This window comes from Amblyomma mixtum, chromosome 2 (genome assembly GCF_055824585.1).
Source record: "Amblyomma mixtum isolate Tamu chromosome 2, ASM5582458v1, whole genome shotgun sequence".
NCBI classification, from domain to species: Eukaryota; Metazoa; Arthropoda; class Arachnida; order Ixodida; family Ixodidae; genus Amblyomma; species Amblyomma mixtum.
Window position 1 is genome coordinate 112,732,783 of NC_143013.1, and position 131,526 is coordinate 112,864,308.

General features: G+C 45.5%; 2 protein-coding genes and 1 pseudogene across 3 annotated transcripts; 1 reads left to right on the forward strand and 2 right to left on the reverse strand.

Annotated features, from left to right (window-relative positions):
- Positions 1 to 4,556: 4,556 nt before the first annotated feature.
- LOC149360603 (uncharacterized) lies at positions 4,557 to 30,653 on the reverse strand. 2 transcript variants are annotated; one of them, XM_089572406.1, is made up of 5 exons: positions 30,476 to 30,646; positions 22,011 to 22,150; positions 19,861 to 19,928; positions 17,405 to 17,485; positions 4,557 to 4,871 (listed from the first exon to the last, which is right to left on the reverse strand). In XM_089572406.1, the coding sequence occupies exons 1-5, from the start codon at positions 30,593 to 30,595 to the stop codon at positions 4,735 to 4,737; spliced, it is 546 nt and encodes a 181-aa protein (XP_089428532.1). In that variant the 5' UTR covers positions 30,596 to 30,646; the 3' UTR covers positions 4,557 to 4,734. The 2 variants fall into 2 exon arrangements, with proteins under 2 accessions (XP_089428532.1, XP_089428533.1); XM_089572407.1 differs by lacking the exon at positions 17,405 to 17,485 and having other exon boundaries at positions 30,476 to 30,653.
- A 30,432-nt stretch (positions 30,654 to 61,085) lies between these two features.
- LOC149360604 (uncharacterized) lies at positions 61,086 to 121,615 on the forward strand (annotated as a pseudogene).
- Positions 70,160 to 75,032, reverse strand: LOC149360605 (uncharacterized). Its single transcript, XM_089572405.1, has one exon. The coding sequence runs from the start codon at positions 75,002 to 75,004 to the stop codon at positions 73,739 to 73,741; it is 1,266 nt and encodes a 421-aa protein (XP_089428531.1). The 5' UTR covers positions 75,005 to 75,032; the 3' UTR covers positions 70,160 to 73,738.
- Positions 121,616 to 131,526: the final 9,911 nt, after the last annotated feature.

Genomic DNA, 131,526 nt, shown 5'->3' on the forward strand with positions numbered 1-131,526 from the left:
CGCATTCACCCCACCTCATGATTTTCTGCGCCGACATTGTGCGCCGCTGCCTTATGCCCTGCTCACTACATCGGCCGGCCTCACCACATTGTAGGTCTGCAACTCGCTTTTAAATCCTTCGCTTTGTGCCGCGGCGAATGCGGCAGCATCATGCAGCTCTTTGATTTTGTTCTCAACCACGACACCACCGCGGAATCGCCACCGGTCCACATGAACGCCGTCAGCTGACCTACCCCTGCGCCCACCCCGTTGATGACCGAACTATTCATTTGCTTTACTGACGTCACTCTTCGTACAACTCAGCGAACTCAGCTTCTCGCGCCTCTTTACGAGCTTTTCTCTTCCTTCGATTCCGACCAATCCATTTTGGGGCGCATTTCAGCTGTCGAGCAAACCATTGACCCCGGTGCCCATGTCCCTCTGTGTAAGCGTCCATATTGTGTTTCTGCCATTCAACGGCAAGTTATGAAAGAACAGCCGGACATCATGCTTAAAAGCGGAGTTAGCTCTCCAACAGCACATGGGCCTCCCCGGTTGTCTTCATGAAGAACAAGGATGTCTCCGTTCGGTTTTTCGTCGATTACAGCCGCATTAATAAATCACGATCAAGGGCGTCTACCGTCAGCCTCATACTGATGACGCTCTAGGCTTTCTACAAGGCGCGGAGCTCTTTACTTCACTTCATTAGCGCTCTGGTTATTGGCAGGCCCAAATAACGGTGCAGGTCGTTCCAAAACTGCGCTTGTGGTCGCAAATTTTGTGGAGACCTCCACATGGTTTGGACATCCAGCAAAAATCCTTCTCTCCCTTCCAACACCCCTTCCCCTACCGAGAGGACTGGGAGGCGGCCCTGCTCAGCTGCCAGGAACTATCGGCCCGACAGGCCCTAGTTCGGGGGACCTGTGCAACGGTCATGACCAACGGGATCCCGGATTGAGGGACTCCGCCTAGTATTCTAAGAGGTGAGACCCCCTAGGGGCCTCTTCCCGAGCACCTCTCTGTAAAATACTAAATAAATGCTTTTCACCACCACCTCCACTATGGCGCCACCTCCTGCCTTTCTTCTTTCACTCCGTCCTTTACCCTTTTTTACTGCGTGGTTCGGGTGGCCAACCAGATATGTGAGACAGTTACTGCGTCATATCATTTCCTCCAAACCAATTTTTAATTTTCAGTTTATCTCTGACGGCCTCTGCGAGTCTCCCGTAGAGCCTATTTTCGAGCGATCCATGGATACCGTTCTACGTCGCCTCAAGTGGTAGACGTTCCTGTGCTACCTGGACGGTATAGTCATCTTTTCGCCTAATTCTGAGACGCATCTATATCGCCTGAAGCACGTCTTGACATGCCTCACACAAGCCGGCCTGCACCTGAATATAAAAAAAAATTCACTTTTGAATCCCGCGAACTCACAGTTTTAGGTCGTGATGTGTAGAAAGACGGTCTACGCCCTGACCATGCCAAACTTCGTACCGACACTGCGTGTCCCTAACCTTCGACCTCTAAGAAACTCCGCAGCTTCCTAAAGTTGTGCTCTTTTTTTAGGCGTTTAATTCATGACTTTGCATCAATTGCTACCCATTTGACTGAGCTGCTCGGCAGCAATGTCGATTTTTCGGCTTGGTCACCTGCAAACGAAGACGCCTAATACACATGGCATCGTCTCCTCACGGCACCACCCATATTTCGCAATTTCGACCCTGCTGCCCGGACTGAAGTCCACACGGATGCCAGTGGTTTTGGTCTCGGTGAAGTGCTCACCCAGCGCTATTGCGCATTCGACGAATATGTAGTTGCACATGCCAGTCGCACACTTACCAAAGCATTGCAAAACTACTTTGTGACTGAAAAAGAGTGCATCGTCATTGTGTGGGCCCTAGGCAAGTTTCGCCTTTACATGTACCGGCCGTCCATTCGAGGTCGTTACGGATCACCATGCCTTTTGTTGGCTTTGTTCATTGAAAGATCCTTCCGGCCGCCTTACGCGATGGGCGCTGCGTCTCCAATAATATGCCATCCGCGTCGTCTACCGGTCGGGCCGTAAGCATCAGAACGTCGAGGCCTTGTCTCGCTTCCCAGTACCCGCCGCAATTAACAGCATGTGCGAAATCGAGGACCTGTACCGTATCCCGCCATCAATGACTTGCCTTCTTAAAAGCGCAAGTATTCCTAGATTAGGGCTCTTCTCGGCTTTGTTTCCGACCCATCTGAGGTTACACCATCGCGCGCCCTGAGCCGCGAAGCTTCACATTTTGAAATTGGAGATAATTGCCACAATTTTTGATCTGACGTACGAAAAGGGCTCCTCGTCATACTTAAGACCTACGGTCCTATATCTGCTCATCTTTTCAAGCTGAGTTACAATCCGGTCACGCGGGAGATTTTCAGATACACGCGCCTCCGTCTCCAATTCTATTGGCTTGGCATGCACAACTTCGTTTTAAAGTACGCACGCTCGTGCCCCGACTGCCAACGGCGCAAGGCACCTACCAGCCGTACTGCTTGCGCGTTGCAGCCGCTATCTTGTCCGCCTCACCTTCTCGACCCCGTTGTCATTGATGTATAAGGGCCCCTCCCGTACGCTGCTTCTGGCAAACGATAGATCATTGTGGCCGTTGATCACCTCACAAGGTATGCTGAAACTGCTGCGCTCCCTTCTGCAATAGCCCAGGATGTGGCATCCTTTTTCTGCGTCGGTTCATCCTTAGACATGGTGCCCCGCGTGAACTCCTCAGCGACAGAGGCCGTGTCTTCCTATCTGACGTCATCAAAGCTCTGCTCCGTGAGTGCAACGTGATTCGTCGTACTTGTACTGCTATCATCCTCAGACAAACGGCCTCATTGAACGCTTTAACCGCTGACTGGGGGGCATGCTGGCTATGTACGTCGGTTCGAACCAGACGAACTGAGACCTGATTCGCCCGTATGTAACGTTCGCGTACAATACTCCTACGCAGTCTACAACAAGATTTTCTCCTGTTTTCCTCCTTTGTGGCCGACATCCCTCCATTCCCATTTTTCTGAGTGCACTGCCGTTTCCGAAGCCGCCACGCACGCTGAAGATTGCCGTCAGATCGCCCAGTCCCTCACGACGTACCCAGCATTTCCCGCCCGGATCTTTTGTCTGGCTGTGGACACCACCCCCTACTCGGGGCCTCTCCCGGAAACTGCTCGCTAAACATCAAGACCCCTATTGCATCTTGAAGCAAACATGTCCAGTCAACTATGTTTTTTAGTCACTCACGTCGTCACCCGATCTCAGACGCCGAGGCCGCGAGACTGCACATGTCCGACGCCTCAAGACAGTGCTGTCTGATCTGCCCCTTAAGTCACCAGGATGCCTCCTCTTATGCCCGGAGGCTATTCTAAAGAAGCGGGCATACCCGCGAGCCGCAAGGCCATAGCCTAGTGCACGCTCTTGGCTGGATAGGATAGGATAGGATAGGATAGGATAGGATAGGATAGGATAGGATAGGATAGGATAGGATAGGATAGGATAGGATAGGATAGGATAGGATAGGATAGGATAGGATAGGATAGGATAGGATAGGATAGGATAGGATAGGATAGGATAGGATAGGATAGGATAGGATAGGATAGGAAACTTTTAATGTCCAACAGAAGGAAGGCAGCTGGAGGGCTACCCGCCTAGACGACGGACGAAAGGTAATGGCTCTCGGTGGTAGCTTCGGCCAGTCGTACGAGTTGCAGCTGAGTCTCCGCGTCGGAGCTGCAGTAGAAAGGCCTTTTCTTAAAGGCTCGATTTCTTAAATGCCGGAAAAAGGCTCGACATAGGTGCTATGTTGGTGCGAAAAATTGCACCCATTTTGAACCCAACCTAATGAAACCCACTTGGTATTAAAGTGAATGCTAAATAAGTTGCACCATTGATCTTAGTTCATTAAGTGTAATATAAAAAATACTTTGAGGAGCGCCAGCAAGCAATGCTTGCATGCATGCATGTATGAATGTATGTATGTATGTATGTACGTATGTATGTATGTACGTATGTATGTATGTATGTATGTATGTATGTATGTATGTATGTATGTATGTATGTATGTATGTATGTATGTATGTATGTATGTATGTATGCATGTATGTATGTATGTATGTATGTATGTATGTATGTATGTATGAATGTATGTGTGTATGTACGTATGTATGTATGTATGTATGTATGTATGTATGTATGTATGTATGTATGTGTGTGTGTATGTATGTATGTATGTATGTATGTATTGAAAGCTGGTATGTGTTATATAAATATACAATGGAGACGGATTTACGGAAGCCGCTTGCGCTAGACCCCGGTGGTATAACGTTGAAAACACCTGCGTTTCTTGTTCGGACATTACTTTTTGGCATTTCAACCAGATCTCTGTTTTTCTCAAGGAGTTGCAGAACTCCTAACACCTTTCAATGGACTTCAATTCTGAATAACCCCCTGTTTTTATTAAATATTCATCAGGTTTACCCCGAGCAGCCCGTATACGCCTTCGATGATGATAAAACCATTGATTATCATTCTCAAAGATAACCAAACACAAAGGGTGCCTCGTTTCCGTTCTTTAATTTGGAGGTAGAGTTTACCAGAATAATTTAATAAAAATGAAGAATAATATCTAAGGATTATTCTCGTTCATGTTAAACCTCAACAAGCCCACCCGCTGCAGCGAGCAACATTTGCATTGCGTGCACTTTCTTCAGCTGCCGTCCGCAAGGGCTGCAGTGCTAGTAGTCGCCTTCTCCATCGCGGCACAGGTCCCTGCTGTGCTCCGGAACAGTGACTCCGCAGGTGTCCACGAACTGGTCAATGCATTCCTGGGGCACGTTGTCCTTCACTGCTCTCTGCGCCCATAGTGTGCATTCTAGGCGGGGCAGTGCATAGAAGAAAAAAAACAGGAGAATTTAGAATTAGGACAGCGAAAAGCATTTCAGTCGACCTTCCATCAGACTACCTCATTTGTGCAATGGTCCCAATAGCAATCTAATCAATGTTTATTGCGGGATAGCCAGCACTGCGTGCCAGTAAGCGAAGAAGGCATCGCTAATTGAGGGGGTGTGAAATACGGTTTTCTTCCCAAGCCTGCTGAGTGCTAAGTGAGGAATAAGTAACGGGGCTCAAGCGCAGAAATATTACCGCGTCTAAGATAATGATTACTTATTAAAACTTTCCAGGTGGCTACAAACCAATCGCATTACTCTAAATACAACAATACCTAAATACGTAATTTTTAAGCCCACAAGCATGAGGGAGCAGAGGTCTATTAGCATCAGATATGAAGGTAGCCTGTTGGAGCTGGTCACTGAGCAAAAATTCTTGGGTGTATGGTTTAGGAGTGATCTGTCCTGGAACGCCCATGTTAGTTGCCTTAAGTCCGACTTATCACGGGTCATTGGTTGTCTTTACAGAATCCAGCACTTGATTCCATCTCGGATGAAGCAGATACTATTTTATTATCTATTCTATTCTAGAATAAGTTATGGTATTTTAGTCTGGGGTAGAACAACTGATTTGCAATTACAAAAAGTTAATTACTTTACAGAAGAAAGTATTACACTTATGCGAAAATTATAATGACGAGAAAAGGGAACTAAGAACGCATCCACTTTTTATAAAACACAATATGCTGAGGAAAGATACGGTATACTACTTTAAGTTGCTACAATGGATACATATGAATCGTTTGTGTGTAACTTCCACAGACAGAGTAAACTTTTATGCTATCAGAGACCCGGAAATAAAGATGCGTAGGGTAAGGAGAAGTTATGGTCGTCAAACATTGTCCCTTCAAGTTACCAAAATTCTCAATAGAAGAGATATAAATATAAATTACAGTGAACCGTTTTCCACTTTCAAAAATGAATCTAAGGGAGTTAGTTCTCGGTAGCGATGTCGCCTATACCGATCACTAAAATTCCTCATGTAAGCATGTTGTAGTCTATTTTTTTTTTTCACAATTACTGATTTTGTGTTCGCGTCTGCGTATTCTTGTTTGTGCTTATATATCCGTAATGCCTTGTTTTTCAGTAGGCTAGAATAAGCTCTAAATAGAACTTCATTATTTGATGTAGTGTTTCAAGTATGTCTTGATCACTGTTCTTATTTGTATACTCATCGTACATTTACGATGCAAATTCTCATCAAGCGCTTCGGTCTTTTTGTTGAGTATGTATATATTTTTGCTCTGTATAATTAATAGTTTTGTGCCTATTTTTCTTTGATTTCGTTTTATGTCCTTATCAACGGTACTGTTTTTTTACCGGCCCACCGGACTTTTGTAATTTAAATGTTTGTTTGTCATGTAGAAGGGGGCTGAGGCCCTGTCAGGCAACATTGTGCCTTTAGCCTAAGCCCCCTCTTAGGCAAAAGTCTAAGCAAGAAATAAAAGAAAGAATGAAAGAAAAAAATGAAAAAAATTATGGCTGAATGCTCATGCCAGGACAAAAGGATGGCTGTTTAGGCACAGCGCATAGCACCCAAAACGAGAATGACGATTGGTTGTTATGCGATTTCACTGCACGCTAAGAATCCCTGCTGGTTTCAAAGATTTGCAAGTCCTTTTACTACGACGATAGTCGTTATCGTGTACCCCATTTACTATATTATAGACTTTTCTCATAAGCATTTATTATTAAAATGACCAACCTGTTTGTTCTGCAGCCCTTGGGAACAACGTATTTTAAGCAATACAAGCGGTTAACCTCGTAATGAACTATGTCCTTACCTCCTCGTTTGCATCCTTGTTTTAAAACTGGCGGTAATAAAGGACAACGCACACACCAGCTCAGGCTGCACGCAAAGGCTTAACAACCACACAGTCACTGTAGAGATGCAAGCACTGAAAAGGATGTTGTTCCTTATACGCTTCTTGCATTTTCTATGTATGGAGAAATAGCCACTAACACGATGCGGTGTCTTAGTGGCTATGGTGCTCGGCTCCCGAGGCCAAGGTTGCGAAATCGAATACCGGCAGCAGCGGCTGTATTTCAACGGAGGCGAAATGCAGCATCGCCAGTTTACTGTGCGATTTCGGGGCAAGTTAAAGAACCCCAGATGTCTTAAATAATCCAGAGCCCTCTGGTATCATTTCACTCATTGCGTACTCGTCATATAAATAATACGAAGCCCTCTGATATATTGTCTCTCATAGCCCACTCGGCGCTAACTAATCGAGAGCCATCTGGTATGATGTCCCTCGATGCACACGCGTCGCTTTGGGACGTTAAACTACACGTACAACGTAGCGCACTGCAGCCTTTCATCCGAAGTATCAAATCGCGAAGAACTAAAAATTATCTATTCCTTTATTGACATTAGCTACAATCACGGACACGCCACGGGGGTTGTGGCTAGTAAGCCTAAGGTTGTTTGGTAGATCCGTGGTTGCGGTGGGTCAGTTAATATCAAGCACAAATTCTGAACTGCCCGTTTCCTCAAACTTTTTTGCGTTTTAGACATTCCCTGGTGGTCGTTATTCGTGCGAAGCCTTTCTGTGCTGCGTGCGTCATACTCGACAATTTCTTCGACGCATGATTCTCCAATTTTTATCGGTTCGACAATGCCTTTTCCCTCCTGCGCAACCGGATTTAGTGGCTCTTAACGTCCTGAATAACCTTTATTTTCTACTTACGTTTCTTCAAGCACCACTAATTTTTTGTGTAACTTGTTGCACACGACATTGCCTTCAAGTAGACAGTGACTGGCGCAAAAAGTATACTTTGACCACTTTGAATTGCATCAAATATATGGTTACAATTACTACCGAAGATGCGCGTGCAGCTCGGACAAGCGCCTAAATATCTTGCAAACAGCGAATCGGTGATTGAGGGTAGTTTAGGAAGAGTCAAAACCCTTTGTCTATAACTGTAGCCCCGCCGTTCCAACTCGCGTTATAACTACTGAGAAATAGGGTTACCAAGCAGGCATCATAATTCAGTGTTAAAATCTCGGTTCGTGAAAAAAAAATAAGATCGATTCGAACCCGCTCTTTGGTTGGGCAAATGAGGAGGAGCCCATACAGGCGCAGTGGAAGACAATTTAAACAAAATCGTTTTTTTTATGTTCCTGTGGATAACAGCGATTTTCGACGTGTGCATTCGTGATAAATGTTCCTATAGTATCATTATAACACGCCAATTGATTGTAGTGTTTTTTTAGCAGCCATCAGTGCCGTGAAAGCGTGTGAGAAGACCTTCGAGTTTAATTTACCGCCTTCCCTACGGTGTTAGGAATTTTCCGGGGTAGAGGTACAAATCTCTAATACCAAGGTTTTCAGCGAACAATTCGTTAGAATTTGTTAAATATAGAGTGATCAAACAGGAATAAATATTTGAGGGTTACTTAAGCTCCTCTTTAATATAACGCGAGAGCGCAATATGATAATGCCCGTATATACAAAAGGTCATTCTCTACTTTGCATTCGTACTCCGTGGAGTACTCATAACCCTCCTGCTGAAGCAGTGGTGCAGCGCTCAAACAATGCCCCACTGCCCTGCGATGGCAGGTGCTCCCAGTGGTAGGCCTTAGTGGTCCAGACTTCTCTCCCCGAGCGCTCAATGATTAATTTAGCGGCCTCCTACCACCTGGTGGGTAGTTTGCTAACTATCCGGAGGGCAGGTTGTGAAGACGCCGCCAGGTGACGGTACCTAAAGGTGGCCCACCTGCCTCCTAGCTTGCTCTTTGCGCACCATCTGCCAGAGCCATGCTCGCGATTTTATGCGAAGCATATTGCTAGAGCTACCACTCACGCCGTCGCCGTGGGACCCCTAGCCGTGAAACCACGTGACACCGTGACGTCACACCACGTGACACCGTGACGTCACACCACGTGACACCGTGACGTCACACCACGTGACATCGGATGAGAGAGCCGGCCTCCACCTCGCGCCGTCGCCGTGGGACCCCTAGCCGTCACGCCACGTGACACCGTGACGTCACACCACGTGACATCGGATGAGAGAGCCGGCCTCCACCTCGCGCCGTCGCCGTGGGATGCTTCGCATTCCCAAGGCTTAGCCAAGCTGAGCCGCAGCAATTTTTTCGCTCACAACGCCGACCATGCCCACGCCGGATTTTCGGCGTAACGGGGCCTTTAGCGCTGTCGCGTTATTATGTATTCAGGCAAGCTGCCCGCTGCAGCAGACGTAGCTGGTATGAAGAAAACTTTTAAGCGATCCTCGGGGGATATTTTGAATGCGTTAACAGCAAACGTTCCTTATATTGGAGGTGGCATATTTAGGTTGGTTATATCCGATGTAGCACACGTAAAGTCGTTATATCCAGGGTGACATGCTAATGTTTGTTACATCAGACGTATTATACTGATTTAATAAAGGTCGCGTACTATGTTTGTTGGTGGCGCGGTGGGCCGGTTGCACCTGCCCACCGTAGTTAGTGGCCCACCTGCCACTGGTTCCGCTTGCATAGACCCTTCCAATGCTAATGCATTAGTAATACTTACATTCTATATAATAAGGCCAAAATCGACAACCTTTTGTTAAGCGCAGTTTTGCGGTTAGCAAGAAAGATGTCATATCAGATGTTTGTAAAGAAGAAAAAGTCCTTTACGTGAGAAAATGAGGTCCATTATTCCACACAAAACCAAAACTCTACGCTCGGAAGCTCAGTAGAAAGCAAACAACCGATAGCGATGTATTGCAGCGCGTACGGTGCCAATTTCAAACTGCCTGCTCTAATGTACCATGCCACGCAGTTTCATTTGCTTCACCACTTGGTGCAAGAAAAAGGATAGCCATCGTCATCGACGACAGTGCTACTTTTCAAAGTGGAGAAGCGCACGAAAGAGCACACCGTGGCAAAAAAGAGCAAACGGTCCCAATTTGGCCTCGTTGTCAGTGAAACACGTCACCAGCAGACGTTACGTTTCCCTGAAATTCTTTCGCGCCTCTCGCCGTCAGCTGCGGTTTTTTTTTTTTTGGAGGGGGGGGGGGGGGGGGGGCAAAACAGTACTAGCCAGGATAATATGCCCTTCGCTTTAAAAACTGATACGACATGTTGGAGAGGAGCAATAACTGCGAACTTGACAGGACTGAAGAATGAGAAGAGGACAGGGCGAGTCCTGTCAAGTTCGCGGTTATTCCTCCTCTCCAACATGTCCGACCAACTGGCCCAAAGCTTCCTCTTATTGATACGACATTCTCCTGACCCTTGCTACGAACTTGCAATAAGCACGAACCTTAGGTACATATTATGTAATAATCTACACTGTAAAAAATTTGAACCCCTAAGGGTGCATATTCGTGTCTATAACTCACCGTTTCACCTTCTCAAAAGGGTGCAAAGTATGCTGGTCGCACCCATAGTAGGGGTGGGATCGTTACATTTGCGCCCTTTTTTCCCACTGCTTTACAGTTTCATAGATTTTTATTGCTTTAAAAGGCGCTGATGAAATTTTTTCCGGGTGCACTCTTGAAGGGAAGCTCAACAGGGAAGCTGCTCATATCAAGGCTGCAACTGTCATTTAATGGACAGCTCGAATAGCTCACATCATTTTAAAAGCACGCTTGATTGAACTACTGCAATGTTATTCGACAAGTCAAAGAACACCCCTGCACCCTAAAACCCCCTTGCACCCGAAGAAGCTACAGAAGCATTGCACCCATGCACCTTTGAAGGGTGCATGAGCGCATTAAAGGTGCTAACATGCTCAGTGCACCCTGTTTACAAAAAATAAGAAAAAATAAGGGTGTGAAAAGGGTGCAGTCATGAGCGATACACTTTTAAAGGTGCAATTTTCTTTACTGTGTACCCCATTCGTAAAGTGTTTATTAGCCGATGGGCTACGCGTCGGTCGGTATGTTCTTGAGAGGATTTTCTTGGTATTAGAAGCGCCTGAGTTTACAGCGATAGCTGGTAAGAGTACATTCGCCGGTTCTGCACCGTCGTAACACCGTGCCCCACTGATTAGTTACCACGCAGTAATGTCACGCATGATGCGACCACAACGCACCACGCTGATTGGTCTTCATGCACTGATTTGACGCATGGCATCACTGCAACGCACAGTAATGAGTTGTCCAAGCACACTGCGACCACAAGCTGTCGCTGAATCGCGTGGTAGAGAGTAGCAAGTGACGTCTGCGTTTTTTTCTATTCTTTAAAGCGGTCGTACAAGCACCCGGGAATAAAGTATCGTTCATGACTTAGAATGAATTTCGACCACTGTATTTCGCCATTATCGAAATGTTGTTCTCGCCACTGAAATTCAATCCCATGAACTTGCACTCATCAGTCGGAATCTGTAGCCATTGATTAACCACGGCGGGTTTAGGAACTTGGAAGTGAGGATAACTCTTTTCCTTAGAGGAGGCTTTGTGTCTGACAGCTATTCCGCGAAGATGCGCAGGATCCCTGTTTCCCTTTGCAAAGTAAGTTTCGAGCAATAAAGAAGTCGCACCGCAAAGGTTCAGGATAATATCGGGTAAGTAGAGAGAGAGAGAGGCCGACATAATTTATTTTTGTGGCCGGGACCTGGTTTGCTCTTCCAAGCTGCTCGGTTGAGGATGGAGGTATGTAACACAAAGTAGAAGACCAGTACTTCAGCACATTTGTATCTCGCGCTACAACGTGTTGCAGCCAGCCCGGCAGAAATCAAGATTGCCCCCTTCTTTTCAGCAAAGTGAATAGGCGACTATACGGAGCGGCTAAGATTTAACAAAATCGTACAGAAAGAACTTGGTGAAGAGCGGACACTCGGCGAGATCTGGCATCAGGAAATACGTCACACGGCCTAGGGAGCTAAGGAACCCTCCTATCAAGGGATGGCGCCACTCGCGCACGCGCACGTCTCCGATCACAGACTGTGGCGGCCAGTGACCGTGACAGCCATCACGTCTGACTGCTCGCATTCTCTCGTTTTTTCGTTGCGCTTCGTACAAGCTGCGTGTCTGTGTTTTTGCGTCCCTGCTGCTTCTCTACGCTACAGTCGGGTGTTTCAAAATGTCAAGGTGGGGAATGCTTTTTTTTTTGTCGAACTACACTGAATGCAAGCAGTTTGAGCTGAGCACGCCAGCTATGCTGGTCGGTGGCACGAACTATGTAATCACGCGGTGTCATGATCTACAACTAACTTAAATACTGAAAGGACAAAAAAACATACTGAAAAGACTAAACGAAATTCAGTCAAAATTAGAAAAGTTTGAAGCTACATCAAAAGCTATAACTGAAGTCAGTGCCAGGGTCTCTGATATTGAAAAAAAGCACTCGAAACTTTCAAAACAAGCTCATGACTTGGATGATTGCTCCCGACGGATTAATATTCTCTTTTATGGTATAACTGAAGAACACGATGAACCGCCCGAGGAGCTTAACTTAGGAGTAGTTGAAGGCGTATTTAGAAACAAACTCGGCATAACTGGGTCCTCTACAGAAAGAATACATCGTATTGGGCGTAAACACCCAGAACGACAACGTCCTATAATTCTAAAACTTATCGACATTCGCGAAAAAGCAAGAATAATACAGAACCGTTATAAACTGAAAGAAATGGGTGCTTCAATTTCAAATGATTTTTCAGTACAAACTAATTACAAAAGAAAAAACTATGGCAGAGCACGTCCGGAATTAGGAAATCGGGCGGGAAGGTTTAGTTAGCCTATGACAAAAATAAAGTTGATAATGAGTTCTTTGCATGGCACGACACTACAAATAATATTCCTGCAGATAAACGCCCTCTGCCAAGCAAACAAGCACCGAAAGAGCAAGGAAGAATCAAAACAAGTGCTCCGAAACCTTTTCAAGGCCTGTATAGAGTGCGATGTCAGTGCACGTTAAGGAACCCCCGGTGGTCGAAATTTCCGGAGTCCTTCACTACGGCGACCCTCATAGCTTCAGTCGCTTTGGGATGTTAAACACCCCCTTAACCCATAAACCAATTTAATTGCAGGGGCATTTCATAAGCCTCCTAGCACTGACAGCAGTTTCCTTGATAAAATGAATTGCTTTTTATGTAAGAGCTCTTTATGCATATTGTCAACAGACAACTGCGAGCAGTGTATAAATGTCATTGTGGGGAAGTGGCGCGATTCAGTTCGCCGCCGAAAGCGTAGCGACCGAGGTTGTCAATGATATATCCATTTACGGGGGCCTGTGCTTATTGCGATATGATGGCCAGTGATCGTTGCCACCGAGATACGGGCGACAGATGGCTCCACAAGCCTTCCCGAAAGCCGGTAGTGTCGGGTAAGGCACACGTGTGGAGGACGACGGGCCACTCAGCGAGTGGGAACCCGCGCACGTGCATTGACGTGCCCTAGAACTGGCTTTCACAGCCTGAGATCGCAAAAAGTCCGCTGAAGGATGCTTTTTATGTGTGCGCACGATATATTCTAACCAAAGGTCTTCCTGAATCGTCGTTAAGTTTTGTAGAGCCGTTTGTTGATATTGTTCTTTTGCACGACTTAACCGAGCAAGTCGGGCAGCCGTATGCACAGAATGGTACCGTCTCTATTTTAGATTTTTTTTGTCGGGTGAAATCCTTCGTCGTGAACCCAAACTGCAAGTCACGGCCGGCATATCGGATCACAAGATGGTATGCTTAAACTTACATGTCAACGTCGTTACGAAACGCAAGAAAAAACCTTGTATTTCTGAACTCCACACGTGCTGGTGACGCTGGGTTTTTGGGTACCCGAGATAGATATCGATTTTTCCAATTTCACTTGTTGTACGAGTCCAATTCATGGTCTGTCAACAATTTATTGTTGATGTTCAAATATCATGTGCTGAAATGTGTGAATGAATGTGTGCCACGTAGTTGCAAATTTGTACACAACACTAATCCCTGGATCACCAAAGAAATTGTACGCGAAAACGAAAAACGAAAAAGATAAGAACACAAATACGCCAGTGTCCCTCGGCGGCTAACGTTCTGAAACTTACCGGCATGTCCGAACAGCTCAAGAGATCCATAAAAACAGCAAAATATAATTGCCAATATATAACGATGACAAACATTCTTTTTTCAACACCTGCTAAGTTTTGGAGATATTTTTCATCTAGAAAAGACTCATTCCTATGTGCATTGCCGATGTGACTGCCACGGAGAAATCTCTAATAGCTAAATCTTTCAATCAGTTTTTCTGCTCCATATATATACAGATGACGATGGCAAGAAACCGCAGTATGCAGTCAATGACACTAACCCCCCCCCTCTCCCCAAATAATAATGTATGCATATCTGAAGAAGGTGTTCTATCGCTCTTACTTTATATCAGCATTAAAAAATCGCAAGGATCTGATAGCATACCAAATACCTTTCTTTTAAGTCATTCAGAATGGTGTGCCAAGTACCTATTTCTTATATTCATAAAATCTTTGTCAGAGGCAGCACTTCCTAATGATTAGAAGAATGCTAAAATCACACTGTACCCATGACAGAAAACAAATCGCTTCTTACTTTTGTGCACAAGTGGAAAAATTTTGGAACATATCACCTTTAATCGCATATCCACTTTTGTTGAAAAGCGCAATTTAATAGATTTTCGACCGCACGTTTTCCGCAGGGGGTATCAACGGTGTCACAACTACTTGAGGCAGTACATGACTTTGCAGCTGCTATAGACGGGCAGAGCCAAACAGATATTCTCTTTTCAGATTTTGAAGAACCGTTTCACTGTGTTTCCCACCGAAAGTTATTCTTAAAACGGCAACCAATACTTAAAAATGACGCATTGCTTTCCTGGATAGCGGCGTGGCTTTCCCCGCGGCGTCATTGTGTGTCGATTGAAGGTGTGTGTTCTAGTTATGGGTCGGTCCCGTCGAGCGTTCCGCAGGGGTCTGTTCTCTGGCCTCTTTTCTTTTTAGTATTCATTAACGACATTGTCACCGATGTGTCCGCGAAAATGAGTCTTTGCAGATGACTGCATTATTTACCAATAAATTAAAGATTCAGAGCACCAGTCTCAGTTAAATTAATCGGTAGCTAAACCTGAAAATTGGTGCACAGCAAGGCAAATAAAATAAATTAGAAAAAACAGTAGCATGCAAATCACTTTTCCGTCCTCTATTAATGGCCACCTGCTAGCATCCGTTGCAATTATAAATATTTAGGTGTAATCCTAACCATTGATCTCAGGTGGAATGAACATATGTGCTACATTGAAAAAAGGTGATTCAAAAGCTTGATTACTTGCTAAGAATTCTACGACAGGCCACTCAAAAAAATAAAACTCCTAGCTTACAAAACATTTATCAGGCCACTTCTTGAATACGCTTCGGCTGTATGGGATCCTTATACTAAGACGAATAATAACAAACTGCAAAACATCAAAAAAAGTAAACTAGATTCGTTTACAGACCACACAGCTGGCCACTTCAGCTACTGCTCTCGCACAAAAAGCTAAGTTAGATCATTTACAATTGCGCCGCTTTCATGAACAACTCACGTATATGCATCTTTTGCACCGTAGTATACTGGCAATAAATCATAACCTATATATCGATAATGTTATTCGGTGGACTACGGACGAAAATCGTTCCAAAAAGTTGAAGGAATACACCTGCAAAACCAGCGCGTTGAAAAATTCTTTCATCCTTAGAACACTTAGCGACTGTAGCGGACATCCTGTTGATACTGCGGATGCCCGCTTGTCGAGTGTCTGCTATGACAATTGAAACGTTGTTTTTAATATGTTCGCATGTGGTGCTCCTTCGTTACTCTCGGCATTTCTCGTGCATGTGTTTTGCCGTTCTTAATCTTATCTGTGCCGGTAAGGTGCTCCTGTATTGCTCTTGCCGTTTTTCGTACGTGTGGTTTCATATGTCTGCTTTTAGCTTCAGCTCCTTTTTTTTCTGGTCGTCACTTAAACTTTACCAACAGCGTTTTGATGTGCAGGTGTTTCCACCCACTTTTTCGGTCGCATGCCCCCCGGCGAGATGATCATGTTTGATCACTTTATGTTTGATCATGTTTGACTCTTCGCCTTGTTAAGCTGGTTATTCTGTTTTGCTATGTATTTTCCTTACAAAACGCATGTGCGTCCCACTCCTGCCTAAGGACTTCTTGAAGGCTGGCAGTAATTCTGAAGTAATTAAATAAATATTGTCGTTCGGATGGCGAGATATAGAAAATAAACGAACTCCTGACTTAACGCCACATAACTGCATATAAAAGAGGTGCTTGCCTCATTCACAGGTCACTAGCGAGAAGCTCTCAGCCAGCCAGCGGGTGATGGTATTTGGAACACTGGCTGTTAGTTTACTTTTTTGTTGCTACATTAATTATCCAGTCTGAATTGTACAAACTCGGTGAGCCTTGTCTACAGTGGTAGTTCTGCTGGTTTTCGACTGCCTGTGTAGGCAACTTGCAAATCCCAGGGAGCACTGAAATTGCTCCAATCACTCCCAATAGAAGTTTTTTCCGCGCATGATGTAAAAGTTTTCGAAGAACGTGTACGAAAAGCTCTGGGTTGATGTTACTCTTCGCTTTTGCTGATTCACTTCTTTTTCCTTCTTTGTTTTGTGTTTGCACTGCATGCTGCACGTTTTATACCCTTTGATTGCTTATGATTGCTTGTGTTGCTTTTTTGTGATTGCTTGCTAATGGTGGCGATGAATTGCGTTTACTTATGACGTGTATTGCCCTCCTGCTTGGTCTTCAATGATTGCAGTATGTTTTAAATAAATAAGTAAATAAATAAAATTCCCGCCTGAAGACAGCTTCCGTCAACCGCTTGGGGCGCGACAAACGCCAGACCACAATCTGGACGATCAGAGATGCGCATTTGGCTGATAGCATTTCTTTACTAGATTCTCTCCACGCAGCCCAGTTAGCTGACGCACGCCACTTGTGGCTTCCACAGAGCGCGGAAGCGCATGCATATAAACAAAGGCAGGTGAAGTGGAAAAGCATGATGGGTGCGCCTAAAAATGCTTGCTCCTTTCACTAGGCTGTGTGTTATGGCGCTGCCATCGACACGGCAAATATCATTGCAAGTTTCCTATGCTGTGATTCTATCTTGTCTCATGCATCAACGTCAGAATCTCATCGCTAACCGGTATAGCTGCGCGGAAAGTGACGTGGTGCCGCTTCAGTCGACACGCCTTCAAGTCCTTTGCGACCTTGCTGTAATATTTGATTTGTTAGGAGAAATAAACCTCAAACTTCAAACTTCAAAATCGCGAATTGCACGGAAGTACGATGAGTACCGTGCCTTGGTAGAATGTTGTAGTGAAATAGTATCGTTATCAAAAACAAAGGAAGTTTGAAGCATAGGTCGTAGTACGGTCGCAACTTTCCTGAAAACTTTTTTTGAAACTTGTTCCAAAAGGCAGAATCGACGGTAATAGATTGTAGAGTTTTCAACCCCACAAAAAGTTCGCTGATCTTTCCTTCTCTTTGCGACTAGAAAACTGCGGGCTGTTTCCGCCAGTTCTTACGGTGTCCATGGTACTCCATATCGGCAATGACGCAGTTCACGTAGTCTGTGTAGTAGATCACACCTTCATGCGGGGTTGGATCTGAAAAAAATGCGCAGGTAAATTTCACATTCGCGTGCAAATTTCAAAAGATAACTCAGAGATGAGAAACGTGCTTAGAGCTAGTGTACACACAAGTGGTGAGAAATTTGGTTCCGCCATTTCCCCTTCATACCCGCTACTGCGTGGCCATTTGGGAATGCACTATCCCAATCATTACGAGCTTGCTTCTTGGCTATCTTTATCGTTTAGCTTGGTACGTCTCAGTGTTTAGGTTTTGTTTTTACCTATCGTTAAGTTATAATCTTAACTTTTTCTTTAAGTATTTCGCAAACGACTCACGCAAATCCAAACGGATTGTCTATAAAGTCCGTTTGGAACATGCGGGTCACACTTGAACTTTCAGCCAGCCGAATCACATGGTGCGTCAAACGACGAGCGTTCACATCCTCCAACTCCGTGGTATCGGCGGCTAGGCGCGCCGCCACTCCCCGAGCTGCATCACTCTGCCGTCTATGTTCGATATGCCGAGCATGTTCTTATTCTTTCTCCGCAGCTCGTTGCCTCCTCCTGGTTTCATTCTGTCGTTGATGCGCGGCTCTGGCACGAGATGCCGAATTAGACGACGAACCATCCTCATCTGAATCCACTCGCCTGGCCGCTTTGTGCTTATGACGCTTCTCGAGGCGTGTAGCTCATTCTTTCTCCGTCTCCTCGGCTCGCTACCTCCACTTGGTTTCCTTCCGACGACGAAGCCTGGCTTATTTCAGTTTCTCCGACTCACTTTCCGTATCTGCCGATGAATCACATCGAGCCACCCCTTCTATATATACGATGCAATGCCGGCTCCTCCTTTGTTGTTGACACGCGGTTTCACCGGCTCCTCCTCTGACGTCATTCCAGATGGCGCGGCAAGCGGCGCTGCGGTGGTTGCTAGGCAACGGCTCAGCTCGCGGTGTGGCCACCGGCCACAGCGAAACAGCGAGAATACGGCCAATGTAGCTCTCGGTACAAAAGAGAAACATTTTGATTCCAATTAACGCAGGTAGGAGCATTTACCTTTGCAAGTTTTTTGCACGCATGTTTCAGCTTGGTTACTTTTTTAATAACTACGTTTCTTAAATAAAGTCTTCGAACTCCCGTGTGTTGTCAGTAATTCACACGCCTTCAGGAACAGGGGGGGGGGGGGGGGGGGGGGGGGGGGGCAGTGCACTTAACCTGATTAGCTAGAGCGGGGGTTAAATAAGCTTTCGAAATTTGTTAACAGCAGGGAACTCACCGGATTTTATGTGACCTCGTCGTGCCGAAGCATTTTTTTTGTAATGGTATAAATATTTACACAAAGAAAATATTTTCTAGATTCCCGAAGCAAAAAGATTATGCAAGCCCATAGGTGAAAAGACATTATTTGTCAGATGCTGACGAGAACAGAAACAGAGTAGTTGTTAGTTGCAGTCTACTTGCAGGCGTTTTGCGCGTCTCTCAGTATCCGCATGATTCTTCTGCTGCCCTTTTTTTTTTTGGAGAACTCTAGTGCTAATCAGTCCTATTATCGTATTTTCTGAACAAATCACAATGGTTTTAATAAAACATATATGCTTAAGGTAAAGACGTATCAGAGCCTCGGTCACGCTTTTGTGAGCTGCAAGAAGCGTTCCCTTCAAGACAGCACCCACTCCGTGACTTTATGTCAGTTGCCGGCAAAGAGAGCCAGGAGCACAAATGATGTAATAATCGTTTGTAAAGCTCTGTTGCAATTAACTCACAGGTATTGTCAAATTCACCGCTCATTAAAAATGCTACAGCTCTAAACTGCTAAAACAAAACAGCTAAAACAACTGCTAAAACAAAAAGTGAAGTCTGTAACTTCACTTTTTGTTTCCATCTCGTCAAGTCATTGCATTGATAAACTCATAAAAGCCAATTTACTAGAAATTATCTAGGGCACTTAAGATTATTTGTGTGCTCTGGATGCGAAAGCATTTTTGCGTCAGAGTGAGCTACTAGTTCGCTAGGCCTTTCCAGTTGAAGCCTTCAGGTCAAAGCCTTTGGGTGAAGGCCTTTAGGAAAGACCACACGACACACGCGTACATATGAAGAGTCGCTTTAACTAAGCCACCGCTGCATTTCCGGCTTTAACTCCCGACCTCATGACGTCACTTTCCGCGATCGTCGTGACGCCGCATTGAATTTTCGTGACCAGTTTTTGTGGTCAACGCTGTGTTTCGTTGCTCATGAGTATTATAATGTTTTCTCCTCAAAAAAGTACTTCTGCTCTACACATGCTTTTCAAGCACTGTTCTCTGATTAAGTACAGAAGCACGATGATTCTTTTGTGCCGAATATGAGATCACATAAAGTCCCAAAGTATCCAGCGTTGGATTTCGAACAGCATTGGACTTCAAGAATATACTCACCATCTTCTACAGTAAATATTATAGTTCCAGGTTCCTCTCCAGGCTTATCATGGAAATGCACGACTGTCCTGCGCATTTGCAATAAATACATTTGCAATTAAATCATTTTCTGCCCTTGATAACATGAAGAAAGTATATCAGTCAAGTTCTTGGATGTTTCGATCAGAGGAGACTTCATGTTTCCTTTTACCCCTCTTCTGAAAATATATCGTATTCATTAAAATTTTCTTGGTATAGGGTGACATTACTTTAGGGTGTAATGATGTGCTTCAACCTGTAATGCCTTACGTAAGTACAAAGATGGTATCTTTGGTTTCTGGACCTCCAACTACAGTGGATTAATTACCCCAAATTTTCGAACAAAACTAAATGATCAACGTTAAAAGCAGCAGCCTCGGCACCACCTTCTGCGGCTTTTATCGAAAGAGGAGAACTCGCATGGGACCGAAATTATATTCTTCAACGAATGCAGCTTCCAGCTTCGCTTGACTTTTTTTTTGTAGACAGCGAAAGGCTAGAATGATCTGCCCAATGGAATCGTTCTACACTGCAATACTGCCATTTTTGGGACCACGAGTTAGCACGTCTTTCTACACTGAAGCCACCCACCCCTGATGTAAAATCATGAGGGCGGGGGGCTTCGTTGGTTGTTGGTTCATGTAGGTTTAATGTTCCAAAGCCACTCAGCCTATGAGGGACGCGGTAGTAAAGGGCTCCGACAGTTTCGACCACCTGGGGTTCTTTAACGTGCACAGACATCGCACAGTACACGAGCCCCTAGAATTTCACCTCCATCGAAATTCGAACACCGCGGCCGGGATCAAACCCGCGTCTTTCGGGTCAGCAGCCGAGCGCCGTAACCTCTGAGCCACCGCCGCTGTTTCGAGTGGGGTTTTCAGGAATATTAAATTTAATTTTTATGTGGTGCTGTGGCTGTGTCTCCATTCTTACGCCAGTGATGTGTGCGAAACACAACATAGATTATATAAGTCAGTATTGGCAAGTATTCTGATTTTTAAGACGAAATATACAATGTAGTGTACCAGGAAACATGAAAGTTAAAAGACACGTGTTACGTGGTACAAAAAAAACTGCAAGAGGGGAAAGAGCAAGCAATGGCACTGGTGGGAACATACAGCTGTTGCACCTTCTTTAAACACTTTTGTCCTCAGAAACAACCGTAATCGCAAAGGAAATATTAATCGTGCATGCATTCAGTACTACCCTGCCCTTCTGCGCAGCGCGCATGTGCCATCTTATCAACCTCCGTTTTCCTAAAAGCCACAGATGGTCCACTCCCACACGTCGCTGCATGTGTTGTTATCAGATAAAATTTCAGCATTTCCCATTGCTAGCTCTCTGTTGCGCGTCCAGCTTTTTATATTACTGCGAACAGTAGCCTGCATTTATAAACAGTGAGGTGGCAGTGGTATGCTAAGTGTTTTGTACAGGTAATCTTGTAATCATCGCTCTTTTAGGCTTCTGTTTAGACGTCTATGCGACTTTGCAATATCTTACTTTCAGTGCGGTGTTTGTATTTTATATAGTGCAAGAAACAAATTTAATGCCGGTATCTAATGTGATATGGGCAGCGATATACCGGAATGTCTGGAAAGTGTGGAAACCGGAGGACAATAGAACATCAGAATAACTGCAACAATATTACCCACCCAGGACCCCTTGTGTCACATTGTTACTAGCACAAAGATAAATGCATGTCGCCGTTCTAAGAAGCATAAGAATTTAGGCCAGCAGGAGACAGATTGGAACTCTAGTGGAAGCATTTCCGATAGCAACTTCCAATGCAGCATTTGACTCAGTCGAAACCTTAGCTGTCATAGAGGCATTGCGGAATCGCAGTGTATACAAGAGCCTTATGTAAAAATAGTCATAGCTGCACAGCTATCATAGTTCTCCATAAAGTTCTCCATAGTTCTCCACAAATTTTCGTGCTGGAAACACTGTTTCGTAATGCGGTGTTTAACGGGTTAATAAGGAATTTCTATACATCTTAGGTCTCTTTTAATGAAGAAAATAGAGATACTTTCGCTTGTTGCCTTGCACATTGAATCATCACCATTTGATATTCCTCGGTATACTTGGTAATCGGAAGGAAGCAGGTAAAAATTAAAACTGATAGTGATGCATACCCATTCTGTGGGAAAAACCAGGCGTATGTAGCTGTTTTGGCATCAAGGTCGACATCTGTTCGAGTAGTGTAGAGACATTCAAGAGACGTGTCATTGTCGGAGTTTGAGATTGCCACTGCGTATTGGAAGCTTGCGAACGCCTGCGAGATAAAGACAGCACAGCAGTAGTGATCAATGCAAGGTGATAATCGGTATTATAAATTCTGGCACCGTCACAGGCTTAGACAACAGTAAGACAGACGATCAACATGGTACACAGGTATTTGTTATGAAGACATGCGAACTAACAAGTAGCACTGCCACACTTTCAGATCATGTAATGGCAACTACGGTACTATGTATAAGCTATCGAAAGCATCACATACAACGCCGCAGCGGTGGCTCAGCGTTTACGGTGTCCGGCTGCTGACCTGAAACGTGCGGGTTCGATCCCAGCCGCGGACGTCACATTTAGATGAAGGCGAAATGCTAAAAGCCGGTGTACTGTACGGTATGAGTGCTCGTTAAAAAATTCCATGCGGTAAACTATCCAGGCCCTCCACTATGGCGTCCCTCATAGCCTGAGTAACTTTGAAACGTTAAGCACGATTAAAGCGATCATCATCTATACTAGCAATGGTAAATTTCGCAGGAAGTTTGCAATACCCCCAAAAGTTAAATAATTGGAACTGCAAATTTATTTTTTTCCTGAGAAAGCAATGACGATTCTGAAGCCAAACTTGTGGATTTCATTCACTGCAGTGCGCACCCACTAGAAATTGTCAGTCAGTCAGTCACTCACTCACAAGCACACACGCACACACGCTTGTATACACACGTGTGTGTGTCCTCAACTCTCCGTTATTCATGAAAACTAAAAAATGCAGTGCAATAGAAGCTACTTTCGAGTAAATCTAGCAAATCTATAATCATCAGTTCTGCTTCGGAGTACTGCTTCGAGTAATTTGCACGAACTGCGACATGAGTTACCCGTATTTCAAGGTTTTCTTCAAGGTAACGTGCTATATGATATTTAGCGTCCTGAATCTACAGTGGTCGGTTCCGGATCCGATTCGGACACCTGGGGTATATTATAACAGTTTCCCACCCGAATCGGAGCCGTTTGTCAATCTCTTGCACCCCTCATTGGCTCAAGTGACGCCAAGTCCTACGTTCGCTCTTGGTTATTGGCTGAATCCTAGAGCGTAGCATCGCTTCATCAAATGGGGAAGGACGGGAAATTCAAAAATTGTGTATATTCGGGAAGGAATTTTTATAATATACCGACCGTGATGTTCTTTACATACTCTGATATCGCACAGCAAAGAGGCATTTTAGTAGTTATGCTTTATCCGACTACGGCAGCCGCAGGTGGCATTCTATCTCGCGGCTTTAAGATTAGCACCCGAACGCCAAAGCCACTCAGTCACCGTCGCGGGTTGTTGAAAGATTACCTTATCATGGTAAACACTCTAATAATTTAGCACTGCAGTATAAGCGTGTATAACGTGCATATCAATACGGGATACCAGGCTGGAATGCGACTAAATTTTTCCTGCAAAGATTTCAGTTCCCTTTGGACAAAAGTGATTCAGACTTTTCAAGTCGCCTGTAAAGGATTTCTACTTGACAACGGAAAGATTGGCTAAAACAAAGTACAGCACACCAAGATGTTATTTTTATTCGTGGAACGAACATTTTTATATTGGCGTTCAGACTTAAGCACTGCCATTTTTTCAGTGGTCCGCCATAACACGGTCGTTGTCCCCTGACAAAATTTGCTTCACTAGTTATCTACAAATATATTTTCTCTTGCAGTTTAACATCTTTTATGCTTGTGAGAATCAAAAAGTTATTAATAAACAAAAATGTTGTTCGTCCCGATGCAGTCTTTACTTACAGTATTTGCTGTAGGCATGCAGCAAAATATGAGTTATGAATCGCCGTGGAAGGCCCTGGATTTGCGAAGGGAATCCTGCTTGTGTGTAGAAAACTAGTGTTTTCGGAAAACAACTTTAATTCTAGCTGGAGCAATAACAATCATTAAATGTGACAGCTACACAGCCTTCAGCGTCGTCTCTTTCATACTGCCTTTCTTTAATATGGTCGTTTATTTGATATGACCAGAAATCTGTAATGATGGGTCGAGCATTTGTCTTTGGTATCATCGATTGAAACTGTCCCATGGCTCGCATTTTGATCAATTTGTTTCCACGAACACCTCCGTTTTCCTTCGCTAAATATTCTTTGCATTCACTGCACGAGATGTTCACATTGTGCCCGTCTGGCCTTCATATGTTTTTTTTTGTGCTTCCTGGTTTCATCGCTCAAATTGCGTAGTTTTCCCAATTAGATACGAAACTTGCGTCAGGCTTTTTGATCTGAGCGCCAATTTTAGAGCATGTCCCATAAGTTCCCACCCTGGCAAAGGATAATAACTACATTCTGGATAAGGGGCTTCCTTAACTGAGCTGTACAATAGGAACCTTGAGCCAGAGCATTAGAATAGGAGGCTCATTTGCAATGCTGAAAAATCACTAGTAGTTAAAAAAAAGTGCATAGCCAACGTCCAAGACATGAAATATCTGGACAGACCTGAAGCTTCTGCATTTTCAATTGCAGTCTTGCGCAAAAACTACCTTTCTGCTGCTACACAAACCCGATAAATCATATTATGTGCCACAGCACCATGCAAAACAGAATTGTTAATCAGCACAAAAGAAATGTGTTTCAGTCATTTTTGACCCCAAAAAATATGACCATTGTTGAGCACCTGAGGCCTCCTGCGTTAGAAATCTCTAATTTTCAATGGTATTTGTGCCTTTCAAACGATTCAAGGGGGATTTTCTTATGGCGTGGAATATGGAGTTTACAAAAGCGTCGAAACTTCTTACGCTGAATGGGTTATACAGCCGGCTAGCTACAGAGCCGAGATGAACAAAATTCGTTTTAGAGGCGTCAAATCTGTGCTTCTCAGCAACAATATAGCAGCTTCATTTAGGAAGGAAACAGAACGAATGATAAACCCATGCGGATAATCTCCGAACTCGCTCTTGCAACCATGATGCAATGACCGCGCAGGAAGCAAGGTTATTGATTGCCGCTTGCAATCTCTTTTGGAAAATACAGGCTAGAATATCAAGAGTCAGGGTACTTTTTGCTAAATGCTAAGAGGGCACGGCACCTGGCCTGGCGACAACATGCCTAAGCGGCCGTTACTGCTGTTGCAGGTTCTGCCATGGTTTTTCGCCAACGCTACATCTTTCTGCAGTCCGGACGGGGCACCGCTATTCTTCACGCCTTATGAAGACTTTCGGATTGATGGCATCCAGCTCGTGGATCGCCTTTCGTCGACGACGGTGACGGTGACGTCATCAGTGGACCGGCTACAAAAGGAGCCAAGCAGCGAGGGAGGCTTCAGAGGGCACGGCACCTGGCCTGGCGACAACGTGCCTAAGCGGCCGTTACTGCTGTTGCAGGTTCGTTATTTGAATAATGCTAAAACTTTCAGAAGTGACGACCGCTTTTTGTTAGCCCTGCCGTGCCCTCGCAGTTTCCTGAATTTTTTGGTTGACTCTTGGTCTATTCTATGATGTTGACACTGTTGGTTTCAGGAGATGTTGAAGAAAATCCTGGACCTAAAACCGCAGAAATGTTGCAATTAATCATTGATAATCAGGCTTCATCAGATGCTAAGATAGTTGCATTAAGAGCTGAAATGACCGAAATGAACGCGAAATGCGAAAAACTGACCGCTACACTTAATGTGATTGCAGAATTGAACAAGCGAGTACAAACCCTAGAATCCCTTGTTCGTCATCAGGCGGATAAGTTGGTAGAGTATGAAAATAGAAGCCGATTCAATAATCTCTTAGTTTTTGGTATCGATGAGGACAAGGGTGAATCAGACCGCGACCTGAAACCAGCTGTTATTGATAATGTATTTAAAGGAACCTTGGGAGTAGAAGTGAACACGATCGACAAAATTCATCGTATTGGGAAGAAAAAAGACGGTAGTAATCGGCCGGTAATCATGCATTTTTATGATTCGCGAGAAAAACAGTCTGTGATGCAGAACTGCGGCAAGCTGAAAGGCAGCTCGATAAGCATTAGTCAAGACTACGCTAAAGAAACTGTTGAATTACGAAAGAAACTATGGCAAAGCAGTGAAAAGGAACGAGCAAACGGCAACAAGGTGCAACTGGTACATGACAAGCTTAAGATAAACAATCATATCTACGTCTGGGATCGTGAAAAGAATGAACGGTGTCTGTACCGTACTGAGCAAGTTAAGGTTCCTCGATTCAAAAAGAGGGGAAAGACTGCTAGCCCTACATTGCTTCAGTTGCAAACTTCAGACAAGGCTTCTGACACGGAAAGCGATTCTTCTCGGTCATAGCTCAGAATTCTACTTGTAAACGCCCGCAGTATAGCAAATAAAGTAACTGATTTAGAGTATCTACTAATTTCTGAGAGCCCTGATGTATTGATGTTGACTGAGACATGGTTACATAGCGCAATTAATGACAGTAGTATTTTTCCTCCTGACTACAAGGTGTTTAGATGCGACAGAGATTCCAGAGGTGGTGGCGTGGCTATTATTGTGAAAAGCACTATAAACGCAGTCGCCCTTGATTGCAATGTCTCTGAAACGGTCTGGTGCAAGATCAGCTGTGCAAACATGTGGTATATGTTAGGGACTGTGTACAGACCACCAGCCACTCCGCCAGAATTTTTGGATGGCTTGAATGTATTTCTTAACTCCCATGTAAATGAAAACACAAGACTAATAATGGCTGGTGACTTTAATTTGCCGCATATTAACTGAGAAAGTCTATCAACGGGTAATGCAGAAATAAGGAGCGCCAATAAAATCATGCAGATCATGTTTTCACATAATCTTAAGCACATAGTTAGACTTCACAAGAGTTACAGCAAAGTCCCAGTCATTGTTGGACTTGGTTTTCATATCCGGTAGAATACCAGACTATACTGTATCAGTTGAGAATGGTTTATCAGATCATAAGATGCTTTGCTTGAATGTACCGCTGCACACAAGAATCTGTAAGAAACCATATGTCGTGATGCATGTTAAGGATTATGGCCGTGCGAATGACACGTCCATCCTAGACGTTCTGGAAGAAAGCTTTAATGAATTTGAAATAGCATCCAACCGCGAAAGTGTAGAAGAACTATGGGACCGACTTAAAGGCATAATCAAATATTGCATAGATCATTTTGTCCCCACACGTATAAGGAAATCACAGCAAAAAAATCCATGGATAACTAGGAGCATCATACACCTTAAGCGTAAGATAAAAAGGTTAAGGAAGAAAAAAAAGCAGGGCAACAGAACTTTCAATAACCAAACAAATGCTAAAATCTGCATTGGTGGAGTCGAAGAAAACGTTCTTCAATAAAACGCTTACAAACTTCCTTAAAAGCTCGCCACAAAAGTTTTGGCGATATTTCGCAGATAGAAAGAATGAAATAGAACAGATAGTGGATGGCGACGCAGTCGTGACAGAAAAGAAAGATATTGCAAACGTATTTAATCATTTTTTCCAATCAGTTTTCACGAAGCATAGATGTGACAGTGACAGTGATCCTTTAGTCTGCGCAATACAATACCCAATGGAAGACCTACGCATTACAAGGGAGGGCGTGTTCCAGCATTTGCTTAGGTTGGATGCAAAAAAATCGTGTGGCCCAGATGAAATACCAACGGTATTTCTTCAACGGTACGCTGAATGGATGTCGTATTATTTGCAGCTTTTATTCGAAAAATCTTTGCGGGATCATTCAGTACCTCAGGACTGGCGCGATGCCACCGTTGTTCCGATATTTAAAAGTGGCAATAGGCTATGTGTAAACAACTACAGACCGGTCTCGCTCACTTCTGTGTGCTGTAAAGTCCTAGAGCATACAATAGCAAAACATATTCTGTATTTTTTAGAAAAAAAACTATTTATTATGCCCAGTTCAGCACGGTTTCCGATCTGGCCTTTCGACGGTGACACAGCTAATCGAAACTGTACATGACCTTTGTACAGCTACAGATGAATGCCAACAGGTTGATGTTGTATGTACAGACTTTGCGAAGGCATTCGATAAAGTTGCACATCATAAACTACTTTCCAAATTGAGGAGCCTAGGAATTAGGGAAAATGTAGTATTGTGGATTCAGGCATATTTAAAAAACCTTTATCAAAGGGTCAGAATCGGGAAAAAGTGAGTCGGGGAAGTGTGAAGTTGTGTCTGGAGTGCCGCAGGGGTCTGTTTTAGGCCCACTTTTGTTTCTATTGTATATTAATGATATTCCGTATAATATTAACCCACCTGTAAAAATTAAACTATTCGCCGGTGATTGTTTAATTTACACGCGTGTAGCCTGCACGCAAGATCAGATCAAACTAAATAAATGCCTACAATCATTAATCTCGTGGTGCCAAAGATGGGGCATGGTAATTAACTACAATAAATCTACATACACTCACGTAACTAAAAAACAGAACGTTATCAGATTTGAATATAATATTGGAGAAAATACCTTGGTCAAGGTGCAGAGTTTCCGGTACTTAGGGGTGATAGTGACGCATAATCTAGACTGGCGTATTCATATTGAGAATATCTATTCAAAAGCGTACCAGAAGCTTTGCTTTCTTAGGAGAAAACTTCCAAACGCAACTAGAGAAATTAAGTTAGTCGCCTACAAAACGTTTATATAACCAGTTCTGGAATATGCGAATGCTGTGTGGAGCCCTCACCAAAAATGCTTAAAAAAGAAGGTAGAAAGAGTACAGCGGATTTCAGCACGTTTTATATGTTCAAAGTATCGCCGTACTGACTCGGTTACAAAGATGATGCAGCAGTGTGAATTGGAAACGCTGGAAATTAGAAGAATAAAACATAGACTCAAACTTTTTTTCCAGATAATGCAAGGGACATTAAAAATAAATAGAGAACATTATGTGAAAGCGCCTCTAAAACGTGGTTCCCGGAAAAACCACAGCAGGGTACTACAGCCTATTAACACACGTACGGATGTGTACCGGCCGGTATTCTTTCTTCCCTGATGTAATTGAAATGTGAAACAAATTGCCAAGTGATGTTGTGGAGAGTATGAACGTGCAACAATTTGAGCTAGGTGTTGATATATTTTTGAGAAATGGTGTACAAATTTTGAACTCTGACTCATGATTGCTCATTTATGTATTTGTTTTTGTTCCCTCCCTGTAACGACCCTCATTTGAGGGTTAACAGTATGACCAAATAAATAAATAAATAAGAGTTCATAAAGTCACAGAAATTATAGATTACGAGCGTGTATGCCAAATTTTATAAATATATGCATTATCTATAACTCGTCTCAGTCCATATTATGCAAGCGGTGAATAATTCAGACCCGCCCATGGCAGATATAAATACTGCAGTACGCCACTTTCTGGTAAATCTAATGACATTTTTTTTCTTACTTCACAGGGTATGCTGCTATTTACCATCTAGAACGCGTGGTAAACTGGTCAGATGCACATTTTTCCACAATAAGACTCGGAAGGCGCTACACGAGGAATAGTTAAAACATCCAAGGTCCAGACTTAATTTCACGGGGCTGTTTTAGCTCTGCTGAAGCACTGAAAACATAATTTCCAACTAAAGATGTTTCTGAAGTCATCATTGCAAATTTTGGCAGCCTTTTTTCGCCATGAAATTTTTATTTCAGTTACAACAGCAGTTTCCTTCTTACGTTTAAGAGAAAACGCCTGTTCGAATGCTTTGAGAAGGTTTTGCAGGAATCTCTTCCAATAAGTATGAATAATCTGAAGGGCATTTAAAGATCTCGTAAGCGTTAATTTAAAACATTTTAACCATTTCACATCGCCACAAGCTGGAACGTAGAATATACATGGCACACATAAAAATAAGGCTAATGTAAAAATGCGCATTAATATTGTAAATGGCGTCACCGGCATGAATCATGTTTTGTATTGTTTTTTTTTTACCCTAGGAACATTTAAGGTCATATCATTGTCGCAAACGGGCACGAACGCTTGATGTAACGAAACTGACAATATTGCTTTGGGTCCATGTCCAAACCTATCCCTCCCCGCTCTGGAACACAAACAAGTAGTGGAATTTGAGAATTCTCCGTAGTGCTTATTAATCACTTCTGGTTACGCTATCACTGAAAGAAACGCTTGATAGGGTTAAGAGCTAGGTCTGGGGTGCGTAACGTCAACACGAGAAAGGAAAAACAGGAGCGCCGAAAAACACACACACAGCTGAAGAACGACGTAGTACAAGCGACGTAGGAGAGCGCTTGTCTTACGTTGGTCTTCAGCTGTGTGTATGTTTTTCGGCGCTCCTGTTTTTCTTTTCTCGAGTACAATGAACCATGTAGCCCCAATAGAAGCTCTTCTAAACGTCAACACTGGAGGATTAGACGACAGCAACACAGTTTAGAAGATATGCAAGATAGCACATACCTTGACAGTATCCGCCACATCGTAATGAAGCTTTCGTGGACCTCCGGGGGCGCCCAGCTTTCCCAGTACTTCCGGGCTGCAACAAAGAGTTGCCAAAAAGTAAAGTACCAAGTTCAGCATTCTGGACCGATTCTCCAGGCCCACAAGTGGTAGCACTGTTATTCTGATGGAGCGTTTTCACAGCTTGCGGGCATGTGGGAAGAGCAGTCCAGCTTGCACAGCTCTTTCTTTGATAGTTTATGCTTGCGAAACATTTCCCGCTCTGAAAGCTGATTTACTCTTGCCTGGACAGTGATAAGCCGGACAGTTCAACAAAACTTTTAAAAGATTTGTTGCACACGAATGGCAGGTGCACTTTCTTATTCATTCTAGTGTATTTTTCCAGCTAATTACAAACGACCGCTTACACATTGCGGTGGATATGTCAGAGATGTGAGGGTAAAAGCAGGATGTCACAAGTGTTTCCTGACTCTGCATTTATGTATGACCGCCGCTCCTGACATCATGCAGCAAGAAACTTTAACAAAAGCATTTGTTTAGCATTTGAAGAATTCAGAATGTTGCCAGTTTATTGTTATGAGTATTCTAAATTTTTCATAGATAACAGTGACGTGCATATGCAGAAAACAAAAGTTAATAACGTCCCAGGAGCTAAGCTCTAATGTTTTGCTTCCATCGCTTCAGATAATAGGTAGCTGTGAACGGAAAAGCAGTTACGGTTCGTCGTATCTACTGATTTGAAAAAGAAAACCACTGCAATTCTTTTTACCGTTCATGAGGTGCCTTAATTATGCTAACAGGTGTAAGCTGAATGAGTGGATGAATTGTTGGCATGAGGAGTACTTTACTGCGTTTCCGTATTAGGAGCGACTAGTCACGGACACAGTCCTGCAATTGTCTCGTGCTGGTGTTTCGTTGTTAGATTAGACATCACACAGCCCCCGTGGGAGAGGAAGTAGTGGGGTGTTCGTTTGTTGTCTATTCTCAGCCATGTGCCTCTCAAACCCATGTACACGGCACTATCTGTCCGATCGGAGGTACACTTTCGAGTACCATCGTTCCTCCTCTACTACTTCCTCCTCGCCCTCTTTGATGCTTGAATAACATCCTCCACTAAGCCCATATGTTTCAAACAGCAGCGCTGTAAAAGCGCTGAAATTCATGCAGTCCCGTGGGCAGCCGGGTTATGCAGAGCGTACATTTGAGCACACATCCGAGCATCCCTCTTTTTTCTGACGACGCTCCTTTGCAATGTTCGCCACTTGTTTTCTAAGCTTATCGTTCTGTATTTCGAAAAAGTTGTCAGCAGTGACCAACGACTGCCGTGCACCAAAGAGCACAGTCAACGTTGGGCGTCACGTTTTTTGTACTAGTTGGGGGTGGGGTATTTGTGACCAAACTGAAGAGTTTATGTGCAAGGCCCAATCCCACTTTGTCCGGTACAAGGAAGGTTGCACGGGGCACGCGCACCGTGCCTAGGATCTTCACACTTCACCACTTTCCCATGAGTCCCTTAATTCGACTTAATTCCGCACCATCGTTCTCCCATTAAACAAAGCTCGCTCATTCCCTCCATCGTTTTCACCTCTTTGCCTTCTCGCCCCGCCGCGGTGGCTCAGTGGTTATGGTGCTCGGCTGCTGACCCGAAAGACGCCGGTTCGATCCCGGCCGCGGCGGTTGAATTTCTTTGGAGGAGAAATTCTAGAGGCCCGTGTACTGTGCGATGTCAGTGCACGTTAAAGAACCCCAGGTGGTCTAAATTTCCGGAGCCCTCCACTACGGTGTCTCTCATAGCCTTAGTCGCTTTGGGACGTTAAACCCCTTAAAACCAAACCAATCTTTGCCTTCTCGGTATCTTACCGCTGCACCGTCAGAACCTAAACGCTCAACCCAGGATTGGGCGCCTAACATCTACGCTAAGGAAAAACTAAACATTTAACAGAAACCCACAAATTTCTTTGAAAATGTGTTCGCGTTTGTCTATTATATCATTTCTTTTCTGCTTTTCGTAAAGACTGTTATGATTCCTTCCAAATACTTAGATAATGCGGTAACACTGAGCACATAGCCGCATTGCGTGCAGCAGACACTGTAATGACGTGCACTTCTAAAATATGTTTTGCTCGCCTAACGTCAGACCTGCAATATTCGTTATTAGTTGAATCGTATAGGAGTGTGACTGGCTGCCGTTGTGGGGAGAGGATGCGTTGTCGGCTGTCACTGGGATCAGGCCACACCCCAAACCTGGTTATTTCGTGTCATCCACGCTAGAATTCTTTTTATTTTGAAGGGGTATTGAGGCTGCATCGGCATTGGAAGTGCAGGTCTCCTTCTCGCGATGCGCACGCTCTACCTCGACGCTATCGCGTGTTACGGTGGTCGCCACAAGCCAAAAGCTGCGAACCAATCCCGGTTTGCTGTCCAGCTAAAAGAAAGAGGCTGATTTCGGGGGCCCTTTAACACTAATATATGAGCCGCTCCTGAATGCAGCACGTAATTTTGATAATTCATTTAATCCTTGCGTCTACCAACGACGGCGAGGCATACTGCAAATGTTTTCTTTATAGCCGTACGCACTTGACGTGACATTTTAAATTTTTTTACGATACTCGCTACTAGATTGCATTAGAAATTGCATTATAACATGCAACAGCTTCTACCATGTTTGTGCTTTTCGATGCCTAAGGCTCATTATCTGTTCAGTTTCCAGTGAATTTAAACCCATTCTTTACCGGGCATTTTAGGGCGTTTTCTATACACTTCTTAAATATTCGAAATGTTCGATTTATGGAAATTGTACAGTTGCACGGCATCTAAAATTAGCGATTCGTGAGAACACTTTTACAAATTCTGCTTGTCACACAGGCCGAGCTGTTATCTTGCTCTCTAGTTCAACTACATCACTTGATTAAAATACTGGCAAGTACGTACGGCGCTATGCCTATAAGATGAAGGCCAAACCATTTATTTTTCTTGAATAGTCGGAATTTTTATGTCGTTTCAAGATACAGAATGTTTTACGGCTCTCTATATAACATTAGACGTCCTAAAACAACGCAGTAGCCGCTTTTCGAAGTGTTGAACGTTTTTCTCTGCAAAAATGCTTACGCACGCAAAACGAATGCTCTCTGCGTACGAACGTTGGATTTTTAAATAGAATTGTGAACACGCAATACAAACAATACCGGAAATTTGAATCTTGCTGATGAGCAGTACTGGTCAGCAAGAAATGATGTCGGCAGTTTGCCATATGTACTAGCGGAAGAAGAATTAGACAACAAATCTGCAGACCGTTTATAAAACGATCTTAGTGCAGAAAAGACTTTGCAACGTAAAATTACGCACAAGTGCTTTAAAACCTGCATATAGCATTTTTTAGGATTTTTCCCAGATAGGCATCCTGCACTGATGTTTCCGTGTCAACTGCAGCGCCGCAACAAAAAATCTAGAGAGAGGAGCGAGAATTCTCACGTGCACCCGTAGTGATTTTCGACGTCACCTGCTGACGTTTATACGCATGAGCTTCTTCACTTTAAGATGCGCTTGGCCTGCATCAGCTAACTGGCCTACGTCGAGAGAAGCTAGGTAAAAAGCGTTATCAGCCAAACGCGGGTCTCTAACCACAGACAAGTGCAGCGGCCCAAGCGGCTCACAGCAGATGTCTTTAAGCCCGCTGCGGGAACAGTTTCAGCGCGGCCTGCAAGCTGCCGGTTGCGGATAAGTGACTGTATATCCGGTGTGAGCCGGACTCAGGCTGTCAAAATAAAACCATATCCATATCCAAATCAATTTCAGTTTGCTCAGCACTCCAAACAATCAATCCACCTTTCCAGCGGTGACATTTATTAACGCTCAAGACACGCTACTTGTCCAAAGTACATCTCGGATGCTCACAGGCAATCCACGTCAGCTGCAGGCGTCATGCCACATGAAGCTTCTCCTTACAAAAGCCACTACCTGGTAAAAACGCTCTAAAGAACTCGATCACGCAACACACCTGGCGACTGCTCGCGCTCAGCTAAGCACAGCTGCGGCTGGCCGCACAAGCGAGCACGACGGTCATGCATGGAGAAGTAACTAGGTGGCGCTACTTCTCCATAATTGTGGCGCCCGTGACCAAGTTGTGCGTACCGGTACGATAAATAAGGACACCTTTTAAATCATGTGCGGAGACAAATATCTATTCCTCTTCAGCAAATCACCGGTTACGCTAAAAGTCATCTGTGTTTTCCCTAAAACGCGAATACTTGTCTGATGCGAGTAGAACAAAAGGTGACCTGAGCTCTTGCGACGAGTAACTTCTCTTTGCTTTATTTATTTATTTATTTATTCACAGATACCTGCAGCGCCCGAAGGCATTATTGCAGGGGGGGGGGGGGTGTACAACGAAATCAAGCACTATAAGGGCTATAGCCAGGTGATGAGACATTCAAACACACGGAACAGCCATAAAGTACAGCAAAATCAGGCACACACACGCAAACATTAATGATACAGAGTTAAGATTAAGTGAATGAATGAATAAGAACACGAATAAAATCACGAAACGCTTCAACAGATGTGCAGTCAACGACGTTTTTGGGGAGTTTGTTACAAACTGATATGACATGCGGAAAGAAAGAGTTCTGGGGCGCTATGCTGGAAGGCCCGAGTTTGCTGAAACTCGGAATCTTCCCGAGCTCTGGCGACGCCCTAAGAAGAGTGAACTAATGGTAGCAAGACAAAATCCCACCCTCGTCACGCCTCAAACTTCATTGGGTTATCTGGATATATTCCGTGCTTTATCATCACATCGGCGCCACCTCATGTGCTTCTTGGGCGGCCTACAAAGAACGGGTCACGTTAGCCAACCGCCGGTGCACTTTTCATTTGTGTGTCGCTCCACCAAGTGCACTGCGTGTGCAATTAGATAAACGAGGTTTGTTGAATTTTATAATGCACTTAATACACCTTTATAAGCATTTTATAGTGTGCAAGATTTGGATGTGCGCTTTGGAGTGATTTATGCATTACTAAATTTTGCTTTGTACCGCCAGGGAACGCTACCAACGCCCGTCTTCAGTTGACCGCCAATGGCGACGAGGTACATGTGGAACGCTGTGAAGGCTACGGAAGTAGTCCGCAAAAAAAACAAAGAGAGGTGTATCACTCCGCGCTGTTCTGTGGCCGTGTGGTCTAACGCGTCGCTCCGGAGAGTCGACAGGCAATGGGAGCGCGTGGGTTAAAATCCCGCATGGTGAAACTTTTTTATCTCACATTTTTTTTTCACCGCCAGTTGAATTTCGCGTGACTTGAATGAGAAAACTCGTTTTATTCAGAATCGCTTGAATATTATGCCGTGTTCTGAAATGAACTGCATGCATCTGTTCATTTCATGCATACCGCGTTAATGTGAGCTGTCCGAAATTCGTTGTCAATGAGCTCGCACCGCCTTTTGGTCAGCAGTGGCGGTTATCTACCTGATTCTGCAGCATTGTGACTATACTTTTTAGATGCAAGTGAGAGGTTTGTGCGAAAGATGACATTCACTCGTCGGATTTAATTAATTAGCACAGTGGTGAGTGCTCTGCAGTGGCCCGATTAACAAGTGGCCATCTGCAACTTTCGATTTCGCCGTTGCCGAGGAGCCCACTTTTTTTTGTGGGCCTCTCTTAAGGCACCTGGCATGTTATGAATTGTTCTGTGGAACCGGTTAGCGGCTGATCCAGTCTTCGCCAAAAGAGTCTGGGACCGACTTTGGCACTGTGCTGTAGAGTAGCCGAAAGGACTTGGCGAGAACAATTATTTTTTACTGATTGCAATGTTCAATGCATAATGTGCTTTCCTCGTGAAATAGTTGGCCTTCACCATGTCAGGGCTGGACTTCGAAGGGGCCTTTACGCCAATATAGGTCCCGTGGACGCATCCCACGACGTCTGTGATGCCGCCGCGCAGAAGGAAACGCTCCTCAAGATACGCCCGCTCGGCCGCAGTCGTGGGCAAAGCGAGCCACCGCTTCTGCACAGCCGCTTCGATAAGCGCGTCGGAGACGTCCTTCACACAGCAGCTCTCAGTGCTTTATTGGCGTCCAGTAAAGCGGTCTGCGCCGACGCTCCCCTGGAAGCTCCCGGTCGCGAACAACCGGAGGGCGCAGAGGACTTGCTCTTCGACCGAAAGCGAATGAAGCCCGGTACGCACTCTCCGCAGGCGTGGGTCGTCGCCTAACTATTTACACAACCATCGCACCGATTTTTTGGAGAGGCGAAAATGTCGCTGAAATTCGTCGTCGGCCATGGCAGTAAACGGGTCCAGCCAGCCGTACTGACATTTGCCGTCAGAGGAAGCGATTACCCAGGCCCCAGGCTGCTGCTGCTGCCGCCATGACAGTCCCCAGATGAATTCGGGGCACTTCACCGTTCACGAGTTTAGCTCCGAGTTCACCTGTCAATCAAAACCATTGGTCACGCCCCCGGCGTGCCGTACATAAATTATAGGCGTACGCGCTATCGGTGGCGACTCCCAACATCCCTGCCGGGTACAGGTATGCTGCGCGGTTGTGGTGATTGCTGACAGACATCGACGATGTTGACCATCGAAATATAACAGGCAAAACGGACGTCACCGCTGATAAATCTAAGCACCTCTGCGAAGGACAGGCAACGTGGCGAAAGCCGCCGATTTTTTCGCTCGCATACCAAGATTGAACAACACTATAGCCTGTTGCAACCACGTAAGACACAGCACAACGCTGAAGGCGCGTCACACCTGCTTGCAAGGCGTCAAACACGGAGCACGACGACGAACCGGTGCTTGGAGCACGTCCTACTCCAACAACATCGCATCACAGGTGTTTGGCTTGGCCGTCCTTTCATCGGTGATAAAGCTCAGGATCAACATGTCAAACACATCTGGGATCGACAAAGACCCAGTGTTTGTAATTTCCAGCACGCAAGCACTGCGTACTTCACAGCCGTAACACCTTTCTCTGTTATAAGTCCGATTCCATTATTACAAACAGGATCCCTCACCTGCCCGAATGATATTAATGCTATGTCCCGGCGGTATACAACGGCGATCGACGATAGTGACCAAACCATTCCGCAAAACCTTGAAGTGCGCGACGTTAACAAATACTACGCAGATACGCGCGCCACCCTCTTTACAGCTTTTAGTCAGCGTCTGATCACATAGGATGAGTTGTGTCGCTGGGTAGCACGCTCTTCGCATCCGCAGTGCACTAAAGAGGCGTCACACACAACAGGCATACGTAATGATTCATTGAATACAGCCAAACAGCAATTTTCTTTCTCACAGCGCATCACAGCCGCTCGCACGACCAATTTCTACCGCTGAGATTTGCCAAGAGCGTACTAAAAGCAATGGTTGGCCATAGCGGGGTGCGGCAGCGGCCGTAGCAGCGGAGAGCTCCACCTGAGGTCACTGCAGAGAGCAGCAGTGACGCGGGGGTGCAGTGAAGTTCAGTTTTTTGCTTTTGTTTATTATGCAAGCCAGAAGATGCATGACTGTTATATTTTGATATACGACACAATAAAATATATTATCGCAATGGCCGAAAAGTAAGGCAGATTCAGCGTGTAGTAGTTGCCCAGTCTTTCCAGTCGAAGGCAGCGCTGCCGGCGGCGTGTCAGCGCAGGGGTCTCTCGTTTTCGACACGGTGGGTTGCCGCTCTAGTTCGTATGCCAGCCACGCGGCAAGCAATGGCCTCACTATCGCCTCTAGCGGCAGAAAGTGTCAAATCTTTGTTAATTTCCTAAAGCTATGCTTTTCAACAACGCTTCATTGGATTCAGATTTTAAAATACATTTGGAAATTAACAAAATGTTCATAATGTTATCTGTTGCCTTTTAACGTATTCGAGAGAAGATAAAGGGTTGATACAAGAGTGCACCTAGTGCGCACTGTTCGTCTTCGGAAATGGAGAGACAGAGAGCCTGAAAGAGAAGACACGCCTTATGCACGCCTTTGACGCGCCCGAAAAGGCGTGTCAAACAGCTAGCGGCGAGTGTGCAGATAGATAGCAGAGAAGTCACGATTTCGCGATTGCTGATATGGCGCTAATAACTTCAGGTAGCGCTGCGGCCTGGTATTGCGCAGTGTATGGCGTTTGAAGTGTGAAACAGGCGCGCAGGGTGCGCTTGTATCGCCTTTACGTGGCTTTATCTCTACATTTTATTGTCCGCTGCCTGCGCACGTTCCGCGCTATCTTTGTTCACTGACTGCCGTCATCGCAAACTCGGATGAAACTCGGGCGAGCGCCAAACTCGGGCCTTCCGGCATAGCGCCCCTGATAAACTTTTGTTCGACATTTGATTTCATGCACCTTAAAATCATGATCAGAACGTGCAGATACAAAATGTGGCTGCTGAACATAGAGTTTTGTCAATCCCGGTTTCGCTTAAATAGATGCGATAGAACATTGCTAGTTTACTGCGCATGCGCCTATTACTGAGAAGTTCCCAACCGAGAGATTCATTTATTGCTGAAACGCTGTGTCGAAAGTCGTATTCATTGACGACAAAACGGGCTGCAGGGTTCAGTACGCGTTCTAAACCATCTGATAACGTAATCATACATGGATCCTACACCACGCTAGCATACTCAAGAATAGGTCTGATGTGTGCGAGGTACAACAATTCTTTTATATTTGTTGGGGTTTTATGAAAATTACGCCGGAAGAAGTTCAACATTCTGGATGCTTTGCCTACCACATATTCAATGTGGGTTCTCCATGTAAGGTCCTGTCTGAAATGTGCACCGAGGTGCTTAAATTCAGAAACTTTTCCAAAGGCGCAGAATTTAAACAGTACACAGAGTCTATTGGGTTACGTTTTCGTGAAAAAGCAATATTTTTACATTTGTTTGAATTCAGCGTCATTTTCCACTTGATGCACCATCGATGGCTGCTGTCTAGATTTTGCTGCATGGTGCGAACATCATGTTTGTTGACTATTGGGCTGTACACGACGCAGTCGTCTCCGTACAAGCGGATTTTGCAGGAAATGTTGACGACAATATTATTAATATAAATTAAAAGCAACAAAGGCCCCAAAACTGACCCCTGAGGTACACCGAAAGTAACAAGAAAAGAACAGTAGCGCAACCAAGACGAACACAAGAGAGGACCACACAGTGAATGTAACACACTGAGTAACACACCACACAGTAACGCACTGAGTGTTATGAATGCCCTCGAGCGGCAGAACATTTGCCACAGGCAACATGCAAGTACTGCAAAAAGTGTCAACCACGGTTTCATGAAATGAAGATTTTAGGTAAAAGCAAAGACACAAGGGCAACGGAACTATTGGAAGCATTTCATATAAGGAAGAGAGGTGTATCATTTGTTCGCGATACGTCGTTGAGCCTCTTCAATTCGGAAAAGGCGTATCTCGAACGGTTCTGTAGATAGTGTTGTGTGGAAACCGGTATCTCTGTGCACGTGTCCTGGTTTTCCTTATCTTTGCTGCGCTGTTAGTGAGTAAAGTTAGATGAAGTTTAGCGCTAGTCCTCTGTGGTCCTCTCTTGTGTTCGTCTTGTTTGCGCTACTGTTCTTTTCTTAGAACATGCACCATCTAGCCCAACAAAATGTTCTTCTAAACCGGAAGTAACATCTGTAGAGTGGGATGTAACGCCATTAATTACAACATATTGTTATCTATCGGAAAGGTAGTCGCGAATCCATGAAACTACAGCGGGGTGGATCCCGAGGGACGCAAGTTTATGCAACAGAAGGGCATGCGGTACGCAGTCAAAAGCTTTCTTAAAATCTAAAAATATGCAGTCAACTTGATTTCCAGTGTCATAACACGAAATAATATCATGACTGAATTCCAAATGTTGTGTAGAACATGAAAGCCCAGACCTGAAACCATGCTGTACATTCGCAAGGAAGTTGCTATTTTCGAAGTGTTTTATAACGGCACTGTAGATAATGTGCTCTAGAATCTTGCAGTTTACGCTTGTGAGGGAAATTGGTCGGTAGTTTGAAACGTCAGAGTCTAACGACTTGTTATACAGCGCAACCAAATAATGTGCTACCACCTCGCCTCATGCTTTCAGAGCATAAGATGAAACTCGATCAGGACCAATAGCGGTTTGAACATTAAGCGATTGCAGTTGCTTCAAAATTCCATTATAGGTAACTGTAATAGGCGACATAGGTGTAGAAATAACTTGAATGGTTTAAGGAAATTCTGTGCAAACGGGGGCATTAAAAACAGACCGGAAATAGCGATTAAAACAACAAGCTTTCTCGCAATCATCAGTGACGTCAGCGACGTCAGCTGATAGGTGTGGAACGCCAACCTGTTCCCTTCCATGAGATTTTAAAAACTTCCATAGCTCCTTAGGGTCACGATGAATTTTTTCGCCCAAAGAAGCGAAGAATTTATTTTTTTGAATCTTTAGTTTAGCTTCGATATCGCGCGAAAGGATCTTCATTGCTTGAAACGTACGTGAGCAACGGCTTTTTGAGTACGAGGTGAGAAGGCGGTGCCGCTTTTTGACCAGTGCACGGATATCCCGATCGAACCATGGCTTATCATTTCACTGTTTGCAAGACACCACTTTTGACGCTACATGTATGTCAAAAAGAGATTTGAATTTTTTTTTAAAGGAGTTCCCAAGTTTTCTCGCAGAATAATGTATGGCTGCTGTTTAAAAAATTCGGCAAGAAGGAAACAAGATCTCGTGATAAGGATGCATAGTCACCTTTGTTGTAAAAATAAACTTTCCTCGATTGTTTATGCACAGTCCGCGCAACTGACACCGTAAAACGCGCAACGCCACAGTTATGATCACTTAGACCAATTCAGCACCAAGCTCAGGGAATTTATAGTTTAATTTTACTTAATTTAAGCTACTTAACTAGAAATTTAGAATATTCGCAAAACGAAAACCGCAATTCTCACTACGCTTCAACTGCTTAAAAAGTGTTTTTTTTTTTTAAGCCTTCCTGCCGTGGTGGTCGAAAGTAATGATCGTAAATACACGCAGTGGCAGGGAACACGTATGGAATTCTGTCGCAATTACATTTCTGACATGCACAACAAAGTTTCTGTCCAACAGTTTGTCAGTTGCTGCCGCAACGCAGGAATTCTGACCGGAAATTGAGTCTGAATTACCTCTCGAACAATTTACTCCTCTCTAAGCGGCTGGCATGCCGCTGTCCAGACGAGAGTGGATTAGCTCATGGAATGTCGAGTATATGAGACTACAAAGTTTGAGAGTATTGGAGGTACGGATGCAGGACGACTCTTTCCACATAACCGCCAGCCGGAAGACCGGGGAAATATTGATACTACACGTCGGCTTGGTGAATCGGCCTCTAAACTAGAATGTCAAATGTTGTGCATTTCCCTAGTCATGCTGTGGTAAATTCCTGAGTACTGGGAAAGCTACATTCCCCAATGGAGTACAAAAGCTTCGCCATGGCGTGACAAACACTATCCAAATATAGCAACGCACATACGTGCGCAACTCTTTTACTGTAGAAGAACGGCACATTGGGCGAGTTGGTGGCTATAATTATTTATCATTTACCCTCAACTTTTCTGTGGGGACATTCTGTTAACGACACGTAGTTGGTAAATCAGTTGTACGCTGCTTCCTTCGCGTCGCATTCAACACAGGCGTAATCAGACGAGGTCCGTGAGGTGGACAATAAATTTTAAAATTGCTTAGTGATTTGTTCCTTTCAGTTTGCGAAATCACAGTATCGCATCGAAAACAATATGTCGGACAGAATGGCCGGTGCGTAAACGGGAGGGCTAAGGGAACCCAATAATAGTTGCAATATTAATGCCCTCTGTGAACACCGCCCGTCGCGTTGTTACCACTGCGAAGACAAATGAAAGTTCTTGTTCAAATAAGCATCGTATTGAAATGTTGTCCGAAGAAGCCTGGTATGTTGGGGCTCTTTGCAATGTTGTATATTTTGTACAGTTATTTTGGTTTTCATAAATCTCATGTGTTCCGTTTTCACCACTCCTTCTCTGTAATGCCATTGGCCCTGCGGGATGCAAAAGATGAAATAAATATTTGCTCCTGCGCTGAACAGATTAGACATAGAAAAACCTGAAGTATTTGTGATACCATGCACACATCCAGGTATTTTCAAGAATGGACCATCTATTGTGCTCACAGGAAAAGAGATTTAGGCATTAACGCTTCCCGTGTGAAGAAGACTGCAAGGTGATATGATGTGCATATGCACATGACATCCCCGTCGCGGTCATAATCACTTGAGGGTACAAAAGTATCAAAAGCGTAGCTTTTTGGGCTTGTTGCTGCATGATCACAGCAAGAGAATATAGCCCAGAGTAGGACAGCACACAAGAAGACACGAACAACACGAGCGCTAGTAGTAGTAGTAAAAACATTTATTTTTTTTTTTCAAAAGGAAGAGTTAGGGAGTAGGGGGATGGGGATAGATAGATGTGGAGCTACAGTGGTCGGTCTTCCCTAGTCCAGGATACCGTTGGCCTCCGCCGCTGCCTTGGCCCTCGTCACCAGCATAAGCTGAGTGCTCGGGTCGGAGTCAGCCAGGAGGGCCTCCCACTGCTCTAGACTAACTTCCAACAAATTTTATTTCACACATGCAACATATTTATACACCAAAAACGCGTCATCACTTGTGCTAACAGTAACGTTGCCTGAGAAACGAGAGTTCTTTATCACGTAAAAAGATAGAGGGAGTGCTTACACATGTCTCTCCTGAAGAATTTATCCCTTCAGCTTCAATTATTAATCGCGTGGTGGAGCCCCTACTTTTTTCAAGCGCACAGTTTTTTCAAAAAATGGTTTGCACGTTTTAGATTCGCATGAACGAATGTGGTCAACAAGTGATTTCTCTTTCCCGTTCTCTTTCCCGTGGGCCTACCAGCCTCGTAGTAACAAGCATGTATTACCATATCATTCTGAACACTCCAAACCCATAAAAAGAGCCATCGTCAATATGTGTTTTCAGAACAACCTGAGAAGATGATGTACACACATGATGCATGAAACTTTTAAGGAGCAGACCAAAAGGCTGACTGATGCTCGGTACTCCGCCGATGTCCAGGTGTCTGTTGCCGAGAAGCTTCAAAGAAAACTGAATGAAGATCAATGTCAACAGCCCCTGATGCATGATGAAAGGAAGCGCTTTATTGTATTACCATATTTGCTCAATATTTCTTATAATCTGAAAAGAATTGTACAGCGAGCAAACGCAACTGTCGTATTTTCGGCACCAAAGAAACTTGCCTCCTTGTGCAAGATTGGGAAAACCAACAGCAACAGAACACGTGGATGCACGACTCGTCATCAGAAGCCGTACGTGTCATGCATTGAAGGTGTCGTATATAAACTACCGTTATCATGCGGGGGCCATTACATCGGTCAGACGGGGAGATGCATCAATCAGCGATTGATGCAACATGCACGTGACGTCAAGAACCGGAAAGAGAAATCACTTGTTGACCACATTCCTTCATGAGAATCTAAAACGTGCAAACCGTTTTTTGACAAAAATGCTGTGCTTGCAAAAAGTAGGGACATGACTACGCGATTAATAATTGAAGCTCAAAGGATGAATTATTCGGGAGAGATATGTGTAAGCACTCCCTCTATCTTCTTATGTGATAAAAAAATCTCGTTTCTCAGGCAACGTTACTGTTAGCACAAGTGATGACGTGTTTTTGGTGTATAAATATGTTGCAAGTGTGAAATAAAATTTGTTGCAAGTCAGCGCTCGTGTTGTTCGTGTCTTCTGGTGTCCTGTCCTATTCTGCGCTGTAGTCTCTCACTGTGGTACAAAAGTATGTTAAGAAGATCAAATAAATAGGGATAGTTTCGCGCTTGCGCAGATCGCCGTTCTTTTCTTTTCTAATGTTTTGCAGTACTCGGTAGCGAGTACACTTCAAAACAAGCAACCAGCTGGCCCTTTTGTTATTTTTGTCACTCGTTGTGTAATCATTGTGGTTAATGAGCGTGGCAGTCTGAACTTTTTTTCAGTTCTCTTAGAAACAAATACTCTTACAGTGTACGATGGACCCATATATCGATTAAACCAATTTCATATTGATCGCACTGGTGCCGTAATGGAGCAACATCTGTGTTTGTGGCCTTCTAATTCCACCAGTTCCATATCAGAAACTTACTGCAAAAATCCCAGCGCTTCTCATTAAAACACCATCCACCAGTTAGGGATAAAAAGAGAGAATGCTGGAGACTAGAGATGTGCATTAATTTTCTTTTGACACTCATAATAATGGCGACACAGTCTCAGTTCTGAGCAGAAACTAGCCCAAGTGAAGCTAAAAGCGAGATCCGCAGTTAGGTAGAGAAGACTATGATCTTCGTCCAAAGTATATTCTCCTTTTTCAATAGACCAACGTAAATAAGATGCTGAGGCTGGCGCGTTTGAGCGCAGACTACTTGGTTCGGAACGAGGACGGATAAAAGAAACCCTCGTTCTACCCGTGTACTACAGTAGACATCGAAATGTTTAATAGCATTATGAAATATTGAGATCAAATACCAAAGAAAACCTTGCTGAACATAACTTGCTCACAGGATAGGGATTGAAATGGTAAACAATAGCAAACGTGAGGGTTACGGTGAAGGAAATTATGGACAAAAGAGGTGACATACTGCGTCAATTAAATGTAAGGTTGTCAAATTTCGCAAAGTGAATGTCTCTACTGCATATGCGCAAGGCAGCACTGACTTTCCAAGACAAACGTTAAGACTAACCTGAAACAATAATAGTTGTAGGCGTTGTAATGTCACAGCTGTTTTAGCTCCAAAAAACTGATATATAAGAGTTCTCTTACACCCAAACCGGAGGTGCGTCATTGCCAGAAAGTATTTTAGAGCATATGTAATTTTGTAATGCAGGACTGCATTTAACGGCTATGAAACGAATATAGTGGTATTCCATGACAAGTTACACGCATGTACTGACAGCCATGAATGGCGTATGTAACAAAATCATACAAAATATTGGCTACATTTACATATCTTGACAGCTAGCCACGACTTCTACCGGAAATAAAAGCTTCTTATGGTCATTATATACAAAGGGAGAAAAAGCAATGTGCTGGTCTAGCTTTTCCAGCCATAGTACATAGTACATAAATCTCAGCACCAATTCGTTTGCGAGGGGTTCATGTGTAACAAGAAAGTTTCGCACACGCATACAACAAAAAGCCCCACAACGCACTTTACCATGGGAGCGGTTCATGTTAAAACGCACACAAACCAAATTTTTCAGGTTATACAGTGCCACTATTTGCTGTCATGAAAATTCTAAGTGCACCTCCCTCAGTACTACATGGGTGGAAGCGCGACTCTGCTCCCCTGCTGGGAAATGATGGAGGTCGACCAGCGCCGCAAAAAAATCGCCTCACCACCAACCAGCAGTTATTCCTCTAGGAAGGGCCATATGGTGAGTCATAGGTAGGGGTGTGCGAATATTCGAAATTTTCGAATATATTTCGAATATTATATTTTTAGTATTCGAATTCGATTCGAAAACCAAGTATTCGTGTTGTTTGGAATATTCGACACGACGCGAATATTCGTATCTAGCCGAATATTCATTGTGAGCACCGGCGTTCATTTCGATCCGCAAGCCCTATCTACAGATACATAACAACATGGCGGCGCCTACACGGAAGGAAAATTCTTTCTTCCTCCAAGGGCCATGCCGTAGCTGACTGCGCTGGTGAGCTTTTTTGTGTCTATACCTGCGAAGCTGGTATAGTCAGAGCTGTGCACGAAGTACCTCGCAATACGTGCCAGGTCAGTGCCAAGTGAGAGGGCAATTCCTGTGGCTGGAGGAGTCGTTTCAGTTAGAAGGGAACTACTTCTGCCTGACCATGTAGTGCAGCTGGTTTTCCTTCACGACAACCTTTTACGTCATCCCAACAACGCGCTTTTGTGCTGATGGCAAGCTAGCCTTAATCAATGCTGGGTACTAGCCATCTTCTCTGATATTTCCACTCTTCTAAGAATAATGTTCGAGTCTGATACTTTTTGTGCAGCCACACATACCTTTTGTGTTCATTTAATCATCGATAGTTGAACTGTGATGTTCTTCGCTGCCCAAATAAATGTTTTGTAGTGATTAAATGCGTATGTCCTTGATTATTCGATATTCGATTCAATATTCGGAACTAAGTATTCGTATTCGATTCGTATTCGAAAAATTTGATATTCGCACACCCCTAGTCATAGGTTTTTCACGCGCGGGATTAACATGGCGCGCTTTCGCCTTCTGCGCATTTCTTTCAAGCCTCGCCGCTTCGAAAGGTTGGTTTCGTTTTATGCGGTTTAGCGTCCCAAAGCGACTCGGGCTATGAGGGACGCCGTAGTGAAGGGCTCCGGAAATTTCGACCACCTGGGGTTTTTTAACGCGTACTGATATCACATATACATTGTTACTGCGATCAAAAGGCGAACACAGAGCGCCTTCCCGTATGACGCTGTTGCGGGATTACTCTAAAGATTTGATACATAGGCAACCACAAGGTCCACGCAACGAGACATTCTTCGAGGGCATGCCGCTGTGTTTCAATTTCGTTGCAGTTAGGGCAGTGCGAGCTTCCTACCATGCCACACTCTGCGAAGTTTTCCTTAGTCGGGAGTACCTTCCAACGTGAGCACCACTCGAAGGCAAGCAAAAGTTTTATGTTCATTAGCGGTGCAGTACAGAGCAACATCTCATTGTCTGTATCTTCTGCAGCTCTCGGCACGTGCCCATCGATCGTGCAAGGCATCGCACCTTCATCGAGCCGTCTTTATCAAAGGCCGTCAACTGATTACTGCAAGCAGCACCAGCCTCATGAGGGGAAATGAAGCAAGCACAAGGATGCCCCTGGCGGACGAATTGTCCGTTAGGAGAAACCTCATCAGCGGAGTCTTTAGTTCTGAAGCGCTGCAGTACAGAGCAACATCAACCTTCCTCTATCTGCAAATGAGCAACATTTTTTATCATGCCATAAAGCGCGAATTTTTGTGCACTCCTGCTGAGGACACCATTATTGTTTTTTTTTATTTTATTCAACACTGCCAGCCGTCATTTGGTAGACAAGGCAGGAGCAGGACAAAATACATCCTTGTACAATTGTACAACGCGATGCAACAAAGCAAAGACACACAAAATAAAAAAAATAAAAAGCGAGCACACAAGCAAGAACAAATACTCTGCGTTTGTCAAGATTACAAAACTGCAAAAAAAAGCATAAAAAACACACTGCATCTGTAACAGAGACAGGAAAGCAGATAAGAAAGAATCTTGGTTTGTCAAGCTGACCACGTCACGCGGAAGCCAGTTCCATTTCGATGTTTATGGAAATAAAGAAAGCTGGTAAGCTTTAGTTGGCATCGTGGCACAACTATTGTCGAGTTGTGTTTGACGCGTGTTGGACGAGAAGTATTATATTCCATGTAAGAGTAAAAAAATGTTTCTTAAATTATTAGTAATACTATGCAGCGGTTTTAAACGGTGTAACTTGAGGTGGGATTGAAGCGTCTGCAGTTCAGATTGCCTTAGTAGATTAGTGACCGACACGTGTCTACCATATGCATTGTAGATGAATCTTCGTGATTTCTTTGGTCACTTTCGATGCGATTTATATCTACTTCGGTGTGCGGATCACAAAGAACGTCTGCATTTTCAAGCAACAGGAGTACTAATGCAGTGTAGGCTTCTAATTTTGTTTGACTTCTGCAGTGCTTTAGGCGATTCCTTAACAGCTAAAGCCTGTTGGAGGTCTTTGAAATCAAATGCCCGATATGCCAGCTGCAACTTAAGTTACTGTTAAATACAACCTCAGGTATTTGTATTCATTTACATGAGAAACAGCTGTGCCGTTAATTTCGTATGTGTAATTAAGAACATTTTACAATTGTCATCTTTGCAGACTTCGAAGTGTTTAAAGATATTTCCCAGGACCGACACCATTTCGAAACCTCTGACAGGCAGTCGTTTAGTATACAGTGATCCTCAGCATTTTGAATAGGTAGGCATACAGCGCAGTATAGAGCAAAATAGCACCGCACTAAGGACTCGAAACTCAAGCCATTTAAATAAATAAAGAATAGTAGTGGACCAAGCACGGAGCCGTGGTGGACTCTTAAGGGAACTGAAGCAGGTGGAGAATTGTAACCAGAGATCTGGAGCTATTGGTGACGTTGAGAAAGGTAGGAGTCAAGCCACTGAACAAGGCGCTGATTTTGCAGTAGATGTCGGAGTTTTACCATCAGCTTACGGTGTGAAACACGATCAGACACCTTCGCGAATTCCAATAATATTGCGTTTATTTGCCCACCCTTATCAAGGCATGCGAATAACTCATTGCTTGTGTGAATCAGTTGTGTTACAGTGGACAGGGCACGCCGAAACCCATGTTGGCTACCAGGAAAATAGTTGCTACTTTCCAAAAAATTCATGTGCTTGAAAATGCAATGCTCCATAATCTTACCCGAAGTATATGATAGTGAAACTGGCCTGTAATTACTTACACAGTGTTTGTCGCCCGATCTGTGAATGGGGATGACCTTTGTAACCTGCCGGTCAGCTGGAACTTCCGAAATAAAAAGGCTTTCATCTTAAACGACCACAAGGTATTTAACACACCGTTCTGCGTAGCGGGAGAGAAACATATTTGTAATGGCATCTGGTCCAGGAGACTTCCTTGCGTTTATATTAAGCAGGGCAGCAACGACTCCTTCGACAGATATTAGTAGGTCTGGCAAGATAAGTCACGGAGACTGAAATTCAGGGGTGTACCTGCTGTCCGTTTCAAACACGGAGGAATAGTAATCATTTAAAGCTGATGCAATGCAATCAAGATCACTAATTTCCCTGTGATTCGAACGAATTTTTTTAACTGGATTCTTCTTCTGTGCCATGTGTGTCTAAAATTTTGTGGGGTCTCTAGTCAGAAACTTATGCATTTTAACATTTAAAGTTGTACTTAGATTGTTTTATTTTCATTCGCAGCTTTGTGCGAAGGGACTGCAAAGAAATTTGACCTGTTCTAAATCGTATGGATCCCAGGCGCTTGATACGACGTTTAAGCTTGATTACTTCACGCGTAATCCATGGACTAGTGCGATTTATTTTTCGAATTGTTTTCGGCATGTATCTGCCGACGCATTCATGTACAATAGTTTCGAAGTACACCCGTAGGTCACTGAAATTCCTGAGACCAGCCGCGGGTTTTTTGACGGATTTATCGTAGTCTTGCTTCAATAAATCTAAAATACTTTCACCTAGCGCACTGTTAAAATCAAGAAAGGGTTTCCTTAACTCCAGGGCAGGCTGCCGCACCATGTTGCTTTTGAAGAGCACGGCTTCGTGGTTATAAATAACGGGGATGATATCAACAGAGAAACCGAGTCTCTCAATGGCATCGCTAATAAACACAAAATCAAGAAGCGAGCTTGCACCAGATGCAATACGCACTAGGCAATGTCTTACGCAGTAGGCAATGAACAGTATTTATTTATTTATTTATTTATTTATTTATTTATTTATTTATTTATTTATTTATTTATTTATTTACTTATTTATTTATTTATTTATTTATTTTTATTTATTTATTAAATACTGCCAACTGCTTCTTGACAGCCAAGGGAGGAGTGAATACATTGTTCTTGAAGCATTGCCGAATTCCATTTAACACCGGCAAGGCAACGCAAAACATGATTCACAATTAGCAATAGGGAATGTGCACAATCAACAATGAGAAAAAGGATCAACACTTACAAGGCCGACGGCAAAGAATAAATCGTTGCAAAAAAAAAATACTTTTTGCATCATAGATAAGGTTGCACGGCCGTTACAAAAGCTTGAACAGAAGACACGTTAGCAACTTCATAGAATAAAGCGCAACACTCGGCTGTTGCTCTAGGAAAGATTAAAGGCGTTAGGTGTTAGTTTTAACCTGAGGCATTATGATTGTCCTTCTGTACTTGCCTCTCGTTTTCCTGGATTCGTTAAAATGCATGTGAGTTTGAAATTTGATTTCGACATGGTTACTGACAATGTAATGACATGGTTACTGACAATGACAATGTGTAAGGGTAACGGAGTGGATTCCAAGAGAAAGCAAACGTAGCAGGGGACGGCAGAAAGTTAGGTGGGAGGATGAGGTTAAGAAGTTTGCGCGGATACAGTGGCCGCAACTGGCAAAGGACACGATTAATTGGAGAGACATGGGAGAGGCCTTTTCCCTGCAGTGGGTGTAGTCAGGCTGATGATGATGATGACTGACAATGTTGTACATCATTTGTAGGCGGCTCATATCTAGTGTCGGGAACCCAGCTCGTAGTCTAAGGTCTGAAACAGAGACACTTCTACCTCAAGCGTTTAATGCTTCCTTTTGTGCCCCTTCAATGTGGTTTCTGTTTTTCTTAGTGTGAGGGCCCCACCAGTGTCAGCAGAATCAAGCGATGGCCTAACGAGCGTCGTGAAGGCTGTAACTTTTGTTGCACTTATATTGCTCATTATTGTAGGCTTGTTTCAACTCTTGTTTCAGAAAAAAGTGAAGACGAATCAGTAAATAGGAAATTTAAATTTGAGCACTAGGACAGAACTATAACTGTTGTGGCTAGTGGGATGTTATCCATGGAAAAGCTTATTAAGTCCAAAACAGAAGCATGGCCCCCGCACTTTGATATGCTTGTACTGCAAGACTGCAGTGCGACTTATCGCACGATATTACGAGGCATATTTTGTAACATTCTTTAGGTAACGGGGTTAATTGCGATTCACAAGGAGCACTATACTCCAAGCCCTAGCCATTTTCGGTTTACTTCTTCAACCCGCTAAGCCAAACTGACGGCACACGACTGCATTTTGGAATGTTACAATCAGCCGGAATGTTTGTGCGCATTGAACTACCAAGCTGGTTCGAAATGTAAGAGGCGCAGCAAAACAACTTTGAAGACTTCAGCTTCTTGAATTTCGGGAAACTCTTAGCTGAAGAAACTGCTTCAACGTTATATTTGCCAGATACACTCTTCAATCGTGCGCTCTACTGAGGGCACTGCCACTACATTTTTTTTCTATTTCTAACGACTTTTTTTTACCTGTCCAAGAAATTTATCCCATTCCATAGAAATCTAATTCCTGTGCTAGCCGATGGATTCAGTCGAGTAACTGTCCAACAAGCGCTTTCATTTATTCATTCAAGATATGACTTGTTAACAATGGCTTTTTTGTTCTGGACAATAGCAGGACAATAACAAAAGTTGTTTTATTCTGACTTGATAACATCAAAAGGGCTGCCTGAGCTCCGGCAGCCCCTGTATATTGGTGAAATTTTCAGGGAATTACATATCGGCGTCCAAATTGATGGGCGACATTTTGTTTTTGCCCAGCGGAGCCATTAAGTCATCGCTGGCAGTGAGAGAAGCATGCTTCTGCTGCTACGACAGACGACAGTACGCACTCTGTTGGCTTCTGCAGTCACGCGGCCTATTGAGCTTATGTGAAGAACCGATGAACAAGTCGCAAGGTTCTTATGATATGCTTGCAAAATCAAAACCAAAAGATAGAAGGCAGAACGCTAGCTTTAATACAATGTTTTAAGCAATTTGGTACCTGTGGCATGCAGAGCCCCGTTCTCCCGACGAAAAAAAATTGAAAAAAAGCGCGACCAGAACAAAAAAAAAAGACAGAGAACTTTTAATATCTGCCTTCATGACATTTTCCTAATGCTTCTTTAGTCTTCTCTGAAATACATCTAAATAATAACGTACGGCATTACGAAAGAGCGGGGTTGGTTTTAATATCGTTTGAGGCCTTGAGCTGGGCCTGCGTACTGCGCGGGCTGGGCAAGGTAGATCATAAGCGTAAACTGCTGGGCGACTTGGTGCATGTTCGAATGAGAAAAACCAGCGAGAAAGGACGCAGGACCAGGAGAGGACACACACAGACTGTCGCCAACTTACATCTCATTATTGGTTCTACCACGTAATAAAAGCCACTTGGCAAGTGCACATACATGTCACATTCATTTCGGACGTCAATACAACTCGGATAAAAATTACCTCTTTGTCAGTGATAAAAGTTGGGTCACTTATGCAAAGGCATCCCCCAAGTTCCGGCAAAAAAAAATGAAGAGTCCTCCTGCCAATACCGCGCACCCAACAGGTAGGACAAGAAACTTTGTAATTGCACATAGGCTGGAAAATTTTTTCAGAAATTAAGTGTGAATTTAGTGTTTTCGGCCTCTGCAAGCTTTCCGGTCTTTGCGCCCGCATATTCGGCTATGCGCAAGAACCTCATCACGAAAAAGTTTAGCGCACTCATGACAAACGACAAGGTCTACTTTGTCGTCCGTCGTGAGTGCGCTAAACTTTTTTGTGATTCATTACCAACTAGCTCAGATGTCGATCCTTCTTCTTGAGCGAGAACCTGCCTGCAAAACAAAGCACCAAACGAAGTATACAAAGTGTGCAGTGGGGGTAGTTTATTTTATCCCTACCTCTTGTAGAAAAATGTGCATAGGGCGGACAAGACTGCTTCAACGAGCGCCTCAGGGTACACGGCAGAACGCTGCATCATGGTGCAGGGAGCAACCTGGCTATACATTTGAAAGAATTCCAAAACCACTCATCTTTGCTTCGCAGGGCTGCCAGGTGGTCGTTTAAGCAACGCCTTGTCTTTCCTACATACCATGTGCCGCAAGACAGGGGATTCTGTATACAACCCCTTTTACGTAATCGACCCTCGTTTTAGCATGGTTAATGGTACATTCACCTTCGGCCCTCCTACCAAGTAGGGACTCACGCCTTCTTTGTACAGCCGGGCAAATATTACTCAATTTTTTTCGACACGAAAAGAAAACGTCCGCTTCAAACTTACGACCCACTTTCTTCAGACGGTGAGACACCGAGTGGATGTAAGCAATAACCGCGACCTTCTGGCGCTTGACTGCTTCACGCATGTGGTTAGATTTCATTTTTGACACCATTCTTTCACATAGCCTTCAATCGTGACTTCAAGGAAACCTGCCTCCCTAAGACTGGCAGTTTGGCTTTTCACACTTTCCTCAATCACATGGAAGCACGACCTATTTAGAGCGGCTCGAATACACGAAGTGGCAATGCCATCTTTCACCAATTTGGAATGCCCAACTGGAAGCTTAGTAGCCATGTTGAATGGACTCTGTAGTAAAGGTAAGCCCAGGGGCCTTCCTGACAAATGTGTCCAGCCCAGGCTGCGTAAAGCTGTCGTTCCTTACAAAGACGAGGTAATCGTCCACATATCTATGCATCTTATGTACGCCGGCCGGTACCTCTCCTTCAATGGCGCTGTCAACCCAGCTGAGCAACAAATCGCTTAGCATCGGTGCCACACCAGAACCGATACAAATCCCAGAGCGCTGTATAACCACACCATCATTCCCAGCAACAACTGTTGATCTAAGGTACATGCACTGTACTTTAAGAAAGGCATCCGCCGACACACCACAAACGTTGCGGAACCGCACCTCGTCATTTTCTTCCGTAATACAGTCCCTCACAAAGCAAACAATCTTCAGGAATCGAGTAGTATAAGACCTCTACGTCCACACTAAACACATGACAGTCACCGGGATTACTGTCCTGAAGGTATTGCCGAACGAGTTATTTGTGCGAAAAGGGTCTTCAAAGGCAAGGGATGCAAGAGACTTCTTTAAGTAGCTCGAGACGACAAGCTGCCACGTGCCACGCTCCGAAATTACGGAACGGAACGGAAAGCCTATTTTGTGAGACAACCGTAAAAAATTTCTCGAGCGTGGTTCGTCCCCCTTTTTTTTTAACCTAGTCGCACAACTAGTCAAGGCGCACTTTTCTGAGAAGGGTGACGGTGCGTCTCTTAATTTTCAATTCAATTCAATTCAATTCAATTTTATTCAACATCTTGAGGATGTTGGGTGCGCCGACAAAAAGCCAGAGAGAAGGCTTGACAGAGGTCGACGCACCCTACAATAACTTGACAGCAGCACCAGAATGTTGTACAGTCCACGGCAAGTGAGCACACAGGAAAAAAAAATAATAATAAAATACAAATCATGAGTAAAAATCTCCGTGACACGAAGTGCTGACGGTACCTAGGGTTACAGCAATTTAGATGCCTTATTTAATGAGTACGGAAGAGTATAGCAAAGCATTTGGCGACCGTAATTCGTTCGAGTTTTTGGCACGAACCATGTGAAACCAGTACGGGTGGTGTACTTCTGTTCTTTACATTTTAAGTTCGACAGGTTCATCATAAATGGATTGTTTTGTCTAATACTTGTTTTATACCGCCTTAACAGTATACTTTCAAAAACTTGTGGGAGGGGGGTAATGCTAAGAGATGCAAAAATCGGTTCGGTGTGTTCAAATCGTGAAGCATTAACAATATTCCGAACAATTTTCTTCTGAAGTATATGTACCCGTTTAATATTAATAAATGATGTTGTGCCCCATACCAAAATACAATAATTAACAACAGAAGAAAACAGTGCATTGTACAGTATCTGCTTAATATGTTTTGGTAAAAGGTATCGCAGTCGGGACACGATACCAGCAACCTTGGACAACTTGTCCCTGACCTTTGAAACGTGTTCATCCCAACATAAATTTTCATTAAACAGCACTCCTAGACTTTTGACCGTAGGAACTATTTGAATGAATGATGAACCCATTTTCAGAGAAATTTGTGAGACAGCAGGATCCTTATTGCGAGGTCTAAAAAGTACAGCTTTGCTCTTTTCGGTGTTTATGACCAGCGAATTCGACTCAGACCATTCGTGAAGCTGGTGCAAACAATCTGCGGCTTGATGTTCAGCGTTGGCAGCGTACTCAGGCATGCATCTAAAATTCTTCGAGACGGCAGCCAGAGCCTTCTCTGAGACCATGCTCTTAGTCATCACTACAAAGCAGCCCTCTTTGTCAGCAACTAGCGGTCTCAGGTCATTAGATACCAGGTAGCTCACTAATGCGCCATATCCTTCTGGCGTCTTAAGCTTACCAAGGGATTACTTTCAACTCAAAATTTATTATCACAAACGACATTTTATACATAATCCCACCAAAAGACACACAAAAACCTACTTATCCTATCTTAATCTTCCGGCAACGACTTCTCAAGAAAGGCGATTTCACCGTTATTCAATGACAGCGATGGCTTTGCAACACACGCGGCACCCCCTTATCAATGTGATACGCTTCTACTAATTCTCTTACCGTCTGATCTTTGTGTTTTAAAATTACAGACGTCTCTTGAAGTACAGGAGTGCAGGTCTGTTCACGTTGTCTACAATTCAGGGCTAAATTTGATGCGCCTGCTTTGTCCAACGAATTAAAATATTCCCTCAGGCGGTCGCTTAAGCAACGTCCTGTCTGTCCTACATATCATGTGCCGCAAGGCAGTAAACGTCGTCGTCTTTTTCGCGCTGTAAAAAAATAGAAAACAACCAACTCGGCCAGCTTTCTGTATTTCTCACTTTAAAGTAGATCATTGATTTGTCGGGCTTCGACCGGGTCAATAGTGGAAAAACCGCGGTGGTTCTGGTTGAGCAACGGAAGAGGCGGCCGGTTCACTGCCGAACACAGGCAAATAACTACGGCTCATGCATCGTTGTACTTTGCACAAACCCGGATGCATAAGACCCCATGGGATGCGATTTGCAACTTGTATTAAGTGTACACGTTCTTCCGCGAGAAAAACAATTACCAAGCAGATATCTGCGTTCGCTGAAAAAACGCTTCTATTCTCTGCACTCATGCAGCTGGGCGAAACGCATCCTGATTCTTTTCCATTTACAGCAACAGGAAGCAATTCACGAAAGTAGAAATAGGAAGGATCAAACCAGAGTCAGTCAGAACATCCACTAATCTACGGTCGCGCTTACGGCGTCAGCAAGCAAACAGGCAATAATACGAAAACAGTGCGTCTGGTTTGATTAGGTCTGCGCGCTGTGTTATCCTCCTAATGTGATGTTCATTGAAAGACTAGGGTGCGGCTGCGGTTTTGAGGATTTATCCGAGTGTATGTGTCCATGCTTCATGGCATACCGCAATGCCGCAAAGGCGTCATCGCCCTTATTACCTGTGTGAGCGCGATCAGTTGCTTTTTTCGGCAGTCCATGAGCGCCCTACATAAGTATGCTTCTCTTGCTTCTTTCAAGCGCACCCAAGCTGCCTATTTCTACTGCACGCGTCCGTTGCAACGAGATGTAGGTGAAATCATCTCGCTTCAGTGGGGCTGATGAGACGGCCTGCACGCTTTTCCCCCTTGCCGCCAAGACGGCTGGCTATGCTGGCGGGCGAGTTCCGTAGTCATCCAACTCATGCAAACATGATGCGACTTCCTCTCAAGAAGAAAATTTCTCTGGATATTCTGGCAACCGAAATCAGAGGCCCGTTATTTGCTAGCTAGGTAGAGGAGACAGTGCGGAGACGCTGTATTCGTCATTCAAGTAGGCTTCCATGACGCCCGTCTTGCATTCGGCAAAAATGTATAGCATAAAATTCCCCACTGCCTCAACATCGTTCTGCGAGCCTTCTACCGCAGTGAAAGGTAACAAGAAAATGCCTCGCACCTTCGCCACGTCTAGTAAATATAGTTTTCACATCTGGTCTCCGCGTAGCAGTACACATTATTCAGGACAGGTGTATTTTGTATCAGTGCTTTCTAAGCGTTCTTTACTCGTTATTCATTCTTTGCTCAATATTTACTGCAGTGACTACAATTACTTTTTGTGGCGGCTCTCCCGAATTAATTATTTCGCTATCCTTGGAATAGATGTGGACACGGCAGCAGTACTTCCAAAATTGGTAATAAAAGCCAGTCGTTCGTTTTCTATAAAATACCCTTGTAAATTTCCTTTCAATGCGCAGAAATCATGCAACAGGTGTATGATTTGCGTATTTATTCGCTAACGCTGCAACATATTAGCCCATGAGAAATAAGAACTTATTCAAATTTTCCTTTTCAAGAAAGAGGGGCTCTCTTTGGCTTTGTTCTTTAAAAACCACACAGAACATTTCCTACATTCGAACCAGTGCAAAAGCACGGATCTTTGCTACGTGGAAGACAATGAGCATGCAGTGCCACGTGACGGAGCGCTCGCGCTAGGCCAGCTGACGACAAGCAAGAGACGATTTTGATCAAGTCACAGCCACAGGGTTAGCGCCACCGCAAACACGACGACAAGTGGGTAGTGCCGCGGGACAGAGTGTTAGTCCAGCTGCGAACAGACAACGAACAATTTTGCTCAGGTCGGTACCCTTGTGATTAGTGCTAAAACACAGTAATATTAAGCTGTTCAGCATTGTTTTTGTCTATTGGTTCGGTTTATTGGGGTTTAACATCCCAAAGCGGCTCAGGCTATGAGGGACGCCGTAGTGGAGGGCTCCGGAAATTTCGACCACCTGGGGTTCTTTAACGTGCACTGACATCGCACAGTACACAGGCCTCTGGAATTTCGCCTCCATCGGAATTCAGCCGCCGCGACCGGGATCGAACCCGCGTCTTTCGGGTCAGCAGCCGAGCGCCCGTAACCACTGAGCCACCGCGGCGGGGTCTGTCTAGCATTCGTAGGTGCCTAACGTCAACACACCGACTACCGCTAGGAGTACTTAAGTGATGGTTCATCATGTTCCTTTTTCTACAGCCCTCGAGTAATCAGCCTTTAATTAGGCGCATTCTTCTATTTTATGCGCTCGATCTCGCAAAACCTACCTCTCAATTCTATCCGACTGTCATAGGCGGCGCTCTCGTGCGGACCAGAGAAAGACAGCCAGCACGCTGCTACCATAAAATACAGCTGACATTCCAGACGTGCATTCCTGCTTTCATACACTGAAGCACCAGAAGGATGTCCCTGTGGTGTGGGCAATGTAAGGTTCAGAAAAAAAAAGGGCGTTGCACAACAAAAGTACTCAGAAACGACCGCGTACGCCATTCTTATTTCACTGCGCAGCTGCTACACATATCAAGAGAACTAATCACGCAGTCCGATTACCACTTCTTAAATCCGCTAAACAAACAGGCAGGACGCTTTTACCTACTTCCCAAAATCCATAAGGTTTCCGCAGAAGACTTGTTTACCGCAGATATCCCCGGCAGACCTATCGTTTCAAACAATATCACGCCCACAGAGAACTTATCAATTTTCCTGAACAACTATCTTGCAGATATTCCCACCCACCTCCCTTCCTTTGTCGAGGATACACCGCACTTTCTCCGCATAATAGAGTCTCTGAATGACGCTTCCATTATCCCAGCAGATAGCATACTTGTCACACTTGACGTCGCCGCTTTGTACACAAATATTCCCATTAATGAAGGTATCGACGCACTCTTAAAAATTCTAACTCAAAGTCCTCACCCGCACGAAACTGAAGTGTACCTCACGCTACTTGAATTGGTACTAACACTCAACTACTTTGAATTCAATTCTTCTTACTACCTTCACGTATTTGGAACAAGCATGGGCACTCCCTTCGCACCCACCTACGCGAACATTTTTATGGGGTTACTAGAATCTAAACTTCTAAATTCATTTCTAAAAAAACCACTCATATACCTGCGGTACATAGACGATATTTTCATGATATGGGAGCATGGGGCTGAGTCCCTGAAGGCATTCGTCACACATTTCAATTCATTCCACTCCAGCATTAAATTCACCTTCAACTCCTCGAAAACGCAAGTCAATTTCCTTGACACCACTGTCCATTTAGAAAATAGCAAGCTCAAAACCACACTTTACAGGAAGCCTACTGACCGACAACAATACTTAGATTTCACTAGCCATCATCCAAGACACTGCAAACAAGGTATATTTGTAGGACAGGCAACAAGACTAAGAAGAATATGTAGCGACGACGATGACTACCTGAAACACCTCCACTCGCTAAAAAACACACTAATCACCAGAAACCATCCACAGACAACCCTTAATAATGCGTTCCAACGAGCAACCACTTTGAAACGAGATGTAGTTCTTAAAAAACGAACAAAAGCTAACAGTCAACGACCTCCTGCACTTATAACGAAATACTCAAACGCGCTTCCAAACATAAACAATATCCTGCGGAAATACCACCCCATTTTAACTGGTAACGACCGTCTCAAGAAAATATTTCCCGACGCACCAAGGGTAACATACAGACGCAACACAAACCTGAGGGACATCCTGGTGCATGCTAGGCTCGGTAAGAAACCACCACCGACAGTAACTTCATGCTCTCGACCTAGATGCAAGACATGCAAACATTTACAAAGGGACACTACGGTTAAAAGTACGGCAAGCGATTTCAGTTTCGATATAAAGACCAGTTTTGACTGCACATCGTCCAATATTTTCTACATGCTCCAGTGCTCCTACTGCCAGAAACAATATATCGGAGAAACCGGACAAACAATGAGTGCCAGATTAAACGGGCACCGGGCTGACACAACACGGAATGAACAGAAGGCAGTGTCGACCCATTTTAATCAACGCCATCACAGATTCGACGAACTCAAATTGTTGATTCTTCAGTCAGGCTTCAAATCGACTAGGGACAGAAAATACAGAGAAGCATTCCTAATCCACAAATTTAAAACACTGCAACCAACAGGGATTAACATGTCCAGAGGAAACCTGGAATCTCTCAGGTACATTCCAGGGTCAACATAATTTTAAATTAACAAATGTCTTGCACGTGGTCAGACTATTTCCTAGAACCTCACATAAGTATATTGTCGCTCCTTGCACCCTTCCCACGTCATATCTTCCACCACATTTCCGGCCTTGTCACCCTCTCCCTTTGTTCACCCTTTTTTTTTTCCTAATCCCCTGCTACCAGTTCTCGGAAACCATGACACTCCTGTTACCCCCTCCGCCCCAACTTTTTGGCTTTCTCTGAACACGAGCCATTCCCCCCCCCCCCCCTGCCTTGTCCTTCCTTGGAAATGCCCCCCTTCCTTTCTCCTTCCAGTGCCAGCTTATTTTTTTTCCTTGTCCTCATTTCCCTGTACCACGCTGACTAATCCTTTTATCTGAGTTTTGCAGGTTCACCCAGCGCCTCCCCCCCCCCCCGTCGCAGCCCCTTCAAAGCCTTTTGTTCATTACACGCCCCCCGGATATAAGTTGTTCCACTATTGCAGCCTAACGAATCATGATTCACCTCCCTCCCCTTCCTGACACGCATCCCCTCCCACACCACTTTCCTTCCCCACCCCCGGGGCCTTCCTCCTCGGAGCGAAGGCCCTATTTAATCCCTGCCGATGATGAACGCTTTGCCCAGACGAAGACAAGTCCCCTTGTCGAAACGTTGGCTCTAGCAACCTGAGGTTTTCCCCTCCCTTGTTCATTTTGTGATATCAAAATCATGTTTGTTTGTTTTTCAGTCTCCTGGACCGCTTCCGGGATTCCGAATGATCAACGATGGCGTCATCGGAAACTCTCGCCACAGAGCGACAGCATGAAGTAATTCGATCTCATTTCACTTGCGCCCTTGTGTAGAGGACCGGTTCTCAATAATTAGGTCGATGTGTCTGTTCTCGTTTTTATCCCCAGTGTCCGGTGTCTCTCATTGCTGTTAAGAACCGTAACCTAACTGTACAGGCTGCGATTTAGTAACAAACATGAGAGGCTGCATCTCTGTACTTCTCGTCTCCGCTTGCGTGTTCTCGTGTCTGCAAGAGCGGTATCTACTTCACACCAGCGTTCCGGATGCATTCGAGGTACTTATGAGCGTCTATAATCCCATCGCCTTCGTGTATGCTTATACGAACGTCTCTATAATATGATTTTAAGGTCATATTATCTCACTGTATCTCAAAAGAATTTTATGAGCGCTAATATTTGTCCTCCGCGGTGGCAACTATGGGGGAGGTAGCTTAAGGTATTCACTAAAATTACGAATTGTTTTGCGGCATCAGTCTACCGACAGTTGGGGCAAGTTATGAAATCCTGCATTTCATATAATTTCACTTTAATACCTTAAAGACCCATTGGGGTTTAGATGGATCACCTGACTAGCGCTTCATTTGCACGTAAATAAACAACACGTATCACATTATTCTCTTTTTAAATCATCGCAGATATTTAGGTAAGTTGGCAAGAGACGGAGCTACTATCAAAAAATAATTTTTCCTGTATCGTTTTCTACCGGCATTCATGAGTTTTGCACTGTCCAGCTCTCCTTGTTCACAATTTGTTTGTCGTTTGAGGAATTAAAAAAAATTTCACAGCTGTAAAAAATTGTGTCCGCATTAATAAATGGTGCAGTAAAATCAAGTAGATATTAGTAAAAACGTAATTCAGTTACGTCAGCTTGCATAAACAGACATAAACGTCGACAGGAATAAGTTGCCCGGTTAATAAAAACTGCTGCTCAACACAGCCACCTTGTGCGTTAGATTTATATCTTACATTCGATGTAAAACAAGGCAGAATATTTGACAGATCACATGGTAACAAAAGACTAGCACGAGTTGCACATGACTAGAGGCATAATAAAATTTCCAGCTCCTAGGATGGCCAGTTCGTTGCTACTACAAATGTCGCATAGTTCAACACGATTCCACAGGTGTACGAACACGTTTGCAGGACTCAGCAGAATACAAATCTGATAGCCGTTAGCAATATACTTCTTGAGAAAAACAGATATCACACATATTATCAAATATTAGGTAGATGCGTTCTTCTAATCAAACGCGAAATTTGAATCAGACTTATATGATGAGCAGATACGTTCGTTAAAAATGCTTAGTGATGTATGCTTGAGGCCGTTTAATTTCTATCGTTGTGTGTTACTTCCGGCATATCATTGTCGCTTACGCTGTAAAAGTAAGCAGCTAATAAATTTTTCAGAGCAGATAATTACGCAAATATTCTGGTAATATTCTGCATGCTTCAGTAGCCTCCAAGAACTGATATTTCTTCGAACTTATATCTGTCCCGCAGCATACAACAGCATCCAACGCATTCAGTAACGCTGGATAATGTGATTAAAATTATGACCGGAGTTTGTTAAGACAAAAAACCTGAACGACTGCTGTTTCTGTGCTAATGCTCAAGTAAAGCACTTCACAGCGGCCCTTGTATTTTCAGTCAAGGATTAAGTCTAAAGTCCATTGCGAGAGAGAGAGAGAGAGACAGAGAGACTCTTTAATGAAATACAGAGAATTTAGCCAGCGTTTCAATATCGCTGGCATGCTACTCTGCGTAGGGAGGGGAATCTGGGAGATAAAGACAGAAGGAGAGCAGCGTGGAAGAGGTAAAAAAAACGAAGATAAAATGCGGCCATCAAATGGGTACTAAGGATGCAATGGCGAGTATTGATGTAACCTATGGGATGATGGAGTGCATAGTCCGACAAATGGGCTGACGAAGTTGACTGCATGAAGAATGCATGAAGGTAACGTGCAAGTGAATTTGAAGCTTATCGAGATGTCCAATGTCTTTTAAATATTTGAAATAGAAAGTTCATTGCAAGTCTCTGTTGCCTAAGGCAGGCTAAGGGACCTAAAACTTTGTCCATTGTTAGGGGGACTGGGCAGAGCTTCTGCATGCAATGTTCATAGTACGCACGCTCGTTTGCATACGCAGGGCACTCAAGCAAGATATGTTCCACAGTTTCTATCGAGGCACAGTTGTCACAATGCGGACTGTCCACTTGTCCAAAACGGTATCGCAAACCGTTTGTATATGCAGCATTCAGACGAAGTCGATGATAAAGTGCTTCCAGATGTCGAGGAATTCTGGGTGAGAGTCTTGATCTAAGATGTGGGTCGACTGAGTGAAGAAATTGGTACTGATGTGTCGGCAAACTCCAAAGCCGATACGTTTCTTCGGAAGCAAAACTTTTAGCCATTTGGGACGCATCAGATTTCGTGAAAAAAGTTCGAATGTATTTCCGATGTTGATGGACCTTACGGGCCGCTTCAGCTGCTTTTTCATTAGCCTGAATGCCACAGTGAGCAGGTACCCACTGAAATGTTATGCAGTGGCCTGCGGCAATAGCTAAATGATGTAGATACCCGATGTCCAGGGAAACTGGCTGGTGATTCGTTTTCTTCAGCAGGTTGGCCAGGATCTGCAGAGATGCTTTTGAATCGGTGAAGATAACCCAACAGCCGGCGGTTCGGCGCAGGATGTAAGAAACAGCTTCCTTAATACCGTGAAGCTCAGCTGTCGTAGAGGATGTCCTCCGCTGCAGCCGGTTAGAAAGGGCATGGCCTGTTGATGGCACATAAAGGCCACAAGAAGAGGTTTCTTTAGTAGTTGAACCATCGGTGAAGATATGGGTGTGCTGCTTATATTCCTCCATTAAGTAGGCGAGAGTAGATTGCAGAAGCGCTGCCTGTGGCATACGGCTCTTTGCATTCACACCTGGAACAAACTTCTTCACCTTTAGAGGAGAGAGTGTCCATAGAGGAAAGGCCAGCGGTAGTGGTTTCTGTGGCTGATTAATAGTAGGGAGGGGCAGAAGCTGCACTGCCTGGCCAAAGCTAGAGTTGCTGTTAGGTGGACACGGTGAAGGAAGTGCTTCTTCCCTTGCAGGACATGGCGGAGATGGGTACGCATAGTTTCCTGGGCAGCAATTACCTCTAGTGGGAGGCATCCTGCCTCCGCTAGTGTTCCTGACGCAGAGGAACTCTTTGGGAGGCCAAGGCATATTCGCAGGCAGTTGTTCCGTGCGGCAACGAGAGTTTTATCGCTTGATGTAGATAACCTTTGAAGCACTGGTAGACAGTAGCGCAAGGTTCCTTCAACGTAGGCTTTTTCAAGCAGAAGCATTGATCGGCAGTTGCTACCCCACCTTGTTCCCGCCATGAACCTGTACACTTGCGATGCTGCAGTGATCCTCTCGCGGAGTTTTTTTATCTGAGGTGTCCATGACAGATTATAGTCGATTACAACACCCAGGAATCGCTAAGATCGTACATATGGTAGGGATCGTCCGCCTAGGAGCAGCGGATATCGGGTCATCGTTTTTCTTGTAAACGCCATTCCAACACTCTTTTCTGGCGAGAGCCGAAGACCTCTGGAAGCCAGGTACATCGAAATGTGCAATAGCGCTTTCTGAAGACGTTGCTGGGTAATACAGCGCGAACGTGATGCGGTCCAGATGCAGATATCATCAGCATAAATTGTTATGCGGACCCCTCGCGGAAGGTTTCTTCTTATGTGTATAAGGACAATAATGAACAGGAGAGGGCTGAGCACCGCTCCCTGTGGTACGCCCCTCTCCACTGCGTGAAAGCGTGTTGGACCGTTTGGAGTGGTCATAAAAATTTGCCGTTCTTTTAAATAATGCCCAATCCATTTGTATAGCTTTCCTCCAAGTACAAGACTGGCAAAGGCTGCGAGAATTGCATGGTGAAAGACAGAGTCAAAGGCGACCTTGATGTCTAGGAAAACGGCTGTCGGAATGTACCCAGCATGAAGATACTCCTCAAGTGATGAGACGAGGGCGATGATATTGTCAGTCGCAGACCTGTTTTGAGGGAACCCGTTCATTTCTTGGGGAAACACATTTCGGCTTTCTAGGAACCAAGTTATGCGTTTGCAGATCATGCGCTCCATGGGCTTACCTACGCAGCTCAATAGGGCAATGGGCCGGAATGATGCGTAGCTTGCTGGCTGCTTACAGGGTTTCAAAACGGGCACAATTTTCGCCAGCTTCCATTCCGTGGGCACCTCACCAGTCATCCAGGAAGAACTGTAATACTCCAGGAGTCGAAGACGGGAGGTGTGGGATAGCTTTTCAATGGCGTCATAGGTCACCTCATCATGACCCGGAGGCGTGTGTCTATTTGTCTCCGCGATAGCTGTGGATAGTTCTTCCATTGTGAAAGGCAGGTCTAACGCTGGCACTACCGCCTTTGGGATGCCTGTTTGAGGGCAAAACCGGGCCATCGAAACCTGTCAAGTCCGCGACCCAGGCGGCGGCCCCGGTCCTCAACGCCAGGGACTTCCCGCCCTTGGCACCCGTCCAACCACAGGTGAGCAGTTGGAGTAGGGCAGTCTCCGGGCCCCCTACCCGTCCCTCCCCTACCCGTCCCTCCCCTACCGAAACCGCCCTACAGCAGCAGGTAGAGGAGCTCAGGCGCCAGAACCAAATTCTAGCGCGCAAAATTCAGGAATTAGAGGCCAAACAGGCCGGGTCATCTGAACCAATGCAAGAAGCTGAGCCAGACGACGAGGATGACGAATCATCCGTAACATCTTGCCTCACTAGCGTCTCGCGGCAGAGCGGGGACACGGTAGTTGGATCAGCTGGTCGCGTCGCCGGCCTAGAGGCACTGCAGCGCCAAACCGAGCAACTGGAGGAGCAAGTGGCGGCCCTCCCGAACCAAATCATGTCAGCAGTCCGCGAGTCCTTCCAGGACATGTTCAAGGCAGCTTTAACGCAAGCACTTCCCGACCTTATGGCCCAGGTCACTGACTCGGTCCTTAAAGCCGTGCAGCCCTGGGTCAGCACCCAAATTAAGAACGCCACAAGCTGCGAATCCCCTCACCTCAAACGTAAGACAGCCTTCCGTCAGGCAGCGGAGGAACATGGTTCAGGCTCGGCAGCTGGTGGGTCGGTGCGGCCCCTCACTGGGGTTGCGCCGGCTCCCGGCCAGAGCTATTCCGATCACCCTTAAATAAATACGACAAGATGGCTAGCAGATGTAATAGGCATGCTAAAAACTTTGAAAAATTCCAGATCATTCAATGGAACTGCAGGGGTTTCAGATCTTGGAAAAAGCGTTCACACCTCCAGCTTTACCTGCAGTCCCTAGGTGACATGCCGGCGCTCATTGCCCTACAGGAGCCCGGCATAGACGCTAAATTATCAGGCTACAGCACCTTTCAGGGGGGCCCCTCTACGTGCATCCTGGTGAATAAGGCTTACACCGTGGTTCAGGTCGACTTAGACTTGAGTACCGAGCAAGAATATACAATGGTCCGAGTACTGCCTCTCAGACGCCGCGACCCGTCAATACATATCCTCAACATATACTGCCCTCCGCGTAAGCCGCGCGTAACTTTCAATGAAATCTTCCTTCGCGCGATAAAATTGGCAGCCAAAGAGCCTCTAGTGATCGTTGGAGACTTCAATGCTCCCAGCCTTCATTGGGGCTACCACTTCGAACAGGCAAGAGGACGTAAGCTGGCGGAGCTCATCTCCACCCTCAGCCTCACGTTGCTCACGGACCCGGCGTATCCCACTCGAGTGGGGAATTCGGTAACCCGCGACACGTGTCCAGACCTTTCTCTCGTTAAAAATGCTAGAGCGGCTGCATGGGAGAACTTGGGAGATTCTCTAGGCAGCGATCACCTCCTTCTCCGGATTACACTCGAGGCAAAGGCAGCGCGCAAAAAATGGGGTCAGGCCAAGCTGACCGATTGGAACAAATTCCGGAATCACACTATCCCTCCCGTACTATTTTCCGGCGGCTACGCGGAATGGGCTAACCACATATACAACATTCAGAAACAACACGTCACAACACTACAAACCACCAAAGAGATCCCCGCAGTGGACACCCACCTCCTGCATTTGTGGGAGGCGCGCCGGAGCTTAACTAAACGGTGGAAAAAGCAGAAAACTAATCGCAAATTACGCGACCGCATAGCCAAACTCACAGAGCAGGCTGCAGCGTATGCTGCCGAGCTCTCAGATTCAAATTGGATAGCACGCTGCGACGCCGCAGCTCATCAGATGAGCTCGAAGGGGACGTGGCGTCTCTTTCGCAGTCTAATCGACCCCTCCCAAACGAGAGGGGAGACGCAAAAGCAGCTCCGGCGGGCTCTGCAAGGGTTCCAAGGTACGACGGCCCAACTTGCGGACACTCTGTGCGACAGATATCTCTGTCGTATGGAGGACCCGCCTAGGCCACAGTACATGTACTCTGGCAGGCCTAATGAAACACTCGATGCCCCTTTTGAGTTGCACGACCTTAAGGCGGCCTTAGCAAAAATGCGCCGGGGTACGGCTCCGGGACGGGACCACATAACAGTGAACCTGTTGGCGAACCTACCGGACTCAGCCTACCTTCATTTATTAGAATACATCAACCAGATCTGGGACGGGCGTCCACTCCCTCCCGAGTGGAAAACGTCACTTGTGACGTTTATCCCTAAAACAGGTAAGGCCGTGAATACGGACAACCTGAGGCCCATATCACTGACCTCATGTGCGGGCAAGCTTATGGAGACGATGGTACGGGATCGCCTCTCTCCATACCTGGAGAGTAAGGGCTTCTTTGCAGTCACCATGTTCGGGTTTCGCCCTCGCATGTCTGCACAGGATGTCCTTCTCCAGCTGCACAGGGATGTAATACGACCCACAACTATGCAACACAATGACAAAGCCATCCTCGCCCTTGATCTGAAAGGGGCTTTTCGACAATGTGAAACACGGAAGCATCCTGGCCAACTTGAGTTCTACCGATTGTGGGGCTAGGACCTACGCGTATGTAAGAGATTTCTTGTCTAATCGCCAGGCCTTTCTTCGGATTGAGGGCGAGGAATACGGCCCTTACATGATGGGAACACGGGGTACCCCTCAGGGAGCAGTGTTATCACCGCTCCTGTTCAAAATTGCTATGATGCGCCTCCCAAGCCAATTGGCCCGGGTGGAAGGCATTCAACACGCGTTATATGCAGATGATATTACAATTTGGACCACTCAGGGGAGCCTTGGGGACATGGAGGACCGCCTTCAGCAGGCTGCTTCCATAGTCGATGCGTATGCTAATGACTGTGGGCTCCAATGTGCTCCAGCGAAATCAGAGCTTCTGCATGTCAGAGCGAACCCAAAGGATAGGACAGCAATACACATCTCTCTGTCAGGAGGTCCTATTAGAGAGGTGGAGGAGCTCCGTATTCTGGGCCTTTTCATTCACCAGAGACTCAGACCGGACTCCACTATTGCGAAACTCAAGAGAGTAGGCGAACAGGTAGGGCGCATGATCCGCCGCGTTTCCAACAAGCGGGGTGGTCTGCGGGGCAGGGACGCGCTTCGGCTCGTCTATGCCTTCGTGACTAGCCGGATCCTCTACGCCGTGCCATATCTCCGCACTACTAAGCAAGACGAGGCGCGAATAGACGCCATCATCCGCAAGGCAACTAAGCGAGCCCTGGATCTCCCGGTGGCTACCTCTAATGCCAAACTCAAGGCATTGGGGGTGCTAAACTCCTACCAGGAGCTGCGGGAGGCCCACCTCGTGAACCACTACACGCGGCTCACGCAGACGGCTCCTGGGCGCCGCCTGCTAAACCGCTTACACATCCAACACGACTGCACTCCAGAGGAGGCGGAGCGTATCCCAGTACTATGGCGCCATATGCTCTGGGTCTCCCCGCTCCCCCGTAACATGGACACCGACATGCATGAAAACAGACGACAAGCGCGGGCTCGGGCTCTTGAGAGAAAACACGGCTCCCGACCCGGTGTATATTATGTTGACGTAGCAGGGCCATCGCCCACGGGATTTTACTCGGCCGCTGTCGTTCACCAGGAAATGCACGTTGATGGACTCTCCTTTCGAGCCCCGAATTCAATGCGGGCCGAGGAAGTAGCGATAGCGCTTGCTGCCGCCCACGCCAATTCGAGAATAATCATCACGGACTCCCGAAAAGCATGTGAACATTACTTGGCAGGGGAGATCTCCCCCTTAGCTGCTTGTATTCTACGACGGACTGCCACTGATCCAACACCCAAACGAATCATTTGGGCTCCTGGCCACCAGGGCTTACGAGGTAATGAGGCCGCTGACGCGGCTGCCCGAGCGCTTACTCACCGGGCTCCTCATCCCAGCTCTTCTGGCTCAGAGACTAACCAGCCGCTGCTGCGATTCAGGGAAATATTAACACATTATAGCGACAACCACCGCCTTTTCCCGGCCCCTGCAAAAGGGCTGAGTAAGACGGAGGAGCGAACTTTAAGGCGCCTGCAGACAGGTACTCTACTCTGTCCTGCAATAATAAAACATTACGATCCTAACACGGATGGGCGATGCCCACACTGTGGGGAGACCTGTGATATCTTCCACATGGTGTGGGCATGTACTCAAAATCCCCACCTCCCCCCTTCCCCTACCCCTTCCAGAGAGGCATGGGAGACTGCCCTCCTCAACTGCTCCTCGCTTGAGTCCCAAAGGGCTCTGGTGAAACGGGCGAGAGACGGGGCCTCGTCGTGCGGTGTCCCGGACTAGGGACGCCGACCATGTAGCGGGGCCACTCTGTGGCTCACGAACTCTTTTTCCTAAAATAAAAGTTTTCACCACCACCACCACCATCTGCGGAGAGTGTCGAATGCCCTGACCCTGCCGACAGTAGCCTGCAGTATTCTTCTGAGACTTTTATAGATTTTAAGGCGGAAGCCTTTAATGTCTCATCGTTGTAAGCAGCAGTTGTCGACAGAAAATGTCACGCTTTTCAATTGGTGGAAACGGTCGTGACGTCACAGTGCGCGAATTTCAAACGGGGCCAATTGTACTTTGGCTAGTAACCATGCAACCAATTGAGGGGATCGTATAGTGATGCTCCAAGTAAGTGGAACTGAGCTTAGTTAATTGCTTAATTACCCAATTAGCCGAATTAGCCTTACTAGTCAGGCCATATAAATAAATAAAACCGATTAAGAAATTGGTCGAGGTCAGGAATCGAACCCCGGTCTTCTTGCGTGAGAGACGAGCATGCTATCCACTCCGCCATGCCAGCTCTTTTTTTTTTCTTTATTGCCTGTCTTTGGCTCATGACATTGCACAACAAAAATACACATAACGCTATATACATACGACACTGTCGTGGTCAGCCAGCACGAGACTGGCTTCGTCAGCTTAAAATTCCCGCAACATACACAACGGCTCTAGTCTTGAGAGCCACTCGGGAGGCTCCGCAGCTGCTTTTTGGATTGCAAGAAACCAGTCCATGCTTTCCCGAAAATAAATTCGGGCCGGTCGTGCGTCTTTGTCACAATGGTAGCCTGCCATTCTGGAGCGCCATATACAGTGGAGGCCCAAGAGCATTATGCGATCAAAAGGTACCCCATCCTCATTATCAGTGCTTAAATAGCGAATTCCGTGCGCGTCAAGTGGTAGCTCTTTCTTTATGGTCCTTTGTAACACGTCCCAAAAATAAACCCCTTCCCAGCAGTGCAAGAAAACATGGTCTATTGTTTCAGGCTGTTTACAAATTAAGCAGTTCGATCCCCACGGTAAAAAGAAATCCTTTCCCTCTAAAAACTTTTTAACTGGTAACGTCCCGGTATGTAACTTAAAAAAGAAAGTCTTTACTCCTGGCGGCACCTGCATTTTCTTCACCCTTTTTAAAACATCCCCTCCCGGGCCTCCACTGTACAAGGCCCTGTACATGGGCTCTGGGAAAACAATATCACAAAGATCATTGTACAACTTTTTCCTTTTGCTTTTCCACAAATAATCGGTGGAAAAACGTGCCGAAAGAAACCGAACGCTTGCTACAATCTCTTTGTAGTAACCAAAAGTTCCACCAGAGAGCTCTTCTGTGGATACCACAAACTCCGGCAGCAATCGCCGCAGCTTCACTTGGCACACGGTGCGCAAGAACGGGTCTGTGACGTCGCGAAAAAACAAAAAACGGTTCACCAGCTGCCTTAAGAAGAGGTGCCCTAGCCCTAGCCCCCCATCTTTTACCCTCAAGAACAGGTTCGTTCTGCTACAACGTTCCCATTCGGACGCCCATATGAAAACTGCAAAAATCCTGTGTAGCTTCTGAACGTTCACACGCGAGCAATGCAAAACCTGCATCACATACCAGAGTTTGCTAATAAAAAAAAGATTGCAGACTGTAGCTCTGGCGAAAATTGAAAGGCTGGTGCCTTTCCATTTCCCAGCTCGGTCACGTGCGTCTTTAGTTTGCTCTTTCCAATAGTCCTCGCTATCGCGATAAGCATCGAGCGGAACGCCCAAATACTTGCCCGGGGTCGTCGCCCACGGTACGTTGGCGAAATGGTCCGGGTGGGATGGCCACCATCCATGCCAGAGGCCGAGGCACTTGGACCAGTTAACCCCGCTACCTGTGACTTCACTGAACGCGCGTACACACCCGACAGCTTCACTTATGCTCCCCTGATCAACCGTAAATACTGCAACGTCATCTGCATAGGCCAGCAGCTTAACTTCAGCTGCTTGTAACCTAAAGCCATTAATACTATTGTTTTCTATGATTTTCATGCACAGCGTTTCGATGTAAATACAAAACAAGAGAGGGCTGAGGGGGCAGCCCTGACGCACCGAACGCTGCACGCTAATGGGGGCCCCCAAACTCTTGTTAACAATCAGTCTCGTCGTGCAGTTTCGATACGCCAGGGCAACACCCTTACGGATAACTGAACCGACGTTCACATGGTCTAAAACGGTAAACAAAATTTCATGAGAAACACAATCAAATGCCTTTTCAAGGTCAATCTGAAGCATCGCTACTCGCCCATTGATGTCGTCACAGCTTTCAAGCACACTGCGCGCTTTGTGAATGTTGGAAAAAATTGAGCGCCCTTTGATTCCACATGTCTGGTGGGGTCCAACAATATCCGATATCACTGTCTGCAGTCTACGCGCCAATACCTTCATAAAAATTTTATAGTCCACATTAGTGAGTGCTATGGGTCGATACGCTGTAACCAATTGTAATTTCTCTATATCATCCGTTTTAGGTATGAGCACTGTATGGGAGATCCCAAAAGACGGAGGCAATACGTTTATTTTATAGGCTTCATTGAAAATTGTACACAGCACTGGGGCAATTTCGTGCTTAAATTCTTTATAAAATGCCGCACTGAATCCATCTGGTTCTGGTGATTTTCCTAGGTTTAACTGATCTATCGCGTGCTCTACCTCGCTGTGAGTTATTGTTAGTTCCATTTTCTTTTTGCTTTCTTCGTCAAGCCGTGGCATTGCACCAAGAAACTGATGCGTAAAGGCTACTGCGTCTACAGGAGTCGATGAAAAAAGCCTCTGGTAGTATTCATTAAAGGCTTCTTTGATGTGGTCAGTGTCTGCCGATAAGATACCCCCCCATTCTATTTTATCGATGTGATTTCTTTCAGCGCGCGCTTTTTCTAGACCAAGAGCACGTTTCGATGGCGCTTCGCCAGCAGCTGTGTCTTCCGCCCTTGCCCTCACTAGTGCTCCGCGATAACGCCATTCTTCCATAAGCTCTATCTTTTGTTTTGTTTTCCTGACATCTTCTATCCATTTCCCAGGCTCTTTGCATTCCTGCTTCATCAGCGTTTGAAGCAGTGCCCTTAGCTCAGCTTCGTCTTGTTTTTCCTTATAACGGATACATGTCGCCCTTTCTATTGCTTTGATTTTTAAAGATTCTTTACTTAGCTCCCACTGTTGCCAAATCTTCAGGTTCTTGCGCGGGTTTATTTTACCTATTTCATCCTTTACTGCTCTGTAGTAGATTTCGTCTTGAAGAAGCGTGTTGTTTAGCTTCCACATTTCCCACGAAAATGCCTTGCTTCGGTTCACACTTCCCAGGCAGCACTCAACTAAACAGTGGTCTGAGAAGGAGACTCCCACAACTTCATAATGGTTGCAAACAGGGGCAAGGTCGACTGATGCGTAAATGCGGTCCAGCCGTGCATGGCTTGAGCCCTGGAAATGAGTGAACTGCACTGTCCGCGCACCCTCAATAAGTTCAGCCACATCCTCAAGGTTTCCGTTCTCGATCATTCGCATCAACACTTCAGTGCTCCTGTCTCGGAACCCCCGGATGCTTGACCTATCGCGCGCATTAAGAACACAATTGAAGTCGCCTAATACAATGAGCCGCCTCTCCGTACAAAGGCGCTCTTGGAGGCTTTGGAAAAAGGCAACCCTTTCCTCAACCACATTCGGCGCGTACACAGTAACAATGCGCCACTCATTGCCGTTCAGACAAAAATCAAGCACAGTACACCGGCCATACACACACGAAAAATAAGCCTGCACCTCTAGCCCCGGCATCTTCTTTACAAAAAGCACGCATCCAGCCGATGTTCCCACTGCTTGACTGACGACAGCATAAAATCTAGTCGTGAAACGTCGCACCATGCTGTCGGTTCCTTCGTTGCCGTCCACTTTCGTCTCCTGCACGGTCAATACATCTATCTCGCGCTCCGTAATAAGTCGGTACACCTGACCTTGTTTTTTCCTTGCCGCCAGGCCCCTCACATTCAATGTAGCGACTCTAAAGGCGGAGGCGGGAGCCATTTTTACGCAAGAGGAAGGAACCAACAGCATGGTGCTTACCTTCCACGTCTAGCGCGCCGCTAGACGCCACTGTGGCCGCCGGTATCATCCGGCGCAAGAACATCAGTCTGCTCGAGTAGGACCTTGCCTGCGGAGGAGTACCGTTTGTCAGCCGCATGGTTTGGGCGTGGCCGTAACGACGAACGCCGGGCTTGAGTCGTCTTTGCAGGGGGCTCCTCGACGCCGGGTGCTACCACTTTGTCCCCTTCAGGGCTGGCCTGGTCATGGGAACGCTTCGCCGGGGTGTTAAGGGGGGGCGTGACGCTTGTTGTGCGGGCGCCGGTATTCTCGTGGTGGTCCTCGTTCAGGTCCTTTCCCTCGACGACTACGGGCTCTGATGGGCACGCTCCGTTCTCTGGCGTCTCGCTAGAGACGCCGAGGGAGCCTCCCGTCGGCTGTTGGCTCTCTGGTTCGTCGGCCGCTTTGGTGTCGTCACCGGGAGTCCCTGACGTCGCAAGTGTGGAAGCCGACTTGCCCGCCTCGTCCGTACCAGAGGCTGCTTCCTCCGCCTCGGCGATGTCCATGAGTTCCGCAGTGTCGTTCGCCTTTCCAACCCCGGTAGCTGACGCGTAGGTACGGACGCAGTCCGCGTCCACGTGTCCGTAGCGCCTGCACAGGGAACACCTGGGCACCTTGCAGTCGAGGCGAACGTGACCCGTGCCGTGGCAACGCAGGCACTGCATCGGTCGCCCAGGGACAACAACGAGGGCCAGCTCACCGGCTACTCGGACCTGGTGTGGCAAATCATCCACCTTAATTCCCGGCTTCAACTTCAGTAGCACGGTCCTGGTGGTCGAGCCTTTCTCCTTCAAGCCTTGGACACGCCAACGCTCCCGCGTCACCTCCGTCACGTTGCCGAACGCCGCGAAAGCAGTCCGGATGTCTTCGTCCGCCACACCACGCAGCATCCAATGCAGGCGCAGCTTTACCTGCTGATCTTCAGGGTCGAAAATAATGCACCGGCGCCCTTTCACTTGTAGCTCTTTGCAGGCAGCAAGTTTCTTCGCAGCTTCTGAGGTGCTCATCGTCACCGCCCACACGTGGTTAATCTGATACGCCCCCAACGCCACGACGTCGGGGAGCGCACCAGCGTTGGCCAGGGCGCCCCGAAAATCTTCAACCCTGTAGGGCCTCGCTCTCACGTCTCCGTGAAGAAACACCGTGTTAAGAACAATACGTCCTGTAGGCAAGGTAGGCAACACAATTTCATATTCCTGATCTGCGTCGGCAGCTAACCTGTTTCCGCGGCCAGCAAGTGCCGCTATCGCCGCTCCGCCGGAGCTCATGATCCTGCGTCCGTCACGCTCGGTGGCCGGAAGCTCGAAGCCGCCGCTGTGGCTCAGTGGTTATGGTGCTCGGCTGCTGACCCGAAAGACGCCATGCCAGCTCGATGGTTTGGAATGAACAAAGGCGCGTCTAGTGAATACGGTGTCTTCACTCACTCTCATCCTCCTCCATTCCCTTCCGGCGAAGTTTAGGTGTCCACCGACAAATGAGAGACAGATACATTTCCTTTCCTCAAAAACCAATTTACCGACGAGCGAGGCGTAGAACCGAATGGGCGATGGCGTTCTATGGACTCCTTGGCAGCGTTGCAAGACGCTGTCGCGTTCCACTCTTAGGGGCGAAGCTTAACATCTTAACCACACATCAGTGACCACACTTTAGGTCAAAAAAGTGCCCCCCTGAATTTTGTGAGACAGTTACTGCATAATTTCCTTTCCTCAAATACAATTTTCATTTTCTTCATTACGGCTCCTCTTTATCTATCTTCTTTCACTCCCACTTCCTCCCTTCCTCTACGGTGCTGTTCAGGTGTCCACCGAGATGACAGAGAATTACTGCGCCATTTCCTTTCCTCAAAAAGCGTAGCGTTCAAAGGGCAAGGCATCGCGCCGAACAGGTGGTGGCGTTCCGTGGACTCCCTGGCAGCGCTACAACGCGCTGTCGCGTTCCACTCCTAAAGGCGAAGCTTAAGCGTCATTAATTAGCAGTTAATTAGTATTCAGGCATTAATCAGTAATTAACCATTAATTAGTGATTTGTCATCACTTAGTAATTAGTATTCAATTATATGTGACGCCACCAGTACCACAGAAACAGCGAAGGTGGTGCGGAAAACGCTTCCGCCTCTACCCACTTTAGACAGTCAAAGTGCCCCCTGAATTTTTTTTATTCGTGAAGGGAGAGCGCAGCGAAGGGGTGGAGTTGTTGAAGTGGCGTGCGCATACCTTTAACTATCCGCCAAATATTGGTTACTGGTTGGCGCACGTCCAGCGTAGAACAAAAGTCACGCCACTTTTGCCGACTGAGTTTATCCATGTAACGTCGAATGGGACGTTTTTCCCGTCGGCATGAACGTAGGTCATCGAGGTTTTTTGTGCGCAGAGCTTTCCTTTCAGCTCGCTTGCGCATAGCGCAGAGCCTTTGAAATGTGGCATCATTTGAAGGTAGGCTGTCATTTTTAGCTGTAATTTGTGTACTCGCTCTCAGGCAATACGCCATTGTCGATGCTAATTCCTCATTGCGAGTTGCCGCAGTAACTCCTCTGCTTACAGCGTCCTTATATGCGTCCCAGTCTGTAGATTTTATAAGGAATTTCATTGGGTTTCTCTACGCATGGAAAGCCGATATGAGGATTGGGTAATGGTCGCTTCCGCGTGTCTCCAAATCAATGCACCAGCCAAAGTTGTGGTCGAATGAACTTGTGACAAATGTCACGTCGATGCTGCTGGTAGTCGTCGGGCCTCGGAGGTAGGTGATACTGCCGTCATTTAATGGCTGTACTGAATGTTTGGAGAGAGGTTTTCCAAGCTTGGCACCTCGAGCACATGTATGTGAGCTGCCCCAAATTTCATTATGAGCATTTAAGCCTCCGCAAATAATATGCGGTGAGGGCGTCCTTGTTATCAAGTCTCAAAGCATCAAATGGCGTGCCTGGCTCAAGATGTACTCCAATCAGAGTGTACTGTTGTCCGGCAATAACTGTGACAGCGCACACGTATTCATTGTCGCTGTGAGGCGGGACATCAACCGATGAGGCCGGGATATCCTTGCGAAAGCCTATCAGCAATCTGCTGACGTTATCTGGTCGTTGTGAATGATGGAAATAGTATCCGTGGAGTCGGAAAGTTTCCTCGACGCGTGATTCACAGATGACTATGAAGGGGAAGCGGTATGCTCGCACGAGCTGTCGGAAATCTGAGAGTTTAGGGCGTAGCCCGCGAGCGTTCCACTGGAAAATGGTGCATGTACGAAAGATGTTGTGAATTGTCAGGTGTGGCGAAGTTCTCGCTGTTGACGCCATGATTACTCAAGTGTGGTATTACGCCCCTGCGGAGCGTAGGAGACCGACACCAACGGCTCTATTGCAAGGACAGCTTCTACTTCTGGGAGTCCCCCTGACGAGGGGGTTGCACGGATAATAAATAGCCTTGATGGCTGCAAACAGCATCGGAATCAGTACGCATGTGATATCTCTTTCAGAGCTTCCGGTTTTCTGCCTATCGCTGATCTTCCTGTCATGTTGTGGCGCCTTAGGCTCAGAGCGAGCGACGCTGTTTGTCGGGTCTTGTGCAGTGCGTTGCAGCATCTTTGATGACGGAGAAGAACCAACGCACTTCCCACGCTTCTTTTTTTACCGCGTCTGCATAGGTCTTGTCAGCTGCTTTGCCACGCTGTGTTGACTGACTCTCGGTAAGAGCTGCAGTAGTCGTGAAAACCACGTCGGGGTTAGGTGGTGGTTCATGGCGCTTAGGGGTTTTCCCTTGTGTTTGCTCTGCCGTGCGAGCAACTGTGGCTGCTTTCTTTTTATAACACCCTCCATAGGAAGCAGGGTGTGGGCCACCGCAGTTAGCGAATTTAGGTTGCGCTCTCGAAGTGCATTCTTTGTGGGAGTGGGGGCCAGCACACACTTTGCAGCGCACGGGGCCGTTACAATGTCTTGATATGCGGCCATGCCTCTGACATTTATAGCACTGAGTTGCTGCTCCGACGTATTCAGTTACAGAGTAACTACAGAACCCAAGCGTTACTCGTTTTGGTAGCGGCGCATCTTTTGCGAATTCCAATATAACTGTGCGACGGCGTACCTCTTTGATCTTTCCACCATCCTCAGGAGTGTAGGCGGTTAGCCTCCTTGCTGAAAGGACACCTTGGTGGCGTAGATATTCCTGCAGATCTTCGTCTGAGTAGGTGATAGGTACATCTTGTATTTTGCCATAGCTTGCCATGTAAGAATATGGGACTCGGGCCTCTACGGCCACTCCAGCCAGCTTAGTTACCGTGAGCAGACGGTTGGCGGCGGGCAGCGTCGATACTGTAACCATCAGGCTCCCATCCTTGTGAATGCGATGGCTGAGGACTTTTTCTTGAGCCGATGCTACAACCGCTGAAGCCACAATGTTGGGATTAGCTTTCCATAGGCTTCCTCCTTCCTCGGTGGGCCTGAAGACTACCTGAAGAACACCGGTAGCTCTCTTTTTCTTGTACGAGACAACTGTGAACGATGCTTGGTCCATGTCCTCTGGATGGTCGGTCAGAGGCTCATTGCTGGCTTGGTCGTCACAAAGTCTCTTGTTTGCCGGGCCCTGGTCTGTAGCCGCAACTACAGGGGCCGCTGGACCCGCCGCTGCTGCTGCTGCCATCCGCGCGGCATGGAGTTCAGCTGGCGGTGATGTTCCGTGTCGGCGTGGATACGGCGCACAGCGCCGAGGAGGTCGCTTGACGTGCTTTTGCCGGCGGCCAGGGACCCCCAGGTCGTCGCACGTCGAGGACACACGCCACAAAAAACTGAAAAACCTCTGAAGTGAGAAAATTAAGCCGAAAATTACGGACCGGTGTCAGACAGCCGGCCCACTAATCATCGTCTTAGACGACGGACGACGGACGTCTTCTTCCGAAGTCCATTGCTCTCTTCCTAGAGTATGAAGCTTAGAGGCAAATGATATTTCTATTTCCTTTCTTGAATAATAAAATCATTGCTTCTCGTCTTTCTCTTTTCATCGTTTGCACAAAAGCACTTCAAAATTTTAGAACTGAGCTACAGGCGCCATGGAGAGGCATCAGAAAGCGCGCCAATGCGTTATCGATTCAGAGATGTCAGTTGCATTTTCTCTTTGTATCCCAATGGCACCCATACGTCCCACTTTGTTCCCTCAGCTAGAGGGCTCGTAAGAGGCAGTGGGACGCAGGAGTCATACTTACGCTGCGCTGGCACTTATCTTAAGGTTTCTATGCTTTCTTTAAAAACTGTTTCAGCCGCGTTCACTGGATTAGGTAGCGAGTCCAGATCTTGAAACTTCGTTCTATTCTTCGGGCGCGTTGCAAATTTTGGCTATATTTGATTTCGCAAAAAGAGCAGAATCGAAACGTCTGGTAAGCAAACCCTTTTTTTCTGCATAGAGAGGAACAACCCTTGATTACAATGTGCACTCACCTGAATGTGTTCTGAAGATCTGAGATGACAACTAATGAGAGGAATGCAATTTCTCTTTACCATGGGAAAAAAATTGTAGCATAACGACTGAATTTTTAGTAGTAATTTTCTATATGCAGAGTCTCTTTCTGGGCGCCAAATCATCAATGCCATAACATTCAGAACCATCGGCAGCAAGAAGACGTCACGAATGAATATAGAAGGTTAAAAAAATTGCCAAAAATAGTTGGCGTGTTCGGTGAATTTAGCCTCATCGGCAAGGTACATAGCCCTCTGAAAGTTGAACAAATCCGTAGATGCCGTTGGTGTTCCACGACGAGAAATGTGGTGCGCATAAGTTCAACAAAAAGCGCACAAGTGCGAACAAGTTCATGAAGTCGTTAGAGGAAATTAACTCAATTTGGGTGCCAGTCTAGGTCAAAAGGACAAATACGTCCGATTTTCTGCTCTATGGTTTAGGGCTAAACGTCCCAAAGCAACTCACGATGTCAGGGACGTCGTAGTGAAGAGCTGCGGAAATTTCGAACATCGGGGGTTTTATAGCGCGCCCTGACATCGCACACAACTGGTAACATCATTTCACAGCTATTAGCGAGGTGCTCGAACTGGTAAGGGAATACGTCTACTTAAGGCAGGTACTGGCTGCTGATCCCGATCATGAGAAGGAAAAAACAAAGACTATGAACGGGTGGAGCGCATATGGAAGGTTCTCTCAGATCATGAATGGCAGTTTAGAAATATCCCTCACGAGAAAAGTATACAACAGCTGTAGCTTACCCATACTCACCTACAGGGCAGAAACGTGAAGGCTAATGAAAAAGGCTCAGCTTAAGTTAAGGTTAACGCAGCCAGCTATGGAAAGGAAAATGATAGGTGTAATTTTAAGAAACCGGAAGCGAGCAGAGTTGGCGAGAGAAGAAACGCAGGTTAATGACACCCTAGTCAGAATCTGGAGGAAGAAATCGGCTTCCTAAGGGCATGTAATAATAAAGCAAGATAACCGATGTTCCTTAAGCGTAACGGAGTGGATTACAAGAGAAGGCAAGTGTTGCAGGGGGCGGCAGGAAATTAGGTGGGTGGATGAGATTAAGAAGTTTGGGGGGATACGGAGGCCGCAGCTGGCAAAGGACAGGGTTAATTGGAGAGACATGGCAGCGACCTTTGCCCTGCAGTGCGCGCAGTCAAGCTGATGATGATGATGATGATGACATCGCGCACTACATGGACCTCTCGAATTTCGCCTCCACAAAAATTCGATCGCCGCGGCCCGGATCCAACCCGCCTCTTTCCAGTCAGCAGACAAGCGCCATAACCACTGTGCCACCGCAACGGTTTACGTCTCATTTTCTTTATTCCCAGTTAGTGCCAATGGGACAAAAAACGTCCCATTTTTTTTTCATTCAACAATTCGTAATAAAACTGTAAAAATGTAGAGAACGGTTTCTGTACACGTCATCTTCTTGTACAATCAAAAATTTCTTAGCAATTATAAAAAATACATATCCTGCCCCACACAGGATTTCGACTCCAAGAAACTAGATTCAACCGCCACTTAATGCTCACGTGCGGGAGAGTAAAAACAAGTTGATTGAGTCCATAAGTCACCAATTAGATGGAATGATGCGAGCAAGGCACTCGTTTTTCTCGCTATGTCAACAGGAGCCTTCAGTGCCATACTACTGGCCTAGTGCACGTAATAACGTGTACGGAATAGTTGATTTAATCATGTCCTTTATTAGATATCCTTCATGTACACTTTTCTTGAGAGATGTGTGCGCCCATATGGCCCTGCCGTTGTCGCCGCCGGGCTGAAGAATGTTGTTCGAGCGTTCGCTGTATATTCGGCGAGCCGAGTGACAGCTGGGCTGTCGCGTGTTGCTGCAAGAATCTAATCCCCGTGTGTGGCCGGGAAGATAGCAGTAGGGAGATAAAAAAAGGATTGGCATGAAATGCAACAGCCAAGTGGTGGCTTTTACTCTGTGTCCGCTTGAGTCATGCAGCGGGGCCGCGCCGCAGCTGCCAAATAATTCGCCCTCCGTGCTGCACATGTGCGCCGATGCGCTTTCCTCTTCCTCTAACAGCGCTTCGTTGAGACATTTGATGCGTGGCACCTTCTCTGTCCTTTCCTATGCCATGGCTTACTAAGCTTCGCACTCTTTCTTCGGCCTCGTTCCCCACTTATTGTGCCCCCGTCACCAGTGACAGAGGGAGAAGGGATCATGTGACTCTGTTGCGTAAGACTCCGACCCTGATTACTCTACCTGCGTCTGGTCCAAAAGCGCCAACGTGTTATTAACATCCATCGCCGTACAATGCGTTCTTTGTAATGTTGACATTTTTGCTCCCCGGCACAGGCCATCGACTAGAGAAGGCGAGATTTGACGCGAAGCGCCTGCATAGTCTACAGCAGACCCAAAGCGCCAACATTGCCTCATGCGGACTGCAGATCAGTGTTAAAGGCCTCAGCTGGCTTTAAACCAAGCAATGGAGAAGAAACAGGTGTGTTGTCGAAAGCTTCTGGCGTACGCCACGTTGTCATTGTTACGCGAGAACGTATAGATTTATTTTTTAAAAAAGTCGTATGCCTGGCTGCCAACATTCCATTGAATTCCACGCAATTCAACGTAGTGAAGACGCAAAAGGACGAAGCGAGCGTGGCGTCGGAGGTAGGATTCGAAGAAACTTCTCTGGCGTCCTCTGCCTAAAAGATGGGAGCGCTAACGATTGAGATACACATCTCGAAAACGTTGTGTGGCTATAAATGCACAAAATTTTAAGATCGCCTTAAACGACTGTTATAAAACTCGAGGAGTTCACCACGGCACTGCAGAAGTGTCCACTTGCACAGATTACTTCTCATCAACACCCTTAACAAGGACAGAGTGCGTTTCTGGCATACTTAGTGGCTAGTCTTGTGGTCCTTTTCCGTTGTGTGTGTCTACGCTAATTCTTTGAGGTTTCTTAAATACTTTACCTGCCCATCTATTTTCGTGCAATTTGATGAGGCCCTCCTCATACGATATTTTACTCTGTCCTTCCCGTGCTCCTGCGGGCCATGTGTCCCTGTACTGCCCCATTTGAGGTTTTGACGTGAGCATTTAGTGCTAACCTGCCAGCAGCTTTCTTAATAATTTCTTGCCCACACTAAACTTCCCTTCGACATAAACCTGTATTCCCAAAAGTAAGCCCTGGCGTTATCCTTTATTTACAAATACTTCTTAGTACTTAATACACGTTTCACCCAAATATTATTTACGCTTTATTATGGCGGCAGGTGTTTGCCGTTTCGCACCAGCAGTTTGTTCGTGATTTTTGATGAACATATCTCCTTCGTTCACTCATACCCTGAGATGTTTGTGTTCTGCCACCGTGAGTATCTGATGGCCTTGTATCGCAAGTATATGATCAGTATAATTGTGGAGTAGAGTGGGCCTGACTGATTCGCGCTAAATGTAAACAGTAGACCCTCTCATTTTTCTCCGCAAGTATTAGCCAGTGTTTGTAACGTGAAATACAATATTGTACCGCTGCATCCGAAGTCCCTGTCATCCACACCAGTCCCTGAAATCGTCCATGGCACCTTTTTCAAATCCTAATTTTCAAACTCTAGGTTGCCAGTACAGAACGCACCGTCGCTCTGCTTTTACTCGCACGAGTACTAAGCCCTTAGCGGACGATTCAACGACTCAGTCCTCCGGACAACAAAGACGAGGTGGGTGCATGGGGGAGCGGATTTGGTATCTCAGACCAAATACTTCTCTTAAGAAAAACCAGCCAAAAAGACGGGGACAAAGGAGAGACGAGGCACACACAACGACACAACGACCAAATACTTCTCTGTTCAGAGGAAGGAGGTGGGTGCGTGCGGGGGTGGATTTGGTATCTCAGTCGTTGTGTGTGCCTCGTCTCTCCTTTGTCCCCGTCTTTTTGGCTGGTTTTTCTTAAGTATAATGTACCAACTAACCCAGATTTCAACTCTTCTGAAATACTTCTCTGTTCAGAGGAAGGAGGTGGGTGCGTGTGGGGGTGGATTTGGTATTTCAGACCAAATACTTCTCTGTTCAGAGAAACGAGGTGGATGCGTGCGGGGACGGATTTGGTATCTCAGACCAAATACTTCTCTGTTCAGAGGAACGAGGTGGGTGCGTGCGGGGGCGGATTTGGTATCTCAGACCAAGTACTTCCCTGTTCAGAGGAACGAGGTGGGTGCGTGCGGGGGCGGATTTGGTATCTCAGACCAAATACTTCTCTGTTCAGAGGAAGGAGGTGGGTGCGTGCGGGGGTGGATTTGGTATCTCAGACCAAGTACTTCTCTGTTCAGAGGAACGAGGTGGGTGCGTGCGGGGGCGGATTTGGTATCTCAGACGAAATACTTCTCTGATCAGAGGAAGGGGGTGGGTGCGTGCGGGGGTGGATTTGGTATTTCAGACCAAATACTTCTCTGTTCAGAGAAACGAGGTGGGTGCGTGCGGGGGCGGATTTGGTATCTCAGACCAAATACTTCTCTGTTCAGAGGAACGAGGTGGGTGCGTGCGGGGGCGGATTTGGTATCTCAGACCAAGTACTTCTCTCTTCAGAGGAACGAGGTGGGTGCGTGCGGGGGCGAATTTGGTATCTCAGACCAAATACTTCTCTGTTCAGAGGAAGGAGGTGGGTGCGTGTGGGGGTGGATTTGGTATTTCAGACCAAATACTTCTCTGTTCAGAGAAACGAGGTGGATGCGTGCGGGGACGGATTTGGTATCTCAGACCAAATACTTCTCTGTTCAGAGGAACGAGGTGGGTGCGTGCGGGAGCGGATTTGGTATCTCAGACCAAGTACTTCCCTGTTCAGAGGAACGAGGTGGGTGCGTGCGGGGGCGGATTTGGTATCTCAGACCAAATACTTCTCTGTTCAGAGGAAGGAGGTGGGTGCGTGCGGGGGTGGATTTGGTATCTCAGACCAAGTACTTCTCTGTTCAGAGGAACGAGGTGGGTGCGTGCGGGGGCGGATTTGGTATCTCAGACCAAATACTTCTCTGTTCAGAGGAAGGAGGTGGGTGCGTGCGGGGGTGGATTTGGTATTTCAGACCAAATACTTCTCTGTTCAGAGAAACGAGGTGGGTGCGTGCGGGGGCGGATTTGGTATCTCAGACCAAATACTTCTCTGTTCAGAGGAACGAGGTGGGTGCGTGCGGGGGCGAATTTGGTATCTCAGACCAAGTACTTCTCTGTTCAGAGGAACGAGGTGGGTGCGTGCGGGGGCGAATTTGGTATCTCAGACCAAATACTTCTCTGTTCAGAGGAAGGAGGTGGGTGCGTGCGGGGGTGGATTTGGTATCTCAGACCAAGTACTTCTCTGTTCAGAGGAACGAGGTGGGTGCGCGCGGGGGCGGATTTGGTATCTCAGACCAAATACTTCTCTGTTCAGAGGAAGGAGGTGGGTGCGTGCGGGGGCCAATTTGGTATCTCAGACCAAGTACTTCTCTGTTCAGAGGAACGAGGTGGGTGCGTGCGGGGGCGGATTTGGTATCTCAGACCAAATACTTCTCTGTTCAGAGGAAGGAGGTGGGTGCGTGCGGGGGTGGATTTGGTATTTCAGACCAAATACTTCTCTGTTCAGAGAAACGAGGTGGATGCGTGCGGGGGCGGATTTGGTATCTCAGACCAAATACTTCTCTGTTCAGAGGAACGAGGTGGGTGCGTGCGGGGGCGAATTTGGTATCTCAGACCAAATACTTCCCTGTTCAGAGAAATCTTCTCTCCGTAAAAAGTTTCCTCCGAAAAATACCGTCAGCATACTAAACCCGGAAGCCCCTGCTATGCGCCCATTCCGTCTACTCTGTGCGAGAGGTACTATCCTTAATTACTTTCGTGTACGTTCTTTCTATGTTTCGCACAAATCAAGAATAACAACGGTGAGAACGGACCGCCTGGCCTTATTGCTTTCCTCACCTTTTCTGTTGTCGCGTTCCTTGCCATACAAATAAAGGGAACCAGCGAAAAAAGACGCAACACAAGAACAAAGAAGGCGCACACCACAACGCTGTGGTGTGTGCCTTCTTTGTTCTTGTGTTGCGTCTTTTTTCGCTGGTTCGCTTTATTTGCAATATGAACCAACTAGCCCAGCAGTTTGCACTCCTGAACTACTTGCCATACAATGTGAAATTCAACAGGATAGCTAAGCGGGCGAGTTGGTGATACATTATGCAAAAAACAGCGCGAACAAACGGGGACGAAAGAAAGAATACACAGGAACAAGCGCTGACTCTCAACTAGAGTTTAATCACAGGAAACACGCTTATAAAAGGAAACAGAAAACAAAAAACACCAAAACCAGAATGCGCGTCCTACTAAGTGATATCCAGATATGCAACCTCACAGTCACGCAGGAGCAGGGATGGTTTGCAGACACACAATAACACATGACTCGGAGAACACCTCAATTCATTAGAATCTAATCGCTCCACTAATCTAGTTGATCATTGCCGAGAGTGTCAATCCTGTTTTCCGTCCTTGCATTGTACTGACATTTTGTACAAACACCCCGACCAGTTGACCCGGGAAATCATCGAGGCGTATAATATGGCAAAGAAAGCAAGATTGTGTGTCAGCAAACCATCCCTGCTCCTGCGTGACTGTGAGGTTGCATATCTGGATATCACTTAGTAGCACGTGCGTTCTGGTTTTGGTGTTTTTTTGTTTTCTGTTTCCTTTTATAAGCGCGTTTCCTGTGATTAAACTTTAGTTGACAGTCAGCGCTTCTTCCTGTGTATTCTTCCTTTGGTTTGGTTTATTGGGGTTTAACGTCCCAAAGCGACTGAGGCTATGAGAGACGCCGTAGTGAAGGGCTCCGGAAATTTCGACCACCTGGGGTTCTTTAACGTGCACTGACATCGCACAGTACACGGGCCTCTAGAATTTCGCCTCCATCGAAATTCAGCCGCCGCGACCGGGATCGAACCCGCGTCTTTCGGGCTAGCAGCCGAGCGCCGTAACCACTCAGCCACCGCGGCGGGGCATTCTTCCTTTGGTCCCCGTTTGTTCTCGCTGTTTTTTGCGTTATACAATGTGAAGTTTATTATTCCGCTAAAATCTTTTTAGGAATTTTACTACCTTGAGGCCGATTTAGTATGTTCCACAAAACCTCCTTATTTACAAGCTATACGCACCACTGAAGTGCAGAAAGTTTAAAATTCCAAACTTGTTCTCCGCCCTAGCTATTCCTGTACACTCTGTAAGGACGAAATGGTTATCACCTGAGCGCCTACCGCCTCTGAGCCCGTTCTATGATGATGATGATGATTGCTTTGGGGTATTCTTGGGAGGGGATACTGGTCCCGACGTATGTTGGCCAGTTGGTGGCATCACTCTTGGGGACCAGGGGAAGGGGTAGGGGCATGTAGGGAGGGGAGAGGGGAGGGGGTATGGTCGTCGCCTCGACGGGAGCGGTCCGTGTCCTTGCAGGGGGAAGGTCTTGGAGTAGCGCCGCCGCCGCAACAACAGCGCCTGGGGAAGCCTCGGTGCACTAGGATAGAGTGCAAGCACCGGGCTGGGGGAGGCAGATTCCTAGACCTTCATGTGGTTGGGAGGAGCCGAAGGTCTAGAAGAGTCCAGGTCCAAGGCTGCAGGTCCAGGAGGCCGCAGGCCTTGGGCTGCAGGTCCAGGTTCCTCGGGCTACAGAAGGATGTCCAGGCCGGTCTCCTTGAGGTAGGCCAGCAGGAGCCGGCAGGCGGGCAGAGGGTTCCGGGCCGGGAACAGCAGCTGGTCCTCCGTGTCTGCTGGCAGGCCGAGGGCACGGTAGCCTGCAAAGAGCCCGTTCTATAGTTCTTCCGATATCTTGCTACTTTGTATCCATGTCTGCATTTTTATGTTCACAGTCTGCATTTCAAGCCTCTAAAAAACCACCGTTATCGTAATCGGTCTGAGGGATATTTTGTTTATCGTATCCCATCTACCCTTCATAGATGAAATTCATTCCAATTTGTAGCCAGCTGTCTAGAATTTGCTGCTGTGATACCACTGTTTCCTGCGTTTAAGAACGCGTTCTTTCTGTTTGGTTTGGTTTGGTTTATGGGGTTTAACGTCCCAAAGCGACTAAGGCTATGAGAGACGCCGTAGTAGAGGGCTCCGGAAATTTCGACCACCTGGGGTTCTTTAACGTGCACTGACATCGCACAGTACACGGGCCTCTAGAATTTCTCCTCCAAAGAAATTCTAGCCGCCGCGGCCGGGATCGAACCCGCATCTTTTGGGTCAGCAGCCGAGCACCATAACCGCTGGATCAAGTTCATTAACTATATTGATTGAAATTTCTTCATTCTCTGCTGCTGTGCATTTAGGAATATTTTTCTCCGTCTTTTTCCTGTGAGGACTGTTCAGATATACAATCCCTTCGGTTATATTGCTATGCATCGCTTCTTCATTCAGAAGGATTACCCCGCATTCGCTCCTACGTGATTTAGCAATAGCTGATGTAATGCATTTGAAAGCGCAGTCCCTCTCCTACACTTCCTGTGTGCAGCATGGATCCATTTCTGCTTTCTTTATTTTTACCTAGAAAGCTTCTGTAGTTCAAGAATTTTATTTGCCCACGTTGACTTGTATCCCGAACTATAGACATGCAGTGATCACTGGACTGCTTTATTTAAAATTGACGAGAATCTCTACCTCCAATTTCGTTAGTACTTAGGACTGCCATGTTTTGTCTGTCTCATGTTTTTTATGTCCTTTAACTCTCTGTGCTCTCCTGAAGCCATCGTCGTTGTTTGATGTCCTTTTTAATTTTCCTACTCTAACAGATGCGTTGCTTCTTCTCTTTCCAGTGGTTTGCCACTTTGAACTGTTTTATTTTAAGTCGGATCAGCTGACCTAGTTAATTATAATTCCCATTTTTCCACAGGGCGCTTCTCTTTTTCTTCCTCCATGCATGCTCCTGATATTCGCGCTAATGTGTTGGTTGATTAATTTGCGCTCCCGCGCTGTCTTCTTTGCATTTGTCAGGTGTGAAATACAGGTGTCAGGTGTCTCTGTATTAGAGAGGTGTCAGAAATGTTCACTAATCCCTTTATGATCGCTCCGCGAAATGCGTTTCCCCTCTTCGCTCTTTTTCATTTTGATCTGTTTCGTCTATTTCGCATATTCCTTCTGGTTCTAGGCGTAATCAGCGCCCCTCCGCTGTTCCACAATGTTAGCAATTCCGCAGCGAAGATCTGACAGAAAAATCAAGTTGAGGATGTCCATGGCTTCGTCCATCAGCATAGCTATAGGCGCATGCAACCTCGGAGTGGATATTGTCCTTCATGCTCGGTGCCACTTGCTCGGCAATCTTCAGCACGCATGTTACTGCCTAACCGCTACCCAGAAAGCAGCCTTTCGCGGTATAGTAAAACTGCACTAATTCCCCTCTGTGCGGTTACATTCCGCCATGATTTACTTGGAGGCCCTACAAGATTGCGCTGTGAACGATTTCAGTTTGAAGGGCCGTAACTCCCGCAATTACTTCTAATTTGCCTCACGTTCATTTTCTCATCTGAGTTTCCCTTCCTATGATACACTGCGTATGTTTTTCGCAACGCATCAGCAGGCGTCCTGGTACCTTAGCATCAATCAGCATTGCATTTCGATCAGCGAGGTACATGGACTAGGCAGTGACTGGCTTCACGTTAGGCTGAGTAAGTTGCGTTATGTCGAAGCAGATATATCATTGCAGTGCATATTGCTTCATTCTTCTGTCACATCTGTCGTGTCCAACATTTTTTTTCTTAATTTTTTTTCACTTAGAGGTCATACTAAATGCATAAAAAAGGCAATTCAATGGATAGGAAGCATAGCTCTCAAATAAAACTGCAGTCGCCAAAACCATGGCCGTTCGACGATTGCTCTTCCATCGAGCGGCGGTGCCTCAACCATGAGTATGAGAACTGATGCTAGCGCTAGCTGAATGGAATTCCTCCCGAAAACCAGGTCGTTCAATACAAGCGAACATGAAGGACTATATTGCGTGCAGGGTGTCAAACCGGAACCGAACCTGAACGCGAAACTGGAACCCAACCTGTACTTTTTCCCGGAACCGGAACGGAACGAAACCAAGTTTTTTCGCCATCTTAGAACTGATTAATAAACGGAACAATTCAAGGGAATCGTTCCGAACCGGTTCGTGACTCGGTAAAGCCCCACTTTTTTTGAAGCCCGGCATACCTTTGCTTCTTTTTTTTTAGAAAATGAGGTGCACTCACGCGCAGGTTTATCCACCGAAAGCTGTCTGCGTTAAACAGTGCGAAAATGACATTCAGTCAATGAGAAAACAAAACTTAAGAAAGCCTGGTGTCTAGGAATAACTTATTGACGCTTCCGTAATGCGTTTTCGGCAATTCTAAACCATTGTAATGCAGACTGATGTGAAATCTTGGGATTATTAGAGTCTCCCTCTTTTACATGCTTGCATATGGAAAATGGGTGAAGACGCATTTTAGTGCGGCAGCATTTCTAGCCGCGCTCCGAGGGTTGAAAAGGTGTGTGGTTGTGTGGGTCAAGTCTCTGCATAGCGACTGTAACTGGCTCACTGGGTCAGTGGACACCTCGACCACGCTGTGAGTTGGCGGTGGCGTCTGCCTACTAATCCAGGAGTTATGCACAATTCCTTCTCTCAAAACCAGTGGAACGTTTAGACTGCGACGATTTTTAGGAAAGAAAATGCCCATAACTGGCTTCCTGAGTCAGTTGAAAACTCTACCGCGCTTTAAGGCACGTGGCGATAGTGTACACCTGCAAAAACCCGCGTTTTTGCACAATGCTTAGTGCTTAGCCATAACCACCAGCCATTTTTTTCCAGTGAGTGCCCAGATGAGCGTCCACCGAAGTGTGCAGTACGCATCAAAGGTGGAGGACGCGCGGGCAGACGCGCGCTCACACGCACACAAACCAAGGTAATTTTTAGAAAAGGAGGCTATACTGCTAACGCAGTGACAACAACTGCCATACTCTAACCCCCGAGCAGCTTCAATCATTCCAACGCCTAGAATACTCAGCCATCTCCGATGCTTCTTTTTTGTTGTTGTCGCATGGAATATCAGGAACCTGCCTGACCGCCCTCGTGCCTTAATTAAGCTGGTCAAATTTAGCGATCTCGGCATGCGGCCTCATGCCACCGTCACTCCCTTACTACACCCGGCGCATCAAAAATCCGGTAGGCGCACACGAAGAAACGGCCGCCAGTCGAGAGGTTTAAATTGCGCAGCATGCATCACCTGCGCTAAAATGCACTGTTCTCTGAACAGTGACCTTTTGACAGCGGTGGGTCTGCGTGTTTATCCATCACGCTGCTTTTCCGCACGCTAAACATTCCTATTACCACGAAAAGTTCACACGGAATATCAGTGTCTTTCATCGCAAGCTTTATGTTTTGTGCTTTATGGGAGTTTAACGTCCCAAAGCGACTCCGGCTATGAGGGACTCCATAGTGAAGGTTTGTGAAAATTTCGACCACCTGGGGTTCTTTAACGTGCACTGACATCGCACAGCACACGGGCCTCTAGACATTCTCCTCCAAAGAAATGCGACCGCAAAAATCTTATTCTGTAAGCTGTGATCTCAATGTCATTTCTAGGTGTGCTGAAGTTTGCCCCAAACGATCCTAAATACTTTCTCGCTGCTAACATGCGTAGCAATTCAGTGACCGTTGCACAAACTTCCGTAGGCGCGACGATATCGCCTTACACGGAAGGTACTGTTGTAGGTACGAATTGCGCACAAAAGACACACACAGGAAAAAAAGCACACGAGGGAGACTGAAAGAGCGCAACCTATCAACTGGTGTTTATTCGATTCAGTGCCGCTTTATAGGCAGTGCGCACACGTGCCTACAAAGAGGGGACAGAGAGAATAAGAAGGCAAATCAAACCCTGCACGACAACCCATCAGAAACGCTCCAAAAAATTTTCTTTTCCGCGTTCTACAGTGAAACGGATGTGTCACTCACACAGTTATGACCTCTTGCCTTGATGTGATATGCCTCTAGAAGTTCACGGGAAACTTTGTCATTGCTCCTGCCCAGAATTCTGATACTTTTTAGCAGTGGCTCACAACCGTTGCATGCAATGCAATGAGCAGGCAAATTTGCTCCTTCTCTGTTCCTAATTGAACGCTGATGCTCCCCTGCGCGTTCATTCACGCAGCGTCCTGACTGGCCCACATACACGCGACCACAGTTGAGCGGAATCAGATATACAACGCCCGTGGCGCATTTGACAAATTGTGCCGCATGCTTTATCTCGCATGCTCTTCGTCGAGCGCCTTCCGCGCTGATTCTTGGGCACAACCCGGCGAGCTTGCGTGGCGCCGAAAACACCACAGGGACGCCATGCCTATTTGCCACTTTTTTTATGTGGTGCGCCACCTTGTGAATATACGGGATGACCGTAGTCTTTCTTCGTGGCAATCGCTCCTCGTTGTTGGCGCGGTTTCCTTTTTCGAATAAACACCAGTTGATAGTTCGCGCTGTTTCAGTCTCCCTCGTGTTTTTTTTTTCCTATGTGTGTCTTTTGTGCGCAATTCGTACCTAAAACAGTATGCACCAACTCACCCAACAAGATGTTCTTCTTAACTACGGAAGGTACGTACAGTACGTGCATGTTAGAAGCCCAAAAAAGATTTTTGCGGCCTATTGAAGCTACACCCGCTGATCCTGCTCTAATACACCGTTGTCAAAAAAGGCTAGGTAAGGCTGCAGGTATATGGGTAGTTCAAGTAATGACCGATGAGAACCTTTGTTATCTGCATTCTGGACAGGCCGTACAGGTGACTCAAGGGAAAGCGAAGAGTGGGGAAACCGAATGTATGTGCACAAAATTCTCTCACGGTCATGTCCAGAAAAGACAGATTAGCACTTAGTCGCTAATAAGCACAGCTGCCAGGAAGGGGTCGTTTGTGGCTTGGAAAAATAAAAACTGTGAATCTAGCAGCTGCACAAAAAGGTTGTAGGATTTTGTAGACGTGCGAAAGCATGTGTTCATTCTGCGCCTCTCCTTTCTCGCATGTGTATGTGCACGAAACCGCGTTTCTCGCTGCTCATCTTCACACCCTCTCTCCACATCTCCACACGACGGAACCTGATGTGACGCCCTCCTTCCGTTGGCTAAAGCTGGGGCGACGCTCCTCCAAACTTATCCAAGTTACTCCGCGGTTTCACACAATAGTCTTAGTTGCGTTTGACCCCGTCAAGCAGTGCTCTCGCCCTGAAAGCGTACGACAGATCAACCGCACTCCATCTAGGTATCTAAAAATTTGGTCGACGCATAGCCTTCCTGTGAGAGCGCCTCGGAAAGGTCCCAAAAATATATGTAGCACTTTTGCGATTTTTTTTCGCACAATGCAGCACTTGCAGCAGTGCCACAGCGAAAGGTTGCTACGAAGATGTTGCAGATTTGTGTCCATAGGGACAGGAAGTGCTACCAACCCATCCATGCCTGCATTTTTATCATACGCATTTTATCAGAATAAAAGATGGCAACGACATCAGCACCGGGCAAAATCTTAATTTTACACTGTCCTGGCCAGAAGCCACGATTAGCCGTGCTTTTGAAGACACAGAGCTATAAGGGTTCGAGATATATGCGGTGTTTCACCTAAGAACTGTTTTTATAAAGAACAAAGTTAGTTAAAATAATTAAATTTAATTCCATTTTTATATTTAAAATAGCTTTTTAGTTAGAAGAGCGCATTTAGCACCATGGCACTGCCAGCTGTGAAATGCATCAGAATACAGCTAAGGCGTGCTAGCTAGCAGGCTGGTTAAATATACTGAATAGTTAGTGTCACTATTACTGTTACTCTATTACTCCTCTATTATTGCGAGGCATGTAGCCCACTGTAAGTAATATGGTTTGGTTTACTGGGGTTTAACGTCTGACAGCAACTCACGCTATGAGAGACGCCGTAGTGAAGGACTCCAGAAATTTCGACAACCTGGGGTTTTTTAACATGGACTGACATCGCTCAGAACACGGGCCTCTAGAATTTCTCCTCTAAAGAAATTCGGCCGCCGCGGCCGGGATCGAACCCCCGTCTTTCGGGACAGCAGCCGAGCGCCATAACCACTGAGCCACCGCGGCGGCTAAAGTAGTATCCATATCAGCTTTTAGAATTTCGAAGGCGCGATTACCCTCGGCGCTGTGGCCCGACCAATTTTCGCTTTTTCGACGACTTACGTGCACTGGAGCGGTTACTTCGCCTGCAAACTTCTCGAAAGCGTATGCATTTTTGCAAAACGTCGGCAGAATTTGTTGGCCGACTGCGCCGAGGATAACCGATTTTTCGGAATCGTAACTACTGATATGGATATTACTGGCGGTGGACTACACGCCTCTCGGTAATTGGGGAGCCTAACAGTAATAGTTAAAAATATTAGTTAACTAGCCTGCTAGTTAAAATATTTTATCTTTATTCTGATGTACTTCACCGATGATAATGCTGTGCAGAAAAATGCGCTCTTCTAACTCAAAAAGTCTATTTATAAAAATTGGGTGAAGTATTAGGTTGAACACCGTCTATAACTCGAGTCACAAAGGCGATTTCAAACAGGTGATTTAAATAAATTATGTTTGGTAAGTTCTTGAGATGCATGTTGGAGGTGTGCCGGAAATGGGGAGGGGGGGGGGGGGGGTGACTGTAAAGTTAGCTTTGTGGTGACGGAAAGGTGTCTTCTCTGTATATACGTGCTGGTACAGGACAGCTTCCTCTCACAGTAGTGTACGGTGACCTAGAGGGTACCCATGTAAGTACTCTGCGTAGGAGAAATTCCCAACTGACATGAGCTTCAGGGGGGTGCTTTTACTCCAGCTACGGCGTCTCCGAAACAGCTGAAACTGAAGGGTTTTATGGATGCGAAGGCCACCAGCTTTTCTCCTTATGTAATTCGTGATAGCCAATTTACACTAATTTTGAGTATATTTAATTTCGCGGCTCTTACCAAGAATTCCGATCTTTTGACACAGACAGTAACTTGAAGTGGGTGAAGTTAAGCGCCTTGCACTGAGCAAATTTTGCATTTTTCACTTAATATATCAACGTCGCACAGCAAAGTAAACAGCACAATGAGGTTTAGTAAAACCGATTAGGTTCACAACTTGTTCTGTCTCAATCCGTTTCAACCAGTTTGAACCGGCTCGGTCAGCTTTGAACTGGTTCGAACCAGAACAGAATGTTGCTCCGGAGCCGAACCCAGAACTGAACCCGAAAGGCATGAACCCGAAATCGAAGCGAACCCGAAAAAATTCTGGTTCGTTACCCTGAACGAGTGTACAAGCCATTGTGGAGAAAATTCTTGTTCGTACTACTAAACGGTTTTATTATTCCTGGGGAACTAAAAAGTAATTAAGTGTTCATGCGTTCAGAGGAATGTTGTGATAAAGCCAAGAAGCTTTGGTTTAGCAAAGCTAAGAATGCAACCACTGAATGCATAAAAGTGAACTTTCAAATTCCTTTGACCTTCACTTGACTTTGCATAAGATGCGACCTGCCCGGAAGCCTCACCTGAGGAAAACGACAAGCAAAGTGACGCGTTCTAAACTGACTGACAAGAAAAGTACCTATTCACGAAATATAAGCCTACTTAACTACAAAAAGGTCGAAGGAACTGTTTAAAGCAGTCTTCGACCGTTTCTATTTTCACATTTGATAACCATCTGCAGAGGCTGGGATTCAAAAAATGCCTATGCCCAGCGGCCTTTCTGCGGCGCTCATTACACAGCGCTTCAACATATCGTCATACCAGTCAACCCTTACAAAAATGACTTTTGAGCTTCAGTTGATGCCTTGTTGAGCTCCTGTTGAATCAACTGGAAACCCACATGAACTCAATGTATGTTGAGACTACTCAACACCTGCTACACGGAATTTTTGTTGAGCGTAGTCAAGAGATTTACTGTTGAGCAATTTCTGTTGAACTTAAGTTGAATCATCTCAAGACAGCCGTTTCTAAGCCTAACTAAATGAAATCATTTCGACATGCATCGTGTAAACAGAACCTGATCACATTACACATATTAAGAACGCACGCAGCACCCGTTAAAACTCTCATAAACCGCTCAAAGTCATTTTCTTGCATAGAAAAAAGTGCAATATGCTCATTCAGGCATACCTACTTTGGATGATTCGTATGTGCTCTCATAAAAAAGGCGCTTATTTATGCTTTATTTAAGTTGTTTATAAATGAATCAAGGTCGTCAAATAATAGACCGTTGCATATGAACTTCATTACTTCTACTACACATAAAATAAATAAATATTAATAGTAGTAACTGACATAACTTTGCTGATCGGCAGTCTACAACCTGCGCAGGTCCGGACACCCCTGAGTAAGACTATATAAGGGCGAAGCCGAGGTTGTACTTAAGATCGTAAGATGAACTCTGTCAGTTCTTTCTATGGCCTCGTGTGCAGTGCTGTCCCATGCTCTTTATCTGATGGATGTGTAGGGCTAAGGTGTATTTATGTATATATATATTGATATACATACGTATTTGTGCGTATGTGAGGAGCACTACGTCACAGGGGATGACGGCTTCACGTTAACGAGAAATTGCAGGAATAAATATGAATATACCGCCGAAAACTGCATTGGTAGTCGGTCCATCTGGCTCAATACGAATGTATTCCCAGGATTTTTTTGCTTTTTTACCCCAGCCAAGATTCAGAATGGCGTGTTGATTCACTCCCGTAATTCCAACATGAATTCAACATGAACGCAAAGCAGAAATTTCATTGAGAATGCTCAACTCTAGCACAGTGGCCACTTTTCCAATGAGTTCCAACTCGGCCTCAACAATTCACCAACACTAGCCCATCCTGGTCACAACAAAAATTCAACATGGCGTGTTGAGTCTGCGCATGAGAACTTCAACACTGTCTCAAGAAGCATTTTTGTAAGGGAAACCACGAGCGCAAAATTGCTTGATGGTATTTGCTTTTTTCGCTAGTACGAGGCTAGCAGGTATACGCTTCAATAAGACAGACGAATGATACATTCCATCTGAGCCACAAACACGTTGTAACTTTCGACCTCTGTTGATTTTCCTGGCGTGTATCGAACAGATGATATCAGCTTTTGTTATTGGCCTTGCGACAGTGCAGTCGTAATCTAAACAGATGCTTTTTTTAATGAGAAAGCATTTCTAGGCTATGTCGGGGTTTTGTCACTAAGACGAGTCCTCACATCGTGTCCGCAGCTGTTGAGGCGTTCTCAGAAGAGGTAGCATAAAACGATTGGTTGTAATCGAAAGAGAATGATGTGAGGATGCTGCGCAAAAAACATTAATAAGATGATCAGTTAATTAGTGCAAAAATAGAGAAAAGAGTGAAAATAAAGTTTGAAATGAATTGAAACCTATTTCATGAGTAATAGTTAATCGAACAAAATATTCATTCGCGTAGAGCAGTTAGTTAATTAATTACCAGCAAATACCATTGTATGGTTGAATAGGCTGGAAGGGGATATAGTTAGTGAACGGGAAAGCAACCACGGCGCCAGATTTGAAAAACCAAAATGGTTGATTGCGATAAAATAAAGTACAATCAGAGTAAATAATTCAATCTTTAATTAAAGCAGACGATAATAATGCGAATTCAGTAATTAAAACAAGAAATAAAAATAAAATGATAAGGAGAGACAAAGAGAGGCTACGAGTTCCGAGGAGGCGTCAATATTTTAGCATTCTTCCAATGCGGGTCGCCACAGTGGTCTCCAATTTCTGTATTGCAGATGTAGCTTTATTTAGCTGCAACTACAGTATGTTTCAGATTGGTATAGGTTTTTTTTTTTCGGAGGTAGGCCACACCTGTAAAATAAAATAAACTTGTAACATTCTTCTTCACAGCAATTGTTCAGTGCAAATAATTCATTCTTGTGCTTGATCTTCGTAGGTATTTGGAAGATTTCCTGAGCTTGTGGCAATCTCCGACTCTAACAATGATACCATCATGGAATGTTTGACTCTGAAGCGAACGGAATTCAACCCAAAGGACAAAACAGCCACGTATGTGTTCCAGTTTAGAGGCCCGCACGTAACGGAGAAGTAAGCACCATCTTTAATAACAGCCATCACACACCTGGCAATGTAAAGCCAATTTAAAGACGCTTAAAGCAGCGCTTTTGTTCTGTCGCATTCCGCGTGCTGCTGCCATGATTGACGGCTGTGGGATCTCCTTCCCCGTCAAAGCTATTCCAACGGTTGTGTCTACGCGCAGTTGCAGGAAAACTGAAGCTGATATCGAGGTGTTCCACCCTATTTTGTTCACAGTGCTGTCAGGGCGCTCTCTTCTGAATAATCGTTCCTCTCACACCAGTGTATATGACAGACTATTCTACAAGGGCAGTTACACTCAGCTGATGTCTGTCGCTTAGGTAGTGGCATTCAGAGCATATCAGACGAGCAACGTCATTATAAGGCCGTTCGCAATCGGGTAAAACCAAATTTTACCTGACTGTTCTGGTTTGGTTTGGTTTGGTTTAGGGGGTTTAACGTCCCAAAGCGACTAAGGCTATGAGAGACGCCGTAGTGGAGGGCTCCGGAAATTTCGACCACCTGGGGTTCTTTAACGTGCACTGACATCGCACAGTACACGGGCCTCTAGAATTTCTCCTCCAAAGAAATTCTAGCCGCCGCGGCCGGGATCGAACCCGCGTCTTTTGGGTCAGCAGCCGAGCACCATAACCGCTCAGCCACCGCGGCGGCTACCTCACTGTTCTAACCCGAACAGATGTTTTAAAAACATGGTTACGCCCGGCTTCTACTTGAAAATGTACTTACCTTCTAGGGAACGTAGTTTTCCTGTGTACTCGTACGTACAAAGCTGAAGACCACACACAACAATCAGCATCTGTTACATGCTTAATGCAAAAGGTATATTCAGTGAATTGGCCATTTTAAACCTCTTTAACGCTGTTTATTTGGGACGGTGCTTAATTTGTGTTCGAAATGAGGCGTAAATGGTTTGTAATATCCGCGTAAGAGATTATCGGGACTGCTATGATTGCCGTGGCAGAACCGGGGAATGGAGTGAACCCCTTGGGAAGGAACGCTCGGGCAGCCGCGTGAGTGGCCTCGATCCCCTCAACCCCCTGGTGATTGGGCACCCATAGTGTCTGGTCTGTATTTACTAACTGCCGAATCCGAATTGCTCTCAAACGCCAATGGTATTCTGCGGCTCTTATCGAGCAAAACCTAGAACAAAAGATCGAAGCGCGGGTTACTGAGATAGAGCTAAATAGGTAGATAGCTAGATAGGTAGAGTTCGCACGCGCTCTTTCCATTAACGTGCACTGTGCATATAGGCACTCAATGGAACGCCAAGGCACTTCGCCACGACTGGTCGACTGTTGGAAGTGAATGAAGGTGCCTCTAGTGAATGCATAGATGTTTAAATAGCGTATGTTCTCGATATGTACTAAGGCGTGCATGAATAATTCAAATATGAGCATGGAAATCGCAGATATCGCAATAGAACGCGTAGCGAATTACGTTTCCTGTGAATATCCTTCGTGCAAGGCCTGCTGACGTAGCGCCATCATGCGGCACCAACTGAAACCCAAACACCCAATGTACGACGGTGGTCCAGCAGATGGCGCGTGTCTAGTGAATGCACTGTAAAAGGCAGATCAGGAAAGAATTTTTCTATGATAACTCAAGAGGCAGTGCCCTACTTTTTGAAGCTAGGTCAGGGTGTCTTAGAACGCGCAGCTACAAAAAGAAATTTAACGAAGAAGATGACACATGTGCAGTGTGTGGCAGATCTGTGGAAACAATTGAACACCTCATAATCAAATGTGATGGTATCCATCCGGATGTCGATGCAGGCGCAGTCACTCTTCATGAGGCCCTAGGGTTTAAAGATAACAATGGTCATGTAAATAGATCTGCAGTGGAAGTTAGCAAAAAGCGATTGGAGGATTGGTGGCTGAAAAGCAGAGATGTGGCATAAGCTGAGAATTGTAGGAAACCGTAGGTAAAGATGATGGCGAATCTAAATGAGAATTGCCAACACAGTAAACAAAAAAAATAGTAAAGAAAGAAAAGCTGAGCATGGTGGCAATTGCCACCACCCCGTTTCAAAGGGGGCGCTCCTATCCATCCATCCATCCATCCATCCACATGTACCTTCAAGTTACTGCACTAAGATATTTGTTTGGGCTAGTCGGTACATTGTTAAAACTGAAGGCTATGTTATGTTGAAGTTATGTTCTGGGGCATTTTATCAATAATTTAATTATGAGCGTGTAAATTACATATGCTGCAATTAAGCCAGTAGCGAAGTTTTTCGAAACGCACTCAACAGTACAGACGCCAAGCAGCGTCTAGTTGCCCGATACACCACAGCTTTTGCTCTTTAACCAGGTTCAAGAGTAATTTACCCACAGCTCATTTTTTTTTCAGTCCTTTTGTTCCTATATGTGTCGTATTACGATGTATTAGCTTTGTGTTCTGCATTGACTCTTTTCTAGTAATTCATTTTTAGGTGTGTTGATTAGCACAGTTTGCTTAATGATTGTAGATAGCTCATGTACATAAAACAACGTATCATTCTAATAAATACCGTGTTGACAGAAGAAGCGGTTATAACATAGTACTTAAGTACACAGGCCAGCGAAGCGTATCTGTTTGGGCTTCACGTGTTCGAAACCCAGTCGCAGCAATAATTATTTTTTTTATTGCGAGAAGGTGAGGTTTCGGCAGTGAAACGGCTTTTTGCAGCTGTGATCATAAAGTAGAGCTTTCGGTCCAAAATGTTTTTTTTTTGCTTTATAGGGAAAATGTCACCTTCCACGTGACAGGAGGAACCACACCAGACAGATTCGAGTACTATACGGAAGACGGTAAGTGTGTATCCTCTGAAGAGCTTGTTACAGATAGTAATTAACACTTCTGGCACCGCGGTTCTCTACCGTTGTTTAGGAAAACGTGTTTTTTCTGCACAACAAAACATTTACACATAAATCAGCCAGGGCTAATTTTATCGTATCCTATATTTACTAAACTGTGCTGTTTTCTTCAGCTTACTCTCCCTAATTGCAGACATATTTCAAAAGGTCGGCTTGAATAAAAAGAGTGAACAGCATAAGAACGCACGACAAATAATCGCACGTGAATTAGTATCAGCGACGAAATAACGTTGGCTTTCATGTGCTTGGATAGTGTACGTCTGTTTAGTTGTTATTTTAGAGCAAAAAATTAACTTTTTTTTTCATTTATAATTATGAATCACGGCATTTCTGAAAGATGGCAGGAGAATGCCTATGGAGAAGTGTTTTGGTTAATGTCAGTCGTCAAATTATGGATTACATAATGAGCCCACAATTCTTAAGCCGGTTAATTGTATTCTAGCAGTTTTTGCGAGGACCACCAATAATGCGGCAGAGCCAGCGCTGCTGCGTTTGCTCTAATGGACCACGCTTGTATAGTAGGCCCACACAAGAGAAGTCGCGATCAGGTGCTTCGCCTAAACGCATGTAAAAAAATACGGAGAATGTTTACTACATTCGAATCGGAGCGGAAGCACGGGTTTGTGCTACGTAGAAGACTACGACGGTGAGCAGGCAGTGCCGCGGGACGGAGCAGATGGAAGTTGAGGAAGACGACGCTCTATAATGCACAGCGCGAGAGTGTGGCGCAGTTTAACACGAGGCGTGTTGGCTACGGTGATAGCGTAGTGGTCGCAACAAGGCAGAAAACTGAGCTAGTTGGTATACGTTCATTATGAAAAATCCAGGCGCTAACAAACACTGACAACAGAGGGGACACCCGCTCCCCTCTGTGTCCCTTGTTAGCACCTGGATTTTTCATAATGAGCCTAGTGGTCTCGCTGAGCGGCCCTTGAAGGAGATCTGTTCGCGGAGCCGCGGGTTCGACTCCCAGTCATGAATATTGATTCAATTTCTTTTTCTCTTTTTCATGGTTTGACCTCTAACGGAGCTGAAGGTCAAAAATAAGCACCCGGCGATCGAAGCACGACTTCCCGTAGTGAAGCTTTCGCTTCAAGAGCGGCGAAAAAATCCACTTATAGAACTATACTACTGCTGATGATTCGAAGACCCATATAAAAAAACAAATGGAATTATGCCTCGGCTACTAGGTGTTCACTGCTAAAATTTAAAGGATACTAGACGGCACAGCATTCAGGGACGCAGCATGTTTTCGTCTGTGTAGTTTTACGACAACCAGAAAGACCTTAAGGTCATCCACAGAGAGCCTACCGCGATTGATCGAGCGGAAGCTCCATTTCTTTAACTCGGTACATGTTTTCGCATGCAGAGGGGACGCATTCTATCGTCCAAAAGGTATTTCAGAGTTACAACGACCACCAAATCATTCGCGGCGCTCGAGATTTTTTTATCCAGTTTGACGGCATGGTACGTGCTCAAGGCTTTTGCAAGGTGATTGGATAAAAAAAAAACTCCTGCAGAGACTGCTCAGACGAAATCATTCCTCAAATCATTCCATGTATGTTCGAAAATTTCCAGCGCAAACAAGACAGCCACAAGCGCCACAAGCGCTGTCTCGCAACTAGGTGTTTATTCGCAAACGCCCAGATTCCGTTGTCTTGTGGGCGCATGTATGTCGGTCAAATTGGCCGTTGCATGAATGTTCGCTTACAAGAGCAGAACTTGTCGTTGGGAAAACCGTCTTCTTCGAATCTTGCCAAGCACTGTATGGAATGCAGGGGCAGTAAGCCTTTACTTGATAAAACAACCGTTTTGTTCAGGCATCCTAATAAATGGACCAGAGAGGTATCAGAAGCCTATCATATCAAAAATCAGCCTACATGTGTTAGGGACCCATCTGTTGTCCTGCATGAACGGGAATTTTCATATCTGCATGCGCCTGCGTGATTGCATAAGTTTTGATGTTTTTTTGTTTTTCCTGTGAGCATATATTTCCTGCGTTTGCGAATAAACGCCTAGTTGCGAGACAGCGCTTGTGGTGTTTACTTCTTTGTCCCTGTCTTGTGTGCGCTAAAAATTTTCCAACATGCTGTACCAACTCGCTCGAATGTCAGTTTTACTAAAGTTCATTCCATGCATTCTGAAAATCTCAACCCATGAGTTTCTTTGTCCTTGGTAGGACATTACCGTTCGACTCCAGATAATGATTTCTCTGAATGTTTTGCATGAGATGCCACGTGGTGCTACGTTTTTTGGTTCCACTTTCAGAAGGAATAGTGTCAACGTCCACGCTGGCTAAACACGCAGAAAACCCATTTTAGCACGCCCTCCAATCGTCGCTTCAATATCTGTGAGTGGCGAAACGGCGAAAGGTTTAAAGGGCTCAGCATAGTTTAAAGAATTGATTATAAAAAAATGAAAGAAACTGGGCAAAGCATTAGGCTCTCGATGCAAAGGTCTGAACAGAGCTAACACAAGGGAAGGAAGAGAAAAACGCCAGGCATTTGCCGGGTGCTCTAGACAGGTGCTCTAGACAGGTAGGCAGGTGCTCTAGACAGACAGGTGCCGGGTGCTTAGACAGTCTATAGAGTGTATATAGACTTCTGTCTGTAAAGTCTATAGACTGTCTATAAACAAAAGTCTATAGGCAATAAAAATTCCACAAACAGTCTATAGAGAAGCTATAGATTTATGGCCACACACTTTTAGTAGACTTTTGTCTATAGATAGTCTATAGACTATGAACAGACAAAAAGCAATATCTATAGGGAGTCAATAAGAAGTCTATAGACTGTCTATAGACCATTTTTATAAGGGAGTCTGGACCTGCGAAGTGAATGAGTTCCCTGTGATTTACTTAAGGGAAATAAATAGCGCACAAGAGAAGATGGGACAAGCGAGGAGACACAGACAAAATTGCCCGGTCAAAATGCATAGACCCGACTGTACTATCAGACATGGGCAGACCTACGTCCATTGTCGGCTGGGGGTAGTCTACAAGATCCCCTTGTCCTGCGGTAGATTCTATATCGGGCAAACGGGCAGATGCCTCAACGTACGCCTAAAAGAGCATGCGAAGAAAGTCAGAGGTGGTGTCGACGGGCATCTGGCTTTGCACTGCAAGACATATGACTCTGACCCTCCTTGCTATCCAATTTTTGAAGATACTGTAATCTTGTACCATCACTGCGACCAACTCACCAGGGAGATTGTTGAAGCGTCGAACATCGTTCGTTTTGGACTGGATTGTGTCAGTGAACCTTCCGTTAATTTGTCGAAAAAAGAGCTTGCATATCTGGCACGATAAGCAGATGTGCCGTCGAGGGGGTGTGTGTCTTGTTGATCTTATCTTCGATCGTGTTCTTTGTTGCCGTTCTGGACATGTGTATATATGCTCCCGATTTTGCAATAAACCGTCTGTTGAAAGTTAGCGCTTGTCTGCGTCTCCTCGCTTGTCCCGTCTTCTCTTGTGCGCTATTTATTTCCCTTAAGTATGTCATACCAACATGCCCAAGCCTCACCTCTCCTGGGATTTAGCTGTGCGTGGAGGCTCGTGGGTGGGAGATTCACTTTCCCCAGCGAGTGCCCTGGCGTGCAACCAGGATGGGTGCTTCGGAGAAGGCACCTTCCCTGCCGGAAAGTTGTCCCGATTTGCTACTATCCTCTAAGGGCGGTGTAATGGTGGAGGCTTCACAGACGAGAGGAGTATACGTCTAACGCGGTAAAAAAGAAGTGAATCTAAAGCTGCGGAGAAAGCAGCAAGGAACAGAAAACAAGAACAAATGGAGACACGCAGAAGAGGGCCGCCACCGTAAAGGTACCTCGGACGACGAAGACCGCGCCTGCGCCAGTCTTGGAACTGCCGTCTCGGACGAGGTGCAGGCTAAGATAGCTCTGCAGCAGTCAGAATGCAGAGCATCAGTGCTGAGAAGCCGCAGTCTCCGCGTGAGATTTGCGACCAATGACAGGTCTCGCGCAGACAACAGCCCTGCCGAGCCGTCACAGTTGATCAAACTGTCTAATGATGATGACGATGATGTCCTCAGGCTTAATGGCACATACCCACGGCGGGGGATTGGCCAGGGTGCATAGCGGATGCAAACGCACTCATGTACAGGGAATGGAGTATATTTAAAAATTTGGGACGCTGAGCTAGAATTTGTACCAACCAAAAATACGGAGAAGGAAAAGTTGTGAATTAACATTCTAGCAGAGGAATCTGATCTGAGGAACCTGATACTATCAGCCTTGTTGAGCTGATACTACTCTGATTTTTAATAATTACGTGTGATATACAAGTGCATGCTAGTCATTTGTGTTCTTTTATTCCGCTTTTTTCCGCTTAAAATTTCTTTCAGGTAGAATGAAGCTTCAAACTCTATTATTAAGTCTTTTTTTTTAACCATGGCGTAGATGGCGATGACGACTCACTTCTGACAGATCGTACCAGTTTGAAATAGTCAGCAGACAAGAGAATGAAAACAGGTGCTAGTTATGACATAAATGGCGGAAGCCAACAGTCACTGAAACCAAGGAGCATAGGGGATGTCTTTTTTCTTGTTTTGTAGTTTTTATCAATTGAAGATCAATGAAAGCAGAAGTAAGACAACCAGGTGTCACCGGTAGGAGCCGAACCCACAACCACCGGATTTCACGTCCGGTGTTCCACCAACTGCGCTGCGGCAACGACTGACCAATTTTCTGCTTGCGGGGGTATTTATGTGCAGTGTAAGCGAACCTTCTGGTGGTGGGTTCGGTCGTGATCCGGAGGTCGTGGGTTCGGATCCCACCGCCGGCATATGGTTGTTTTTCTCGCCCGTTTATTAACATCCCATTGATAGAAACTACGACATTAAAAAAAGACGTCCCCTCCGCTCCTTGGATTCGGTTTCTGTTGGCTTCCATCATTTATCACTTCAAAGCACCTCTTTCACTTTCATTATCACTTAAAGCGTCCTTTCACTATCCCTTTCACTATCACTTAAAACGTCCTTTCACTATCACTTAAAGCACCTCTTTCCATTCCAATATGTATGTTGATTAGTTCAACGAGGGCCTCGAATCTGGAAGTCTTGATACCGTAGGTAGCATAAGAGGGTTCTCGCACAGCATCCGCCCTCAGCGTTCGATCCCGTTCCTACGTGGAACTCGCGGTAGTACAGGAGGTACATCGACCGCCGCTATGGACGAGGGTGGCGCTGGTGAACACTCTCCAGGTTCGCTTCCACTAGACTTAAAACACCCCCCGAAAGCAGAAGATTAGACAGCAGTCATCGTTGCTCAGTTGGTAGAGCACCGAACGTGAAATTCGGAGATCGTGGGTTTGGATCCCGCTGGCAACGTGTGGTTGTTTTTTCTCCTGATTTTACTAATCTCCTATTGATAAAACTATAAAATTAAAAAAACGCATCCCCTGTGCTCCTTGGTTTCGGGAACTGTTGGCTTCCGTCTGCTTCAAATAGGCTGTACAGTGCAGAAAACAAAACACAGACTCGATGAACAGCAGTATTTCGAACATTTCTTCACTTCGGCTTTGACTAATACTGAGGAAAAGCAAGCGATAACAAAATATTGCATTTAACGGTAACAAAATATGCGTAGTGGTTTGGCGTACTGTTGCAGAGAATAAGCGCTGCAAATGTACAATTTTTCCTCGAAGTAACGAAAATAAAGTATTTCGACATTTTTTTTACTGGCGTAATATTTCATTGGCATAGTGGTTACATATGTCAGCACGAGGTGACGGTGTTGCAACACTGTACAAACCACTGCATAACTTTCCCTCTGATAATGATTTGTTTTAAGCAGAGTATAAGAGCTCTGTTAATTCCCAAATACTGAACGTAGCAGACACGTATAAGCACAAAAAAAAGAAAAAACACGTACAGAGAAAGCGACTTGGAAAACACGAGCCGCTCATGTTGTCCAAGTCTCTTTCTCGGTCGGCGTTTTTTATTTTTTTTTGCGCTTGTACGTATCTGCTATGAACCAACTAGCCCAAAGGTCTGTACTGAACGTAGTCTTCTTTTGTCCCGCTCTAGACCCAGCGCAACATTATGTTGGAATAATTCGCTATACAAACTACATTAACTGCTACGTCGTGCATGGCGCTTACCACGACGGAGAACGTAAGTACCATGCTTTGAATATCTTCGACAGAAACAGAAAAAAAAAAGATTTAGAACGTTCGGGTACAGTCAAGTATTGTAAAGGTGGAAAACGGGGCGCTAAAAAGAACCCAAGCTGTTCTTGCCTGCGGACTTCTAACCTCTGTATTTTTGTGGGGTCATGCGCCATTGAAGTTAGAAAATTTTTTGCGTAATGCTCACCTGAAGTGTTGCCTGTTTTTTTCGTCGCGATGTTTTTGTACCTCTGCTGCTTTCTTCGTCTGGTGACGTTGAGGCCAATCCTGGCCCCACATATAGCTGTGAAAGTAACTCGCACACTCACTCTTCTGAATACTCATCGTTTGTTTAGCTGTCAGGCGAACTGAGCAAGAGCAGCAGCAGCTGCTTTCCAGCTTGACCTTGCTTCAGGAATGGCGAAACAGGATTTAAACGCAGTTTGCCAAATTTCAAGAAACGCTAGCATGCTTTGAAGAATCTCGCACTTACTGCATGCTCATCCTTGCCCGTGTCATAGCAAGGCGACAGTAATTTGAATTAGGTTTCAGAAGCAACTGCATCCTTGAAGGTGGCAACAGGCGATGTCGAAGAAAGGTCACGCAGATGTAACTTGCTCTTTTTTCGGTTACTTGAGAATCAATCCGAAATGTGGGCACAATCTGAGGATACTGTTATTACTATGTGCTCCCAATATATGGGAGTAGCTATCGAGAAAGTTGATTTAGAAAAACTCATAAGATCGGCCGCTATCAGCCTAATAAAAACCGGCCTATAGGTATGAAAATCGGCAAATTCAAGGAGAAGGAAAGGTTTTTTGCTCTCGAATATGAGCTGAAGAACAGCGATTTTCCAGTTCGCGAGAATTTTTCATCTATTCACCTTGTCCTGAAAAAGCTGTTCGAATATGCAAAAGAAAAGAAGTTGCCCTACAAGCTCCGTTTTGACAAACTATTGATCGGCGGGCAATGCTTTATCTATGATGCCACCTCGAATGCTGTCATTCCGTCTGTCAAATAGTTATATGATGGCAACAAGCTGATTCAGTCCACTTAATGCGAATCTTCTTGTCGTGCTCAATTAAATGGTCAGTGTCGCACTGCTACACTGAACACCTTGTTACTTAAAGGTGCACAGAAGAGGAATCTGAACTCGTCTTTTTGCCGCGGGAACACGATCTACACGTTCCGAGCATTCTTAGAAACTTCGACTTATTGCCCTGTGTGGCCGATTTCCCTAATTAAATCGGATTAACGTCCGGCTCCCGCCTTTATTTTTTGAATTTCCCCGTACGGTGGGCGGAGTCGACCAACGCGTGGAGTGCCTTTCAGCCAGCTCTGTGGAGGCTTTGCTTTCGCTTTATTTTGTTTTTTAGGTTTCCGTGAATAAATAGTTTCATCCGCAGATAATATAGCCGCAAAATAAGCCCGCAAGAAATAAAAATACGCGCGGACTATTTGCTTCTACGGATTACTACGTATTACTCCGCCGATGGCCGAGCGGCAAGCCGCCACGGGACTGGGTGAAAGGCACTCCACGCGTTGGTCGACTCCGCCCACCGTACGGGGAGAATTCAAAAAATGAAGGCGGGAGCCATACGTTAATCCGATTTAATTAGGGAAATCGGCCACACAGGGAAATAAGTCGAAGTTTCTAACAATGCTGGGAACGTGTAGGTCTTGTTCCCGCGGCAAAAAGACGAGTTCAGATTCCTCTTCAGTGCATCTTTAACTGCCGCAGCGTAAAAAACAAGCCAGATTCGTTTGCAGGTCTAATCTACCCTACAATAGGCAAAGTAATCACAGGAACAGAAGCATGGCTTGACGACAGGGTCAGTAACGTTGAAATTTTCTACCCTTCCGTTGAAGGTACAGAAAAGACTGCAATACGCATGGCGAAGGCGTCTTTATAGTTTCACCTAAGACTTTACACAATTTTTAAAAATAGACCTTGTGAGTTAGAACAGCGCTTTTTTTTTTGGCATAGCATTATCAGTGGTGTACTACATCATAATACTGCCAAGACGTGCTAACTAGCAGGCTGCTTAACTACTAATTACTAGTTAACTTTTTATCTAATACTGTTAGCCTCCTTAATTATTTAGAGGCGTGTAGCCCACCGTAAGTAATATCCATATCAGTTTCTAGAATTTCGAATACGTGGCGACCCTCGGCGCTGTGGCCCAACAGTTCTGGCTACATCGCGCCGAAATACAAGCGCTTTCGAGAAGCTTGCAGGCAAAGCAACCTCTCCAGTGCAAGCAACTCGTCGAAACATCCAAACTTTTTCGGGCCACAGCGCCGATGATAACAGCATTTTTGAAATTCTAATAACTCATATGGATATTACTTACGGTGGGCTACAGGTCTCTCAATAATTAAGGAGCCTAAGAGCAATAGTTATTCAGTTAATTACGCAACATTAGTTAACCAGCCTGATAGCAAGTCTTAGCTGTATTCTGGTGTACTACGCCACTAGCAATTCTATGCGGAAAAAACCGCGCTTCTAAATCAAAAACTCTATTTTTAAAAATTGTGTAAAGTCTGGTGAAACAGCCTGTATTGTTGACAAAAGACTTGCAAGTGTAGACCTTAGTCATAATGCATGCGAAAGTGTGCAGTGTAACGTTTTGCTTCTTAGTGCCAAACACTTGGTGTTAGGTGCATTTTGTCGCAGAACTATTAATTGTAGCCTTGCGCCACTGACCATGCTATCGAACGCAATACAGAACCTTCATACTGGCTTCCTACTAGGTGGTGATTTCAACATGCCACAGATCCGATGGATAGAAAATGCGCCTGTGACGTCATGCAACTCTGCCCTCTTCCTTGAATTCACCGATTTCACAAACACGAATGACCTTTACCAGTATGTAGACTTCCCATCACGACATTACGGTGACAGGGTTTCCTCACTTTATTTACTCTTTTCTAGCGAACCCAACCTGGTCCATTCTATCTCTGTTGTCCATGGTATAAGTGTTCATGACGGTGTCGTTACAACTATTTCATGCTCCCAGCCTATATCAGCGGCCTTTCTCCCGAGGAAAGTTCATTTCTCTGAAAAAAGAAACTATCCGTTTATATCGCAGAACCTGGATACTTACTTTCCTGACTTTATTCGTAAAACTGCTTCCCATAACATTGATGAGCTAAGGAAGTTTTTCGGGGACACACTTTTGTCACTTTTAAATCGACACATACCGTCTAAGGTTATATCTGTCACTTTTAAATCGACACATACCGTCTAAGGTTATATCTAGCAGTAAGGATCGAAGCCATGGTTAAACAAAGAAATTAGACAGTTAATCAAAAAAATCTCTCTACTGTACTTACCTGAGACTAAAAACCGGTGAGGTATTGGAATTATTACGGGTGATTAGTTAGGAGAATAAGACAAAAATAAAAGACGCAAATCTTAAATTTTACGCCACGCTAGGGCATAAAGTCAAAATCCTAAGGAGTTGTGGAAGTTCGTGAAGTCCTGCGGAAGACGAATGTTCTATTCCACCCTTACTATCAGAGCAACCTGAATTAGGCTACGTTACTGAAGACGCCGAGAAAGCTGACTGGTTCAAAAGATATTTTCAATCCGTTTTTCCTACTCCAATTACTTCAATTAACCAAGATCCGCAGAACAACAGCCTACCCTCTCTGTCACAGATGTTCGCAACCTATGAAGGAGTGAAGCCCAATAAAGCCCAACTAAGCGCCTCGTGTGCATTTTATCCCATGTTCAGTTGTAAAAGCCTGTGCGACAAGCGTAGCCAGGTTCCTGGTTGTCATATTTAATAGGGCCTTTGAAACAGGTTAGTTGCCCGTAGAATGGAAAACAGCCAATGTATTACCGGTACACAAAGCTGGTCAGCGCGGCCTGGTCTCAAATTATTGACCGATTTCCTTTGCCTGTGTGAATTGCAAGGCCTTAGAACACATTTATTTATTCACATATCCTAAGGGCCCTTTTCGCGCATTACATGAGGGGAGGGGGGGGGGGGGGTACAGTCGCAAATAAGCTATGAGATTCCACACTTAATTATAAAAACACAAAGCAAATCCAAATGCACAGACAGAACGGATGGAGGAGAAAATTCGAAGTTCAGCATACACAGGAATGGAGCCTTCATACTCAGAGTTTATTTATAAAAAACACTTCAGTTTTTGCACGAAGGCGTCATGGTCTAATGTGAAAGCAGTATCACCTGGTAGCTTGTTCAAATGATGTATGGCAAGGAACAATGGCGAATGACAAAGAAGGTTAGTACGTGCAAACATTAGCTCAATTTTGAGAGCCCGATCTAAGCGCGAAAAGATACGGTGGCGGGTCTGATATCAGATGAAGCTGGTTTATGGTTTGGTGTATGGGGGTTTGACGTCCAAAAGCGACTTAGGCTGAGGGACGCCGTAGTGAAGGGCTCCAGAAATTTCGACCACCTGTGGTTCTTTAACGTACACTGACATCGCACAGCACACGGGCCTCTATAATTTCGCCTCCAGTGAAATTCGGCCGCTGCGGCCGGGATCGAAGCCGCGTCTTTCGGGTCAGCAGCCGAGCACCATAACCACTGAGCCACCGAGGCGGATGAAGAGCGGCTGTGATACAATCTTTAAAAACGCGATTATAATATGCTAGTATTCTTCGCTTTTCAAGTGATGGTAGCTTTAGCCATGCTTTGATGGCCGTTATGCTAGAATGGTGTTAAAAGTCCCTAGTTATAAATCTCGTTGCTTTTTTCTCTATGAACTCGAGTTTGTTCATTAAGTACACTTGATGCGGCTTCTAAATTAGACATGTGCATTTTATTTTTGAGCGGAAAAGGGTAGTGTAAGGTAAAAACTTCGTGGCAGGTTTTGCTTGGTGCAAGTGACGCCTGATGAAAGGGAGTGCATTAGATGATTTACTAACAATTGCATCGATATGATTGTTCCATGTTAGAAGAGACGAAAGATGAACACCTAGGTATTTAACTGTGGAGACATTACTAGAATACTATCGATGGGATAAAAATTATTTTGAAGCTATTGGTGGTGAATGTTATGGTCTTTGTTTTAGAGACGTTGATTTGCATTTTCCAGTCCCCCGCCGCGGTGGCTCACTGGTTACGGCACTCGGCTGCTGACCCGAAAGACGCGGGTTCGATCCCGGCCGCGGCGGCCAAATTTCGATGAAGGCGAAATTGTAGAGGCCCGTGTACTGTGCGATGTCAGTGGACGTTAAAGAACCCCAGGTGGTCGAAATTTCCGGAGCCCTTCACTACGGCCTCCCTCATAGCCTGAGTTGCTTTCGGACGTTAAACCCCAATAAACCAATAAACCAACCCAGCATTTTCTACTGTTTACACAAAGTGGTGATTCTGTCAAGGTCTGTCTGCAAAGAGTCATTGTCATCAGTGTTGGTAATCTGTCTATAAAGAACATAGTCGTCTTCAAATAATCTAGTAGTATAGGTAATAACGTCACCTATATCATTAACATAGATAAAGAGCGCAATGATCTACTCCAACGTCATTCATCACTTGCAGGCTAGCAATTTTTTTCTTAATACTCAACATGTCTTGAAGGCAGCCTTTTACTGCGTCACCCAGCTCTTAATATTCTACAACGACATATTTTCTCCATTTGATTCCAGCAGGCAAGTTGACTGCGTTTTATTAGATTTTAAAATGCTTTCGATACCTTGCAGCACTCTCCGCTCCTTTGTAAACTTTCATACCTTGGTCTACACCCTCAGTTCTCAAATGGATAGAACAATTTTATCGGGTCACTAGCAGGAAGTTTTAATCAATGGTTCCGAATCTGATTTATCATCCGTAACGTCTTGGGTTCCTCAAGGACCAGTGTTAGGACCACTACTCTTTCTAATTTACATAAATGGCATAGGTACTAGCGTCACCTTCTATATTCGATTATGCGCTGATGATTGCGTCATATATAAAAATATATCCACACAGGCCGATGCTGCTTAACTGCAAACAGATATTAATCGTGTCATGTCATGGTGCTACAAATGGAATAGTAAACTTAATTTTTTAAAATGTAATTACATTCGGTCGAGCAGAAAGCACTCTAATGTGGAGGCAATGTATTACTTGAATATATAAAATTTTCATTTATAGCCCTAAATACGTTGGCATAATATTTTCTTCAAATCTCACATGGAATAAACAAATAAAATATGTAACTATGAAAGCTGTCCGTGCACTTAATTTCATGAAGCGCAATTTCAGAGCTGCCGCTCGTGATGTTACGGAAACTTTATATATTACTTATGTCCGCTTCATCCTAGAATACGTCCCCTTAGTCAGGCACCCTAATTACACTACACTTATAAATAAATTAGAAGCTGCTGTTCAAATTAGGGCCGCACGTATTGCGACTGATTCCTGATGAAATGCGTTCAGTTCACCAATTATTTCTTTACATTTTTTTGCCCACCGTAACGAATGTCACGCAAATTTGTGTAACGGTTTCGTTTCTGATTCGGTAATGTTACAACGAGTGCTTTATATTGCGAGAAAAGTCTTGAGACAAACTCCAGCATCTTGTCGTGCAACACCTCTAGAGCGCAGGTCCTCTTTTTTGTCCCGCCGATCGTTTGTGACTGTGGCCTCCTGCATACATAAATAATAACTTGGTTTCAAAGAAAGGACCTATTAACATTAAGCAAAGCCGAAAGTTCGGCAAGTTGTATAACGCGGGTTGCATTGCATTGACTTCCGCGTTGCATTGACTTCCTTTTTTTTTTATAACGGTTTTTTAACTGATGCTTCCACAGCGATGAGCGGCACCTGATGCTTCAATTCCATTTTTTTTTCCCTCTTACTTGGTCTTTCGAGGAGGGACTGCGTGTGGTTGTTTTTGTTTTTATGTTTTTAAAGTGACTACCTTATATTGTGCGTGTCAGCAATAAACCTCAGGGGCGCTATGCTGGAAGGCCCGAGTTTATTTATTTATTTATTTATTTCACATACTGTCAATCCCATTGGGATTTTTACAGGATGGGCATATAGTAAGAAGGTACAAAGCGAATACAAATGGAATGGCATACATTAAAACACTGTTATTTTCAAGTAATTACATGAGCATGGGAAAAAAAACACAGATAACAGAAAATAAAACACATAACGAGAGAATATTTTTCACAGAAAAGGGTGCAATTTTATACATTGTAAGTAATATGTTCATAAAGATGCTGTTACATGCAGTGATACGAGTGGTCTGTTGTACTTGAATAATTATGATTTAATTATCTATTTAATTATCGCTCAACTGTTCTTCTACCAAAGTTACAAATTTCTGCAAAGATGTATTAGTAGTAATAGAGGGGTTCAAACTATTCCATTCTTTTATGGCAAGCGGGAAAAATGAATATCTGAAACAGTCGGTTCGGAATGCGTACTCTTTAAGGGTTAATGGGTGCTTATGCCGGGATGGTCTGGATTCATCTACAGATATATAACGAAGTATCTATGTTTAATGTGTTATGAACTAATTGGAACAATAATTTTAGTCGTGCTAGTCTGGCGCGTTTCTGTAAAGTAAGAATACATGCTTGATTTAGTAGTTGGGATGGTGAATCACTGCTCCTGTATTTGTTAAAGATAAATCTAATTGCCTTTCTCTGCACTCCTTCTAGTTTGTTAATGAGTTGTTGTGTGTAGGGAAACCAAATCGTATTTCCATATTCGAGAACTGATCGTATAAATGTGTTATATGCTAACAGTTTGGTCTCCGGTGGCGCTTCTCGAAGCCGTCTTCTAAGGAAGAACAATCGTTTTAAAGCAGATGATACTATGCTGTTAATATGTGATTCCCACCTTAGATCATATGAAATGATTAATCCAAGGTATTTGTGTTCGTGAACTCGGGTGAGCGGTATGTTATTGATGCTGTACACATATTCGGACCTTTGTTTTTTACGGGTTACAGATAAGAAGGCTGTTTTTTTAATGTTCAGTTCCATTTGCCATTTGTGACACCATATTACCACTTCTTGAAGGGCGCTGTTTAAATCATCGTGGTCATTTATAGAGTTAATTTCGTTGTAAAGGATGCAGTCATCGGCAAAAAGTTTAATTTTAACATGCATGTTAGAGGGCAGATCATTAATGAAGATGAGAAATAAAAGTGGAGCAAGGACGCACCCTTGGGGTACTCCCGACGTAACGAGCGCAATAGAAGAAATATCATTGTTAACTACAACATACTGAGATCGGTTAGTTAAGTAGTCCTCGATCCAGTTGATAATAGGGCCGTCACCTAAAGTTGATGTAAGTTTGCTAATTAGTTTTTTATGGCTTACTCTGTCAAATGCCTTAGAGAAATCAAGTGCAATCAAGTCAACTTGCTTTTGGTTATCAATGCTCTGGAATAAATCATGTGTTAGTTCGAGTAATTGGGTGATAGTTGAAAGTCCCCTTCGAAATCCATGTTGAACAGGCGATAAAATGTTTTGTTGCTCAACATAACTGGTGATATGCTTTAGTATAATGTGTTCCAATAATTTTCCTACCGTGCACGTTAGTGATATTGGTCTGTAATTTGAAACGTCATCTTTGCCTCCTGTTTTGTGTATAGGAATAACTTTCGCGATTTTCCATTCATTAGCTAGACTACAGGTTGATAAAGATTTATTGAACATTAAATGTAAATATTTCGCGTTGACTTCGGCATATCTTTGCAAAAAAGTGTTTGGAATATTATCAGGACCATTTGCTTTTTTTGTATCTATTGATAAAAGTAGGTTCAGAACGCCTGTCTCGGTTATTGTTGGCATGTCTAGCGGTGTTTGATTGCGGTGAATACTCTCCGGTGTGCGGCCATCGTCATCTGTGAACACAGATTGGAAGTATGTATTTAAGGAATTTGCGAAGTTTTGATTTTGTCCTTGGCAACTGAAGGTGTCTTTTTGTGTTTTGGGGCTGAGGTATTTCCAAAATTTTCCAGGGGAGTGTTTTAAAAAATTAGGAAGCGTAACTGAGAAGTAGTTTGTTTTCGCTGCCTTAATTTTTGCTTTCATTCCACGGATGGCGTTCGTGAGCTTATGTTTTACCTGAGAGTCATTTTTTGATTTTAGTGATTTCCTTAGTCGTTTTACTTTGCGTTTCCCATGAATGATATCACGTGTTATCCAGGGATTACGTGTATTTGTTCGTTTGGTCTTCAATGGTACAAAGTTTTTGATGCAGTGCGATACAATGGCCTTGAAGCTTTCCCACAGCGTATCTATATTTGTACCTTGATAATTAGCGAGTTCTTCAAATGATTCGTACTCCGAAACTAGGTAATTAAGTATGCTTGAATCATCAGCGTTTGTGAAGTCTGGGTAAGTAGTTTTCGAGATAGTACGAGCTGCTGTTGCTTGAATGGGTGTGGTGCACAATGTTAGCTTATGATCTGATATGCCATCGAGGACTGCTACGTTGGTTTGATCGATCGCGAAGTGATTGCTGAGGAAGATGAGGTCAAGAATGTTAGATGCACTACCTTGAACACGTGTGGGCTCGTTGATAACTTGGAACAGGTCAAAACTAAGCATAATATCAAAAAGGGTTTCAGAACACGGGGAGCGATACGACATGCTTTGCCAATCTATATCTGGTAGGTTGAAGTCCCCAAGAAGGATCAGTCTGGATTTTTGAACATGTTGATGCATATATTCATATAGTGAGACCAATGCAGGCTGATCTGCCGAAGGACTGTGGTAAACACAACCTACAGTGACAGTGTTCGTTCCAAATATCAACTTACAAAAGAGTGCCTCGGAAGTTTGCTGAAACTCGGAATCTTCCCGAGCTCTGGCGACGCCCTCAGATGAGTGAACTAATGGTAGCAGGACAAAATCCCACCCTCGTCACGCCTCAAACTTCATTGGGTTATCTGGATATATTCCGTGCTTTATCATCACATTGGCGCCACCTCATCGGCTTCTTGGGCGGTCTACAAAGAACGGGTCACGTGAGCCAACCGCCGGTGCACTTTTCATTTGTGTGTCGCTCCACCAAGTGCACTGCGTGTGCAGTTAGACAATCGAGGTTTGTTGAATTTTATAATGCACTTAATACACCTTTATAAGCATTTTATAGTGTGCAAGATTTGGATTTAAAGCGCTTTGGAGTGATTTATGCATTATTAAATTTTGCTTTGTACCGCGAGGGAACGCCACCAACGCAACGGTCCTGTCATGAGCTGACTGCCAATGGCGACAAAGCACACGTGCAACGCTGTGAAAGCTACGGAAGTAGTCCGCATAAAAAAATAAAGAGAGGTGTATCACTCCGCGCTGTTCTGTGGCCGTGTGGTCTAACGCGTCGCTCCGGAGAGTCGACAGGCAATGGGAGCGCGTGGGTTCAAATCCCGCATGGTGAAACTTTTTTTTCGCACATTTTTTTTCATCGCAAGTTGAATTTCGCGTTAGTTGAATGAGAAAACTCGTTTTTTTCAGAATCGCTTGAATATTATGCCGTGTTCTGAAATGAACTGCATGCATCTGCTCATTACATGCATACCGCGTTAATGTGAGCTGTCCGAAATTCGTTGTCAATGAGATCGCACCTGCTTTTGGTCAGCAGTGGCGGTTATCTTCCCGATTCTGCAGCATTGTGACTATACTTTTTAGATGCAAGTGAGAGGTTTGTGCGAAAGATGACATTCATTCGTCGGATTTAATTAATTAGCACAGTGGTGAGTGCTCTGCAGTGGCCCGATTAACAAGTGGCCATCTGCAACTTTCGATTTCGCCGTTGCCGAGGAGCCCACTTTTATGCGTTGCATATTGCAATCACTCAGTTCAGCCCTTGGGCGCGGCCGGGCAGCCACCATTGACCTTGAGCGCAACCACGTGACGTGACGTCACGACAGCCGGAGGAAAAGCTGGGCCCCAACTCGCGCGGTCGCGCGCGGCCGCAGCCACCACCTGACTCCCGCTCCTCCCGCTAGGGGCGCTGCGCCGGCGCGTGACGTCTTGCCGAGAAAATCGAGTGCCGCCAAGCAATACCTCGCCCTCAAAAAAAAAAGACCGCGCAATATGCAACGCATTCTTGGCTTAACCAAGCTAAGCCTGGGCATCTTTTATTTTTTTTTTTTGTGGGCCTTTCTTAAGGTACCTGGCATGTTATGAATTGTTCTGTGGAACCGGTGAGCGGCGGATCCAGTCTTCGCCAAAAGAGTCTGGGACCGACTTTGGCACTGTGCTGTAGAGTAGCCCAAAGGGCTTGGCGAGAACAATTATTTTTCACTGATTGCAATGTTCAATGCATAATGTGCCTTCCTCGTGAAATAGTTGGCCTTCACCATGTCAGGGCTGGACTTCGAAGGGGCCTTTACGCCAATGTAGGTCCGTGGACGCATCCCATGCGGCGTCTGTGATGCCGCCGCGCAGAAGGAAACGCTCCTCAACATACACACGCTCGGCCGCAGTCGTGGGCAAAGCGAGCCACCGCTTCTGCACAGCCGCGTCGATAAGCGCGTCGGAGACGTCCCTCACAGAGCGGCTCACAGTGCTTTATTGGCGTCCAATAAAGCGGTCTGCACCGACGCTCCCCTGGAAGCTCCCGGTCGCGAAGAACCGGAGGGCGCAGAGGACTTGCTCTTCGACCGAAAGCGAATGAAGCCCGGTACGCACTCTCCGCAGGCGTGGGTCGTCGCCTAACTATTTACACAACCATCGTACCGATTTTTTGGAGAGGCGAAAATGTCACTGGAATTCGTCGTCGGCCAATGCAGTAAACGGGTCCAGCCGGCCGTACTGACATTTGCCGTCAGAGGAAGCGATTACCCAGGCTGCTGCTGCTGCCGCCATGACAGTCCCGAGATGAATTCGGGGCACTTCACCGTTCACGAGTTTAGCTCCGAGTTCACCTGTCAATCAAAACCATTGGTCACGCCCCGGCGTAGCGTACATAAATTATAGGCGTACGCGCTATGGGTGGGCCACTCCCAACATCCCTGCCGGCTACAGGTATGCTGCGCGGCTTTGCTGATTACTGACAGACATCGACGATGTTGACCATCGAAATATAACAGTCAAAACGGACGTCATCGCTGATAAATCTAAGCACCTCTGCGAAGGACACGCAACGTGGCGAAAGCCGCCGATTTCTTCGCTCGCATACCAAGATTGCACAACACTATAGCCTGTTGCAACTACGTAAGACACAGCACAACGCTGAAGGCGCGTCACACCTGCTTGCAAGGCGTCAAAAACGGAGCACGACGACGAACCGGTGCTTGGAGCACGTCCTACTCCAACAACATCGCATCACAGGTGTTTGGCTTGGCCGTCCTTTCATCGGTGATAAAGCTCAGCATCAATGTGGCAAACACATCTGGGATCGACGAACGATCGCTGCTCCAGACCCAGTGCAATAAAGTGTTTGTAATTTCCAGCACGCAAGCACTGCGTACTTCACAACCGTAACACCTTTCTCTGTTATAAGTCCGATTCCATTATTAAAAACAGGATCCCTCACCTGCCCGAATGATATTAATGCGATGTCCCTGCGGTATACAACGGCGATCGACTTTAGTGACCAAATAAGTCCGCAAAACCTTGAAGTGCGCGACGTTATCAAATACTACGCAGATACGCGCGCCACCCCCTTCACAGCTTTTATTCAGCGCCTGATGACATGGAATGAGTTGTGTCGCTGGGTAGCACGCTCTTCGCATCCGCAGTGCACTAAAGAGGCGTCACACACAACAGGCATACGTAATGAATCATTGAATAGAGCCAAACAGCATTTTTTTTTTCTCACACCGCATCACAGCCGCTCGCACGGCCAATTTCTACCGCTGAGATTCGCCAAGAGCGTACTAAAAGCAATGGTTGGCCACAGCGGGGTGCGGCAGCGGCCTTAGCAGCGGAGAGCTCCACCTGAGGTCACTGCAGAGAGCAGCAGTGACGCGGGGGTGCATTGAAGTTCAGTTTTTTGCTTTTGTTTATAATGCAAGCCAGAAGATGCATGACTGTTATATTTTGATATACGACACAATAAAATATATTATCGCAATGGCCGAAAAATAAGACAGATTCAGCGTGTAGTAGTTGCCCAGTCTTTCCAGTCGAAGGCAGCGCTACCGGCGGCGTGTCAGCGCAGGAGCTCTCTCGTTTTCGACACGGTGGGCTGCCGCTCTAGTTCGTATGCAAGCCACGCTGCAAGCAATGGCCTCACTATCGCCTCTAGCGGCAGAAAGTGTCAAATCTTTGTTAATTTCCTAAAGCTATGCTTTTCAACAACGCTTCATTGGATTCAGATTTTAAAATACATTTGGAAATGAACAAAATGTTCATAATATTATCTGTTGCCTTTTAACGTATTCAAGAGAAGAGAAAGGGTTGATACAAGAGTGCACCTAGTGCACACTGTTCGTCTTCGGAAATGGAGAGACAGATAGAGCCTGAAAGAGAAGACACGCCTTTGACACGCCCGAAAAGGCGTGTCAAACAGCTGGCGGCTAGTGTGCAGATAGATAGCAGAGAAGTCACTATTTCGCGATTGCTGATATGGCGCTGATAACTTCAGGTAGCGCTGCGGCCTGGTATTGCCAGTGTATTGTGTTTGAAGTGTGAAACAGGCGCGCAGGGTGCTCTTGTATCGCCTTTACGTGGCTTTATCTCTACATTTTATCGTCCGCTGCCTGCGCACGTTCCGCGCTATCTTCGTTCACTGACTGCCGTCATCGCAAACTCGGATGAAACTCGGGCGAGCGCCAAACTCGGGCCTTCCGGCATAGCGCCCCAGTTGCGAGTTAGCGCTTGTCTGCGTCGTTTCCCATCCGTCCCTTGTGTTCATTGTGCGCTATTTTTTACATCATGACCTATTAACAGGCTAACTCCGCGAAGGACATCTTAACCGCACCTTGAAGCAAAGGATGAGAGAAAGAGGCGCCGAAGTGATGGGCTCAGGTATAATTTCGACCACTTGGCTGGGATTTTTAACCTGCACTGGCCATGCAAAGCACACGTGCGCCTTTCTGCGTTTCGCTTCCAAAGATATGCGGCCGCCGCAACCGCGACTGAACCCGCATCCTCGGGCTCCGCAACTCAGCGCCCTAACTACTGCACCGCCGTGGCGGATCAAGCCTCGCACTTGAGTCCAGCGTTCAGAGATCGACGCCCTGCCTTGGCTGCACACTTGGCTCTCTCGCAACGCGAGTAAGCTTCCACGTCTGGGCTAGCGAGTGTACTATAACTTCGGCGGCTACTGCGCAGGCATGTAGGATACCGCGCCATCTAGTCATTGCAGGTTGTTTGCATGATAGCCGTTTAAGGTGTTTGGAGACGACTTTTTCGACCCCGCGCCCAACGTGATGACCAAGCTAGCGCAATGTGCGAGGTACGTGCTATGTGCACAGTGTGGACAGTGATCTCGGCCACTCTATGGTCAGTACTACTACCAGGCAGTGGCCTAGAACCTGGGATTAACAGCTTGCGTTTTAAGAATATTTGTTGCGTTACTTATAGAGAGGCTGGAAACCGCACTTATACGCATTTTGCATATTCTGCATGTTTTAACACACTAGTATAGGAACACTGCATTGGCGACATGGTCTGACATGGCCCACATGCCAACAATAAAAAAATATCAAAAAGCACCAACTGCTCGTAAACGCGTCCAGGAGCACTGCATCACTTAATTTTGTCTTCAACATGCGTTCAGCATTTCTTCCGGAGTAAAAACTTCTGAGTACATTCTATGCTCTTCCGCCGCCGCCGCCGCGGTGTCTCAGTGGTTATGGTGCTCGGCTGCTGACCCGAGAGACGCGGGTTCGGTCCCGGCCGCGGCGGTTGAATTTCTTTGGAGGAGAAATTCTAGAGGCCCGTGTACCGTGCGATGTCAGTGCACGTTAAAGAACCCCAGGTGGTAGAAATTTCCGGAGCCCTCCGCTACGGCGTCTCTCATAACCTTAGTCGCTTTGGGACGTTAAAACCCCATAAACCAACCATAAACCATCTATGCTCTTCCGCATGGCGAGCAGATGACTGTAGTAGAACTTTTTGACGGGTTAGTTGGTACATCGTCATGCAGCTCAGCGGCTATAAAAGAGCGCCTGGTCACCTTTCCTGTTATTAAAGTTGGAAGTTGCGCCTCTTTCCTGTTCTATGTTTCCTTCTTGTTTCGTCCTTTTTTGGCGTACGACATTCTTTCAAGCAGATGACTGTTTTACATTTATTTGCTGGTGCCCTCACACTTTCCAGAATGCGTCCTTTTCGTGTCCAAGGGTACAGAAGACGACGTTCCACTACAATGCGCCAAGGAATTCGGTGACATCTGCGGTGCCACAGTCAACTTATACAGCCGAGACCTTTGCCCTGACGACTAACAGGAGTGCTACGTATCGAATAGCAGTGTCAGTGTCATTCTGCACATTTTCAAGTATTCACCACGAAGACAACCCCCGCAGCGCATTTTTGCGGGCCGGTGAGATCGTGTTGAAACATTCAAACTAAACGCGATAAAACGTTGTACGAGGAAGGCGTTTGGATTCCAATGAATTATATGCAAAAGATAAGCATTCTTTACCCAGGCTGCCTCCTCAACCAACTGTGACGTAATCGGATGCAAACCTGCGACTGCAGAAATAAATATTTCCAGTCAAAGAACTTAGGGGAACCAGAAACGCTTCATAAAAATCACCGAATTCAATAACATAAACATGCAGAAACACAAAGGCCAAAAAGTAGCAAACAGTATACCAATCATAAACGTACAAGACACAGCTTAAACCTACGTAGTAGCAGCATTTAAAACTGAAAGCACTGCAAGAAGGAAAAGTGAAGCACTAATGAGAAATAGTACTTGAATCTTATTTCCTGCCTCTCCTTAAGAAAAATAAAAATGCTATCGCATAAGAGACTAAAAATACTCGAAGCATTCTGACGAAGGAGTTTATTTCGACATCAATCAATAAAAGCGATGGAACGTTGACGAACCTGTCAGGAAATTGTTTTTGCGTTAAAGTGCCGTATTATTTTGCGTCCATGTCAGCTTTCGCGAGACTGGTGCGTGGGAAATTCGGATGGCAACCGCAAAATAGCAGAGCTCGATCTCTATGACTGAAAGAGCAAACAGCCGTCGCACATCTGCATTACCACAACCGAAATTGATAGTGAGGACAAATAGAAATTTATTATTATCGATAGTGTATGGCGCTGTAATACCACTCTGAAGAACTAAGGTTTTATAAGGTAGAAAATACAAAGAAACACATACCGATACCGCCATCACTCACAGATTGCGCAAGTAACAAGCGTGCGTCAACATCGATTTTTAGACACGGAACCGAGAAGCTTCGCTTCATCACCATTCACGTAAAAAGGATGTCGATAAGTTCTCCTCGGTAGGATGCCACAAGTTTGAATCGACTGCCCGGGAAACTATAGAATTCAGTTTTCTCATCAAGACAACGTAGCCAGGATGAGTACTGACTGAATGAATTAAAAACAATTATTTCCTCAAGCGAAGCCTTCAACGGTGATTGAGTGGAGCCCCTAGTGCAGGACCCTGACGGAGACTGCAGCAGCTCTCGCCCGGTGCAAAAGGTGTCGGTGCTTTTTCAGGTTGAGCTGGACAAAGCCGCCTCCTACTGGTTTTGTGATGTGTATTTTCATTATATTGGGAGCTGAGGGGGATATTGGAGGTTTGCTTACTTATTTAGGTATTTGTGTGTTAGTTTACAGAGTTTGCTAGCTAGTCACTTGTTTACAATACCTTACAGGTCCTGTTCGGAGCATTGAGTAAGATGGGTAACAGGAGTGTAGCTGTACATACTAGAAAAAATGTGACTTATAAACGAACCCAAATAACAGCGCACAACTATTACAAAAATACCGCTCATCACACCTGAATAGAACAGGAGAAATACATTAGAAATTACAGCGCCCATACAGCAGCAGTGATCACCAAATGTAAAGCCAAATGGCTCACCAAATGGCTCCAATGTAAAGGAGCCTGTGAGTAACTTGAATAAATAAATAAATAAATAAAATGCAACACAAGAAATGTATATTTGAAACTGCAAAGCAGAAACTTACGCTGAAAGAATTAGTCTACAAAGAATTTTAAAAAATCTGTTCGCCAACTGAATTGAATTAGAGAGAACAACCCAGAGGTTTGTTATATGGTGTCAGCCTAAGAAGTGGTCGAACAATTTGTCTCTAAATGTGTCGCGGTTAACGGTGGAAACGATAGTGTCAGGAAGATTATTCCAATGTGATATGGCCATAGAAAGCACAAATGAACTAACCCGGGCAGTACCACATATGCGTGAGAACCTGAATTGAATACGTAACCGCCAGGAGGAACGCGCAGAAGCACTTGATGGAAAGAGATATGGGGCTGTTTTGTAAACATCTATGAAGTAAGCACAGACGTGAGACTGTACGGTGAAGACCGAATCATTCAGGGGAAATGTCGCGTTTTATTTGCGTTATGCTTTCGTGATGATAATGGTTTCTGAATACCAAACTTGCGGTACGACTCCGAATTGGTTCAATCATGCTAGATAAGTACAGTTGATGAGGGCTCTGGACAGATGACGCAAGCTCGAGTTGGGGACGGACAAATCTTAGGTAGGCTAATTTGCAGCTGTTACAGAAATTTCCAGGCAAATATCCAAAGTTCTAGAAGGCTTAGGGCAGATGGCTGTAATGTGAGAGGACCAGATGAGGTTTGCTGTAAGCTGAACGCTAATGTATTTGTATTTCAAGGCTCGCTTCACTATGGTGTTGTCGTACTGTGGTAATGGAAGGAAGCGTGAACCTGTTTTGATTTGACACTTACATTACATTTAAACTCAGCTGCCGCTTCTTACACAGTTGAATAACCATGTGGAGGTCTCCTTGAGGCTGTAGAGCTCATCCGAGGTACGTGCTCATCTTGAAAACGGGGTTACTACTCAAGGAAACACAGGCAAGAGAAGCAAAAGTGGACAGGACGCGCACAGGCTCTCAACTGAACTTCACTGGATGAACGGTGACATATATACAGTGAACAAAAACTATGTGCTCAAGCCTGTCATTTCACAGCCCTCACAACCTCCCGTCCAGAAACCGCACCTAGCAATCAGCAGGTACGACGGACGGGTCGCTAACACATTTCTTTTCTTCGATGCATCGTGTATTTTTGTTTCGGGGAGGCAAAAACTTGTCAAGCTAGGTTCTTAGCTTTTTCTCTCCTCCCAAATCCTTGTAATGGGAAATAAGGGTATTATTACTATACACGTGTTTTTTTGTTCATAATATGCGCCTCAAGCAGTTGTCGTGTACAACGGTCCCTATGCCGGAATAAAATCTTCGCCTTCTCTAGAAGCGGAAAGCACTTCTTCTTTGTCCATTTTTTATAGGCTCTGCAATCTTTTGCAACGTGGGAATGCTCGTCAAGAGACAGATACCGTCCCCTGTCGTTCACACGGCAGACAAAGGGGCTATGTCTAGTCATACTTTCAACCTCTAGACACGTGAACACAAACAGGCTACAAACAGGCCAACAAACACTATATGCACTCCATAACATTGCGTAGCGTTCTTCAATTCTTCAAATGATGTGCCAGCTTATGCTGGTAAAGGATCGCAGCATATTTCTTTCTTTTCAGAAAGATAGCTACCATCTGTGTGTAAAGACGGAAGCCAACATTTGATTGGATTTTGATTGATTTCCATAAAACAAGGAGGTACGAAGTTGTGGTGAAAACAACAGGGAAAAGCTGCAAAGAAGGCAGCTTGACTAGTCCCGAGTTCCGTTTACAATGGCAGCAGCAGGGCATGAAGGAAACTTGTTAAACAAAACGAAAAAAAACAAGGAAAGAAAAAAGGCAAAATTCATATAACAATTTCGAAACCGGAAAAAAATGCATGAAAAAAAACAGACACCGAAACCAAAGAAAATAAGGGATGTATTTTGTAATTGTAGATTTTATCAATAGTAAATTGATAAAAGCAGAAGAAAAACAAACACATGCCGGCGGTGGGATTCCAACTCACGACCTCCGAATTTCACGTCCGGTGCTCTTCCAACTGAGCTACGGCGGTGGTTGACCAATCATCTGTTTTCGGGGGGTATTTATGTGTAGTGGAAGCGAACATTGAGAGTGTCCACCAGCGCCACCCTCGTCCATAGCGGCGGACGTAGTACGTCCTGCATTACCGCGAGAGCCACATAGGAACGTGGTCGAATGCAGGGGGCGGAAGCTGTGCGAGAACCCTCTTATACTATCTCTTGTATCAAGACTGCCAGATTCGAGGCCCTCGATGAACTAATCAACATACATATTGGAATGGAAAGAGGTGGTTTAAATGATATAAATGACGGAAGCCAACAGTTACCGAAACCAAGGAGCATAGGACATGTCTTTATTATAAAGGCAGTTTTTATCAATGGGAAATTAATAAAACTAGAAGAAAAACAACAACATGCCGTCGGCAGGCTCGAACCCACGATTTCCGAATTTGGAGAGCACCTCTCTCGCAAGCATCTCTTTCTATTCTATTGTCTGTTGAATACCTGTTGGTGTATGATATCCTAAGGACATTTCACCTGTAGTAGGAAAATATTATAAATCCGTGTTTTGGTGCTCACTGGTCGTTAGATTACTTTGAAAGAACCTGTGCTTCACGACTTTAGGTGCGGTTATGTGCAAGCAATATAGGACTCTTTCACTATTCAGTCAGATCGAGTTCAGTGTGGCTACCAATTGATGGTGGAGAGGACACTGGAGGCCGGGCTTGAGAGAAGTGCCCTGACCAAGAAAAGAACGTACAGGTGCGGACAAAAGTAAATGACGCACAATATTGCCCTATAATATTATGCCAGCGTTGTGTAATTAAAACTGTCAGCTGCTACATGTACAGGCGGGCAGTATACTATAGTGCACTATCTCATGAACAAATACTTATTTACGTCCATATGGGAGGGGCGATTGCAATAAGAAAGTAATATCGTTGTTCGTTTACCTATGCCCGCCTCTGTACAAATAACATTCTGCAGCGTTGTTGCAAAACACACCTTTATCCTGCAGAAGCGATGCCCGTCAAAAATTAGAGAGCATAGAGATGAAAAGGTAAACCAACATTCGCCCAGCTGAGTAGGAATTCTGTTCTAAGTAACAACTCTGATAGAATATCAGCTCGTTTTGTAACTGTGAGCACAGGTTTATCACTTTAGAGAAACCTGAAAATAGCCCAGTCGATTTTTTGCTACGATTTTTTTCTTCCACGGTGTACGGGAAACCTCCAAAAAAGTTTGCTGCGACAACTGCAGCACTATAGCACACAGACAGGAAAGTGGAGGAGGTAGCTTAGAAGAGAACACTCCATCAGTTTGCGACGTCACCCTCGATCGCGTTGCTTGAGGCACGGGGACCGTTGTCGGTAGAAGCCACGCATGATTCGCGTTTACACGGGCAGATCACGCTCGGGACGCTATAAATAGAAATTTCTGAATCATGCGCGCATCTCAGGAAGTGTATGGAGTTTTCTTATCGCGTCCCAAGTGACTGCCGGAGGTATGTTTGATGGAAACAGTCACGCGATTGCGACAGCGAGTGAGCACGTACAGTTGCCATGTTGCTCGAGAAGAGAACTAATGGGACAACCACAAAGGTCAATCTGTGGTATTTTGAAGAGGAAAAAAATGCGACATGTGTACACATGCTGAAATGACAATAATGATTGCCTTGTCACATCACAAGGGATACGTGTAGCCCAGCCGGGTGGCTTTGATGAATTACATCGTCAAGGATGTAACGATGTACTGCTTACGCACGTGCCATATGAAAGGATCACAAACACTTTCCAAATTCCAATGACCAGGTTATTTCGTGAAAATTCCAAACCTCTCCAATGCAGAAAGCTCTGAGCATCCTCTGTAGGAATGGTTGCGCCAGGTGAAAAGTTTTGCGCGTTCGTTCTTCTCGTTTATGCGCCGATTGTCTTAATATGAAAGCCTTACATGGCTCATGGTCGTCTGGCGTAGTCCTTACATGGTCTACGCCAGACGTTCCGAACACTCACGTGACCACTTGACCTTATCGGCAATGCCTATATCATCAGGACAGAAAGAAAAAGAAAAAATTCTCCCAAAGTGGGCTTCGATACCAGGCCGGTGCGAACAGATCTGCTTCGCTGGCTACTTCATACGAGTGCTATGCCATCGCAGCATTTCTTTAACCATGACATATATTGCGCTAAAAATATGCGTTTTTTTACATTAGCTGTTTACAAATCTAGGAAACGCCACGAAAGACGTCTCGAAAGAGAGCAACATCTCGACGAGAGGTAAGGCTCAAGAGAGAGCGCCACTCTGGTTGAATGTCGCTCTGTTTATACTTCACTCAGATGAACAGACATTTGGGAGAAATTAAATTTTGACGAAACAACTGATTCACATTGCCGGTCTATCATTGAAATCTTCTATAAGTTAGTAGCGCAGTGCAATCAGAAAAAAAATATATCCAGAAGCTCATTAACATATTGGATTGCGTGGTTTGGTTTCATGAGGTTTAACATCCCAAAGCGACTCAGGCTATGAGGGACGCCGCATACTGCATTCTGGACAGGTATCGTATGGCATAAGAAGTCAAATAAATTTGTTTTGTCTTTCTCAACGTCCGTTGCAAGACATCCCAGGAAACAATTATGTGCTCAGAATTGATGAAGCGATGTTCGATTGTTTCAGGAACATCGCAAAGAGGGCAGTTCACAGATGATACAAAAATGCCCTTTCTCTGAAGCCAAGGCTTCACGCGCAGCCTGCGGAGGCGGAAGGAGCCGCCATCGCACTTTCTCTGGCCCACTCCACCATTGACAAAACGTAACCGAAATTTGCACAGATTCCCAGGCCGCGTACCGCCACTATCTAAAGGCAACACATCGTATTCTTGCCACAGCCACCTCTCTCGACCGAACGGTTACTCTGTCGTGGGTCCCTGGGCATGCCTCGATCCCCGGTAATGAGCGCGTTCATGCGCTGGCCCGAGAACTCTCCTCCCGGACCCCGGATGATCAGGCACCCAACCCTGCGAAAGAGGCCCTATCGGTCCTCTCTACATATCACCAAATCACAACATTCTACAAACTCAGCCGCATGACAATGCCACCACCCCACAGTACCTTGTCGCCCTCATTCAGCGCCACATGGCGACAATTACAGACAGAGTGTTTTATTTCCCCCCACCGTCTCTCATGCTTTCACCCCACCTTTCCTCCTGATTGTACCACCTGTAGAGTGCCCAGATCCACAATTTTTCACTACCTTTGAGAATGTCCTTCCCCAAAGGCAGTACCCCCCATCCCCAATCCCACTCATTCTTCCTGGGAGGCTTCTTTAAGGAACGCTCAGCCCGCCGGCCAGAAATGGCTGGTGGATCGGGCTTTACGTGAAGCACAAGCCCGTGGACTCCTGGACCAGTAGGGGACCACCCTGGAATAATTTTTTTGTGCAATAAAGTTGTTTCCATCCATCCATCCCTGAGTAGCTTGTAGAAGAAAGTCCTAGTACACATTTTCGCCCACCCCTAAGGACATTATGTCCTGGCATCCAAAGTACATTGAGCGGTAAATAGGCGAACAGAAAGCGTCGAAATCATACGTTTGTTGAAACGTTTCCGCGTCACTCAAAATAAGAACTCTGCAGGAAACGGTGTCAGCGCACGTTAAAGATCCCCAGGTGGTCGAAATTATTCCGGAGACCTCCACTACGGCACCTCTTTCTCTCTTTCTTCTTTCACTCCCACCTTCCTTCCTTCCCTTACGGCGCGGTTCAGGTGTCCGCCGAGATATGTGAGACAGGTATAGCGCCATTTCCTATGAATGAATATGCTTCGGCTATTTGGGGCCCTCATCAAGCATGCTTAATAAATAACATCAAATCTTTGCAAAATCACGCAGTTCGTTTTTCTCTGATTATTCGCGTCATACCAGCCTCACAGCCTTGAAGAAACGGGCTGATCTTCAGGATGTCTCCGTCGTAAAGTTGCACGTCTATCATTTTTTCATGAACTGTATCATCACCCAACGCTTCATAATGACTTTTTGTTTGCTTTCTCCCATTTCTGACCGCCGCGACCATCCATTTAAAGTTAAGCGCTTGTCATGTTGTACATCTAACTATGCACATTCATTCATACCACGTACTATAACTGATTGGAACGCTCTACCTTCACATGTTGCTACCGTCACTGATGCGGATAAATTTTGTAATGTATTGACTGCCACTACCTCTGCTTAATTTTTGGGGTACATTGTTAACTTACTAGTGTATTAGGTTTCTGCCTTGCATTCCTGTTATTGATGATTCTCGTTTTATTGCCATGCTGTTGTTTGTGAGAAACTGTATAACTTGTATTAACGTTACTGTCTGCTGCTCTGTTCATGTTTTTGTTTTTCCCCTTTACGCTTCAGTGTTTAATTTTGTGTTGTGTACTTTTCTTGCGATAACTCAAGCATTTATCAGCTTTGTTGTAGTTTCTTGAAATTGTTGTTTATTTGTTTACTTTTGATTACAAACCTGTACCGCCCCCCCTCCTAAGGACCCTCGAACTGGGGGCCCTTAGGGGTATTTTGTATAAATAAACAAATAAATCTTTGACCCTGGTATCAGGCTCTACAGTGTCTCAGCGTACTATGAGAAGTCACGTGCAATGTGCTGAACTAAAGAACTAAACGCCAGAAGCCCGGCTCAAAATCTGCACATCAATGAAAAGAGTTCGGTTGCCAGGGCGAGGCAGGCACACAAACACTTGGTGTGGACAGGCGACGGAAAGAGAGATTTCGTTGAACGAATCAAATTTTCGGTCATGTGGTGGCGATGGGATTCGTTATGTGCGTCCCAAATGGACTTTATATCAACCTCGTCATCCACTCCCCGCATCAAATCACAGAGGCGGGAACCTGATGGAACCGCGCTTATACTGCGCTCCTGGAGCTGGTTCCCTTCACTGGATTCAATGCACCATGAACAGAAAGGTTCATCGGGAAATTTTATTGCGAAAGCAATATTTCGACCGGTTTCAGCCCTTCGAGTCGGGGCGGCCGCGAGGCACGTTTGACCTTGAAGGGCGGCGCGAGGCGCTGCCCTCAACGCGCTCTCGCCAGCTGCGGAGTGTGAAGAGGAGGCTGGAGAACGAGGGGGGGTATAAGATGCGTTCGCTCGCTTGCCGGCTCCATCGTTATGCCGCCTGAAAAACAGAAAGGGAGGCTACGTCGGCTTGTCGAAGCCAGGAAACGACAACGGGCTTCGGAGACAGATGAAGAACGCGAACAGCGCCTTGCTAAGCGGCGCGCTCAAGACGCTGCTAGACGGGCGCACCGCGCCTCTATCGAAACCGAATCGTCTACAACTGGTGATGATCCCGAATGGAACGCTATGGATGCTTACGCAACCTACGAGGTTTAACCAAAGCTAAAGCTTAGCAACTTTTCATTCTTTTTCAAAAGGTTATGCTTACTTAGCGACCCAAAAATTTTGGCTTTGGAAAGTATTTCAACAAAATGACAGTCTTGTCAAATGTTTTAGGGGAATCCCCCAAGGTGGAGTAGATTTATAATAAGGGAGTAATTACTCATTGGCATCCACCCGAGCGCAGCCATGCGGCTACAAAGGAAAGCTGTACAGCTTTCTCAGAAACTTCGTAGTTAAAGAAAAATTCGTCCTGGTCCGGGGTTCGAACCCAGGACCACCGCTACACCGGAGCAGTCGCTCTACCAATTGAGCTAACCAGGACGGCAAGCTTATGGTAGGACGAGAGCGAATTGATCAATAACTCGTAGTGGGAACTGTGTTTGTCAAATGTTTTAGGGTCCTAAAAATGACGGTCCGAAGCACTTCCTACGCTTATGACTATCGTTGAAGACGAACAGCTAGGAAGCCCTTTATGAAGCAAAATCTTTCTGAATTCTATCTTCTGGCTACTCATGTTCAAAATTCATTAGTAATCAAACCACCCTAAACCGTGCACGTATAGCCTCGTTCCCATTTTCAGTCACAAATCTCCCAGTTTTCGATTCGATCGTAATTTAAATCACTGAATCTGCAGTATGTTTCTTTTTTCCTGAAATGTGTTTTGAGCATGACAGTTGCCGCCTGTGTTTTGGCCAATCCTGCGCAGGGGGTACGCTCCATTAATTCCTTCAGAACAACAACAACAGTCAAGTCGGTGTGTTGAACGTCTTTAGATAGGCTTCGCGCGCCGTCTGAGGTACTAAAAAGCGAGCTCTGCAAAGGAAATATTCGACCAACTTCTGCAAGGGTGGGACAACAAAGGCTAGACGTCATCGGCAGCTTACTATAGAATCCATGCCTCGACAGTGCCAAGCAGTGATCAAAGCAGAAGACCTGCGT

What these genes read in the sequence shown, in the direction of transcription:
- LOC149360603 (XM_089572406.1), bottom strand. Translation starts at nt 30,595, where the DNA reads ATGCTGAACTTGGTACTTTACTTTTTGGCAACTCTTTGTTGCAGCCCG. An exon ending in TGGTTTTTCCCACAGAATGG is followed by an intron (nt 19,929 to 22,010) that starts GTATGCATCACT and finishes GCAAATGCGCAG; the next exon opens with GACAGTCGTGCATTTCCATG. An exon ending in AATATTTACTGTAGAAGATG is followed by an intron (nt 17,486 to 19,860) that starts GTGAGTATATTC and finishes CATTTTTTTCAG; the next exon opens with ATCCAACCCCGCATGAAGGT.
- LOC149360605 (XM_089572405.1), bottom strand. Translation starts at nt 75,004, where the DNA reads ATGAGCTCCGGCGGAGCGGCGATAGCGGCACTTGCTGGCCGCGGAAAC.